Source organism: Cavia porcellus, unplaced genomic scaffold, assembly GCF_034190915.1.
Source record: "Cavia porcellus strain 051 isolate PalLab524CR breed Dunkin Hartley unplaced genomic scaffold, mCavPor4.1 scaffold_16, whole genome shotgun sequence".
NCBI lineage: Eukaryota > Metazoa > Chordata > Mammalia > Rodentia > Caviidae > Cavia > Cavia porcellus.
In genome coordinates, this window is record NW_026947499.1 from 50,035,937 (window position 1) to 50,157,508 (window position 121,572).

A 121,572-nucleotide genomic window follows, 5' to 3' on the forward strand; every position below is an offset into this window, starting at 1 on the left:
CCTTCCAGTTCCCTTTCTGCCCCACAGCCTCAGCACCTGAGGTCTGCGCACTTCATTGCTGCATCTGATTCTGAGATTTAACTTGTTCTGTTGGGTCAGCGGGTGGCAGGATGAGAGGAGCTGCTAACCTAACTCAGCAGTGACCTATTCCTGTGTGATTTGACTGTGAGAACTTGATTTCCTAGTCATTTCTTCCCTCATTATTGGGATAGCTGAGTTCTCCCTGAGAAGGTAAAGGTGAAAGCACTTGGCCCTTTACTGCTGTCCCCAGTCAGCTTCTGTCTTCAAGTCTTTGCCTGCCTGGGTTCCGTGCTTTCCTGTGTAATGCTGTCTCTCCCACAGGGCCTGCAGGGCTAGTATCAGGGGACCAGCGGATAGAAGCAGCCAAGACCAAGGCTCAGCAGAACCACACCTTCCTGGAGCGGGAGCTGCAGCGGCGGAAGGAACAGCTCCAGGCATCCACAGTCCTGCCCAGTGTGCACATCAAAGAGGAGCCCCTGAGTGAGGAGGGAGAGGAGGAGGATGAGCAGGAAGCAGAGGAGGAGGAGGAACCCATGGACACTGCACCCAGTGGTAGTCTCAACAGGCTGACCAATGGGCTGCCTGCCGGGCAGGCAGGAGGTGGGGACAGCTTCAATGGGCACCCACCCCCAGGGTGTGCCAGCACCCCTGTGGCTCGGGAACTGAGGGCCTTTGTGGAGGCCACCTTTCAGAGCCAGTTTGTGCTCACACTGAGTGAACTGAAGCGCCTCTTCAACCAACACGTGGCCAGCCTGCCCCGTGGCCACGTGCTCTTTAGTGGCATCTCGGACCACATGCTACAGGACACGGTGCTGGCCGCTGGCTGCAAGCAGATACTCGTGCCTGTAAGTACAGCCTGTGCCTGCGAGGACAGGCAGACAATACAGGGCCACCCAGAGCCCTTGGGGAGGGCAGCACCTTTTCTGGCTGCAAAGCACCATGGGGAGAAGTCTGCCCAAATTCTGTCTGCTCTGAGGAAATCACTTATTTAGAGGTTGCATGGGAATGTGGAAATCAGGGGACAACCTTGGTGTGATTGTTGCTTTCCTGTGGTGGCCATTTGTGACTGTGGGCAAGTCAGCCTCAGAAGGGCTGTGTGTCCTTTGGAGGCCCTGACCAGCTGCCTGCTCTGCAACAGGCCTCAGGTAACAGGTACTATCCTGCAGCCAACCACACAGGAAGTGGCAGAGATGGAATCTGTACCTCAGTAGAGTGGCTCCATTTTTTCCTTCAGCTGAGAAAAGGGAGCATCTCCCTCACACTGGCTCAGAAGCTAGCTGACCACATAGGCCATGTGGCCCCTCCACATTTCTGTCTCCAACCCCGAGGGTGACAGAGCACACCACTTCTACTCTAGCTTTTGTATCAGTGGGACAAATGGAGATTCAGTGTGTGTCAAGATTGGTGACAGAGGGCCAGGGATTTAGCTCAGTGTGTGAGCGCCTACCTGGCAAGTGAGAGGTAATGAGTTCAATCCCCAGTACCCCCCTCACCTCCCCACCCTACTCCACCCCTGGCAAAAAAGATTGGTGACATAGTGGAGGTTGAAGACACACTAGCTGCAGCCTAAGAGAGGCAGCGTGGTTGTTCTGCACTCCCAGTCCTAGCAGCAAGTGAGGCAGGGTGGGGTTGTGACTTTATTCTTAAAAAGGAGGCATGGGCTTGTCCATTACCAAGGGGGTAACCGCCCTACCCCAGGCCATGTTTGGAGGCTGAGGCCTGTATCTGTGTGCCTGAGGAACAGAAACTGGGACAGGAGGCCCTGTGGATCTCATGCTAGCTGGCTGCCTCAGGGGGTCTGGCCCTACTGGCAAAGAACCTTCTTAGTTCCATTTGATCATCTGATGATCAAAGAGATACCATATCAAGCTTTATACAGAGTGATAATTAGTGTTACTTGTGTAGTGAAACCAAGGGTCCCCTTTCTCTGTCCCTCTCTGCACATATTAGACCGATGCCACTCTTTTCATGGGCTCCCTGCCAACCCTGCTGTGCAAGTAGTGTGGATGTTCTGGGAGTTGGACAAGGCCCCTAAGCCACACTTAATGTGATCCTTCCGGGAACTAAATGAAAGGAAGCCCTGGGATATCCCTATAGAGTGATGGGGAATGGGACACCCCATGGGATGCATCTGAAGGTTAGCACCTTAGGGCAGGAAGACTCCAGATGCTAAAGCAGAGTTGAGCTAAGGCGACACTGATGTCAAAACTGGAAGAACCCAGTTTTCCTTATCCCAAGCACCTGCAGGCTTCCTGTGCATGTAACCACCTCTTGCAGAAGTCCCGTCAGGATCCCACAGCCAGAGAGTGGCAGGATCTGGGATTGGAACACAGTTTTCCAGAACTGTGCTGGTGCAGGCAGCAGGGGTGAGGTGGGTAGGGAACTGTGGCCGTGTGGCAGATGATCAACTCATACCTGCTTGTTGGTCAGTTTCCCCGACAGACTGCTGCTTCCCCTAATGAGCAGAAGGTATTTGCCCTCTGGGAGTCTGGAGACATGAGTGATCAGGTAAGGTGACCTTCGCTGCGGTCTGTGTTAAAGGGGTAGGGGATAGAGACTGGGGATTTAGCTCAGCAGCATAAGCGCCTGCCTTGCAAGCAGGCAGTCTCGAGTTGCATCCCTGGTACTAATAAAAAAAAAAAAGGGAGGGGGTAGAAGGAGTCCTTAAAAGTTAACACTTTTGAGAGCTGTGTACAGGAAAACAGTCATGCACTATTCAGGTTTTCCAGCCTCTCCCGCACTCCCCTTGACCACTCTCTGCTTGTCTGCATGCCATAAAGATCACCTGGGCAGGACAGTAGTTTGAGCCTGAACTTGTGGATCCCTCACCGTAGAGATTGGGAACTGACTGCGTCAGAATTACTTTTGAAAAAGCAGATTCCCTGCATGTACCTTGGATACTCAGTTCCTTTCAGTTATGGGGTAGAATTCTAGGTATTTGAAGTTTCTACACAGCTTCCTGGGGGACTGTGGCATCTAGATGAGCTTAGAAACCAGAGAGAGAGCACATTTTTCAGCAGCCTCTGGCAGCAGGAATTTTATCTGGTTTCTGGCCCTGAATTTTTAGGTTAGAGAAATTGGTCATTTTGTCTCTAGTCACACGTGGTAGAGAGGGTCCCAGATGTCCAGTGGACTGAAATGGGAATTACACCAGTGGTGCCCTCTGTATAGTGCAGAGCCAAGGGTTTGAGGTTCAAAGCTTTTAAGCCATGAACTGCCTGAACTATAAAGATTAAGGTTTGAGTGCTACTAAAGTACCAATCAACGTGAGAAAGGGAGAGTTCTCTCCCCCTTTTACTTACAGAGGGAGCTGATGGGCAAACTGGGAATAGGAGTGGGTAGCTGGGTGTCACCTGGCCTGTAAGGTGGGAATTATGCCGCTCAACTTCAAATGAGCCTTGCTTTTGGTCAGAACAAGTGGCCTTTGGCTTTTCTACCCCTGAAACACTGATAATTTAAAGAAACTAGTAGGTGCATTAAAAAAAAAAGCTAGCCATGGTAGCATATGCTAAGTGGTCAAAACTCAGGAGGATTGCAGGTTTGGGTTGTACTTGAGCAATTTTTAAGAGCTGGGATGTAGCTCAGTGTTAGTGTTCTTGAGTCTTCCCCTACCCCGTCATCAAATAAAACTAAATCTTTATCAGGATATGGATTCCAGCCCTACCCAGCCTCATTCCCCAGATGTGACCACTTAGCGCCATTCTAATGTACAGACATGTCTGTGCTGCTGTTGGAGGTACAGCTGGCAGCTGTTGATCGGCTTCCTGCGGTGGTGGTTAGTTCTCCACTGTGTTGGGAGAATGTATAAAGCTATAGAGTAGCTTAAGACTACTTTGAAGTTCAGTCGGTCATTATTGTCTATAGCATGATTGTTCATAATAGGACCAAAGGTCAGTAGTGTATTGTGTGACTGCATTTCTTTACCACTTCCTGTTTTCACTTGCATGATGCTCTGGACACATGCCAGCAGTGACACCTTTCTTGAGTGTGATACCCTAGAAGTTTCTGTCAATACCTCCTGCTTTTCCTTACCTTGGTTTCTAGAATCTTGGCTTCCTCCTTGCTTTATTTTAGCTTCTCAGGGGTCAGAGGAGTTGCCTGCATTCTTTCAAATTTTCAAATGTTTTTCGTTTGCCCTCAAATATTATCATTTGGGACTAGAATTTTAAAGGACAAGTCATTTTCTCTCTGAATAAAAGGTATCTTTCCCTTTTACAGTTGTCAAAATTCGGTGATGTTCTTTTTGGTCTTTTAAATTTGACCCTATCCTTTCCTTTATCAAAAGCTAAAGTGTTTTACATTATTCTGTATATTGGCAAATTCATGCCTACCCTGAGTTTACTATCTTAAACAGTTGGATTGTTCTTAGAAAATCCTATGAGTTGATACTTCCCTTATCTTTTTCTGCTTCTTTAGATTTATGTTGGATGCTGAACACACTAGTTTAGTCTTTTCTCATTTAACAGTTTTTATGTCTGTGATGATTTCAACACCTTTGTAATTATCTTGGGGCATAATGGATTTGCTGTCCTGTTTTATGGATGTGATACATTTGTTAAGACTTATAGTCAGTTTTGACACGTTCATTCTTATCCAAGTTTCCAGGCAGTTCAAACTGTGGCTTTTTCCCTGCTACATTAGTTAACACCCTTGTCAAGCAAAAGTATGTCTAAGTTCCTGATCCCAAGTCCCTTCACCAGCTCTTTTATGAACATATACCTTGGCTGGGATCTGGAGAGAAGATAAATTAACCAGATTTGCTTATCTTTAACAGAGGTACTAGGCAAGGATTTTAACAGAATGCAATGTGGGGTTAGGTGTCTCTTACTTGGGAGTGTTTCAATTTTGGGGTACTATTTCCCATAATAACATATTTTTACTACTAAAGCATCGACAGGTTTTGTTTGAAATTTTTTCCAAAAATTACCGAGTACGCCGTAACATGATCCAGTCCCGTTTGACTCAAGAGTGTGGAGAAGATCTAAGCAAACAGGAGGTGGATAAAGTGCTAAAGGTGTGTCCATTTTGTGCACAGCCATACTCAAAGGCTGTGTGGCTCAGTTCTGAGTGTTGGCATATATAAAAGAGGGTGAGAACAAAAGAGGATGCCCAATGGAAGGAAAGCTTCCAGTTTTTCTGCCCAATATGTACATGTTGAATAAAGCAAACCTCCTTAGGACCCTCCCCAGCCACTCTGACGGTCAACATCTAGCAGTGATTGGCATTGGTTGGGGGCCAGGATGTTTTGCTGGGTCACCTTCCTCATCCTCTAATCTTGAAGGCTGAGATTAGAACCCTGGCTACACTCATGTGAAAGTTCAGTATATTACCTGGATTACCTGGAATGCTTTTCTGAATTGTGGTACAAATATACTTGTAGGAACATTGTAATTCCCTATATTTGGGGCTACTTAAACCTTCAAGGTTGTGTGTACAAGTGATATGCATCTTTGTTTTGGCCAACTTAGTAGTTTTATGTTTTGTAAATATCCCCAAGGAAAGGGTGGCCAAAGGACCAAACCACTGGGGAAGAGAATAGGAACTTACACAGCTGTAATTAGGTAGTTCCTGATTATTTATATTCTATCCACTAATCATAGGTTCAGTTTTAAAATTCTGGACAGAAGGCAGTAGCTACCTTTCCTGCTGAAACCTGCCTGCAACAAGTTTTTCTCTGTTTCCAGGACTGCTGTGTAAGCTATGGTGGAATGTGGTACCTTAAAGGGACAGTACGGTCTTGACGACACTGGCAAACCACTAACAGTAAACCCAAAGCCAAGGCGAGGATGGCACAGCCAGAAGTCCGAGTCTTGACTTGCTTGAGAAGACACAGAGCAAGAGGAACTGCACAGCTCAGGGCCTGTGGCACTGCATGGTCCAGGAGACAGAGGGGATCCTACACAGCTGGTGGCACTGCCAGCTTATGTGAGATCTCTCCTAGAGAGACCGGCCGGACCTTCTTCGCAGTACAATTGGAAATTCCTGGTGTATTTTGCTTATTAATTGGTTTCATTCTCATAATAAAGAGTACACTGATGTGGGAAGGATGATGAAAATCATGGTTTAATATTTTCCTTTTTAAACAATGCCAACAAAGTCAAAGTTTATGTTTACAAGATGAAGAAAACCTCAAGGTTTTTAATATTTAAAATGCCTAAAAGCCAATATTTAGTCTTAGATCATCTGTTTGCTAAGACTTCTGCCAATTTCATTAAACCAAATTGAATTGTTTTACAGTCGGTCTCTGTGGCCACTTTACAACAACCTACTTTATGTAGCAGTCCCAACTGTTTACATGAACCGTGGCAAAAAAATTAGAATCAAATCCATCTGCTCTTGATTTGCATAAAGATGTAAGCAAAACCAGGTAAGTATAGAACAATGTATAAATGAGGTTATCAAACTTTGATGTACAAAATTTATATTTTGTGTATTTTTAAAATAAATGCTAACACTAACCTGGCAACATGGTGCTGTTATGTTCAAGTGGTCATAGGCAGGCAACATAGCACTGTCGGCATTACGTGTACTAAAGCATTAAAATATAATTTTTAAAAGTTTTACTTTTTTTTTTGTACTGAGTCTTCAAAATCTGGCATTAAGTTTGACTAACTATCCTTTATGTGCTCAGCTGGCCAAAGTGAGCATCCTGGATTGCACAGCCTTTGCCAGTGGTAGAAAAAATATGAGCCGAGTTGGGTGAGATGTGAATTTTGCTTCATAAATAAAGTCTTTGCTATAGTCCATGCAGTACAGCCATGACTATCCAACAATCTAAATGGTCTGTGCTGTCACCCCCCCCCATCAGAAATATATTTTTGCCATAAATCACTAAGCCATTGATTGGGATGTATTTACCAAATAAATATTTGGTAACATAGTTATATATTATGGTCTTGGTTCTAATTGTTAACATGCATGGGCCTGAAATGAGTAAACAAGGACCAAAATTGATTGGGAGTACATCTTGGCCATTACATATCAGTAACGTTCCTGTCTTTGAAAGGAGAAGCCCCTCAGCGGAATGGCACAGAAAATATATTTGTGCTACAATGTAGTAAACTTACTGGGCTTAGTGCTTGGCAAGGAAACCCCAGCCTTAAATACTTAAAATTGATGGAGAAAAAGAAATGAGTGGAAACATTGAATTCAGTTTGCTAAACAAACTTACTCTAGGAAAAAAGTGTTTTAAAAAAACAAAGGAATTTGAGCTCTCAAGATGACAAAACAGGATTTTTTAGCACTCAGCCTTTCCCTCCAACAGCAATTTGAACAAGTGTAGTAACTACACGTAAAAATAAGTTCACAAGAGCTAAGGAAACTACAGCACCTGGGTATAGATGGACTGAAGGGTAGTTAAGAGCAGTTTCACATTACCCATACCAACCCTCCCCAGTTCCAGGCAATGTAGCAAAGAAAGTAACAGCCTCATGGGGGACACAGCGAAATAAGCATGGAACTTAGCCTTGGACACCAAGACCAGACCCGCCCAGTGATTTGTATCCGCGCCACCCCAGCACTGGGCCAATCTCTAGGTTGACCCTCGCAGACTCAAGAGTTCAGGCCATCACAATGGACTGGACCATATGCAGCATTATCCAGGCCCCATATCTATCCCTGGGCTCCAGTGCCAGAATAGTACCTCAGGCACCAAGAAACATGTGTTTCAAGCATATCCGGAGTTAAGACTCCGTTCTGCAGGTCCATGCCTCACAGCCCAAGGCCTAGGCCTCTCCCAGTAAGTTTCAGCACTGAGCAGCCACCAAGGTTCCAAACCAAGGCTTCAAAACTGCCCCTAACACATACAACCAGTCTCTAGACAAGTTGATCCCTAAATTTGAAGCCTGCACCCCCAGCTCACCATTAGAATCCAATCCCATGCCCACAGATACAATCAACTAGTTCACCCCAATGGGTCGGTCCAGGGCCAACTCTGTATACCTCAGCACCAGGCCCATCTACCCACTGACCTGCCCCAGTAGTAGGCCAGCTGCCTGGCTCCAGCAAAGTGCCTGCTTACGAGCCAAACCAGATGTCTTGTCCAGAATTTCAAGTAAAGGGCCTTCTCGACAGTCTGAAAAACTGGAACAAGATCTTATTTCTTACCTGCGCAGCTAGCAGTGCACAGCCACGGGAAAGTGACACCACCAAAAGAATAAAGTTAAGCACCTAAACTTACTATAAAGAAGTTTATGAACTGTCAACTTCAAACTTGGCAAACTCCAGGAAAATTAAGGTAAACAAGATCAGAGAAACCTTAGGCAAAACAATTTTTTTCTGAAAAAAATTAAATGTTGAAGCTGAAAAGCATACCAATAAAACCAAAAAATGAAGTATGTATGTCAACAGCAAAAAGCAAGCAGAAAACCTGAATTCAAAGATTATTTAGAAACAGTCAAAGGAGGAAAATTGAAAGGCTTACAGAATTTATGAGACAGCATTATAGCAACTGGTCAAGTTACAGGGGTTAGGCATGGTGGTACATACCTGTTAATTCCAGCACGTGCAAGGCTAAGACAGTCTGGGGCCAGCCTGGTTGTACAGTAAGACTATCAAACAAGAAGTGAATGAATGTTATTCCAGCGTTTGGGAGGCCAACGGTGGAAGACTGCCTTGAGTTCAAGGCCACCCTGGGTTACATCAGCCAGTTGTTGCAAACAACCACCTACCCCCGCAGAAAGAAAAAAACAAGGAAGGAAGGGACTAGGGAGGGCAAGCAAGAGCTGGAGTCAGAAAGGATGGCTACTCTTAAGAGTAGAAAGCATATTTTAAAAAATAGCCGAGTCTAGACATGGTGGTTATCTGTAATGCTAGCTATTCAAGAGGCTGAAGCAGGAGGACTGTAAATTCAAGGCTGACTTGGATAAATTTAGAAGAACTTCAATCTCAAAATTAAAAAAAAAAAAGGAAGCCAAGAAGGTACTCCAGTGTCTAACATGCATTAAGGCCTTGGGTTCAAACCTCAGTTCAAAACAAAACAAACCTGTGAGTGGTGGTGCTTGTATTGTCAGCACTTGGGAGGCTGAGGCAAGAGAATCAGAAGTTCAAGGTCAGTCTGAGCTACACACATAGTTCAGGACAGTGTGGACTCAACAGCAAAACTGCCTCAAAAACAAAGACGAAAACTTTCTAAATTTGAGGAAAGATAAATCCAGATATAGGAAAGTCAAAGGTCTCCAATCAGAGTCTGTGTCTTACTCTTCTTGTTGCTGGGAAAAGTACCCAGCACTTATAAGTTAAAGGAGGAAAAGTTTATTTTAGCTCATAGTTTATACAGGTTTCAGTCAAGTGGGCCGGAAACAGCAAGCCTTCCTTCCCCTTTTTTCCATCCAGGCTAAAAGCTTATTGGTTGGTTCCACCCATATCTAGGGTGGGTCTTCCCATTACCCACACCCAGAACTATGCTAAACCAATCAGTAGACAAATTTATAGTTATCACATCCATAATCTACCTTTTGAGATCTGAATTCTGTTGTATAATAGTGATTATAGTCAGTGGATTATCTTGAAAATTGCTAAGTGAAATTTTAGTATTCTTACCACACATATGTATGATATAAAGCATGTTAATTAGCCATTCCACAATGTATGCATATTTCAAAACATTGTATACAACAATGAAGATAATTTGCCAATTAAAAGTATAAAACTAATGAGGTAAAAATGTAAAATGAAACTAAAGCATACTAATATTTAATCTGAAGGAAAATGTCACAGCATCTAAGCAGATACATTGAAAAAGGAAAAACTGCAGAGAAACTGGTTAAAATATGAATTAAAATTTACCAGAAACAAAATTGCAACAGGTCATTTATTAAAGAGTGAAAGGCCTAGATAATATGGTTCAGTTACACCAAGTCTTTTAATGCATACAAAAGTTTAAACTTCAGCCTGTAAAGAAAAGCCTCCTAATTCTTATGAAGCATTGGTTTAAAAACCTCACATAATAGCATATGAATTAAAAACCTTAATAGCAGAAGCATGTGAAATAACTTTACCATCACAGATATATGCAAGGGGAATGGTACTAGAAATAACTACCACACCAGAAATGCAAGGACACCCAGTTATACAGCTTATGCCATTAATAGGTCAAGTGAGAAAAAGCACCTACTGGCAGGGGGTTTCCGCCTGGCAAGTGTGAGATCCCGAGTTTGATTCCTATTTCCACACCCCAAAAGAAAAAGCACTTTCAGATAAAAAAGTGTAATTCAGTTCAACAGCATTTTAAGAGCAGTATCATCATGATCACATTATTTTTAGAATGCAAGAATGTTTCAACACACACAGATTGATAAGACAGACCAAAAAAATCATCTGAATAGATTCAGAAAAAGCTCTGGTCAAAATTCAACTCCTTCATATTAAAAAGCCTCAATAAAGTAGGACTTAGAAAGATGGTAGCTCGACATGAACAAGGCCTGTATGACAAGCCCACAGCAAACATCATACTCAATGGGGAAAAAGATGAAAGTTTTTCTTCTAAGACCAGGAAACAAGAATACAAACTCGTACCTCTGTTCAAGTACAGTGCTGGGGCACTCAAGGCAGAGCAATGCGGTAAGAAAAATAAAAGGCCTCCAATTGGAAACAAAAAGTCAAATTTGGCAGATAGCATGATTTTACATGTAGACAACCCAAAGAAATACACACAATGCAAAAATTCACAAATTATAAAAACATAAAAATCAGCATTTCCATGCATTTACACTAGTCAAGATATAATTCCACTTATCATAGCATTAAACACACAAAGGCAGGAGAAAGGAAAAGGCTGCAGAAAGAAATGAACCAGCCTGCTTTGGATCCCATTTTCTTGCCTAGATCTGTGGCAAAGGGTAAGGCAAGAAACAGTTGGGACAAAATCTGTCTGAGTTAAGCAATAGCCCAGGACCAAGATGCTCAACCCTAAATACAATGGGAAAGGTAATCAGGTAACTCAGCTGACACACAGTTCATCCCTGGCATGTGCCCATGGTCTTCTGCAACTCCTGGCAGACCCTAACTCCAGTTCCTGTTGCTGACTGCATATTTGACCCCCATGGGCTTTGGATCTCCCATCAGTTTCTCTAAGGGCCATAAGAGGTAGAAAGAAAAAATTCCACCACCAAATGGAAGGACTGTCAAGCTGCTCATGGGCAGGAGTCACACCTCAGACCAAAACTCTCAATCCCACCCCAAATTCTAAGGCTAAAAACCCTTACCAAGCACTTTCAGGGGTAAAGGCTCTTCTCACTGGTCTGCTCCCACTCTGTGGAGGTTGTTTTGAAATAGGGTCTCATTGCCTAGCTCAAGCTGGCCTTCTGCCTTGGCCTCAGACTACTGGGTCTACAGGCATGCACTGCTGCACTCAGATATCCTGTGGAGGTTTTGTCTTTTCTTTCAAGTAATTGCTTGGTGTGGTGGCTGTGGCAGGAGGATTGTTGCAAGTTCAGGGACAGCCTAGGCCACATAGTGAGTTTAACGCCATATATAGTTTGAAGCCCTGTCTCAAAAAAATCAAATTAAAAAATTGATCCTACTGCAGATATTGGGTGTCCTGCTTAATTGTTTAAAGACATCAAGAACCTGGACAAGACCCCCAACTCAGTAATTTTAAAAAGAACAATTTTAAAAAGAATAGACAAAACAGATTAGAGTAAAACAATGCAAATAACACAGGACTTCAAGATAGCAGGAAATCAACAGTGGCTATCATAGTATCTCTTGTTTCTTCAAAATAGTTGTCCATACCTTCACACACAATCAGTTAATTCAAAATAGTATGAAACAATCAAAACAAAAGAATGAAAGCCTTACGGCCGGGTCTTCAAAACTGAATTAAAAAATAATGGCTACCATATTCTCTTGTTTTTTTCAAAATAGCTGTCCATACCTTCACACATATTGAAATTAAATAATTGAAAAGACTAAAACCAATCAAAACCAAGAATAAAAGCATTATTATTAGACTTCAAAACAAAATGATAGGAAATCAGCAATGGCTACCACGATGTCTGGTTTTCTTTAATGTAGCTGTTCATACCATCACACATACTAAAATCAATTCTTTTAAACTCTTTAGGTGAAGTTCTAGGCATATGTAAGCCTATATATGTACATTTATCCTTTCTGCATTAGAGGGAAAAACAAAACAAAGTAGAAGAGAAATAAGAAGCAAGAGTCAAATAACTAACAAAAAGCTCAAATCAATAACAATGTAGGCTTTCAAAACAAGGTGGTAGGAACATAACTAATTTTGCTGTTTTGCATAGTTACCTTTGAAATTCTTACTCAAATTACCAGATGTAGTCATGCAATATTGATCTAATCCTAGGGTGTTAACTGTTTTGTTCCAAGAACAGAATTAGTAGAGCAATCATCTTAGTAATCTTAAGTGTATATATACGAATTTATATTTTTTTCTTCTCCCTTCCCTTTTCTCTTTTTCGCTTATTTTTTCCTCTTTGAGCAGTTTCTTATCCTTTCACAATATTTATTGAAGATTTTGTATCTTATTTACTCTTTCAAGAATGACTTGTACACTGACAACCATAAAAACACTGGTAAAAGAAATTGAAAGTGGCACAGATAAATGGGATGAAATCTCATGTTCATGAAGAATGTCATTAAAATATTCATACTACCCAAAATAATCTAGTTGAGGAAACCTTGTACACATTTCATGATGGCCAGGTGTGGCGGTGCATACCTAAAATCCCACACTGCAAGGCTGGGGCAAACAGATTGCAAATTTGAGTCCCACTGGGCAGATTAGCAAGATCCTGTCCCAAAAATAAAAATAAAATGGTCTGAGGGTGTAGCTCACTAAGGTGGCCTTGGTTTTAAGCCCCAGTATTTCTAAAAAATAAACAAAAACATAAACCCACTAGCATTTTTCACAGAAAGAAATAATAATTCTAAAATTCATATGGAACCATAGAAGATCTCCAAACATCAGCACTGATGAGCAAAATTTAATAAAGTTAGACACCTTATTCTATCTGACTTAAAAATCTATTATAAAGCAAAAACAAAATAGTATGGTACTGGCATAAAAAATAAACACACCGTGGAGAAAAGATAATCTCTTCAACAAATGACATCAGAGAAATGATACACGTTAGTTTTGTTACTGTAACAAATACCTCAGATAATCATTTTACAAAGAGAAAAGCTTTATTTTGACCTACATTTATTGTAGTTTTCAGTCCAGAATAGAGAGGTTCCATTGTTTGGGGCTTTTGTAAAGCATGTGTTGGAGCAAAACCACTTACCTCATGACTGAGAGCTAAAAAGAGAAGAGGAAAGAGCTGGGCGTGCTGATATATGTTGATAATCCCAGTACTCAGAAGGATGAGGCAGGAGGATGGCTGAGTTTGAGGCCATCCTGGGGTTACATGGTGAGACTGTGTCTCACACACACACATGGTGCCAAGAGGAAGGGACCAAGGCCTTTCACTCCCTCAGGGGCACGTATGCCTTCTGCGAGGCCCACCTTTATTAAAGTTTCCACTGTCCCAAGAACACTAAACTGGAGACCAGTTTAACACATGAGCCTTTGTGGGAGGGACATTCCAGATCCAAAAGGGAGCAATAGCTACTTGCAAAAAAATGAAATTGAATCCTTACCTTCTACACAAAAATCAAACTCAAAATGGATTACAAACCTAAACGTAACACTGAAATTAAAACTTCACAAGAGAACAGGAGAAAAACTGCCTAGCAGTCTTGGCAATATTGTGTCTAGGACACCAAAGCACACCAAAGAAAACAAAAGCAAATATAAGCAAGTGACTACATCTAACTGAAAAGCTCTACCCCGGCAAAGTAAACAGAACAAAAAGACAGCCTATGTACTGAAAAAAAAAATTGTAAATCACGTATCTGATAAGGGGTTAATATTCAAATGTAATTCAATTACAAAAAGAAAAAAAAAGAGCAAAGGACCTGAAGAGACATTTCTCTAAAAATATAAAATGGTCATCAGATATATAAAAAGATATTCAATATCACACTAATTACAGGGAAAGCAAACCAAATCATAGCACTCATCCCACCACCTGTTAGAATGTTCATTATCAAAAAGACAAGAAATAACAAACGTTGGCGAAGGTGTGGGGAAAGGGAACACTTGCTGAGCTGGTGGAAACAAACTGATGCTGCCACTATGGAAAACAGCATTGAATCTCCTAAAAAACAGGACCACTATAGGACCCAACGATTCCTCTCCTGGTCATATACCCAAAGGAGATAAATTTGACCTTGTAAAATATCGGTGTTACTATGTTCATTGCAGAATTATTCACAGTAACCAAGATATAGAATAACCAAAGTGTCCATCGACAGAAACTGTGCATACACATATATAAATCATTATCCAGCATGAGAAGAGGTCCTGCCATTTGTGATACCATGCATTAACAGAGGACATTATGTTAAAAAAACAAAGCAGAGATAGAAAAACACTATATAATCTCACTTATAAAAAATCAAACACAACAGTACAACAGTGGCTACTAAGGTTGAGAGGGAAATGGGAAGATGTAGGTCAAAGAATATAAAATTGCAGCTATGAAGGATGAATAAACCTCAAAAAATCTGTGCAACATGAGAATTATAGTTAGAACAACTGTAGTACACACTGATTCTGCTAAGAGCTTTACTTTAATCACGCATACATACAACCATATGATGTGCATGCTAATTTGCTTGACCACAGTCACCTCCCTATTTACATCAAGGTATCAAAATATTATGTGGTAGACATCAAAATACTATGTGAGTTTAAATATATATATATATATATAAGAACATAAGAGGAAATAGGCTAGAGATGTATGTAGCTCAATGCTAGTGCACTAGCTTAGCGTGTGTGAAGCTCTGGGTTCTATCTACTGCACAAAAAAGGGAAAAATCAGAAGAGGACATATGTGTATATGTATAAACTAAAGGGAAAAGTGAAAATAACTTTTGATATAAGAGAAATAGTAAAATTTATTATTGATATAAATTCTTAAAGTAGGGTTAGATTCATGAATTTTTTTTAAACCATCATGGTAAAACACCAGACACATTCCTTAGGACTGACTCATAAGCATGCTGTCAAGTTATTTAATATTCCACATATACCAGTTAGAAGTTATACAATTAGAAAGAGGATACAAAAATTCAAAGAGTCAAAATTAGTGTTTTTAGGTATACCAAGAGACTCGAGTAAAAGCTACTCTTGATGAGAATTCAACAAGATCGCTGAAATCAGTAACTTTCATGCAGGTGATGTGTTTAAAGGAAAATACTACTTCACTTATGACACAAACCTTTAAAAATGTGCAGAACCTAAGCGATAAAAATTTGAAAGCCTACCTGAGACCATCATTTGAACAAATGGAAAGACATACGCCCAAGATCTTGGAAAGAAATTTCTGTATTACTTAAGTTTCTCTCAATTTGATTTCAATAAAAAGTATCAGCTTCTGCCTAAAACCAAACTAATTTTAAGGTTTAGATTTAAAAAAATATAGTAAAACAATCTAGGAAAATTCTGAAAGTAATGAAACATTTCACTTCTACTTTACAGTTAGGAAAATATAAATGTCCAGGTACAGCTATTAAAAGTTGCACTACAGGGGCCTGGGGATTTAGCTCAGCAGCATAAGCACCTGCCTTGCAAGCAGGCGGAGGCAGTCATGAGTTCAATCCCCGGTACCGATAAAAAACAGCAACAACAAAACTTGCACTAGGAACATGAAAATCAAATCCTAGAACACAAAGAGATAAAAATTAGTTGAAATTTATTACTGATGCGGGTGGCATTTCAAGTGATAATAGATCAAATAAATGTCCAACACAAAAAGGTTTGAAGCCTTTTAACAAGGCAAAAACTAAGATAGTCTGGAGAAAAAAATGCAACCTCCATTTGCAAAAATGTATCTCCTAAGTACTAGTATTTTTAGAAAATAAGCAGAAAATACAAATGGCTACCATTAAAAATATTCACTGATAAAAGAAATGTCAATGTAAACTTCAGGGAAACCACTTTTAATTACTTTAGCAAGGTGGCAGGCTGAGGCAGAACTGCTTGAACCCAAGAGTACAAGGCCAGCCATAAGACACTGCAGTCAAAAAAACTTTAACTGGCACACATACGAGAAAACAGACATCTTCATGTGACAACAGTGGAAGTGTCAGTTAACTAGAGGATGGCAGGTAGCAAAATGCTCTTTTTGCCTTCACTTCTAATCATTTATTACAAACTTCATTATTAGAAGTAGAAGAAAACAAGAATTGTTACTCACTGGGGACTAAAGTGAAATACAGCAGCTAACTCTGGAATACTCTGTAACTATCATATAAAATATACAGCAGATACATCATCAGATAAAAACAAGATCAGGTATCTTTAGGATATATTCTTGTTTAAAAATGTACGGTGACATAAACATTCATGTGCTAGTGTATTTTGGAAAAATATACTAGAAAGTAGTTAATTCGAAGGAAGGAGACAGGTTGAGAAGGTAGGGAAGACAAGAAAACTTTTCAAATTGAAATTTTTTAAGTTAAAAAACAAACTAAAAAGTGTTTTTAAAAGTTTAATCCAAAAAAAATGGAGCTTATGCTTTCAATATTTATATATTATGAACTTTTCTCTTATGAGCACATGATCAAATATTTTGAGAATCAACTAATCAAATGTGATTAATTCAGCGCCAGGCCAGCCAGCCATTTCTGAAATAGTGAAAATCAAGTACATACACTTGAAAATGTTTTTTTCAATTCTGTATGGTTTTAATGAACATTTAGTGATATAGCAGAATTTGTACAATTAATTTTCAGAGTTCCAAGTTTTCTGTTTAAAAGATGGGAAAAAAATCACTATCAACTCTTCCTACAGATATGTTGGAAGGAAAAATTCATTTGATTGTAACAATAAAATAACACAAAGCTTTTTTAAAAAAGCAACAGGCCCATTTCTTTTCATAGGTAACTTTATTTGGCTTTTAGAAAAATATATACAACAATCAGAACTTCAGTTCTTTTAAATAGTTTTAAATTAAAAGTATGCAAGTGAAAAGACAAATATATTTCTACAGTCAGAAACATCAATACAGCTTAATAAAGTAAACAAGAATTTCTACAACAAGTCAAAATTACTTACGGGATGATAAAAATTGAACAGGAGCAGCTTCTGGCTGGCAGATCTACCAGCTCACAACACCTAAGAGAGGAAGGGGTTTTTTACCTTGTAGTCTAAATTTGAGAAAGGAACTTAAACATTTATATAATCACCTAATAACTATATCTTTGAGTAAAACATTTGAATGTGGGTGGTGGCGGCCCTTGAGGGCCATACCAACAAGTTTTCATCTAATTAGAGTTGCCATTTCAATTTGGGATTCAGTTAGATTGATATATATCAGGATTATCTGTCAGTCACAGTTCAACTGGTAGCACACATAACAAGACTCCAGTCTTAAGAGCATTATGCTTTCTCTTAAACATTCTTCCAAATGAGTTCACAGTCATCAGCAGTGTTTACAAGATCTCAGTGTAGCAGCCCTCCAGCTTCTAGTTTTGAGAAGTTGAGCAAGGAGGCAACAGGTATTGCCTTGGCTTGTTCTTTCTCACTCTGTGCCCCTCCTCCAGTACTACAGTAACTCGAGGCCTATTTGTCATGGATCGTGGACCTCCCTCCACTGGTTTCAGTGCTTTTCCAGCAACCGGCTTAATCTGCACCAGCCAGAGGTCAGTTTGTCATGGCATTTCTTAGGTAGCTTCAAATGAATTGTGGAAGGATAGCAGTAGCTATCTGCTTTCCTTGCTGTCTGCATTTGCTAAATAAGGACTTTCAAGTCCATAAACAGTCGTCAGAATGGGAGGCAGAGATGAAGGGAAATAGGCCAATTAGCAGTAGAGCAGCAGGTTAAGAATGAGGGGACAGAGATCGGTATTTCGTTCTCTGTTCATCTATTTCCTGTTTAGTTTTATTGATGTAACTAAAGATCTCCTTAAATAGTGCCTTGTATTCTGGAGGTGCTGTGGCAGTAGGAGAACCGACGCACTCCGGGGTGACAGGAGAAGGTTCCCAGCCATTGGTTTCAAGCTCGGGCAGGGCATCAGTGCCAGGCTCAGCCTGGGGATCAACTCTCATCAGGTCTCTAGCCGAAGCCCTGGTGGTCTGCACAGCTTTGTGTGATAGGGAATCCTGCTCCTGCTGGCACTTCTTCAGCAGCTCTTCATACTTCACCTTCAGGGCACTATACTGAGTATCTACTTCGTGCAGAAGGGAGATGCCTCTCTGCTTTACAGCCTTAGCCCTCCTGATGCAGGTCTCCTCGTGGCCCTTCACAATATCGCTCCCTGCCAGGCTGCTGAGGACTGTGTCACTACTGCTGCGTTTGAGAGGCTTTTTGTACACTTCTGAAACTGTGAGGAATATCTCCTCCAGCAGACTCTGGCTGGGCTCTTTGAAAGGAACCAACACAGAGTCTGGCATCAGCTTCTCAACTCCATTCATAAAAGGATGCTCTGCCTGCAGCATGCGGCGCATCTCCACCACCTCGGCCTCCAGCTCCAGAGCCCTTGCCTGGTAGGCATCTATGGCTCTCAGCTGCTGCTCCAACTCACTGTTCTCCTTCAGCACGAGCTCGTACTCCTCCACCATGGTCAGGCGCTTCTGACGCTCCAGGCTCAGCTGGGCCTGCAGCATTGTCACTGTCTTTTTCAAGTGCTCATTTTCTTCTTCTTCAGGGCTTTGCTGACTATGCAAGGAAGTGATCTTCTCGGCAAATACATGGTCATAAACGAAGTGTCTGGGGGAAAATAATGGAACAAATGCACAGGTCAGCGGAGAAGGTGAAGGAAAAATGTATGCACATGTCTGTGTGTGAGCACAAGTGCATGTAACTCAATCTTTCACAGGATCTGTGATAATGACTAAAATTTTTAGCTTATTCTGTATCAGTACTCAATCAGTGGCTAAAATGAAATTGTGTAAGACTGATAAACATATGAAAGAAAACAAAACAGTATTTGTAACTGATTTTTTTCTTAAAACATTAAAAGTATCATAGAAACATGCAATCCCAGTATGACATTTGCCTTACTGGGAAACACAATGGCTCAGGGTTCTTGGTCTTGGCTGAAGATCAGAATCAACAGTTAAAAACTATCTGACTGCTACTCCACTGAGTCTGACCTACTTGGTCTCCTAGGGAGTTTTAAAAGCTTTCCAAGTGGTCCAAGGTTGAGAACTTCTGCTCTTTTAATTTTTAACCAGAATGCTCATCAGACTCATCTGTGCACCTAGAAATCCTGACTCAAGACTGTGGGAATATGCTCATATTTGCACTCAAAACTTCACGGGTGATCTGATATACAGGCAAGGGTGAGAAGCATCACATGAACCAGCTGGTCTCCCTGTTCAGCCCTAGGAAACTTGTAACTAGATTATCTGCATGATTATTGCATATCCACCTCTCCATTAGATGAAAACTCATGAAGGCAGAAATTATGCCTACTTTGGTTACCTTTCATGATGGCACAGTACCTGCTATATAACAAGTGTTCAACTGTCAGAATTCAAATTCGTAACTCTTAAGGAATTTAGACAAAAAAAGTCTCTGTGCCTCAATTTCTGTTGTAGGAAAATTTCCATTTTTCCTTCACTCAGAAATGTATACTCTGAGCAAGGCATGATGGTGCACATCTAGAATCCTAGCACTGGAGAGGCTGACACAGGAGGGTCACTCTGAATTTGAGCCCAGCCTGGCCTATATGGTGAGTTCAAGACCAGCCTAAACTACAGAACAACACTCTGTTTCAAAAAACAAAACAAAACACCAAAAACCCCCAACTCTGTCAGAAGTATTTTTAAGTTAATATTTAATATGTTTAAAATAATGAAATAAATGCTCTCAAGTCTTTCCAAATGAGTTTACACAGAATTACTAACACCCAAAAATTTTATATGTATAAGTGGTTTTGTTCAAACTACTGGTGATTTAATAGCCAGGTGGCACTTCTTAAAATAACTCTTTTAATGAACTGGAATCCAGAATTTGTCAATGACATGGCATATTTCTAGCTTGTAAATCCATAGAAAGCAGGCTCTTACTGGCGGAGGTCATAGAGCTCTTTCAGACAGGAGAAGCTGGGTGTTGGTTTCTCCTGGTCACATCTCCTCTGTCTCCTCCTCCCTGGGCCAGATGATTTCAATTCCTCGACTTGGTTTTGGAGGTGATCAATATTGGTTTGCAGACACTCAATTGTTTCTGTCAGGCTGGGAGGAACAGAAAGAAGCCAATGGCTGCTTATCATATTAAATTCAGGACAAAAATAGCAAGAAAAGATTAGTCTCAAGTCACTTGAATGGAGCTTTCTTAATTGGAAAGGACTTACAGTTAATCTCTAGTCTTCAAGAAGAATTAAATTAAATCTTACTCCATGGTAACCCAAACATCTACAGTTATGCTTTATTCTAAATTATACTAAATAACTCTCCGCCTAGGGTTTCAACAGATTCTAGATCTTTTACCTCAGAATTTTTTGCTGTGAGGTCTTGCTGTCAGCAACTAGCTTTTGATTTGTTTCTTCCAGTTCCCTTGCCGTGACATCCAATTGCTCATAAACTTTTGCATGCTGTTCGTTCATTTGCCGTAGAAGTTCCACCTGCTTGGTCAGATACTGTAAGAGAAGACAGTTGTGACCAGGTGACAAAACCAGACAAGATCCTTATATTGTTTCAACTCCAATTCTCCACTTTCCCAATGTCTCAGTTACTTTTCTCATTGCTGAGACAAAACACCCAATGCCCAAAGTTAAAGGAGTAAATATTTATTGGGCTCATTGTTTGTAGAGGTTTCAGCCCATACTTGACTGGCTCTGAGGCAGGGTGGCATAGCAAAGGGACATCGCAGAGGAGAAATGGTTCCCAGTGGGTAGAAGGTAGCAAAGCAAGTGAGCAAGGACCTAGCAGCTGTTTTCTGCCCCTTTTATATTCTACCTAGACTACCAGGGTTAGGGCGGTGCCAAACCAATCAGTGGACTGCTTTAGTAATCACTCACAGTTAATCCTAGCACTGCATAAACCAGCCACACACTATAGATCCAGCCACCCCTGTAAAACCCTACCTATGACTGCATGAGGCTTTGGGGGGACATCTAGACACAAAGCATAACACCCAAAATCAACCAGTATGGGGGTGAAGGCTAGCATAGATTTTTCAGTGCAGAGCTCTACATATTTTCAGTGAATACACTGATGTGTTCACTGAGAAGTCAGGAGTCCTAGAGTTCTACCAAAAATCTTTTATTACAATGGCATAATCAATTCAATCATTGGCCACTGGTGGCTAAACTTAGTCTCCATGCCTCATCTCCCTCCTCTGTTCCATTCTGTCAAGAAATTCCAAAGGTTTTATGCCAGGAACCAGGGACAAGGGCCAAATGCATAATTTTTATTACAGGTTTTAAATGAAACTATTACATTTCAATACAACTACTTCCTTAGTAGGAAATGCACATAAGTCATCCTTTATATAATTTGCTCCCCTAATGTTTATCACTATTCTTGTGCATCATAAGGTAAGTCTAACTTTATAAAGCACATAATATACATAAAATTAATATTCAAGAGCAAAACTAAAGATAACATTAATCTCCCAGAAAGAAAAATCTTAACGTTTAAAATAAGAGCCGGACATAGTGGTACATACCTGGAATCTTAGCACTTTGGAAACTGAGGCAGAAGGAGCACTGCAAATTTGAGGCCAGCCTGGGCTACATAGTGAGTTCAAGTCCAGCCTGATCTGCATAGCCAGACTGTGTCTTAGACCAAAACAAACCAACCCTTCTATTAGAGATAGCGGGAGGCATTATGGTAACCATTGTTGATCACCTTGTATTATGTTTTTATATTATCTATTATGTCCACCCTTTTGACTTGACCGATTCTGTTCTGTTATGTCACATTTGGTTTTACTCTCTTCCAAAAAAGCAATAAGAACCGTGGGAGCAATGAAACCCAAAATGTGTAATAGTCATTGTACAAAAGAGAGGAAAAGAAAGTGCTCTAAACTATATAACTGCATGTATATTTAAGTGTATAAGATAGAAAATGATATCACAGAGTTTTATTGGATCATTGAACAGAACTGTTTGCAGTATCATTGTTGGAATGTCCACTCTACAAGCTTTAATCTTGTGACTTGAACAATTATTTCTAAGATGGCAATATGTAATCCATTAACTAGTGATTTCCTACTGTTTATTTTTGTCTTCTGTAAATCTGTATAACTTGTACCCTTTCACTGTTTTTTTTTTTCTCTTTTCTCCTTAAATAAAATTTAAAAAAAAAAGTAAAAAAAACCCAAACCAACCCAACCCAACCCAACTCAACTCAACCCAATCATAATAACAATAAGGTGAAAAAACTCGTGTTTAATAGCAAAAAGACAGCCTAAAGCATGAGATTTTTAAATTTTATTTATTTGGAGATGGGACCTCACTATGTAGCTAGGGTTGGCCCGGAACTCAATGCAATTTTTCTGCCTCAGGTTCCTAAGAGCTGGGATTACAGGCATGCACCACCATGCTTGGCTGATTTTTCACTTGGAAACGATCCTCTTTTTTCTCCTTCCTGAGTGAGGTATTCTGAACAAAAGCAGTAAAACAGTTACTATCAGATATTTTAGTTTAGTACACTACAAAGACTGCTGTTATTAAATTTACTGAATTATTTTGGTCTTGCAAAGTCTGCTTCCTTTTAAATGCCCAAGGATCAAGAATAATAATCCGCCTTAATGCCACAATGTTAGGTCACCTGGACTCTCTCCCATACTTTACTTGAAGAGACTAAAACACTTTATATATTCCAAATAAATTCATATTTCTCTGGACACATGTTAATCAGAAAGAGAAAGAAAGATCTGAAGCATTATTGATGATCCAAAGGTAACAGACTGAGAATTTGACTTTAAAAGCACTTTCCTTAAGGCATTTTATACAACTCTTCAAGTATTTGCAGGGCCAAGAGATTTCCTTCAAAGAACCAGGCTAAATGATATTCAATGGGCTCTTTATTAAGGTACTGAAAATTCATATTTATTTATTTACTTTTGGTCTTTTTCCTTTTTATTGGTACCAGGGATCGAACTCACGACTGCCTGCTTGTAAGGCAGGCGCTTATGCCGCTGAGCTAAATCCTCAGCCCCGAAAATTCATATTTATTAAGGTGCTGAAAATTCATATATGGCCTTCACATCTAGTTAAATAAATTGGTGGCAATGTGTTGCACAAATATTTAGCCTCTCTTTAATTTCAGTTTCCTCATCTGAAATTCTTGTTGTGACAAATGACTTAGAAAATTCTTTAAATTTTAGAAAAACAATATTTCAAATCTTATATAACATCCCCTATGAATTCTGGGCAGGACTCTGTAATCAGCTATTAATGTTTCTGCTTCAAAAAGTTTAAAGATTATAAACACCAGATCAGTTCAGGTCATGATCTGCTGCTAACTTAAGGAAAAAAATCCTTGGTTCAGCACTTTTGGGGTTCAGAACTGATAGTAAGCAATTGCAGATCTGACAGTACCTCCCACAGAGTTGCCAGGGTCATGCGAGGTGAGTGTACAAGCAGCACACTAGGAAAAACTGTTATTTTCACTGCCTCAAACCCCACCAGTTTCTCTCAGTCCCTTGGAAATCAATCACTAATTCTCCCACAAGGTATCTTTTCCAGAACTTGAAGGAGCTAGTCTCTGGCTAGCAATGCCACCGTAGGTTCCTGTGATTGACAGGAACACATTCAGTCTCTCAGGAGTACTTGAGTGGGGAAGAGCTTTAGAATCATAGGAATAAACATCAGATAAACAAAAAAGAAGAACGAGACAGAAAGAAAGAAAAGAAAAGAAAAACATACACTATTAGAATTTTGTAAGCTACATTTTAATGAGTACAAGGTCCTGATATTTTGGGGGTATTGATTCACAACCTTAAAAAAAATTTTTGGAGCTGGGGATTTAGCTTAGCAACATAAGCGCCTGCCTTGCAAGCGCATGGTCATGAGTTTGATTTCCAGTACCAGTTTAAAAAAAAACTCTAAAAAAATTTTCATCACAGACTAATTTATTAACTTACAACAGGAGCTGTTTCTATCCAGTGACTGAAATAGTCACATTCTCATATAGGTCAGCTCTGTCACATAAAAGCCACATGAAAGGCCAATTCATGAATGAATTGTTGGCATAGGATCAGTACATGATAGGAGGCGGTGGTATCCCAGCTAAGTGCACAGATTTTGGGGTCAGAACTTGACTTGAAGCGCTGCTTTGTCATTAACAACTGGGTTACTTGCAGCAAGTATCTGATTTCTCTGTGGTTTACTCATACACTACCTTGGAAGTCTGTAAAGATATACAAACACACATATACATATATGTGTATATACGCACACATATATATTTGCATATATGTGTATATATCACACACACAGAGATCACCAAAAAATGTATAAACACTTCAGGAAAAGAAAAATAGTATGATTTTTTTTTTCAATAGATGTTGCTATCCTCCTATGGGTGAGCCTAGAGGATGTCATACGTTACAGAAAACCCACTACATGGTGGGCCCTTAGAACAGAAACTGCAAATGTATGTGTAGCAATCTCAATGACCTAGGTTACCCAAGCAGTAGCTTGTTGTATTAATAAATGTCTGAAGCTAATGGTCACCATTTATAATTGTAGAATCCAAAGGTAACTTGTATTAAAATATTTATACATATTTTCTTTTCCTGAAGTGTGTATACATTTTTTTTTTGAAGATTCTCTCTATATATGGGAGACCAGAGTACGTGACCCCCAAATATGCCTTTTTGGTGTAAGCTAATGTAGAAAAACTGCCAACTCTGTGTTTGCCTAAAAGTAGGACACAGATTTACAAAGACAAAGGTTATCACCTCTCCTCTACCCTACCTCCTGAGAACAAAGGTTAGCCACCAAAGACAACTTTATACCCTTAGAAGCCAGGAGACAGTACCCCAGGAAATCTATATTAACAAGCTTAACTAGCCTTTATCTGCCATTTATCTGCTTCCTATAAGTTGCCAACCTTAGACTCAGTCCTTTTCTTCTTATTACTTAAAGCCATTTCTTACTCGTTTGGCTACCTCCCTTACATGCACATAAATGAAAAAATATATGCTAGGGGCTGGGGATTTAGCTCAGCGGCATAAGCGCCTGCCTTGCAAGCAGGCAGTTGTGAGTTCGATCCCTGGTACCGATAAAAACGAAAAAGTAAAAAAAAAAAAAAAAAAAAAATATATATATATATATATATATGTATATATATATGCTAATAAAGTATTAAAAATAAAGTATTAGTCACTTTCCTGTCACTGGGACAAAAACACGTGATACAATTTAAAAGAAAAAAGGTCTTATTTTGCTCATGGTTCTAGTGGGTTCAGTCCAAAATTGGCTGCTGTCAAGCACGGCGGCAAACGCTATATTCCTAGCACGGCGGCAAACGCTATATTCCTAGCACTCATGAGGCTAAAGCAGTGAGTTCAAGGCAAGCTTGGGCTACACAGAAAGTTGAAAGCGTGAACTACATGAGGCACTGTCTAACAAACAAACAGATAAAGGTGGCTGGCTCTAAGGCAGAAATGGGACAGCAGAAGGGTGTGGCAGGGGAAAGCTGCTCACATCACAGTGGTTAGGAAACTGAAAGGGATACGGATTCATTAAGCACTGGTGTAAATTCACATATTTTCACATACAGAAAAGAAAAGTTAGCTTTCCTCAGCCATCATGAATTCTTTGTCAGAATGGACCCCTATAATAAAAGACCATTTAACAAGAGGAAAACCAAGGACATTTATTATCACAGATCAGATCAGAAGTCTTCTGCATTCAGAGGTGGCGCTTTTAGGTGACTGGGTTAAGGGAGTGCTGTACTCATCAGCAGAGTAAGATTTTGCAATTGTATATAAAAAATCAGATGATACTAGTGTCAGCAGACACGGACTACGCTTAGGAGAGAAAGGCTGATCTTCGTCATGAAAATCCTGGTTGTTTTTTTCTCTGGGCTCCAATGTTCACTGGAATAACTTTGACTTTTTTTTTTTGCCTGCAGCTCTGGGGATAGAACCCAGGACTTCACACGTTAGGCAAGCACTCCTCCACTGAGCCACATTCTAGCCCCAAACTTCCTTATATTTAATACTTCAATGCTTACTATTTCCCTTCTTAGGTCTTTGTTTGGTTGCAGTTAATTACTAATACTAGGTCACATTTTAACTGTATAATAGCATTCTCCAATAACATATTTTATTATATTCTTAAATCATTAATTCCTTGAAATTACAGACCAGTTACCTTAATTTGACTGCTCTTCCTCAGTGCACCCAAACTTACTTTCTACAGATGGCTGTTGTTATACACTATGTATTTATACTTTCTGCTATGAATTATTTAATGCAAACCCAAGCCATCTTAATTCAAGTACACATCTCTTTCTCCTACTGCCCCCTTTTAGCAGTGAGGATTGAATCCCATTGCTTGTGCACTCTTCACTGTGCTATACTCCTAGCTCTTTTTAAATTTTATGTTGAGGCCATCTAAATTGTTTAGGCTGTGATCATCTTGTCTCAACCTCCCAAGTAGTTAGGATTACAGGGATGTAGTATACCATGTCCGGCTCATCTTTATGTATTTCTGAAATAAGATTTTTCATTTTAACATAACCATAATTCTTAAAGGGTAAAAACATTTCCTTTAATATTTATTATGTTTCAGCATTAATATTTTCCCAATTATCTTAAGTTGTTTTCCCAGCATTACTCATCAGCTGCTAACCCTTACACTCAGGAGTGTCTTTAAACTTTTGGAGTTGGCGCACTTTAGGCTAAACTCATTCTTCCTTTAGGGCTTTCAGCATGGCTCCACCTAATCCAGTAGTTCTTACCCTGAGGTCCAAGGACAGAATTCACTGGGTCTGTGAACTTGGATAGGGAGGATGTTACTTGGTTAATTCTAATTCTAATTTGCTATCTTCTTCAATTGCATATGAGGGTAGCAAACCACCAGCTGTATTGGAGGTATCTGTGATTTTGTCACCAATAGAAATCACAGGTATTTTCATATCACACATAAGTGGCTGCATAAATCTTGATTTAATGCTTATACTTATCACTATTTGAAAATAGGGTAGCTTTGTTTGGTTTGATCAGTCAGGGTCTTGTTATACAGTCTAGCCTGAGCATGAGCTCATGATTCTCCTGCCTCAGCTTTCTGACCGTTAGGATTACAGGCACACACCACCATCCCTGGCAAAATTATGCTAACTTTTAGACTGCCACTAGGTCTTGTTATTTAATGAGTTAATAAGTGCCTGTTAATATTGTAATCCAAATATCGCATATTATAATCCAAAGATTGTATCTTTTTTCCAGTTCACTTTGTAATCCGGAAAGTTATATTTGTAATCCCATGGAAATGTTACTGTGAGTTAATTCCAGGCTACCACCTTCACTATAACCCACAGCGAGAGTAAAGACACTAAGACATATTCACAGTTACGGGCAGCCAAGGCATCTTAAGTCCCATCCGCATGAGGATATATGGACAATGGCCCTGATCCAAGGCCTCTTCCAGACTTTATTATCTTGTATAGAAGGGAGTGGTTCAAGGATAGTGAGGATGGCAGGAACTACGTGAGTAACTTGAACTGGCTAGTCAGGTGAGAAGGAAAGCATCTGTCTCAGTTACTTTTCTCACACTGCTGGGACAAAACACCAGACACTCAAAATGAAGGAAAGAAAAGTTTATTTAGCTTACAGTTTTTGGAGGTTTCAGTCCATTATCAGTTGGATCCAAGGCAGGGTGGCATGGCACTGGGGCAACATGCCAAGGCAGCAGGCAGGGCATAAGGTGGGAACAAGCCTTTTCTCCCTTACACAGGCCACCCCACCCATCCACCCACCTACCCAGGGAGGTGTAGCACTCACAAAATCTCTGTGCCCTAGTCTTGTAAAGGATGAAGATGTTTACAAAGTAAGGCTCTCTGCTCCCTACTGAGCCTCTCGGTAAACTTCTAAACTTCTCAAGCTGACACAATGTATCAATCACAATAGCATCTTTGCAATAGCAGGGAGAATGATATGCAGAAGAATCAGTCCGCATAACTCCATTAGGGTTATTAGCATCTGAACAGTTTTAGGAGGCTGTTGCTTCAGTTTCTGATATGTGAACTTTTGTGCCCTGGGAAGTAAGAGCCTCTTACTTTGAGGCTGGTACACAACTGACATTCCTAGACATGAGTGGCTCTGCCATCCCACTGCCCTCGATCCTTAATAGAGAACACTACGGGAGTAAACAGGAAACTGTCAGGTGGGCCTCCAGGATTACAATCAGTACCTCAGCTAGCATTATTTGCACCATTTAGAATCAGTTGAAGGGAGAAGGAAATAGCATAGCCTGCTCTATACATATCAGCATGTGGAAAGAAGACTTGATTTAACTAGTGTTGCAGCAACTGTTCTGCATTCAAGGAGAAGTGCCCAGGGAGTCCTCTACATGTTAATATATGCATTTATTTTTTCCAGTATTTGGTAGCTATTTCAATGTAACAGATTTCCTTTGTGAAGCAGAATATTTTAAAGGAGATCATCAGAGACTTCACGAGATAGCCAACAAGACCCAGAGTACAAAAGGTTCAGAATTTCAATTACCTATTAAGTCTCATTTCAAACAAGTGCTTCAAAAACCTTTTCAGATTGCCAGGTCCAAAGTAGCACTCTTTCCCAAGTTCCCACATGATTTCTCTCTACACAAAATAAGCAGCTAAAATATTTAGTTGTTTTTCTCATCTCCCTAGCTTTTGCGACAGGGTCTTGCTAAATTGCCTAAAGTGCCCTTTTGATCTTTTCTCTACCCTTTCTCTCCCCAGAGTGCCGGGATTACACATGTGTGCCATCCACCTGTCTGTGTCATTTTCTTTTCAAAAAGCAAAGGTTTTTGTATCTAGTCCAGTCCTTACACACAGTAAGGACTAAAAAAATTTGGCAGGATGGCAATTTCTAGACTTTTATTCATAGTATCTTATTGAGCTAGACTCAACTCAAGGCTGAAATGTAAAGAGAGATGGAACTCTTTAAGATTTTGACATGGGCTTTGGTTACAGCCTTCTTGGGGAAACAAATCTACTAGCCACTAACTCTTGCCTCCTTTCCTCTCTTTCCCATTTATAGATCATTTCTCTGCTTCTTTCCATGACACCAACACTCCTCAGTAAGTGGGGGGCAGATTTACAATATTGCCACTTACTATATGGGTCACAAGCTATAGACTCTTTCAAAGATATAAAGTCAAATTAGGATGTGGCCAATAAACAGTGAATAAGTCAATATACCTAGTGTACAAAGAGGCCATTCACTTCAAGAACATATTTTGGTTTTAAGAAGACTTGGCCTTGAGGATAATCTAGAGAAGCAAGGAGTTTATTTTCACATGGCTGGAGTTTAATCTTATTAAATCAAAATTAATCAGAAAAGCCCTTCAACTCTCTAAATTCAGTTATAGATTACCTGTTCAGGAGCCTAAACTAATTTGATCAGCAACCTAAAAGAAATGTCAGCTCTCTAAGCAAGTATTGACATAAAGCAGACACCAAACTCATAGACAGATGCTATGCTTTCAGGCCTGGCCTCTAAACTAGTATTAATCTGCTTTCTGAATGTAGAAGGAAATGGGTTAGTACATTTCCTACCATTTACCTCACGGTATACAAGTTTCTCATGGTCTCATTTTCTCAATTAAGAATTTCTGATACACAGACACAAATGAATTTGATTGTCATGTTCAAAAGTGGGGGGAGTCTATTCATACAAAACAGTTGAGGGGAAGGTGACAAAGGATGGCAGAGATGTAGGAAAATGTCAATCACTGTGAGAATATCAGCTTAAGTGCCTTGGGTTATCTTTTTGTTTAGAACTTTGCACAGAATGTTATCTACCCGAGTACAAGACTCTGGCTATTTACAAAGGTTATAAACCAGGCCACCGATATGTCTGAGGAAAACCAATGGGAAAAAAAGGCCAGCAGGATTACTTAACACCTATTTGCAGTTGCAGAACTATAACCTGGTGTACAGAGACAGACACACACACAACCCAAACCAAAAACACGAGGAATAGAATGAAAATCTGGCTTTCCAGGAATGTTGTTATCCTTAGTTCAAGGAGTGTAGTATAAATCCTCTGAATTTAGAGTCAAATGGTCTCCTACAATTGTGAAGATATTTTACTATTACCTTTGAAAAACCTCTTTACTTTGACTATAGTAATATATTTCCTTCAATAGGAAATTTGAGGAGTTGAAAAGCATAACTGTAAAAAGAAAAACCTTCCATAACTCAACTATTGCTTATTTTTAAGACCTTTACAGTAATTCAAGAGGGTTTATTTTCTCAGAATTGAGTCTTTTATTATAACAATTTTGAGAACATGGGCAAATAAAATTCAATAATATACATTGTCCATAATATAGCACTTCCATAATTTCATTCCTTTGTCTCTGTAGTCCAAGCATTCTTTTTTTTTTTTTTTTGGCCTTTTTCATTTTTATCGGTACCAGGGATCGAACTCACGACCGCCTGCTTGCAAGGCAGGTGTTATGCTGCTGAGCTAAATCCCCAGCCCCAGTCCAAGCATTCTTACCACCATCCCTCAGCCTCTGAGAGGCAATTTACCTGCCTAAATTCTCAGTTGTTTGCAAATAAAATGTAAGGCGTACACTTGAATCTTTTAACACGTTAGCAGAGCTTCTTACTTCCTTTAAAATAACCATAGGTGGAAAATCACAGTTTAGGAATTATTGGGAGAGCTCTGTAAACTGTTTATTCTCTGTTAAGGTACTTATTTCAACAAGTATTTCCACTTATGGTGGTGGAAAACACCATAAGTACAGCAACAGGACATACACACACACAAACAAATATGGACAAAAGATTTGAACTGTGTACTTCATTTTTATTATAGTTTGCAACATCTTATAGATGACAAAGATGGTAGATTTAGAGAATCTTAAAGATTTTTTTCAATTCCTTCAAAATATAAACTACCTGATATAACTGTCAAATCCTTGATACCACAGAAAAGGTAGACACAACTTAAATCATAAAGCAATTATGTTTGTAAACTTCTAACCTAACCAACAGGCACAACTCGTCTAACTACATAAATATCTGGATTTCTTTCATGTATATGTGGAAGATTGTTTTAAGAATAGGAAAATTTATTGGAGAAAAGCATGGGGAATGGGGAATAGGAACAGATCCTGTGAGAGCAGACGGCTACCTAGTGGGTTGATCAAGATGTGCTAAAATAACTACAAGTTATAATATTTTATAGATGCTTTTAAGGAAACTTCAATACCATCTATTGAGACTATATTTCTAATCCACATACAAACAAATGGACACCAGAGTGTATGAAAACCATTCAATCAGTTGAGAAAGCAAAGGAAGGAAAGACGTAACATTTGGCTAGTTTAATAATTCCCAAAAAGTTCTACAAGTCATTAAATTTAATTTAGAAATTGCATGTCCTATAATTGTGTGTGTCTCACTAGGGAATGAACCCTAGGGATATCACTGAGCTACTTTCCAGTCTTTTTTAAATTTTTGAGACAGGATCTTGCTAAATCTCTACGCCGTCAGGCTGGGCTTGAACTTTCAATCTCTCAGCCTCAGTCTCCCAGAGTAATGGAATTATAGGTTTTATCCATAGTAGGCTTTTATGTTCTTTTAATGTAGAATATGCTAAAAATGATACCTGGAAATCTCAATATCTTTATAAGCTATGCCTTCCTAGAATTATAAAAATATATTTCAATCATGTCATTGGCTATAATAAGTCTTCATGAAGGGGAGGGTCAATGGTTATACAACTGAATTATGGCTATTGCATAAAATTAACATTTTGAGAGCTTGGATGATAAAAGTTTACTGGTTTTCAAAGGGTGAAAATATACAACATAATTGCTTTGAAGGCAATGACTATATAAGTAATTCTCCTTCTTTGAATTCCTAGCTCCTGGTTCAGTACACAATCAGAACTAGCAAATACTGAGCACAATAAATTACTTCACTATTTTAGCGTTTTTCACAGTTTTCTAAACCCAGACATAAGAGTACTGTGTATACTATACTAATTTGAAAGTGAGGAATTACAATTTAAGTATAAACCTTTTAAGGGACTGGGAGAAGTTTGGGGCATGGAGAAAGGTGATCCCAAGGGACACTGTCTGGGTAATAGCCATAATTATCTTCACAGTCAAGTGGCCAACATACACCGATACTTAGGCTACTTGAATTGGCATCTCCCATTTCATTTTAAATTTTTAAAGTAGAAATTTAATTTTAAAACATTCTATAAAATTAACACAGAAAATGTAAGTGTTTGGGTCATTTAACTCTCTTTTAAAAATAAACTGAATGATGAAGAACACTAAATACACTTCTAGGCATATTCCCAGAAGAACTGAAAACATCATGCCAGTGATATATGTGCACCCATGTTTATAGCAGCATAATTTGTAATAGCCAGATCTTGGAAACAACCTAAGTGTCCACCAACTGAGGAATTGATAAAAAAAGTTGTGGTATTTTTATACAATGGAGTACTACTCAGCTATAAAGAATGATCCCATTGAGATATTTATAAATCAATGAGCACAACTTGAGACCATATTCATAAGCGAAATAAATCAAACTCACATGTAAAAATACCATATAGTCTCCCTAGTATAAGAAATGATAAGAGTACATAAAGAGTTTATGGTAATCATGATTTCCCATTACGCTGTTTGAAGCCTTATAATATTTTAATTCATTAGTTGGAATGGTTTTAATCTGTTTTGTTTGATTTTATTATCTGTGATGGTATGAACAGCTATTTTGAAGAAAACAGGTCATTATAATAGCCAGGGCTGATTTAATATCATCTTACTCTGAAGTCCTACCATGCTTCTGCTCTTCTGTTTCCTCTAGTTCTATCACATTGTATCTTACTCAATTGTATTGTGTGTGATAGTATAAACAAATTTTCTATGGAAAATGAGCTAATATAGTAGCCATTGTTCATTTTCTGTTATTTGGTTCTGAATGCCCTGTAATACTTTCATTCTCTTTAATGGTTTTATACTATCTTGTTATGTTTGATACTATTATATATGAAGTTATGCTCAACTATTTCAAAGAAAGAGACATTATGGTAGTCACTGTTAATTATGGGCTGTCTTGTGGTGAAATACTATGTTGCTTCCATTGTTCTGTTCTGATCTGCTTTGTTATGTCCTGTTTCGTCTTAATCTCTTTAAAACAAAAAAAGAACACTACATAGTTTAACCTGGCATTGTACACAGTTTTCTTTTTAAAGACAATATGAAAGTCTTTAAAAGGTATTTAAGCACCTTCCATTTAAAGCCCTAGACTATCATCTTTCACTTCAGTTTTTCTTGTTTTTAGGAACAGGAAAATTTACTGGGGAAAAGGAACAGTAAATAGGAATGGTAAACAGGAATAACTCCTGAGACACCGGAGGAGTCCCGAATGAGTTGTCCTCATTTTAGTTTTCAAACTAGGCAAAAAAAGTAACATTTAAAGAAAAACATAAAAAATGCAAATAAATCAAGACCTCAGCAGGGAAAAAGGAACATGTATTTTATGATTAATCCCTTGACTGGCACAAGGAATTTGAACTCATGAAATAAGATTACTTTTTTACCTAAACCCAAATTTGGAACGGTGTTTGGTAGTGAGGGGCAGGGAGATGGCATCCAGAAGTGGGCAGACAGGGACTTTCAAAGTGTGGGTACTTTTCTGCTTCAGCTGGATGGTGGGTATATGACTCTTCATTATATTATTCTTTTAAGTTTCTTTATACCTTCAGTATGATTCATCTTTAAAAGCAAACACTGAAAAACAAAATATCCAGGCTCCTTTTGCTTGATACACTGGCAAACATCAGACCATTTACTTCAGGTACACTTCATAATGGTCCAGAGAGAAATCACTTCTAGTACAACACACGTGTTAGGAAAACTTGAAAAAAAGTTACCTCAATTTCCCGTAACTGCTCCTGGTTAGTTGTGTACATCTTCTGGAGAGAATCCTCCAATTCTGTGTTCCGATCCAATAATGTTTTCCCAAGCTCAGCAGCAAGTTGGAGATCTAGTGCAACAAATGAATCTTAGAATAATACAAATGAGTTCACTTCAGCATTTTATATAACCCAGTCCTTAAAATAAAAAGGAACTAAGTCCCATCATACTGTGTAAGTCAGACCCCAATGGAAAACAGAATGATCCAGAAAAAAATGTGAGTTCTACTTAAAATTTAGTTTAACTGGGGCCCTCTTGCAAGTAAAATTCATTCATATATACTTGTAAGAAGTAGAAAGATAGCAATCTATTTTTATGGAGATATAGTCACTAGTTCAGGAATGATCATTTAGTATTGTGACTTCTAAAATCTTAATTATTTGCTAACAGAATGGACTTATCAAATTCTGACAATCTACTTTTCTTTTTTTTTGTCTTTTTCCTTTTTATCGGTACTGGGGATCGAACTCACAACTGCCTGCTTGCAAGGCAGGTGCTTATGCCGCTCAGCTAAATCCCCAGCCCTGACAATCTACTTTTCTAGATGGACCCTTGAGTCAGGGTGAGGTAGATCTTTTAATAAATTCTAAAGTTCTTGTCAATCCAACGGTTGTGACTACACGCTCAAGGCAAAGTTTGTCGTCACATGTTTTAGACTCCCCTCTAAGTAGACTAAAATTAAGTCAAGAAAAAAGAAAATGCATCAGTAGTAAGAAAATTACTCCAGGTGTTTTTTTGTCTTTCATTATCCAAGATGAACAAAACCAACTAAGCACAGCAAGCAATGTTTTTTAATCACTTATATTTACTATAGAACTATATTTTATTTTAAATATTTCAACTTTTAAGTATATATGTATAGAAGACAGGATTTGATTATATATAATCAAAACTGAAATGAAAATTTAGTAAAACTACAAAAGGGACACTAGTTGTAACAGAGGTAAACTGACATACTTATCTGTATATAAAAATATTATGGACCTTTGATATCGTAGGAAATACACTGAACTCTGTGTAACACTGAACTCTCTGTAGAAAGGCCTCAGCTCCAGTTTTGACTACCACTTCAGTGTGGTGACTTTAAACGCTTTATACTTTTTTGTTTAGAGATGACAGCTTTGTCAATGTAAGATTGTAAAAAGCAGATGAAATAATATACAAGATGGCACTTTAACAAATAAGTTGCAATTTATAGGCAAAGTATTCAGGAATTCATTGACAAATTTAGGTACCATGCTAAGCTCTGGCTATAAAGTAATGCATAAAGTAGATGATGTTTCTGCTTTGCTGACATTCCCAGACCAATGGGGGAGGTCGGCCAGCAGACCTAACCTATGCTGAGGAGGTACTGAAGAAGTGCTGACACAGTAAGTGCACAGTAAGTGCAAGCATAGCTGTAGGAGACTGAAATTTAAAAACGTGACAATGGTGACATTACAATCAAGATGTAGGTAATGTACCGAGTAAGTGATCCCTGGCGGATCTATCTAGGGGAGCCACATTCCAGGCAGAGACAAAACAAATGCAAAGATCCTGGCAAGAAGCATGACAGGTGCTGCTAAGGAGTCTAAAGAGGCTAGTGCGGGAGGGGGATTATGGCCAGGCACCGTGGCGCATGCCTGTAACTCTAGCACTCTGGAGGCTGACATAGGAGGGTTTCCACGAGTTTGAGCCCAGCCTCTGCTGCATAGTGGTTCCAGGCCAGCCTGGACTACACAGTGAGACCTTGTTTTAAAAAAAGAAAAAACTAAGGGCAGTTATCAAATCAGAGGGACGCAAAGGCTACCCTATTGGATAAAGCCTAATCTACGGAGGTCAGGATTTTGGCTTTTACTTCAAATGAGATGGAACCCAGAGGAAGCTTGCCACAATAGTTGTGGCTGTCATTAATCCAAGTGAAAGGGGTAAAGGCAGAAGCAGCTCAGTGACAGAAGGATATATATGGCCATCATCTGGGTCAGAGAAGATGGTGGCCTAGACCACACAGCAGAGCTACAAATGAGAAGGGGTAAAATTCTGACATGTTTTAAAAGTAAAGCTGGGGGCTGGAGATTTAGCTCAGCAGCATAAGCGCCTGCCTTACAAGCAAGCAGTCATGGGTTTGATCCCCGGTACTGATAAAAAGGAAAAAGACAAAAAAAGAAAAAAAGAAAAAGAAGTGAAGCTGAAAGAGATCTACTGACCAGTATGATACAGAATATAAGACAGGGAAGGGGAGGGAGGGTATCTGCAGTTGGTGACAATAAACCGAGACCCATTTTAGAAAGGAAGGTCACACGAAGGGTCTCTGTGAAGATACATTTTAGCTCTAGTTTGAAGGATGAAAAAGTCATGAAGAAAGAGCCAGGCATAACCTATAATGATAAGTAGCCCAGTTTTTCAGACATGGCAACCTGAACCTGAAGCACAAAGCTATTAAGTGACCTGATTAAATCTATCTAGTGAGTCACAAGCAGGGCAGAAACTACTTAGTCAACAGGTTCTAACTCTCGCCCTCATCATGATTCTTTTATCATCCACATCTGCCTAGTTTTAAAGCTACTGAAAGGGATGTCCACAACTTCTTTTTTTTTTTTTTTTTTTTTTTTTTGTCTTTTTCCTTTTTATCGGTACCAGGGATCGAACTCACGACTGCCTGCTTTCAAGGCAGGCGCTTATGCCGCTGAGCTAAACCCCCAGCCCCTGTCCACAACTTCTTTGAGGTAGAGGCCACAAATTTTCCTAGTTGAGGTATGTAATCTTTTCTCACTGTTTTCATAGTCAGCAATGAAAAACTAGCGTTCAACTATCTGGGTATTTGTTGCCAGCTCTACCAATGAAAAGCGCAAACATCCCAAGCAAGATAATATTGTTTTTACCAAATGAAAAAGGAAGCATGTATGCCTAAGATAAAGTAATTATTTTGTACTAGTATGTAATGTGTATACATAGATCCACACAGAAATTGCCATACAGTATTAAAGACAAGCATAAAAGCACTATGTGGATATTGCTTAAGCCTTTCCTAGGGCCTGTTGTAAAGTGGTGATTCCTCACTGCAAAGGATTGTAGACTCAGCAGAGATGCTCCTATCTAGCAATCAACCCCCCCAGCAGGAGCCTCTTCCTGAGTCAAAATGACTTGAGATCACCATCAACCACTTCCATTCAGTTATAAAATTGCTTATGCTATTTCACAGCAGCCAGAACATCTTTCCTGCCCCTGCTACTACACAGAGAGGCCAAGTATAGCACTCTTTAGAAAACAGAAAGCAAAAAGAGAATTTGAGACTTGTCCTTATCTTAATCCGTATTTCCAGTTAAACAAAGTCCCCACCTGGCTCAGTAACATGAAGTCTCAATCTCTTAAATATTTCATTGGACATTTAGAATTCTAGCAAGTGAAGTCTCAACTACAGGAAAGCGCCTGTGAAGTCACACTACTTGTAATAATAGGACATTACTTCATCTGTTTAAAGACAACAAACTTTTTTTTTCTTAAAAAAAAGTTCACTTCCTGTAGCATCTGGCTTCTAGAACCAGACGCAAAAGCTGGCAATAAGCCCAAGAAGGCTTTTAATAATTAGTACAGGACTATTGAATGTCCTTTATTTGTATTTTTAAGGAACACACACAAAAGAAACAGTATAGTTTCAAAGTTTTGCACACCTGTTCATCTCTATTTTACTAAGGATTTTTATTAAGTCGTCTTTTCTAAATCCTATTGAACTGGCCTGGCTTAGGCAGACACTAAAAATATCATAGATTTATTGCAGGCCGGAGAACTGCAACATACTCGTACTCTCATATATTTCACATTCTTTTACTATGCAGTCTTTGCAGGTTGTATTCTATTTTAATTCTATTTTAATTAAATTGTTAAGCTTTAAACAGACATTCACCCAGCCCTATTTATGCCTTGGACAAAAAATTGGCACTACCAGTTGAAGGACTTTTAAAAGGAACTTTCTTCCAGAATTTTGAAATCTTTAAATTCCACTGCCATATTTTCCCCATTTTACTTCACTTTTGTTTTTTTGTTTTTTTTGAGACAGGGTCTTGCAATGTAGTTCAGGCTGGTCTTCAACTCACACCTATACTTCTGTGGGATTACTGGTGTGAACACCACACCCAGCTTACTTTAGCTTCTTTAAAAATGAGGACACCATATTCCTGCATTAGCTGTAGTTTGCAGCAGTAATTCAATAACACTTAAGGCCAAAAGTTTTTCTTATTACAAAGTCAAATGCGTCATTTGGTGACGCTTCTGTTTAACTCTTGTTGCCAACGTTACTCTATTTGGGAAAGCAAAAATCCTGACTATAAACAATAAGAAAAATGATGGGTGTTTCAAATGACCCTCTAAATAGTGATGTGGCAGATTAGGTATACATGAGAAAGATATACTTGTTTTGAAAAGAAGTTTTAGGATTCAACTAAAAGTTCATTTGCTGATCCATATACTCAAAACCTGAATACTTATTCTAAGTCTGCACACCTCACCAAATGACAATTATAGTAGCAGCCAGCCTAAAAGAAAAATCCAATCTCTGAAGTCATTCCACCTTGTTCTCAGGGGCACATTTCAAAGCAAACACCATCATTACCTGAACAGAAGGCTCCGGCTGTCCCAGAAAAGATCTTACCCAGAGAGATTATTGTCAGTATTCTTACCATGCCAGCTCAGCCCTCTGACAAAAGAGTTTCTTCATCAAAGTGTTTTGAAAGCAGAGGGCTTTGTCTTGGCTGGGCTCAGCTTTACGTGTTTCTAACAAGGTATGTACAGGACACCAGAGTCCAATTTTAATTTAAGTAAGAATGTTCTACACAGAAAGTTAAGTATCACATGGTTTCTCTTATATGAGAAACCCAAAACAGTAAAACACAGATAGACTTTTTGAAGCTAGGGAAAGGGGATTAGCGAGAAGAAAGGGTATGGAGAAAAAGGATTGGAAATGATTGAGATACGATATCCATGTATCAGTATCCCCCAAAGGAATATAAATATTATGTATATTATGTAATTCCAACACACACACACACACACACACACACACACACACACACACAAAGTCCTAGTAAAAAAGATTCCTGAATGCAATAAAATACTACCAGCCCTGCTTAATCAATCTGAATAACGGGACAGACCTGCTCCCTAACTTTACTCAGTAATAAATATCTACTGAAGGCCTGCAATGTGGCACTGAAGTGGTCACACATCAAGAGGCACCAGCTCCAGTTTTCCATAATGAACAGATTCTTGGAACATTCCTTGAGTAGGGATCCTATCTACCTATTATGTGGCTAGCTAGGCACCATGGCCTACACCTCGATGAATGTGTGAATACGTGGCATAGAGTAGAAAATATACTTCTGAGAAATGGGCAAGTTTTTTTTTTTTTTGGTACTGGGGATCAAACTCATCAAACCATGTGCTTGCAAGGCAGGCGCTTACACCACTGAGCTAAATCCCCAGCATAATGAGCAAGTTTTAAAATCTGTTACAAGTTTAGTTCTAGGTATAGTTCACAGGTAGAGTACTTACTCAGCATGTGACAGGGCCTGGGTTCTATCTACAGTCATCATTTAGCAAAATTGGGGAAAAGATGCCCTGTTATCCACACCCATGGCCTTTGTGCTTGCAGAGGTCACATTTATAAGTTTTGTTGTTGTTGTTTTTTTGGTACCAGGGATTGAACTCACGATCTCATGCTTGCCAGGCAGGTACTCATGCCACTGAGCTAAATCCCTGGCCCACAAATTTTGACTGTTGGAATTTCACATCTATTTTTACCCCACATAGTTGGTTATGTTACACAGTATGTCAAAGTCCATTGTGATAGTGCATCTAAGAGCCTTTTGAACAGTACAGAACAAATTCCAAATGCAAAGTGGCAATGAAGAGGTTCAGAGGTCCTTTAAAATTTGTTCAGCTCGAAGATCTGGAGACTTAATTTTGGTCAGAGAGGTTAAGGAGAATTACCCAAGTAACCCCAACATGTTGCATTTGCTTCTTAGTAGTCTGAAATATTACATCAGATTGTTCCTGGTAACTTCCCACAAGGGTAGAGCGCAGTGTGGATTAAAGCTACCTAATAATGGAAGAGAGCCATGAAACATAACCACGTGTTTCAGTTCAGTTAAAAAAATAACTGAAATGAGCTTGTACTATGCTAAGTATCGTGCTAGATATGGAAAATTTAAAAAATAGTCTTATTTTCTATGCCCTTAAAGGTTCTATATACTTCTAAAACAGATGAAAGAAAAATAGCTTTAGTTGTAGAAAATGTTTCATTTATTATAGGAAAATGTTGCAATTACACAATGATTGCCTCATTAATCCTGAATAAAGTTATCAAAATGAGCCATCAATCAGTATGGGGCAAATGAAAGAATATGATTGCAAATACTGTGCTGCCACCACCAAGTAGGTCCATAGTGAGCACTTTGGTTTAAGTCATTGTGTATACTTTAAGAAATCACCTTTGCCCAAAAGAGGTGCTTAGTTTTTGTGTTTTCTTCTTTAAGTGTAAGTCATTCAGCCAGGTGTGCTAGTTGAATTTCAGCACTGCAATTCCAGCACTGGGGAAACTGAGGCAGGAGACCTGCCACAAATTCAAGGCCAGCCAGGGCTACATGGTGAGTTCAAGGCCAGTTGAAACTACACAGAAAGACTCTTTCTCCAAGGAACAAACAAACAAAGTATGAGTCATTCAGGTCTACAATTTTTCTGCCAAGTCCAACAGTGGCACGAACAAGCACGACAATCATTTAATATTAAGCTAAATGAGGTGTTAATTTTCACTGCAAGTTAGGGCTGAAGTAACTGATTTATAGACTTGCAGAGACAGAAGATGCTTGAAATTTTTTGTGAGAATTGTTCAGTATATGCAGTGGTTAAGAATGTTTGTTCTGTAGTTTGAAAGTGGAATCCTAGCTCCCACGACAGTACATGATCTACCTCTACTAGTACTAGTGTTAAGAGTCCGTTAACAGCATCCAGCTTTGTTAGTAGGATTAAATGTGCACCGTGTTTAAGCGCCTATGAGTGTCTGACACATAAAAAGCATCCCCCAAATGCAAGTTTATGCTATTAATCTGCAAAGGGGAGGGAAGAATATACATTCCAAACTAAAGGCTGCCCTAAGATTGATCTTGACACCGTGAGAAAGCCAAGGCAAGGGCGATTTTTTAACTGAAAGCCTTGTGCAAATTAAAGTGGGAAAGGCAGAAATCATTCTACTTGCACCCAGTGAACAATATACATAAGCAATTAACCCCATGACCACAATTTAATACCCAACTGAAAAGCCGCATACTAGGATGGTATGGAAGAGACAGCAGTTGCCTCAGACTCATCATTCTGAGTGCGATTCAAAACACTCACACTTAGCTTTAAGCCTCTTAACAGCTTGCCTCACCTGGAAAATGGGATAAACTGCTCTCTCGGGGTGATGCTGTTAAACGAGGGCAGGCACGCAAAGAGCTTCAACACAGTTGCTGCCACGCAGCAATACCACCGCCACCTGCAGCAGCTCCCACTCCACGCTGGCCATGGAAGGCGCTGTTAAGGCTCTTGGAGTTAAAGAGGGTTAGGGGCGGTTTCCTTGGCTCTACCACCTAGACCGCACTCGTCGGTTCATCTTTCTCTGCCTCCGACGAATGCGCTAAGGACTAAGTTAGTGAACCCAAGCGAAGCACTTAAAGCAGCGCCAGGCGCGGGGTTCGCACCCCAGGTGCATTAAGGGACGACTTACCAGAGCTGCGCGTTAGCAGGCCCGCAGAGCATTCCCCGGGCGAGGAGGGCGGATCCTGCCGCCAGGTGAACACAAACCTGCCTGGCACTCGCGTCCCTGGCCCCAAGCAAAGCAACTTTCCCAGTTCCGCCCCGGCTGCTCCTCCACACCCTTTCCCGGTCGTCAGGCGACCTCGCCCTCACCTTGCTGGAGGTCCCGGTGGTCGTACCAGGGCTCGTCTTCCTTCATCTCAAACTCCTCCACCAGATTTTCCGCCAGCATCTCCGCCACGTCTCCTGTGGCGAGCGGCTCCCGCTGCCGCCGCCCCGCCTCGGTCGCTGCCCCGGGCTGCCCTCCCCGTCCGCCGCCCTCAGCCAGAGCCGCCTTCCTCGGGCGGGACGCGCCGCCGCCCCGAAGCTACCCGCCTGCCGCCGCGGGAGCCCGCAGCGCCCGCCGTCGACTGCCTCCTTTACTCGCCTCTTGCCACCCAATACCCCAAAACCGGATGCGAAAGCCCACGATAGTCCCCACGCCGGGTCCCGTCGCCACAGCTCGGCCCAACGTGGCACTTTGGCAAAACCCTCCCAGACCGAGGACGCGATTCAAACCCCGGGCGACGCCTTGACCAATCACAAACAATCCATTGGATGAGCGACAGGAACTTTACTCAATAGCTCCTCATCAAGGGCTCGGGGCTCGCCCGGTCCCGAGGCCGTCAGCCAATAAGGACTCCAGAACAAACAAAGGAGGCGGGGAAAAGGCGAAGGGGTGCGACGGACCCCACCCCCCACGCCTCCTGTGCTGTGTCTTTCTGTGAGCTTGTTCAGTGTTGTGGGATGTGGAGACACTGGCGCCTTCCGCTGTCCTTTTGGTGGGCGGAAGCCCACCAAAGACCCTGTCGTTACCAGCTGTGCGGTCCTGCGCGGCCGGGACTTGGGCCTCTGAGTAGCGGGCGGTGTTTGTAGGGCGTTCTTGGGGGTCTCAAAGTGTGCTGCCCTGCCGGCCCTTTCAGTATTTGACGCCCATTTTTGCTCTAGGTGATGCGCAGAGCCTCGGAGGCGAAGTTTAGGGCCAGAAAAAGCCACTGAGTGTGCGTGAGCTGTCAATCCCTGGACCTTGAAGCCCTCGCCCTCAAGCCACTGACAATTGTACTCTCCGAAACGGTGGGCACCAGCCCCACTGGCGAAATTGGGGGCCGAGAGAAGGGCGCCACCCCGCCCGGGAAAATGCAAGCAGTTTTGCGCAGGATTTTTAAAAGGTTCCTAAACTACTAGCTAAGCATTTGGGAGCAGGGGTTTGCACCCGGGGATGCGGGGCGCGCGCTTCTCCAGAGAACTAACACAGAAACTCTTAAAGAGGGGTCAGAAGGTCAGTAGCTTCCACCTGAATGTAGCTGATGGGAGACGTTTATGGACAAAACAAAAAGAGTTTGAAGTAGAAGTATTAAAAGATCTCAAGAACAAAACTTTACGATGTCAAATTTGGAGAAAAGGAAGAGTTGTAGTTAGTTAAATCATCATTTATGGCTGCAGTGTATCCATAGATAGTACCTCAAATTATAATTTAGTAACCCCTTCCCACGGATAAGAAGAGCTATGAGAACTAAAATGGGAAGCAAAAGTCTGCCTGAAGAGAAGAGTGAGAGTTTGAGTTTCATTATATATGCTTCTATGAGCTTATTTTTTATAGCCATGTGCAAACATACTCTGATTTAAAAATAAGAATTTATAAGGAGATTCTCAGACTGACTTTGAACTTTGAATATAAATGAATAAAATATGTAATTTGAGGAAGGGGGCAATGTGTCCTAAATATTAGAGTCCTCTCTATCATTGCTCCAGTCCTTGTAACCCCACACTGATGCTTGAATCCAGGGTCACCCGTGCATTATAGAATGCAGGCTCTTGCCCTTTGGAGAAATCTTGTAAAGGACAAGAAAAAAAAAAAAGGAAAAAGCTAGGCACCCTGTAAAGCCTTTATTGCCACATTGTCAATATTTAGGTAAAAGTGTTAGTCCAGAGGTAACAACAATAAGATAATTTAAAATTGTCTCTATAACTACAAATGAAACCAAAACCCCTTTGGAAAGAGAAAATTGTTTTTAGCATTTGCTAGTGGTGGATGTCGTAGGTTTCTAGAGTCATGCATCTGAGCTTAGGCTTTTCTCTGTGACAAACAAAGGCTCATTTTGATTCCAAATGAAGGGAAAAATATATTGGAATATTCTTTAAAATTCACTTTTAAAAAGAGAGAGGAAAGACCCAAGGTGTAGTGGTACAGGTCTATGATCCTAGAACTTGGGAAGCTATGGTAGGAAAATCTCTGACTTTAAGGACAGCCTCAACTATGGTGAGACCTTGGCTCAAAATGATACAAAAAAACCAAAAGAAAAATCTGGAAGATGTAAAGGTATTCAAAGTCTAAAACAGCAAAAACAAGAAACAAAACCCCACAGGCTTTTATGCCTGTAGGACTATGTTAATGGTTTCTTTTTAAGGATGCTATTTTCGGAAATGTTTCCCCTTGGAAAAATTTGAACAAAAAAAGTTGCACTGAAAAAGTGATTTTTAGCTTTGAGGGCTAAAAGTCCTGCTTTATTTAGAGAGATTTCTTTGAGTCTACTTAGTCAAAGCATAGAAGCAGTTGTAAGGAGCCTCTTCAGAGATGTTAATATCATTTGCTTTAATGGTAGCTTAATGAATAATTCCCCAAGTTGATTCTGAAAGAGATCTGGGTGTTCATATAATAATTTAACAGTATTTAGCTTGTTTGTGCAGCCTAATCATTATGTTGCTCTACTGCTTTTAAACCATTTCTGCAGAAAAATTTTGTGATAAAGGTCTAGCTTCAAAGATCCTTTGTCCTTGGTTGTAAAGACAAATGTGTGGGTTTTTTTTTTTTAACATTTTGTTATTAAAGTAAAACCATGTGAGGAGAGTTTTTAGATAGTAGTGGCTTTTAAAAGATTGTTAAGTGGCCGGGCGTGGTGACTCATGCCTATAATCCCAGCACTTGGGAGGCTGAGGCAGGAGGATCATTTGCAAATTCCAGACCAGCCTGGGCTACAAAGTGAGCTCAAGGCCTGCCTGAACTGCATAGAGAACCTATCTCAAAAAGACAAAAAACAAAAGATTGTTAATGCCAGGCATGGTAGCACTCACCTGTAACCCTGGAACTCAGGAGGCTGAGACAGGAGAATTGCCATGAGTTCAAGGCTAGCCTTGGCTAGGTAATGAGTTTGTTTTTTTTTTTTTTTTCGTCTTTTTCGGTACCCAGGATTGAACTCAGACTGCCTGCTTGCAAGGCAGGCACTTATGCCACTGAGCTAAACCTCCAGCCCCTACATAGTGAGTTTAAGACCAGCCTGAAATACAGAACAAAAAGAAAGAAAGAAATGATTTCCACTTTATACTGACTGAAGTAAATATTTACTATGATGAAAGTAATCTTAGAAAAATATTAAGATGAAAGGAAAATGTTGCTAACTTCTCAATATGTACAAAGAGGGTTTTTTCACTGTAGGGTTTTTTTTTCCATTATGTTATCAAAACCTTATATTGACAGATGAAGTGGTACATGCCTATAACCCTAGCTGCTTGGAAGGCTGAGATAAGAGGATGATAATTCAAGGCTAGCCTGGGCAATTCAGTGAGAGCTTGTCTCAAAATTAAAAAATTTTAAAGGACCGAAGATGTAGCTCAGTGTAAAGCACCCTGGATTTGATACTCAGTCTGAAAAATAAACACTTAAAAACTTTATATTCTTAATTTCAGACAAGATGCATACTTAAATTATTTGGGAAAAAACCTTGAAGTCAATTTGAGTTTATGACATTCTGTACAGTTTTGAATTTATAAATATCTGCTTTCTGACAATGATAGATCAGAAAAGTGTGGTGTGCTTTTTTTTAGGCATGCCTCAAATAAAATTAAGAAAAAGAAGGCCTACATGTTGGTGGGCTAAATTTATCTTGACTTTTGCTTCTAGTGGCTTCTTTGTTTTTGGCTTTCTGTGTAATAAAACAACCTCTAACGTCTGTCTTCATTCTCAATTTTTTTTTCATTCTCACTTATGCTCCCTAGAGTGACATCTTCACCAGTGGTTCCCATCTTTTTCAAATCGGAAAATTATCTTTCACAGCTAAAAGTATTGACAAGGCCACATGATACTGTAGTTCTTGTACTTTTCAAGTGTTTGTGAACTGCATAATAAAACATGAGATTTGTATTTTATCATTACATCAGAATCTATAAACATTTTTAAATACAAGTACACATCTGGACAGAATGCTGTTTCCTTTTCCCTTTGTAGTGCTGGGAAATAAATCCATAGCCTTCTACTACCACCAGCTAGCAGAGATTCTTAGCTGCATGTAAGGTGAAATCAGACATAGGCTTATTTTTGATCCTACTAGCAACCATCACTATTGTTTGCCCTCTTTTTTTTGTTGTTGTCTTTTTCATTTTTATCGGTACCGGGGATTGACCTCACGACCCCCTGCTTGCAAGGCAGGTGCTTATGCCGCTGAGCTAAACCCCCAGCCCCTTGTTTGCCCTCTTTTTTAGGGACCTTGGCAGGGAAGCTCATAGGTGCTTCCAAGATGCTATCCATTGGCTGAAAGTTCTTGTTCAATTCATCCAGAAATCACAAATTGACAAAGTGTAGCTGTTTTAGTGTTAACAGCCATGGGCTTTGAATACCAACAGATATTAACTCTTTTAAAAGCCTTTTTGCTGTTTGGAGCAAACAGTTATTAACAGACCTTTAATTCACTGGAGATGTTGGATCCCAGCTATTCTGTTGCATTGTGACTGCTGTCCTTGCTGTGATTGCCAGCCATCCTCAATGTTACCAGCTCCAGCTGCAGCCACTGTAGGCACCAGCAGCCGTTGGTGTTACCAGCCCAACACATGTCACCCCAGGCAAAAATTGCAAATAGGCAAGAATATGTGATCTAGTGGCATTAAATGTACGCTCACTGTCAAAAAAAAAAAAAAAAAGATGTGATCTAGAAAAGGCTTTATCAGAACTGTGTAATAATACAGCATAAGGGGGAACTGTGCAGGGGCTGACCCAAGCTCACCTGTTCCAGTTTGCATATATACTCTGTGATCACAGATGGGAAAGGGACTCCTCCGATCTGCTGGGCTGGAGTCATTTGTGGTAGAGTGTGACTAAAGCCTGCTTCAGCAGAAATAAATTTCTCCTGGAGAGGTTATGAGGGGCCCGATACAGCAGTCTCCTGGCCACAAGTCTTTTGGGGCAGCCACAAGATAAAAGCATCTTTTTGGAAGCATCAAGTCCCTCTCCCCTGTTATACCACTGTTAGGAGGCAGGTGCTGTATAACTGAGCTACATTCCCAGCCTGTGAAAAATAGTCTTCATTTAGTCTACATCCAATGCTTTCTATGGATATGGGGTTAACAACCCTTTATTAAAGAAGTTCTACAGACCTGCTATTCATAGAATAATTTTTAAATTATTTTTATTTATATTTTTTATTGGTACCAGGGATCGAACTCATGACCGTGCGCTTGCAAGGCAGGCGCTCATGCCACTGAGCTAAATCCCCAACCCCCTCATAGAATAATTTTTGAGTCAGGATAGAAGAAAGCTTTTGGGACTAATAATTTGATTATTTGAACAACATGCACAATTCTAATTTTCCTTCATTTTCTGAAGAAGTAGACAGTATAGACTGAACTGCCTGCTTAATTCTTCTCTTGAATCCCCAAAGTCAAAGTGGAGACCCAACGCTTACTCAGAGTAACATCCCCCAAGTTATGTGAATATTTTGTTTGTTTTTTTATTTAGTTGTGGAGATGTGCTGAAACATTCTAGTCAGGGATAAACTGGAATGATCAAAGTGTTCTCTCAAAGCTATAATCAAAAGAAAGATAAATTCAGGCCTACATCCTGTTGGTTAACCTTTTCTATTTCCTAGTTGAACAGATCAAAGGCTAAGATGATAGGCTGGATTTGAGAGGGACATGTACATCAGAGCAATCTCTAGATTGCTCTTAGATGTGTCCTATGGGTCAAAGTTACAGAGTTTATGCAAAGAGTAAGAATAAATCTTCAAATGCAAGTCTGTGCTTCCAAATGGACAACTTTCTCTTAAGGGGCTCGCATCTATTTTTCTCTGTGACTAGCAAAATGCTGCCACTGAATTGTTCTTTCTCTGTTGTACCTTCCCAAGTAGGGAGGATAATAAAACATAAACATATCTTCACCACCACTAGCTAAGCGTATCCAAACTCTCGATAAATTCTACTTTATAATTTAAAAAACATTAAAATATTAAAAGAATCACTGCCTATGCAAATTAGAATTCCTGACAACATCTCAAAAAGTGAGTATAGACAAGTATTAAATCTGGTGACATATTCACAGGTATTGGTTTTGTATTCTTATTTCCAGTGGATTTTAACTTTTTTTTTAAACATAGGGTAGAAAAGTTCCTCTGCATGGAAATGACATTTCTTCATATCAAGCCCATTGCTTGGGCATACTCTACAATATCATTAGGGACTGGAATGCTAAATTCTGTGTTCAGCTTCTACTATGTGAAACTGTTTTTACAAGTATACAAGATTCCAGAAGCGGCCTTCTGTCAAGCCCAGGTGAGACCGAATCTTTCACATAGTATAACTTCCTCTTCCTCATAGTTGTGTATTATTGCCTCTTACTAAATAGCTGATTCTTCACATACCTGAGTTATCAAGAAAAATTCTTGATAACTGGGAATGTAAATTAGTGGTAGAATACTTACTTAGCATGCAGTGGCCCTGGGTTTGACCCTCAGAAACAAACAAAACAATTCATAAACCCATGTCCAAGGGTCTCTGAAGGTAAAGATGTCTTAAGGATTAGCCACTTAAGTATGAGTGTTACACTTTAAAGGATAAGCCTTGATCATTTGGAAAATTAATATATGTAGAATAGTCATCATTATTACTATTAAGATATTTGTCTTAAAAAGACCCATGGCGTTGACAAATTGTACTGTAACTCATTGCTAAGTAGATGGTCAGGATGAATAAAGATCATGGGTTTAACACCCTGAAAAACCCTGTATTTTGTAATGTTACATCTTTATTACTGACAACAACATACAGCATACATTTTGAATTTGGCAAATATTGTTATTTTAACATTTCTTAATGAAATTATTTAAAACTGTGCTTGATGTAAACAAGCCATCACTCCACAGAAGCTTGGCCCTGTGTGCCATCTTGCGGGGAGAGCACAAACTCTGGGGTTTACTGACTCGGCTAAGACTCTAGCTGTTACTGATGAGGCAAGTTGCATAACTTCTTTGGCCCTCAGCTTCCTCATTTGTAATTTGATAGAAATAACAGTAACTGTTGCATAAGTTTTTTTTAAGGGTTTGATTAAATAATACACATACAGTAACTAGACCAAAATGATTGCACATTAGCTTTAGCTATAGTTATAATTCTTATTAATATTCAGCTGATTCTGAAAACAATGAGTTTTTTACTGAGCTTTAGATATTGCGTATAAGTAAAAACAATACAGAGGTCAACTTCATTTTATGAATGTAGTGGTTTTCATGACAACTATTAATTGAAATTCTGTGTTTCTTTTCCCTAGATAATTTTAATGGTTTGGAATGTCCTTAATAACCTGGTTGGGAATTTTTACTTCAACTTCAAGGCTGACTGCAGTTTAAGTGATCCTCTTTTCATCTTACTTGGAGCCTTTCTATATGTGGTAGCCTTCCTGCTCCCTTGGTTCCCTTGGAGACAGTATCGAGAAGATGACTGGCTTAGTGAACTTCACCTGGTGGCATCATTATGCACTTTTGAGAGCACGCTCATTTATGTGCAGCAAGCCCTCCGTAGTCTATTGGTAGAGATTTCCACTAGACGTGAGAGTAGGCTTCAAATGGTTAAAATTAACCAAGTGCCATTACTAGTAGGATCTACCAGTATCCTTTTCTGTGGCCTCATCTCGAATAATATGGAAAACCTGCCCAATTTTCAGGTTGCTGCTGTCTTTGTTGCCTTTCTTGCAGCTGCCAACCTTTGCATAGGCGTGTACCACATGAGACATTTGGAACCCAAAATAAGCCCCGAGGAAAACCTTTGCTTGGAAAGTGAACAGGATGCTGTCTGGACCTCTGTCATCTTACTAATGAGACGAATGTTATCCCAGAAAAAGTTTCACCTTTTTTTAATAGTGAATTTCTTCCAAGTTTTCCATTTAACCGTCTTCAACAACTTCATGATGATCTTTGCAGATACTCTCATTCCAGGGGATGTTTTTTCTTCTTCCATGAGAAGCATCATGTATGGGGCAGGCTTTATTTGCTCACAGGTAGGTGATAATTCTTCATGTATTATATAATACAGATTAAAGATTTAACTCTCAGATAACAAGATCAGAAACCTGATTATCTCAGTAGTTTGAATAAATAACATATACTTATTAAGAGACTCAAAGATTCACAGCCCCAGATATTAATATGATTTACTAGAAACATAATAGGAAAATAAGATGAAAGGAAGAAAGGGGCCAGCTATAGCTCAGTGGCACAGTGCCTGCCTGGTAAGGATAAGGTCTTGAATTCGATGCCTGGTACAAAAAGAAAAGAAAAAAATAAGCAGAAAGAAAGGAAAGAAAAGAGAGCCCAATGAAAGCCAAGCAATGCAATATTTAAAACATTTTAGCGTGTTAATTTAATACTCCAAATTTTCTCATTTAAACTTCAGCAGAATTATGAAGGAAAATAAATGACTTCTATCAGCAGGTAGTTTGTTTTATTCAGGTATTTAAGATTCTGCGATGGAAGAAGAGTCACTTAATCAAGAATTCATAGAGTAACATTTCAAAACACTTGGCTGAAAGCTTAAGTTTCAGAATTCCAGGCTGTTATTAAAATTCCATGGTCATGACTACAGACTGGTGTTATTGTAGAGGGCAAGTCCTCCTTGAAAAACATACTGCCATGCTGTTTACTCTACCATTCTACACTTTAACCTAAGTATACCCACTAATGATATGACTCAACCTAGCTTATAATATAGTTTCTCCTAGTTTTACAATTATATAATAAGTAAAATTACTTATACTCTTCAGGGAAAAAGTAATAAGTTATTCCAGATAGGAAGTTCTTACTGTTTGCCAAAATATTAAAGCCATTTGAGGTAGAAGTTGTTCTAAGATGTTTTATGTGTGAACATAACTTCCTTAGTAAAATGTATCAGAAAGATAATGCTATGCTTTGTGTCTAGATGTCCTCACCCGCCCCAGCCCCATGTACTCATAGATGATGCTTTTTTTTTTTGCCTTTTTCCTTTTTATCAGTACCGGGGATTGAACTCACGACTGCCTGCTTGCAAGGCAGGTGCCTATGCCGCTGAGCTAAATCCCCAGCCCCAGATGATGCTTTTTCACAGGTGGCTGGTTATAGAGTGTGTGACACTGGAATTGCCATGCTAGGATCAAGGACACTAGGATTAAGGTGTGAGTGCTACTCACCCTAAGTAGCCTGGGTAAGATATAAGGGATAGAAAGAGCTGTGGTCATCCTCTGGTTGCTTTGCTACCTTTTACCTGCCATGAACTATTTCTTCTTTGTGATGCCTATCTTCCATGCCATCCTGCCTTGGATCCAACTGATTATGGAATGAAACCTCTATAAACTGTGTAAATAAACCTTTTCTCCTTTAACTTTAGGCATTGGGTATTTTGTCTCTGCAATGAGTAAAGTAACTAACACAGAATTTGGTACCAGAGAAGTGGGGTCATTTGTGTGGCTATACTTGACCATGTGGTTTACAAGCCTTTGGAGCTGGCTTGTGGTAAGGGAAAGTTTGGAAAGATTTGAAGATGCTGGCTGAAAAAGTAGAGCTGGAATACCTGAGGCTATTCTTGATGGGAAATTCTTGTCAGAGCTCAGAAGACAGAATGCTGCTAGATATTCTGCTTGTAAAGACCAGGCTTAGGAGGTTTCTGCTGGAAAAAAAGACTACATTGGCTATTTAATTTCAGACAATGTGTATTAGCACTTGGTAGAAAGTTTGTCTGCTGCTTGCTAGTGTCCAGAGACTTTGTCTGAGATTAAGCGGACTAGGTGGACTAATTCATCTGGTAGAAGAAATTTCAAGGCAGTCTAATATTGAGGCAGTGGTATGCTACTACTGGGGGCTTTTAGCCAGATTTATGTTGAGAATCAAGAGCAAAGAGCCAAGAAGAATGATTTGAAATATTTAGATTGGCCAGAAAGGATGCTTCAGTAAAGCTGCAACCTGCAAAGATGGAACACAAGAGAAATTCATCTCCGAAAAGACTAGAAAGAAAAAGTCAATTATTTCAGAAGAAGACAACAGAAAAAATGTCCTGAAGACATCACAAGAACCAACAGGATTCCAACCTCTGCAGCCTCATTGTTGCAAAAGTGAAAGACTTTGCTTGAAAAAGAGAGCCCCAGAGCAGCATGCCTAGTAAATGATGGCAGCCTAGGGAAGTTATTCCTCAGGATTTGGTTCATAGGCACTTGACCTTACAGCCAAGAGACAGGGAAGCCTGGCTACTGCTTCAGTTGAAGGCAGATTTTGGCATCATTACATGGCGCTGGTTTTAGGTACATGCAGAATGAGAGAGTTGTAGGGTCAAGAAGGCTTCCACCCAGTTTTCAGAAGAAGGTCTGAGAGATCAGGCAGTGTGTCCCCAAGAGGGTAGTGTGTGAAACTTAATGTGAATGTGAGGGTGCAGTAGAAACCCTAGAAGTCTGGAGAAGTCAGGAATGGGATTGTCTAAAGAAAACTGCAGAGAGGAAGCACAGCCAGCCCCAGAGAGAAGCCATGGGAGCTACAACCAGCAGAAGTGCCATAGGGGTGGAATCACCCAAGCCCTTTGGAGTTCACAACTTGCCAATTTCTGGGGTTCTGGAAGTTGTGCTGTAGGACTTAATGTTTGCCCTGCTGGATTTTGGTCTTGCTTTGTTCCCATTCCTTACTATCCTCTTGTTTGTAACCTTTGGAAATATCTATCTTGTGCTATTGAATGTGAGAATTGTTTAACTTTCTTTTTTAAAGTGGGTGTGGTGGTGCACACCTATAATCCCAGCATTTGGGAGGCTGAGGCAGGAGGATTGTTGTGAGTTTAAAATCTGCCTGGACTACAAAATGAGCTCAAGGCCAGCTTGAACTGCATAGAGAAGACCCTTTTTCAAAAAAGACCAAACCATAATATTACTCAGTTATAAAAAAGGATAATCTTGAGATTTTTATAGGTAAATGGAAGCAATTCAAGACCATACTCATAAGTGAAATCAAACTCACATTTATAAATATCATGTTGTCTCAGTATAAAAAATAATAAAAATAAAAATCCAAAAGAGTAATAAGATTCTAAATATATAGCAGATGGTGTAATAATGAAAGGGAAAGAAAGTGCTTAGAAGGACAAAACAACTAATACAGGGGAAAGGAAAAGATATGTATGTTGGTAAACATACATAAATGTATGTATGAATATGTATGCTTAATAGATAGCTATATTACTAATCTGTTAGTTCATCAAAAAAAGTTAGTGCTGTCACTGTTTGACTGATCACTTTTGGGTCTAGATTTTGTAACCTGAACAACTTCTAAGGCAATATGCAAAATATTAACTAGTGTTAATTCCCTACTTTTAAAAAAAATTCTGTATCAGTTCTTTCCTTTTTTTTTTTTCCTGTTTTGCTTTAGAAAAAAAAAAAAAAAGACCAAACCAAACCAAACAAAACAAAAGACTTCTTTTCTTTTTTTGGTACTGAGGATCAAATCCAGAGCTTTAAGCATACAAGGCAAACCACTGAGCCATATCCCACCCCAAATTTTGTTTTCATTTGTACAGGGGCTCGAAACTGAGTTTGCCTTAAATCTCAGAGGAGACTTTGGATTTGGACTTTTCGGCAATGCTAAAACTGTTAGGACTTGGGCAACTTTTGGAAATGAACTAAATGTCTCTTTTCATAAAGGTATACACATGAGTCTTTGGGTATCCAAAAGCAGAGTGTTATGCTTGGGTCCAGATGTTCCCCCCTAGCCTCTTGCAAATCTTAGGTGGGACTTTTTCAGAGATGGCTGGATATAGAGTGTGTGATTCTGGAATGACTCATGGTGTAATGCTAGGATCAAGGGCATTAGGATTAAGGGTGTGAGTGCCACCTGTCCTAAATAGTCTGGGTAAAATATAAGGGATAGAAATGGCTGTGGTCACCCCTGGTTGCTTTGCTACCTTCTGCCTGCCACAAAAAGTTTCTCCTTTTTCATGCCTGTTTGTCATGCCATCCATGTTAAAGCACGAGTAAACACTTTATTCTGTACAGTAAAGTCTGTTTTGAATTTTTATTTATTTATTTATTTATTTAGTCTTTTTCCTTTTTATCAGTACCGGGGATTGAACTCACGATAGCCTGCTTGCAAGGCAGGCGCTTATGCCACTGAGCTAAACCTCCAGCCCCCTGTTTTGAATTTCTAATCACACAACACCAGAGACCCTTTAAGCTTTCAAGAAAAGAGGTTCATTTTGGCCCTTGGCTATGGAGGTCCAAGGTTGAGGGGTTGCAGGGCGTCCTCACATGGCAGGAGAAAGAAAGCCTGGGTGTGGTTCTGGCTTGGTTACTTTTTTCCTTGTTGCCTGGACAATATACCAGACACCCAAAATTAAAGAAGAAAGGTTTATTTAGCTCACAGTTTGTACAGGTTTCAGACCATTATCAGTTGGCTCCAAAGCAGGGTGGTATGGCGCAAGACAACACTTCAAGGTGGCAGAAGATAGCAAAGCAACAAGAGCAATAAGTAGGTAACAAGTTTCTCTTCCTCCCTTATATTATATGCAGGTTACCACCCATCAGGGGAGTGTAGCATTCACACATCTAGGAACCCTGTCATCTGGCACAGGATGAGGATGTTTACAAAGTGAGGACCCTGACCCTCTGCTGAGTTCCTTAAACTTCTAAACTTCTCAAGTTGATACAATGTATGAACCATTACTGGTTTACTCTCTGTCTCTCTCTCTGTATCTATATCTCTGTCTCTGCCTTTCTCTCTCCCTCTGTTTCTTATTCTCTCTCTGCATCTATATCTCTGCCTCTGCCTTTGTGTCTGCCTCTGCCTCTGCCTCTGCTGCTGTCTCTGTCTCTGTCTCTCTCTGGTACTAGGGATACACATAATACCCAGGTTATTCATGCTGAGCTACATCTCTGCAGTCTTTTTTAATTTTGGGAGATGGTCTTGTCACCAAATTGTCTGGGCTTCACTTTATCCTTAATTTCTAGAAAAGTAACACTTGCATGAACTTTTGTAGCAAAAAGCGGTTAATCTGTTAGAACCTGTTAATACTAGTTATTTGGCAAACTCGCTTTAACACTTTAACTATTGAGTGTAGTGATATGGGATAAGCAATGTATTCTCATTTTCTGAGTCTGACTTCTTAGTGGCCTTCGTTTTGAAGGGCTAGCTAAATGGAAGGAGAAAAAAATGAATTTTTTCTCTAATGACTGTTGCATTATGTCTGTCACTCTTCTGCATCTCACTGTCCTCAGAAACGCAGAATAATAACTGAGTTAAGAATATGGCTGTAGATGGGGTTGGGGATACAGCTGAGCGGCACAGTGCCTGCCTGGCAACTGATTCCTGGTACCAAAAAGAAAAAGAAAAAAAGAATATGGCTGTAGCATCTCCCCAGAGGGAATCCGGCCCCAGCATCTTAGCTGTGCAACCCTATTTCAGATAATCAATCTCTTTGCATCTCAGTTTCCTTATCTATACAATGAGAATAAACGTGGTCTGCCTAATGGAATTACTATGAGAATTAAATGAGTTAAAACTCACAGAATTCTTAAAGCGGCACAAAATAAACACTCTAGAAACATTAGCTCTAATTATATACAACAAATTCAAAGCTGCAGATATTTATCAGGCTTTTGCTCCAAGCAGAGTATTGCCTTTTCTCTTTGCTTTGATTGGAGCTTCTCTGGTGTGAGTTTGCTGACACTTATGTTGGTACATTCTGTTCACAGATTTCTCCTCAATCACATATGAGCAAGGAGCCAAAATCCTCAGTTTGTAGAGGATTTTGTTTTAGTAAAAATAGAGGCAGTCTTTTAATTTTCTTTCACGATTTTTGTAACAATACTCATTCTGGCTCATGTCTTCTTGTATACTGGATACAAGAAAAATATTTAACAACGGTTGAGTGCCCCATATGTTGATATGGAACTACATGAAGAAGAAGAGCTAGGGGTAACTCAGTGGGAGAGAATACAATAAAATAAAATATAAGAGGGGAGGCGCTGGTAGAGGAAATGCCTCTTGAGTGAAGTAACTTGCCTGTACCGTAGCTGGTTAAAAGTGACAAAGCTGGAATTCAATCCTAGAGCATCTGATTTTTAAAATCTTGTATTTTCCCACCCTGCCACATGCTTCTTGCACTATTTATTGGATTTTGTGTATTTCCATATTTGACATTGAAAAGAAGCAGCTTCATTTCAACATGGGGAAATGTGCTACTTTATAATGTTATAAGTATAGCAAGAACATAATTGGACTTGTTGGGGTGTTTTGCATACTTTCTATTACAAAACTCTTAAGAAATGCCTTGAATTACATCAATCACAGGGCCATTTTTTTTGGTATCCAGAAAATGAGCTCTCATTCCTTGAAAATAGAAAAGTAAGTAAAAAAAATGTCAAGGGTAAAGAAATACTTTATACTTCTTAAAGGACATTTGTATTGAACTTTTATTATTAAAATTCTAATTAATAATTGTAATATGCATGCATTTTGTTATAGAAGACTTTTCAGGCTAAACAATGTGTTTTTAAAAACTGAAAAGAAGAATCTGGGTGCAGTGTTGTATACCTCTATTGCCAGCACTTGGAAGGCTAAGGCAGGAGGATCACCGCAAGTTTGAGGCCAGCCTGGGCTACATTGTGAGACCTTGTCTCAAAACAAACAAACAAAAAATTGATAACAAGGAGTATTTTCTGACCTTTGTTAATGTACATATGTATATTTAGCACAAGCCTTTTAGTCTAGAATGATGAACTTTTTCACTGGTAGCAAAAAAATATAGGAAAAGCCCTAAATCTGAACTCTATTAGAATTATGAAAATATGTAAGGTTAGGCAGGATATACAAAAAGAAGAATCGTAGATAAAATAGTAAACTCTTTACTTCTGGTTTTGGGGGAAAGTACATTTCAGATTTATATCACAGAGAGAAGACCGAGATTTTTATTCATTCAATAAATACTTATTTCACTTACTGTGTGCTAGGTGAATTCTGGGATTTAACTTTAAAATTTGAATTTTTTTTTTTACTTGAAACTTTCACTTCACCATAAAGCAATGGTTATTTGCTTCTAAGTGACTGATTTTCTTCTTATGATCAGTTTTAGTAAAATTGCTGTATTGTGTGAAATAACATAAGGAAACCATTTCTTGGTTTATTTGTTTTATCGGAAAGAATAGCAGTTTTTTGTTACTTATAGAATATTAATATTCATAGTCAGTTTTTGGATATGTATTGATAATGGCATCATTAGTCAGGATAGTGATGGTTGTGTGTTTTGCTTGATACTATAGTTCAGGAGCAATTTTATTTTGTAATGAAAACATTTATTTTGTCATCCACAGGAAAAAGTAGCATAATCCGTGGGATCGTTTCTTAACAGAGTGTCAATCTGTTTTCATTTTAGTGCCTTGTGTTTATCATCTGGCCCTGGCTGAAGAAATATGGTTACTATAAGATTATCCTAATTTCTTTCTACCTAGAAGGAGCAGCTTCAATTGTCATGTTAATTCTGGGGCAGGAATACTATTACAGTTTGGCCCTTTATCTCATTATTATCGTGTAAGTAATCACAGTTCCCATCTCCGGATAAAATTGAGGCTGGCCTTTTCCCTTTCAGGTAGCGGAGCATCTTTGATACGAACTGAGTTTAATATTCATTTCTAGGCAGGGTCATTGCACCTTTCTGCCAAATTGTTTAAATGTCAACAACTTGCTTTTTGAAGGAATTTCATACACTTAATTTTGTAGTAAAGTCACATTCTTTTTTTTAACTTAAAAAAATTTTTAGAAGACACTGCTTTTATTTAGGAAATAAATCTTTCCTACTAGCTCTGCTTGTGACAGAGGTCAGGCGAGGAACAAGCAGAATCCTCGGTATTATTCTTCTGCACAAAGCTGAGGCTGGGACCAGTGTCTGGGCTTTTTTTCCCCTTAAATCTTTTAAAGTGCAACATTCAGTAAGTGTTGTGGTATAAAAAGAATCTGTGGGCTTTTATTCCTCTTCTAACTCCTCCTGTTTCTTCTGCTATATATATTAATATTGAGAACTGAATCCAGGGCCTTTGCACTGAGAAGCAGCCCATTTTATCTTTCTTTCTTTCTTTTTCTTTCTATCTTTCTCTTTCGTTCTTTCAACAGGGTCTTGCTGTGTAGTTCAGGCTGGCCTCAAATTCACAGTGATCCTCCTGAGTGCTGGGATTACAATAGGCATGTGCCACCATGTCTGACCCTTTTATATTGAGATGAGGTCTCACTTACTTGCCTCAAACTTGTGATTTTCCTGCCTCAGCCTCCCAGAGTGTGGGGATTGCAGGTTCTGCTACCATACCTGGCTTACATATTTTATTAACATGTATTAATTTACATACTAATGGGGTTCAGTATGATATTTTAATATATGCTTAGACTCTTCACAGATCAAATCCAGCCTTATTTTACTCACACCCTCTTGCCAACTTTTAGCAATTAATATCCTACATTCAGATGAGCATTTTTTTCCTTTAAGATGAGGTTTTACTATGTTTCTCAGGCTGGCATCAAACTCATAATCCCCCTGCGTCAGCTGCCCAAATAGCTGAGATTACAGAAATGTGCTTCTGTGCCTGGCTTTTCTATTAACTCCCACATGTGAGAGAACATGTGATACTTGTTCTTCTGAGTCTGATTTATTTCACTTAACATGGTGTCCTCCAGTTCTGTCCCTTCTGGTGCATAGGATAGGATTTCATTCTTCTTTATGGCCCAATAATATTTTGTTGTGTATAAGTATCACACTCCTTCCTTCCTTCCTTCCTTCCTCCCTTCCTCCCTTCCTTCTTTCTCCTTTGCTTTCTTCTTCTCCCTCTTCTTTCTATCTCTTTGTCTCTCTGCTTGTTTTTTTGTCTCTGTCTCTGTCTCATTTCTTTTTGTGGGACTCGAGATTGAACCCAGATCTTTGCACTAAGTTACATCCCCAGGCCCCCCCCCCCCGCCCTTTTTTTTGTCTTTTTGAGACAAGGTCTCTCTATGCAGTTCAGGCTGGCCTTGAGCTCATTTTGTAGCCCAGGCTGGTCTCGAACTCTCAACAATCCTCCTGCTTCAGCCTCCCAAGTGCTGGGATTACAGGCGTAAGCCACCATGCCCGGCTTCCTTTTTTAAACATTTGAGACAGGATTTTGCTAAGGTTCCCAGGCTGGTCTTGGACTGTCATTCTTCTGCCTCCGCCTCCTAAACCACTGTGCTTTGGTCATTTTTTAACGGGCACCTGGGTGGCCCTGTGTCTTAACTATGGTGAATAGTGCTTTGGTAAATCTGAGAAGTTCTATCTTCAGCAGGGTGATTTCATTCCTTTGGGTTTATACCAAGAAGCAGGATAGCTGGATCATGTGATAGACATATTTTTCATTTCTTGAGGATTTTCCATACTGTTCTCCATACTTTTGTTCTAATTTTCATTCCCATTAACTGTCTATGAAAGTTCTTTTTTCCCCACATCTTTACTACATCTGTTATTTATCAAAAATTTTAATAATCACTTTAACTGGGTTGAGATATGTCCTTGTAGTTTTAATTTGCATTTCCCTAAGAGCTAACAATATTGAGAATTTTTCATACATCATCTGTAGTTTTTTTGTCTTTTTGAGACAGAGTCTTACTATGCAGTTTAGGCTGGCCTTGAGCTCACTTTGTAACCCTAGACTGGTCTCAAACTTGCAAAAATCTGCCTGCCTCAGCCTCCTGAGTGCTGAGATTACAAGCATGCATCACCAAACCCAGCTGTATTTTTTCTTTTGAAAGTGTTTATTAAGATCATTTGCTCATGCACAGCAGAGGAAACTACCAACAGAGTGAATACACAAGCTACAGAATGGAAAAAATTTTTGCCAACTACTCCTCAGACAAAGGACTAATATCTAGTACATATATCTAAAACAACTAAAAAATATAGGCTCCCCAAATTTAAAGACCCATTTAAAAAATGGGCATCTGAAATGAATAGATACTTTGCAGATGAAGAAATATAAACAACCAATAAATACATGAAAAAATTTTCAGCACTGCTGGCCATTTGAGATACTGTTAAAACAACACTGAGATTCCATTTCACTCTAGAAAGAATGGATACCATTGGTGAGGCTGTGGGGAGAAAGGAATCAATCTTCCATTGTTGGTGGGACTGTAAATTGGACCAGTCACTATGGAAATCAGTATGGAGACGCCCCAAAAAACTAAAAGTAGAAATTCCATGTGATCCAACTATTCTCCTTCTAGTAGCTTCTCAAAAGAGTTAAAGATATCACATGACATATATGCATACTCATGTTTACAATAGGTAAATGGATAAAGAAAATGTGGTATTTACACACAGTGCGGTACTGCTCTGTCACAAAGAAGGATAAACTTGAGACATTAGTAGGAAAATAAATGTACTTTGAGATCATATGTTGTGTAAAGTAACTCAGACACAGAAGATTAAATATCATATGGTTTCTCTTATATGAAAACCTAAATATATATGTAAAACATAAAAATATTTCATATATAAAACATTAGAGGAAAAAAAAGAGAAAAAAGATACTGAAATCCAGCATGAACAATGTTTTTAAAAGTGTACCTTGACTTGTTACAGTTGCCTTTTACATGTTCTTTGTCCTATTAGTCTAGTTTTCAATCTGAACATATGATAATTAACTTTATAATGTCTTCTAAATAAATGAATATGATGCTGGGAAAATAAAAGGAGGTGGAAGAAAAGGGAAAAATAGAATTGAGATGTGTTGTGAACGTGTACCAATTCCCTACGATGAATATAATCATCACGTTCTGCAAACACATACTAATAAAAGTCAAGTTCCTTACATATTCTGGATATTAATCCTTTGTCAGGTATATAGTCAACAGATATCTTCTCCCTTAAGCCATCTGTCTCTTTAGTCCATTTTTCTTTCTTTCTTTCTTTTTTTTTCTTTCTTTCTTTCTTTCTTTCTTTCTTTCTTTCTTTCTTTCTTTCTTTCTTTCTTTCTTGTTCTTTGATTTATTTCAAGTTGATTTTTGTATAGTATAAGAAAGAGGGGCCAAGTTTTAATCTTTTGCAGATGGCTATCCAGTTTGTCCAGCACCATTTACTGAAGAGGCTATCTGTTGTCCAATGTATTTTTTTTGGTGTCTTTATGAAAAATTGGTTGGCTCTTCTTCCTTGTTTTCTCTTTCTTTCTTTCTTTCTTTCTTTCTTTCTTTCTTTCTTTCTTTCTTTCTTTCTTTCTTTCTTTCTTTCTTTCTTTCAGAAAGGTCTTGCTAGGTAGTCCAGACTGGCCTAGAACTCACAATGATCCTTTTGCTTCAGCCTCACAAGTGCTGGGATTATAGGCATGTGCCACCATGCCTGACTTCTTTCTCCTATTTCTGAAATCTCTACTCTTCCTGAAGCACCTATTCCTTCCCCACCACACACTTCTCAAGTTCCGTGGGCTCCCATCAGAGACATTACTCCCTGCCCATCTGCTCTTTTGCTTTTGTTCACTATCATGGAAATTGGCTCCTCTCTCTGCTTGCCCCAGTAATGGACTGAGAAGCTGTCTTTAACTTCTCTCTTGACATCTACACCCAACATGCTCCCCATTATTGTGAACTGCAACCTGTCCCAAATCCAATCTTTCCCTGGTCTCTGCTGTTCCTTAGTTTAGCTGTGCATCATCGCTTTACGGAGTGCTGTTCAGCCTTCTAGACAGGAGCTTTGCCTCATCTCCAGGTTGTCCAACCTCTTCTCCAATGTTGCTTCCACAAACACGTAACATGTCATCCCTTTGCCTCCCACCCTGAGTGGCTTCTCATTTCTTTGAGTATGTTTGAATGATGACTTATGAAGTCCTTTGCTATAATAGATCCCCTTTGCCTCTTCATCCTCACTTATTTTTATCTCTACTTACACTCTATTCTCTGCCATACAGAAATACTCTGTAGTTCCTGCTTAGACACTTGTGCCAGTCAAGCTCTCCCTTACGTCTTTCTTTCCCGGCTCTCTCCTGGTGTTTCCTTAGGCTGCAGTTCAGCTGTGCCCGTCTCTGGGAAGCCTACTGTGATTTCCTCATCTGGATCCGGTGTCCCCCCAGTGACCTTGCTTGCCTCTGCCGCAGTGTTTATCCCTTCAGCACTGCCTTTCAGTGGCCTCTGCTGGACTGAGTCTACATAAATAAGGCCTAGTATCTAATCACCATGGCCCATTAACCCACTGCGGTTCTGGCAAGGAGTTGGTCCGTAGAAAATGTGTTTGGAATGAATGAATTAATAAATTCTATCTCATATGTCTGCTGGAACAATTAGGAAAATTCTCATGAAGATTTATTTGCATTTTTAGCAATTTGGTAATGGAGAGTGTAGTAATTAACCCAAAGGTTTCATTAGAACCCCGTATGGACAACTATGCTATAAATTTGTAAGAGAGGGCCTGGAAATATTATATTTAAACTGATGTTGAAATAGTGATTTTTTTGAGTGAAAAATGTTTATTTGCTTTTTACATTTTTATTTATTTTTTAGGGAAAAGAACATTATATGTCTTAAGCACATGAGCCAACTCCTGTTTGCTTTTTTTTCCCCTTTGATACTGGAGATCAAACCAAGGGCACTCTAGTACTGAGCTGGATCCCCTTCCCTTTTTATATTTTATTTTGAGACAGGGTTTTGCTGTTTCTCAGGCAGGACTCCAACTTGTATTCCCCACCTCAGTCTCCTAAGTATTGGGTTAAAGGTGTATGACGTTGTACCTGGCTCCTGTTTCTTTTCTTTCTTTTTTTAATACTTACATCTTTCCCCCAGTTTTATTCTCATATCATAATTAAAATGTTACATGATTGGATTCATGCACCTGGGGCAAAAAAAAAAAAGAAAAAAAATGTTATATGATATGTTCATCTGGAGTTCTTATCCTATTGTTGATATCCAGAGAAAGATATCTGATGATCTTCCCTGGAAAGTTCTTTTTTTTTTTTGTCTTTTTTCATTTTTATCGGTACCAGGGATCGAACTCACGACTACCTGCTTGCAAGGTAGGCGCTTATGCCGCTGAGCTAAATCCCCAACCCCTGGAAAGTTCTGTTCTATGGATAATTTACACAAATTTAATGAACAGATAGTTATCAGGAAATAAGAAAAAAAAAGAGTCAGGGATAGTGGCTCACACCTGTAATCCCAGCACTCCAGAGGCTGAGGCAGAAGAATCACCATGAGTTTAATGCCAGCTTGGGATAGATAGTGAGGTCAAGCCCAGCTTAAACTATATAGCGAGACTCTGTCTGTAAAAGTGAGTGAGAGAGAGAGAGAGAGAGAGAGAGAGAGAGAGAGAGAGAGAGAGAGACAGAGAGACAGAGAGACAGAGACAGAGAGACAGAGACAGAGATAGAGAGAGACAGAGACAGACAGAATAAAAACCATTTAAAAAACCCCAATAGTAGGTACTATACTCTTCCTTTCTTCCTTCCTTCTTTCTTTCTTTTTCTTTTTCTTTTGGTGGTCAGAGATTGAACCTGGGATCTTAAATATCCTAAGCCAGTACACTATCACTGAGCCATGCCACTAGCCCACTTTGTTTTTAAAAGACTATATATATATCTATAGAAGTATGTACCTAATACATCTTTACTTTTATGGTATATTATTTACTTTTTCCTTTTTGAAAACCAAATGTCATTTTTGATTTGATATGTTTATTAAGAAACAAAATATTGTTTGTCTGTTTACAGTATTTTAACTCTTTTTTTAGGGCGACAGTGCAAGCTTCTTCTTGTCTATTAAATCTGCCACTGGCTGATATGGTCGATACAGATTTACTGAAGTTCAACAGACAGTAAGTGTATTTTATTCAGATATCAGCTACACAGTTGTCACACAGAGGCAGGACCTAATGGAGTCTCCCCATCCCAGCTATATTAACACTACAAATTACATATGAGAGAGGTAATCATTAAAAGCATCACTAGAAGTTAGAGAGCAGGATATTCATATGTGTTTGCCCTAGGCAACTTTTCTGTACTTTTGGAAGAACATTATAATTTTTATCCCTCAGGTTCACATAGCTGTTGCTATAAATGGGTAAAGTTAAGAAGTCAAAGTGAAATCCCAATTAGCATCATAGTATATTATAGTCCTTGTATTCCAGTATGCACAGGGCAATAAGGCAAAGTGACTCTGCTTCATGACACTGCAAGAGTTAACATGAAAAATGAAGGTCTATTACATTCTTTCTTACAAAAGTCTGAGCTAATAATGAAATGTTGTCATTTGATATGGCTATAAGTGTTTTAGAGCAGTTATAAAATTCTCTGGAATGACAAATATTGTCTGCTATATGTCTTATTTCATGGATTAGAGAAGAATATTGTTTTAAAACAGATGAACATTCTTTATTAACTTTTCATTTTATTTCCTGTGTTTTTTGATGTCTATCCAAAAAATTGTTTCCTATATAAATGTCTGGAAATGTTTTCCCTGTCCAGATACCCTCCTTTTTTAAAAAATGCAACTTAAATGGTGGAAAGCTGTGCCTGCTGCTTGATCTCTTCTTTCAGTAATTCCGTTCCTGTTTCAGAGTCTAGCTCCTATACATTTGCAGTGATGAGAAATCCTTCAATGAGCACTCTTACAATTCAGATCCTGTCTTCTTCCGTTTTGTGTCCTTTGTGCCTAGGAAAGTGGTTGGTTCAAAATGCATTTTGTCTTATAGATAAATCAGTTAAGAAGAAGTAACTTCAGTAAATCTCTGCCTGTCTGTGCCTGTGTCTGTGCCTGTGCCTGTGCCTGTGCCTGTGCCTGTGCCTGTGCCTGTGCCTGTGCCTGTGTCTGTGTCTGTGTCTGTGTCTGTGTCTGTGTCTGTGATGTGTCTCTGTCTCTGTCTCTGTCTCTGTCTCTTGGTTTCTGTCTGTCTTTTGGTGCTGAGGATCAAACCTAGGATCCAATGCACACTAAGCATTTGCACTCGATAAGTAAACTCCTCAAATTCTTTTTGAATAAAATAGATTACAAATAAACAAAATGTCCTAAAAAGTTGGAAAGGGAAGAATACCCATGTTTACCAAATGCCAATGTGCATCAGCACTATACACCTATTTGATCATTTATGTCTCACAGCAGCCTTATTAATTTCTGACTCATTAAATGTTTATTGATTATCTCCTGTGTGTCTGGCAATAAGGGAAATGCCAGGGATACAATATAGCAGGTCTTGTCATGGACGCTATAGGCTACCTACTGTTCTTTGTTTCCTCTAAATCACGCCTACTTATGTGTACAGCATGTGGTATGCTGGGGAATAGATGGCTACTTGAGGACACTTCTGCTTTCTGCTCTCACAGTGTAGCTGTGTCCTTAACAAGTTGTTTCAAATTTGTTAATGTCAGATGTATTCATTGTCATAATTACAAATATATGTTTACTTATTTGGTAACTGGGGGTTGAACCCAGGGTCTCATACATGCCAAGCAAGTGCCTTACCACTGAGCATATCATGAGCTCTTTTTTATTTTTATTTTGTCATAAATTTTGTGTCTAGGCTGGCCTTGAACTTGCAATCTTTCTGACTCAGCCTTCCAAGTAGTTGAGATTATAAGATTGTGCCACCATAGCCAGTTTATAATTATAAACTTTAATTATACTTAGATTGTATAAATTTAGGAAATGAAAGTTATTTCCATGAGCACTAAGATGAATGCTTTAAAAAGAATCAATAGGTTATACCCAAAAGAATTGATAAGTTGTATCCAAAATTACCATCAAATTTGAGTGGGAAACATAAATGTTTTAGGAAAGTCTTTAAAAGCTAAAGATATTTTGTACTCAGATTGCCTTGTGCTCTCTATAACAGGGATAGAAATTATATCTATCAGATAATACAGATGCTGCTTATGCAAGAAAGATGACATGGCACTTTCATCAGCATATCCTCCTCAAAGAAAGAACCAACAAGGATGATGAATGAGTTCGGTTGATATGGAATGACTGTTGTATCTTCTTTGTCTTTTAGATTTCTTTTGTTCTCTAGCCAAATGTACTGATCAAGTCAGAGGGGAAGGTTTTCTGTTAATGCAAGTTCTGTTCTTACGGCATTCATGGTCTTCTGGGGGAAGACAGACAGCAATTGTATTGCCATACAATAATCACTGCACCCATCTTCAGGAAACTAAGACACTTCTGTGATTAATTTTCCTAACAAAATATAACTAGTAGATTAAAAGCCTTTTAATTGAAGCTAAGCTCCTTCCTGTTAGCCAGCTGGAGCTCAGATCCAGGAGAACAAGGAAGGAAGCTAAGCCCCCACCTCTGAGCTGGCCAGCCCTGGCAGAGAATAACCCCTCCTGCAGCAACCAGCTGATTTGGAGGAACTGTATTGTTTGGTTGACTTTACAAGCTGAGCAACTATTTAGAGGATAACAATGTGAAATATAGTAACTATTATAGATTTCCTACTATCTTATCACTATTTCAATTCATTTTATTGCTGTTTTATTCCTTTGATAGTAAAAAAGACCTTTTGATTCAATCCAATTCATATCATCAAGTCAGACTTCCTTCAATTCTCTGATATTAATCAGTCTTTTCTTCTCATCCTTTTTTCTTCTTTCTCTCTCTCGCCTTTGTTACCTTTTTTCTTTTTTCTTGTTCTCTTCCTTATTTGCAAGGATTATATTTCTAGATGAAATATGACAAGATTTTATTTTATTCAGCCAATGTCTTTATCTTATATGATACCATCATTTAAAAATTCCATGGCAGGAGCAACTAGACTAGAGAGAGAAATATAAAAGGAATAAGGATAGGAAAGGAAGAAGTTAAATTATCATTATTTGTAGATGACATGATTCTCTACATAGAAGACCACAAAAACTCCACCAAAAGACTTCTAGAATTAATAACCAAATTCAGTAATGTAGCTGGATACACAGTCAACATTCAAAAATCAATAGCCTTCCTGTACACAAACAACAAGCTGACTGAGAGAGAAATTAGGGGGAAACCATACCCTTCACAATAGTATAAAAAAAAGAAAGAAAAACTTAGAAATCAATATAATAAAGGAAATAAACGATCCATATATTGAAAATTGCAGTACTTTATAAAAAGACATTGAAGAGGATATCAGAAAATGGAGAGACATCCCTTGTTCATGGATAGGAAGAACCAACATTGAGAAAATGGTCATACTCCCAAAACTGTTATACAGATGTAATGCAGTCCCAATCAAAATACCATCAGAATACCTCACAGATCTAGAGAAAACAGTCTTAAAACTCATTTGAAAACAGAAGAGACCTAGCATACCAAAGACAACCCTGAGAAACAGGCAAAGATGGAGGCATCACAATGCCTGATTTGAAATTATACTACAAACCCACTGTGATAAAATCAGCATGGAACTGGCAAACAAACAAACAGGCCTGAGAATCAATGGAACAGACACAACTACAAACCCATTTAGCCACCTTATTTTTGACAAAGGGGCTGAACATATTTACTGAAAGTAAAATAGCTTCCTTAATAAGTGGTGAGAAAACTGACTTTCCACATGTTGAGGATTAAAACTAGACCCATGTCTATCACCATGCACTAAATTAAAGTCAGAATGGATCAAAGATAGAAATATTAAAACAGAAACACTAAATCTAATAAAGAAAAGAATTCTTAAAGACATAAGGGAAGGCAGAGAGTTTATGAACAAAAAGCAACCTGCATGGGAAGTACTTCAAGAATCAACAATAGGGATCTCATCTTATTGAAAAGTTTTTGCACATCAAAAGAAACCACAGAGTGGGAAAAAATTTTAGCCAACTGTCCCTCAGACAAAGGACTTCTGTCTAGAATATATAAAGAATTGAAAAGAATTAGGCCCCTAAATTCAAAGACCCAATCCAAAAATGGACATCTGAGATGAATATACACTTCTTAGATGAAAAATATAAATTCCAATTAAATATATGAAAAAATGTTCAGTCTCATTGTTCATTTGAGAAATGCAAATTAAAATAACACTGAGATTCCATCTCATCCCAGAAAAAATGGCTTTCATCAAGAAATGAACCAATAACAAATGCTGGAGGGGCTGAGGGAAAAAGGAACCCTTCTTTGCTGTTGGTGGTAGTGTGGAGATTCCTCAAAAAACTAGGATTAGAGGTTCCATTTGACCTAGCTATTTACCTTTGGGTTATTTTCCCTGAAGAAATATATGTGCACTCGTGTTTATAGCATCACAATTTGTAATTGCCAAATCTTGGAACAACCCAAATTCCCATCGACTGAGGAATGGATTAACAAAGATGTGGTATTTTTATATAATGGAGTACTACTCTGCTATAAAGAAGGAAAATCAAAAGGCCTTTATAGGTAAATGGCTGCAACTAGAGGCCATACTCATAAGTGAAATAAATCAAAGTCATGTGCATAAAGATTGCATTGTCGGGCTTCCAGTAAAGATGGTGGATAGATAAGAGCAGAATAAAGAGGCTCCCTGAGACAGACAATTCAGATTCCGAAATAAAACATTGTGAGGAGTCCTGGGCAGAGAGGATCCTCTCAACCCAGGAGGGAACTAAAGCGAAAAGAACCAGTCAAACATGCAGTCCTGGGGCTACTATTGAGGCAGCTAAGATTCTGTGCTCTCATGTGCCCGAATTCCTGCTGCTTTGACTTGCTGGAACTGCAGTCACACTTAAGTCGGAGGTTGGTGAGCCTAACGGAGAACAGAGCAGGTAAGGGACCTGCATTGACTTGCGGTGAGTGCCAGGAATAAAACCCTTCTACAGGAAAGAGGCACCAAAAGGACGACATTTTGGAATTGGGCAGGACTGGCAAGAACAAGGAACAGCAGTGATTTCAGTCAGTTGTTCCCTTCCCAGATGAGATTGGTGGAGTATGCTTGGCCTGGGTCAGCCCCTGGCTGAGACCCAATAAGTTGTCCCAAACCAATTCACTACGTGTGGCGCACACTAACACAGTGAAGGCCTCAGTGGGTTGACTGACCCCAAGGGAAGGGGCCAGCATATTCCGCCCTTGTTTGCACCTCAATAGCACACTGGAGTGGGCAGGATCACCTAGCCAGCCCACTTCAGAAGAACCATAACCAACAAGGAAAGGGACTGGGACCTCCTGTATACACCTGTATGGAAGAAACCAACAACATGACAAAAGGAAGAAACAAGGAAATGTTCCCAGCCCCCAGCCCTGAGAACACTGATCCAGGAGAGGTAAATACAAAAGGGACTGAGGGCAGCAAACATGCAATACCAGACACAGCATCAGTGGACATAAAGAGATATCTTCAGGACCCCATAGATGAGCTCAAAAGTGGAATATTTAATCAAAGTAGGTTAATAAAAGAAATGCTAAGCACCTCACAAGAATGGAGGAGCACAAAAAAGGAGAGAAATGTTTGCTGAAGAATATAAAGAAAACATAGAATACATGAAGCAGGTTCAAAGAAATTATCAGAAATAAAAAACCCCATTGAAAGTTGGCAAAACTGCTTGAAAGAAACTAAGGATAGATTATCCAAACTGAAATACAAGTTTGCAATATGTGATCATGAAAGGAAAAATTTCTTAAAAATAACAAGGAAACAGGCAGTAACAATATAAAGGCTAGAAAATGACAAGAGGATATATAACTTAAGAATAAAGAACGTGAATAAAGAAGCAGGGGTAAAAACAAAGGAACTACAAAGGCTATGCATAGAAATTAAGGAAAACTTCCTAAGCATAGGAAAAAGAAATGGTATTCAGATGTATGAGGCATACAGAACTCCAGCCACCTACAACCAAAATAGAGCCACACCTAGGCATATAATAATCAATATCTCAGAAATACAATATAAGAACAGAATATTAAAGGCCATCAGATAAAAGAAAGATCACCTATAAAGGAAAACCCATCAAAATCATGGCAGACTTCTCGACACAGACTATCAAATCAAGAAGAGCTTGGAGCGAAGTATTCCAAGCCCTGAAAGAAAATAACCTCCAGCCCAGATTGATGTACCCTGAAAAACTGTCTCTAGAAATTAATGGAGAAACATGATCCTTCCAAGACAAAGAGGAACTGGGGGAATTCGCGACCACCAATCCAACCCTACAGAGAATACCAAAGGACGTTCTAGAGAGAGAGAAAGTTACCAGGATTCCAGAAACAGTGGCAGAGAGGCCTCAATGAGTGCAGCAGAAAGGAGAATGAAGAAGAAAGCAGACAACTAATGGCAGGAAAAGAGCACAACAGAAATGAGGCAAAGAAGGTTGGCTATAATCTCTAATATAGACGGCCTTGATATGCTAAAAAAATAGAAAGAAAATTTAAAAAAAGAGAGAAACAGGCAGAGTAGATCAGGAGGTAGGGTCCACTGAGATGCTCTATATAGGAAATATAATTAACCTGAAAAAGGGTTTATGGAACAAAAATCAAATATCAGAAAACAATGCTCTATGTGACAGGAACCAGAGAGTAATAGGAGCAACTTGACCAGCACCTGCAGATAGGTTGGAAAGACAGGCTTTAATAGGTAAAGGAATACAACTAGAGATCAAGTCTAGGAGGGGGAGAAGGTTTGGAACCAATTAGGTAAATAGCAGGTTGCCCGCCCAATCTATATCAATCTAAAAACTCAATCTCAATCTAAAAACTGAGGGTGTTAGTGAGACCCAAAAATGCACAGTGCACCCTGTGGGAGTGAAAGAGGAGGAATAGTCTTAAAAAGGATGGCAGAGGATATTGTTAATAGTGTATCAGGATTTAAAACCCACATTACTTGCACCACTCTGCTTCGATAGATTTTACTCTGTCCCAGTTTGTCTGCTTGCACTAGATCTGAGGACACAGACAGCTATCCCAAAAATAACAGGGTATAGTACAGTAATCATCTTTAATTTCCTATTAACTTAATCTTGAGCCCTGTATAACTTACACTGTTTTATCATGACTGATCTTAGTTAAATCTAGTTTGTTTGATTGCTGTTTGGTATTGACAGATTTTATTCAAAACCGTTATGATAGATAGCATCAAGTCTGAGAGTATAGGCAACTACACTAAAAATGACAAGATTCATTATGATACCCATTCTGGTTTGATTATTACCTGTTTTTGAAGTTTTACACTATCTACAAAGTTTTGTTTTTATTAATATTGTCATGTACTACTATATCCAATTATACTATGTTTGATGATATAGGCATTTCTATTGAAGTTAACAAGAGATAACACTGTAACCATTGTAGAACTCCTTGTACAGTGGTTTTATCTATCTTTTTTGTTTCATGTGTTTATAGGAATATGTTTTATTTTGTCTTGCTTTGTTTTGTTTCTCCTTCTAATATAGAAAGGATAGAAATACATGTTAAGACTTATGCATTTACGGGAACTGATCTTATAATGTATGATGAAATGAACAAATATTTTGAAGAAAAAGAGACACTATAGTACCCAGTGCTGATCCCATAGTGTCATGATGTGAAATCCAGCAACACTATTATTCTTTGTTCAGAGTGATTTTAGCCTACTTTGGTTTGTTTAATCTCAACATAAATGAAGATATGGATAATTGCATGTATGTTTAAATGTATAACATTGATAACCATATTATTAAGTTTTTGTTGGATAGTTAAACAGAACTGTTTGCAGTCCTGCTGTTTGAACCCCCACTTTGTATGTTTCACTTTTGTATCTTGAACAACTATTTGTAAGAGGACAATACGTAATCATCAACTAGTGATTTCTTACTGTTTATTTTTTTCTTTGAAAGTATGTATTATTTCTACCCATTTTCTGTTTTGATTAGTCTTTCTTTAAATAAATTTAAAAAAAGATTGCATTGTCTCTCTAGTGTAAGGAACTGAAAAAAGAAATAAGATCCAAAATGTACAACTGATATTGAGGAAGGGGAAGAAACTGCTTAAAATGAAAGAAGAACTAGGATGGGTGAAAGCAGAAAAGAAGGAAGGGAAAAGAAAAAATATATATATACAAAAGATACCTGAGACAGTTACACTGCTGATTTTTTTTATGTACTGGGGATTGAACTCTTGACTTTATGCTTGACAGGCAGGTGCTTATGCCACAGAGCTAAATCCCCAGCCCTTCTGATTTCTTTTAGTTCATTGAAAAAAATTGTTTGTTCACAAATTGTTTGATCAATTATGCATACTTATAGCTTCTAATCTGAGCAACTACTTTGAAGATAATAACACACGATATATTAACCATTGCTAATTTCTTATTATCTGGTTTTGAAATTCTGTATCATTGGTTTTTATTGTTTTCTTCTTTTTAAAATTAAAAAATAAAAATTATATGACAGAATTCTCAGTAGGAATACATTGAAATTATTTTTAAGGAGCTTGGGCAGAAAGACTTGGGTATGAATCCCAGTTTCACCATTTATTATTCTCATGACTGGTGGGTTCATCTGTTGTTTTGTTTCTAAAAGAATGGTGATAATATCTTCCCCACGGTGTTGCTGTGGAACTTAAATCAAATATACATGTAGCATACTTAATGTGGTAAGGACACATACAGCTCTTACTTGCTGAGCATTTAAGAGGGAAGCTAGGTCTTCTTTGGGATTAATATCTTCATTAAGGTGTAAATTTTTCTAGTGCTATAATCTCTTAAAACTAAGGGAACTCTTAAAATTAATATGTTATAATTACTATGTTATTTCTAGTATTACTTACTTAGTGCCCAGGAGGGCTTCACAGGTGAAGAGGTCCTTGATATACAGAAAAACATGCATGTACTTACACATATAAATGTATATGCATGTCATTTGTGTGTAATGAAGACCCCTGCTGTTTTTGTCTATTCCAGGTCACCCAGTTCTTCAGTGGTTTTTGGCTTCAATGCTTTGTTTACCAAACCTGCTCAATCTTTAGCTTCAGTGGTGATACTGTTATGCCTAGAACAATATGACTTTGGCAACCCAAACAGCAGGTAAAGTAACAAAACCTTTGAAATCGTGTGAATTCATGAGATGGGAAAACAAATTCAGCCTTTCACGTTAATTACTAACTATTGTCTTGGATTTGGGATATTGTTAGTCATTAATCATAGATCTCAAGCTATAATCATAGATCTCATAGATCTCAAGCTATAATACAAAGTACTAATGTTAAAGGGACTCTACTGGGAGAATCTTTAGTATTGTATATTGTATATTATTTAAATTAAATACACTACAGATGGCTATGTAACTGGCACTAAGCTACATACTGCTTTATCTAGGTCATTCTTTCATTATCATTTCATTTCACAAATGTTTTTGAGAACTTGGTATTAAATGTGAGGTACAAAGATACTGGGAATATAAGATGAGTAGGAGGCTTCTGAGAGGCTCTGCATGTTACAAAAGACCCCACGAGAGGTCAAATGGGCCATGTTGGTAATGCAAGGAAGAGATACCTGTCTCGATCTGCCTTTACTAAAGAGGGGGTTCTGGAGCTGAGTTTTGGTGCCAGAACAGGATTTTTTTTTTGCTGCACATGGGTGGTGTCAATCCAGGCAGAGGAGACAGTACGGCAAATACCAGGGACTATGAATGAGCTCTCAAGAAGCTTTTTGTTTATTCATCTCACAGACATTATTGAGACCTGCCAAAGCTTAGTGTCCGTGTTATGGCAGTGAGGTGCCACAGTCAACAAAGCAGCAGCCATCTCTGCTCTCCCCGAACTTACATTCCAGTGGGAGTGAGGCAGACAACGCGTTAAACAAAATACAGTACACAGTATATTTAAATTCTCCCATGAGAAATAAAGCAAGGATATTAGGAAGGGCTGGGGAAGTCTGCATTTTAAAGTAGGGTAATAGATAAGGCTTCACTGAAATGACATTTGAATAAAGACCTAAAAGCATATGGGAGGCTGGGTGTAGTGGTGCACACCTGTAATCTTAGCTGAGAGGCTAAGGCAGGAGGATTATAAATTAGAACCTAACCTGGGCAACTTAGCAATTTAGTGAGACTCTGTTCCACAAAAAACAACAACAACAACAACAACAAAAAAAAAAAACAAAAAAACAAAAAAAACCAACCAAAACCACAAAGGGACAGGTATGTAGCTAAATGCCTAAACCCTGGCTTCTCTCCCCAGTAGGGCATAAAGGCTCTTCGGGGGAAGAGTGCTCCTGGCCAAAGGTAGGGCACAAGCAAAGGGTTGATTCACCAGCACCACACTTCCCGATCACTGGAGCGTTATAGCAAATCTTCAAAGAGGGCACTGTAAGTCCTCCAACTTTGTTCTCCTTTAATATTGGCTTGGTTATTCTCGCTCCTTTTTCCTCTGTTTAAACTTTAGAATCGCTTGGTCAATATCTACAAAATAACTTGTCTGGATTTTAACTGAAATTACATGGAATCTGTAGGTCAAATTGAAAAGAATTGACATCTTAAAGAGTATTGAGTCTTCCAATTCCTGGACGTGAACTGTCTCCATTTTTGTTAGTCTTTCTTTGATTTTTTTCATCGAAGTTTTGCAGTTTTCCTCATATATATCTTGCACCTGTCTAACACTTACACCTAAATATTTCATATTTGGGAGCACTAACTTAAATGATATTATGTTTTTAATCTAAAAGTCCACTTGTTTATTGGTAGTAAATAGGTAAAAATTTGTGTTTATGTTAATCTTGTATTTTTCACATTTAGATTCAACTGGTTACATCTTATATTAGTTTTATTACATATTAGTCAACATATCAATATATTTTTTTTATACCAGGGATCGAATTTATGACCTTGTGCTTGCCAGGTAGGCACTTGTGCCACTGAGCTAAACCCCCAGCCATGTGTTTATCACTGTTTCCTATCTTGTTTTTCTCACAACTTTGTATTATGAAAAAATTTAAATACACAAAAAAGTTTAAAGAAGAGTGCAGAGAAAATCCCTATGGTCACTTCTTGAGTCCTTTGATTTGATTCAATAGTTCTTAATATTGTGCACATCATATGTATTTCTCTGACTAATTTTAAGGTAAATTACAGATATAACGGGACTCTATCCTTGATATTTTGGCATGCATGTCCTAGCAATACAAGCTCCCCAATGAGGAAGTTTCGAGCAGAGTGATGACCTGACTTGCCTTGCCCTTTTAACAGCATCCCTCTTGCCGATGTGTTCAGCACAGTCTCGGAGGAGTGGCGGGGACCATGGGAACCTGCAGTGTAGTGGCCCGTGGTTTATCATGTTTGATGGCAGCTAGAGGAAGGCAAGGTTGGAAGGGCAGTCAGGAGTTAATGTAAAAGACTGTATACTAGATTTAAAAGGCTTTTTAGAAAACCTGTACATCAAGGTTTCCCAAATATGATGACTTTTTGACTTTTGTTGTTTGAGTACTTTTACTCAAAAATAAAATAAAACTATTGTGTATTCGGCTGAAAATCATTGCATGTACTAGCACTGGCATGGGTGCTGCATTTTCAGAAAGATTACTCAAGGAAAAGGGAAGTCACTGAAGATTTTTAAGCAGGAGAGAGACAGGAACTAAGTTTATCTTACAATATTCTGACCATGGAATAAAAGACAGATTGGAGGGGGGTAAAAATAAAAGTATAGTTTTTTAATTTACTTTTTTTTTTGCCTTTTTCCTTTTTATCAGTACCAGGGATCGAACTCACAACTGCCTGCTTGCAAGGCAGGAGCTTATGCTGCTGAGCTAAATCCCCAACCCCTTTAATTTACTTTTTGTTTGTCTTTTGAGACAAGGTCTTGCTAAGAAGCCCAAATTGTCCTTGAACTTGCAATGATCCACCTGCCTCAGCCTCCCAAATGCTAGGATTATAGGTGTGTGCCACTATGCCTGGCTAAAGTTTAGTTACTAGCTATCTACCAAAGAATAAGCAGTGAAGATACAAAGGTAGATGTCTTAGTTACTTTTTTCTTGTTGCTGAGACAAAATGCCTGACACCCAAAGTTAAGGGAGAAAAGGTTTATTTGGCTCACAATTCTCAGAGGTTTCAGTCCATGGTCAGCTAGCTCCAAGACAAGGTGGTAAAGCTGATGGGCATCACAGAGAAGAAACAGTCCATGGCCAAGCAGGGCAAGAAGACAGCAAGTAGGGGCACTTTTATCCTACTCAGGACTACGCCAAACCACTCAGCAGACTAATTTAGTAATCATACACCCTTGATCCCAGCATCGCACACTCCAGATCTGGCTACCTCTGGAAAACCCACCTATGACCACAGGAGGCTTTGAGTAGATGTCTAGACACAAACCATAACAATAGATAAAATAGTTTGTTGTCACTAGGAGCTGACAAGCTAGCCAAGGAGACACAAATGAGGGAATTGTAGCTCAGACTGGTGTGTACTATGATTGAAATATAAAGGGTGGCTAAAAGGTGGTCTGATCACCATTACCTTAGGAACCAAGTCTAGAGAGCCTTTCAGAGGAAGAGCTATGCCAGGCAGATCTGAGCAGAAGCATGAATCTTGTATATGGAGGCTGGAGATAGGAGATGCTGAACCCATATGGGGAAGGCAGACACATGAGATGATGAGGCATTCATTCAACAGCTATTGACTGAACACTTACTACAGCCCTTACTGTGCTAAACCTAAAGGACAAAGACACAAAAGATGCAGTGCCTACTCTGAATAAGCTCATAGTCTCTTGTGGAGAAAATCATAATGTGGGTAGAGGGTCCTGAGGGATGATAAATCAACTCAGCTTATAATTCACACTAGGTAGCAAAGAAATGATCCTGAAGATGCATTCTGAAAATATTCTAGTAGTCTATGCCAGTAGAGACACATGAGGTCATACGATGTACTTGAATAAATGGCAAATGGTTTGGTAGTAGAGTTTGAGAAAGTGTAGATTTGATCCTAAAAAGAATGGAGTACTACTAATAATAAACTGATATTAAAATATTAATATCAGATTTATCTTTTTTTAGTTTTTTGAAACAGTCTCACCATGTAGTCCAGGCTAATATCGAACTCACTCTGTAATCCAGCCTGGTCTTGAATTTGCGGCAGTCCTCCTGCCTCAGCCTCCCGGATATTGGGATTACAAGTGTATGCCACCAAGCCTGGCTCAGATTTACCTTTCAGGAGATCACGCTGCACTGTAGACAATTGTTTGAAGGAACTTTAGCCAAATAGCAGGGAAAGAACAGTTTGAAGGTCAATAAAGTGATTTTAAGGATAGGCTGGTGTGGGCCCGAGCCAATATAGTATAACAGAGAAGGCATGAGAGTGAACAAGCAGTTACAATGAACTGAGCTACAGATATGAGCAATGTGTGTTAAGCAACGAGTGTCTGCAGGAAGTGCATGTGGGCTGCTCCAAACGACATTTCTTCTGTAGAATTTGAAGGAATGCTTTCTGAGTCTCAGCTTCTTCATGCCCTAGGTGACTATCTCCCACCTGTGCTGGGGAAGTTGCTCAAAGTCCAGGAAGCGTCAAGAGTTCCATGCAGTGCTATCGGAGAAAACCGTGGTGGCGAAAGGGGGAATAAACTCTGAGGTAGGAAAGACTCAGGTCTTTTCCCACCTGTCAGAGCTTATTCACTGAGCCAGGTGATGGCAGTGGGGGGGGGCAGGTGTGTCTTACTTGCCCTCTGAATTTTCTATATTTTTTTTAGGGATACAAAGACCCTAAAGTAATGGTACTTGGTCTTGTTGCACATTGGAATCACTCACAGCTTGAAAAAACTCTGATGTCCAGGTCATACCCCAGACTTATTAAATCATAGTCTCTGGAGTTACCAATATTTTTAAAAATTCCTTGCTTTTTTCCCTCATGTGGCAAATACGGGGAACCTAGAGGTTTGTTACCTTGTAAACAGAGGCTCAGGGGACTAAGTCTTGTTAGTTTGCAGATTGGCAAACTAGTTTCATGACGCTGTAAGCATTTTCAGAGGCATTTATTTAAATAGTGCTTTCAAAGGGGCTGGGGGTTTAGCTCAGCGGCATAAGCACCTGCCTTGCAAGCAGGCGGTCGTGAGTTCGATCCCCGGTACTGATAAAAATGAAAAAAGACAAAAAAAAAAAAAAAAAAAAAAAAACAATAAATAGTGCTTTCAAGTATCATTTACTTTTTGAGTGATAAGCAAACCTGGACATCCAGTGGCCTCATATGGCTACTGCTAATGAAAGTTTGTCTGATTGAAGTCCAGAAGCTAACTGTACACTTAGCAGAATACGGTTAGATGCGCGATTCACCAATATAAAGAAATTAGGAAATCCGTGCATGATGGCACATGCCTGTAATCCCAACACTCTGGAAAGCTGAAGCAGGAGGATCTCAAACTGGAGCATACAAACTTGGTGAGACATTGTCTTAAACAGAAAAAAGAAAATTAGCTGAAGATAAAGCAAAGGCCTTGCATTCAATCCCTAGTACTACCATAAAAAATTAGCAGAAATGTCTGTTTGAAATAAATTTCATGCTTGAGGGTGTGTTTTAAAATATCTGATCATAATTTCTCTCTTATAAATACACAGAACTGTATAGCCCAGGGCATTATTCTTTCCCTTGTCATTTTCAAAATCTGTTCTGAGTCCTTATATAAAGGAATGTTGATCCATAGGGCAGATTATTTTACTATGTTTAGTACATCTACTCCTTAGTGATTCAACGATAGCACTATCCAGTAGCTAGTAAATCTAATAGTTGTTTCTTGTTAATGGAAATCTATAACTGAGATATTTAGGCAAATCAATGTAATTTCTTAATTATTTGGTATAAGATACTTTGTGTGGTAACATTAAGAACTGGATCACTAGTTATGTGTGGAATTCCTACTAAAAAGTATAATGCAAGTCCACATTTTGTATAAAAACTAGACAGTGAGATTCTAGTATATTATAGAAAAAGGGCTTTTTCTTTTTGGCCAACTAAGTATGTTCATATTCTTTCTTCAGTGAACTTTTATGGAATTTTTATTAGGTGTTAACTTTGAGTAGGCAGCTAGAAAACAGAGAACTGTTAAAACTTGGTCCCTCTCTGCCCTTAAGATCTTACATAGCATTAGTGAGTTGGGGCAGAGAAGGCAAATCTAATAATAGTAACTTAAGTGCATGGCTGAGATGCAAAAGAACACAAGTTTGGTGCTGAACTGCCTGTATGTTACTAAACACAGTGCACATATTTGTTCCGTTTACTAGCAGTATCTTATAATCCTGGCTGAATTCCTGTTGCTTGATAGGAGATTCTAGGATAGGAAGACACACTTTCACCAGTGGTCACAGTCTGTCAATTTATTTACTGAGTTACATGTCATCTACTGATAAGTTGTAGATAGCCCAAATAAAATGCATTACTTAAGAAATAGCTTTGTAGCACTGGGGAGGCTGAGGCAGAAGAATTGCCACGAATTTGAGGCTAGCTTAGACTACATTGTGGGTTCAAGACCAGCCTGAAACTACATAGTGAGACCTTGTCTCAAAAAACCAAAAAGAAAGAAAGAAATAATTTTGTGTCTGGTGTGGTGGTACATACCTGACTAGGGGCTAGGGCATCCCAAGTTCAAGCCCAGCCTGGGCAATTTAGTAAATTACTGAGCCTTCACCTCAAAATAAAAATTAAGGACTGAGGATGTAGTTTAGTGTAAAGGCCCTTGGTGCAGACCCTAGTACTGAGATTGAGCTTTTATGCTCAATCTGCCATGCATACAAGCAAGTATTTTCCCCCTCTTTTTCTCTTGTAATTGAGGATGAAACCCAGGGCCTCATATATGATAGACAAGTTTACTGCTGAGATATACGCCCAGCCATTCCTTTTGCTTGTCTTTCATCTGAAAGACTCACAGTAAATATTTCCAAAATTTTATTCATGAATAAAGTTTAGAAAGTAACTTTTCTCTCAGTGAAATAATATGTTTTTTCTCCCTCTTTAAAATAGAATCTTGCTTTAGCATGCAGGCTGGCCTTGAACTCACTATATAGCTTAGGCTGGCCTTGAACTCACAGTAATCTTCCTGCCTCAACCTTCTGAGTATTTGGACAAAAGCACCTGGCCACATCAATATGGTCTAAAAATCTAGCAAAAAATGGATCCAAAATGAATTTTCTTGGGGTGAGTCATCTACAAATAAAAACATAACCTTAGGCCTTTGTGTTTTAAGAAATGAAAACAAGCTGGATATGTTAGCACACATTTTTAATCCTGACTCCTCAAGGATCCAGTTTGAGGACAACCTGGGCAACACAGAAAGTTCAAAGAAGGCCTAAACTACACAGCATGAACCTGTCTGCCTCCAAGAAACAAAAGCAAAACAAAACAAAACAACAACAACAATAGCAGCAAAAGTTATTCTCCATGTTTATTGTATCTGGCTAATCACAAAAAATAAAACAAATTCTAAAACTTTTCTTCCCATTGGAAACAAGACTTTTCCACAGAGATTGGCTATAGATTTAGCACTAGACTAAAATGTGGTTTTTTTTTTTTTTTTAGTGTTAAAAGATTAAGCTACCTGGGAAAAAAATGAATTAGTCCTATATATTATACTCAGTGCTAGAAGATTTTGTTCTTTCACAGTAGTAGCTCTGCATCAGGTTGTAGACTTTGCTGTGATTCTGAAGTACTTATATGCATTTCTTTATTGATGTTTTTATATGTTCTTAACCATTGAGTCCATTAAGAATGTAGCATTGCAAAGGAAAAAAAATACCCTCTTCTAAAAAGTGTAAAGGTTACTATAGAATCATTAAAAGAGGCTGAAATAGGCCTGCAGTTAGAACATTCCATGTATTCTATCTTAAAAAAATATACTTTGGTGAGATACAGATTCCCCCTACCTCAGCACTATGCATTTTGGAAGATAGCATTTAAAACGTGTGTGAATTATGATAGCCACAAAGAGCTGTACACAGAGAAGCTACAAATTTTTTGGTGTTGCTCAAATGCATATTGGGGTAATCATTTATGATGAGGTCCTTTGTAGTAAATTTAGTTGCTAACTCTAGTGAACACGTTCATTTGGCATAATCTAAATTATCAAGAAAATTTGGCTCAAAAGATTATAATTGAGCCTAAATCAGTTGGCTGATGTTACATCAGAAATACAGTTTTGATGTGAAATTTTTAATGGGAAATTCCATCCAAAAAGCCATAGGATAACAATAATAGGTATCTGAGTTTTACCACAGAATTATATCATTGATTTCTTCCTCTTAGCTCAGGTCTCTATGTTCTTCTGTAAGTAGGAGCCCAGTGTTTCATTACAAAGGGACAGCTGAGGACAATGTTACATCCAAAGCAGGAGATAATCAACTTTAGGGTGTTTATTTTTTAATAGAAAGATTACAGTGTTATTTTGTTCCACTTCATCTTTGTAGATGGAAACTTTAACAATATCTCCCAAACTCTGGCAATGAAAACTAGGTATATAGGGAACTTCAATCCTTACATTTTGCTGGGTATGGTGATACACACCTGTAGCCACAGCACACAGGATATGGGGCAGGATTGCTGTGAGCTGGAGGCCAGCCTGGGCTACACAGTGAGTTCAAGGCCAGACTGAATTATACAGTGAGACCCTGTCTCAAAAAACAAACAACAACTACAGCAACAATAACAACAAACCCCAAAACAAATCCTTACGACTTTAGGACCACAGCGCAATCACATCAAGCAATGAGTTTACTCATCTATACTCGTATCTGAGAGTATTTTATTTCTATGGAAGGTTTTTTATTTTTTGTTTTTAATTTTGAGTGCTAGGATTTCAGGCCCGCACCACCATCCCCAGCCTCCTTCTTAAAAAATTATTTTCTTCTGATAAATTTAGATTAGAGTTACCTTTTTTATTGGAGTTTTAGTTCTGATAAGATTTTTTAGGTAAATATCTCAGATCCAGCTCCAAATTCACTATGTAACTTTAGACAATTTCATTGGACCAAGCCTCAGTGTCTCCTTCAGAGTTGTAAAAATTACCAACAATGACAGAAAAATATCAAGCAGGATGTTATGCTCCAATTGTGTCCCCTCAAAATTTATATATTAATGCCCTAAATTGCAACATAATGGTATTTGGAGATGGGGCCTTTAAGAGGTAGTTGGTTTAACCAGGTCGTGAGGGTGGGGCCTGTTTGATAGGATAAATACACTGATCCAAAGAGGCAACAGAGGCTGGCAGTGTAGCTCACTCGGTAAAGTTAGCACGTGTGAAGCCCTGAGTTTGATCCCCAGCACCAAACAACTTTTCACTCAAAAAGCAAACAAACAAACAACTGAAAAAGAAAAGGAAGAGATACTGGAGAGCGAGTTCTTTCTGTCGTTCTCCATCCTGCAAGAATAAGATTTCCTTTCTGCAAGGCAGAGAAAGGGCCCTCACCAGAATCTGACCATGTTGGCACTATGAATCTCCAGTTCCACAACTCTGAAAAAATAAATGTCTGCTGATTCAACCACTTAGTCTCTGGTACTTAGCTAAGCCAACCAAGACACAGGCCAGACAGATAGTCATTTTACACCATTGTTCTTAAAAAGGGCTCATTAAGCCGACTTTATTATTATTTAAAATGTTTTTGGAGCCAGGAATCAAACTCTAGACCTTGTGCTTGCCAGGCAGGGGCCATGCCACTGAGCTATATTCCTAGCTAGGCTAACTTTAGAAAGAAGTTTCCTCTGTTCTTAAAGTAGCAACTGTACAAGTTTTACTGACCCATGCAAAAGAAACTAACAATCCTAGAGTTTGTCTGGCCTTTTCAATCTGGAGCACCTCTTCCCTCCCCAGGGTTTCTCAGTGATTGATATTGACTTTGGTTGCAACACCGTTGGTAGGATTGTCTGTAAAAGTATTAATGACAAATCTGTATCACTGGTGCTCTCAGAAAGCCATCTCATTAATTTATAGTTTTTGGGCAGCTACTCTACTGCCCAAAGAAAGAGAATGGAATGGAGATAGGCTTCATTTTAGTTTTGTGATGAGGGAGATCCTAAACATGACAGGATTTGAGGTGAGAGTATAATGATTTATTTTATGGCCCCCTTTATCTTGTGGAGATTTTACAAATGGTTTGACAAGTACGAGCTCAGAAAATGAGGTAAAGGGCACCATACAGTAACATTGTAGGGTATTATTATCCAGAAGTAGATATTTTTTTCTGTTAAAATTAGTCTGTGAAACAAAAGTGGGTACAAAAATGTTTCTATAAGCAGAGGTGCTAGGCTCTGTAATGTTATCATTACAAGATGATATTAATATATTTATTTATGGTAGTTTTGCTCCCACTGGGATGCAAGATTTGTTAAGGATAAGGATCATTGTTGATTTATTTACTCTATATCCCAAGCACCAGGTACTGTTAAATATGCAATAAATATTTGTGAATGGATAAAAACTTATGCAGGACTTAAGAATTATTTTTCTACTAGTGATTCATTTAAAAAATGTTGATAAGTTTAGAAAATACAAGTGAAAACAGTCTGAAAGCCAGGTAATTCAACTAATTAATCTGTTAATTTATATCACAGTGGAGTAAATGTGAATGTTATGTGAGAGAAAAACAAAAATTATTTAAAATCATGGGTATGTTTCCAGCTTAGAAAAGATTTCAAGCCAGACATGGTGGTGCACACCTGGAATCATGACATTTAGAAGACTGAGGCAGGAGGATCACTGTGAGTTTAGGACCAGCCTGGGGTATATAATGAGACCCTATTTCTAAATAGATAAATAAAAAATAAAAGAAAAAAAGCACTTCAAGAAAAAGAAAAAATCTTAAGAAAGGATCAGAAAAACCAAGAAATTCTTTAAAGAGCATAAAACTATTTAATGAGGTAGTGGGGAAATAGTAGGTACTTTGGAGAGTAGGCAGCCATTAAAATGGTTTAACATCAGTAATAGCCAGGAAGTGTATCTCACATCACAACATGATAGTGATCAAAACGCCATATTCCTGGAAATATTCTTTTTCTGGGTGTCCTTGAGGCTCAGCCTTGGGCTTTCTATGAGCATATTTTTTAGTGTGCTTAAAAGGACTTTGCTTCTATAGATTATCAAGGTGCTCCCCATGCCCTTCTCTCTGTGGAAGGAGGAGGAAAAAGATAGTTCCATCTCAGAGATGGAAAACCTCCCAGAGAGAACCCTTGGAAGCGGAAATCCAATTTCTTGGTATTTCTGAAACTAGGATCTGTTGCAATCATATCATGCTAAAAGATAATGGGCTCCTGCTGCTAAGCAGACACAGACTCAAAGCACAGAGGTGCCTCACCCAGCAGAAACCAACCTTTTCACAAAGCATGGGCTTTCAGACCACCTAGTGTAACAATTCTGTGACTGCCAGTTCATGGCCATGGACTGTATTTTTTCTCCCTCTAAAGGTCTCTTAGGCCACTTCCTTTCTTTATTGTATTCAAGATGTGCTTTATTGTACTTGAGATTTACAATAATGAGGATAAAAGTGCCTGCTGGAAAGGTGTGTTGTTCAGGCCACTTTTGCTACAAGTGACAGAAATCTAATGCAGCCTAGTCCAACAATAAAAGCTCACTAATTCCTGTATCCAAAATGTCAGGCAAAACTGAATGTCAAATGATGTCTGGAATCTGTTTGTCAAACTTCCCTTCTGAGTTTGGTTCAGTCTTCTACAGCCTGATGGCAACACTGCTACAGGTTTACAAGGGCCAGACAGCCCATGTGAGGAAACACACACTTTTGTCCAGCAGCACAGCAAAAGTGCCAGACGGACAGGCGTACCATGGGTCATGTGCCTATCACTAGGGCAACAGTTGTTCCTTGAGGTGTGGAATCCTCTGGCTAAATGGGGGCAGGTGTCTAATTTTGGGGGTGAAGGGCAGTAAAGCCCCACCAAGTCCTAAGGACTGAGGCAGGCTTACTACAGATAAAAGGAGGGGATTTTTCTTGAAGGAATGAAAGTATGATGAAACACTATATGTCCCTAAACATGAGTTTTCCATGGAGAATTGGGGCAGAGTTTCTAAAAGGTGGCCATATTCTGAGAGCACATCAGTGCCATGTGGCTTCCAGAGGCCACAGTCAGTTATATATTCCAGGGTCTGGCCCATGACCCCGGCCTCCGTGGTTGTCTCAGAGCCCAACTAGCAGCAACAGAAGAGTGGGGAGTGGGACAGTAATGAGCTCTTGAACCACATAGGACTAAGGTGAAGGCCAGGCTTGCTGAGTGGCAGTTGGGAGGGACGGTGATGCCTAACAAATGCAGCCCAGTCCTGAGTACCAGGGACATCTGTAACAATGGCTTTAAGAGGCAGAGGTAGTGATGGTTGGAGTTTTTTGCTCACAATTCTAGGCAGAAGCTTTCCAGTTAACATTTCTTACTCTTCAGAACTCAGCTCAAATGCCAATTCCTTTGGGAAGCCTTTTCTGGATTCTACTTGCCAAGAGTAGGTCTCACTCTCTGGTAATGAGTTCTTATTTGATATCTTGAGTACTTCCAACATAGCACACCTTTTATAATCATCTTACATAATCATATGCAAATCAAAATTATTTATAATTAAGTAAGATCTACCTCTTCTCGGTAAGATCTATTGCCTACATGAAGGTAAGCTCCATGATGGTAGGGACTCCATTAGTTTTGCCTATCATTGAATATCTACTCCTTAGGACATAGTACTTACATAATGTACACATAGTCCCTACATGATTTAGATGAGTGAATGATACATAGGTTCTGGTAATAGCAACTGGTTTTAATATGAAGTGGAAACTGCCTTTTCTCCTTGTATTACATAGTTTAATGTTTTCATTTCATTCTTCAATTGGCTGAGAGGCTATTTTAGATAGTACAGTTAGCCAAAAAGAAGCTTTGGACTTGACAGCAAGCCACTGAATTGTGGAAGTTCTTAGCAGGAAACCAGGATGTACTGCTTCTAAGTATTGTTGTTAATCCTGGATTCTTCTACTTGTATTGAATGGAAGTAAGTTTAGTGCTGGAAATAAATATGCAAACCCTCCCATCTTCTTTAAAACCTGCTGGCAAGTAATTTCAAGACTGAAGTAGCAAAAAGGTGCATGTGTATGAGCCTATGCTCTGTGCCCCCAGCTCTGTCTCTGTCCTCTGTCCTATGTGTCATCCAGGATAGCAGCCAGGCCACTTGTCCCCAGGCATTTTGGTCACAGGTTTACACATCAGCTTCCTCTTATATAAGTAACTAGAAGGAAGGAATTGTTTAATTATTTGAAGGAGTTAAAATTAATTGATAAAATATCTTTTACTTTTTATTTTGTTGGGACAAGGTCCTATGCAGTTCAGACTGACCTTGAAATCTCCATGTAGTGCAAGCGGGTCTTGAACTCATGGCAATCCTCCTGCCTCAGCTTCCTGAGTGCCGGAATTATAGGGATGCACCACCATGCCTAAAGACTTTATAAACGGGTTCATAGGTAACAAAATTTTGCTGAAGCCATTTGATAAATAGCTTTGAATCAATAAGAAGCCATGGGGGTAAAAAACCTAACCATGTTTTATATTTTTTTCTCCCTTAGTGTACTGTTAGAGCTTCAAGATTTTATGTTTTGTTTGATTTGCCTGGTTCCGCTGGGCATTGCAATAATTCAGATTCTGGTTTGGAATGAATTCTCAGTCAGAAACAAGAAATACCAGATGCAAAGTCTTTAAAGGAAGGACCAGGTGCTATGGGATTTAAACACAACTGCGGGCGTTTGTCAGTTCCTACACAGTTTACATTGTATCCAAAGCAAAACTGATCTTTGTAACTTCTAATTTATTTAGAAAGCAAAGCAAATAAAACAAAAAGTCCAACAAGTTTTAGGACTTAAAAAGTTTTTTTTTTAAATTCTCTATAAGTCAAGGTTTCTCTGTTGGCTGTTTCTAAGGGGTTGGGTAGCTTGGACATACCAGTAATTCTTCACTAGGAATTCCTGTCGGTTGCTTAGTGTTACCTGCAGCTTGCCTGCCTGTGCCTGCCACTTTGTTTTTAGAACTGCATATTGCTTGTTTGTCCATTTTATGAATAAGACAGCCATCCTTTTCTTGTTTTGTTATTAATGCTGTACCTCTGTCCTTTGTGGATTCCTCCGTAAAGAGTGGAGAAGTCACCACACTCCTGTCTCCTTCAGTTGGTTGGGCACTGGCTCCCTTCAATCAGATGCCTGCCTTCGTCTAACTCAGACTTTGTGCCTGTTCATTTGGTTTGAACATTTCATCAGAACAATAGTCAACTCAGCCTGAGACGTGTATACACCTGTATGCTGGAGATGCTTGACAACTGACTTTTAGAAAAAAAGTTTGTGTATTTATATGCATTATAAATTTTACTAATAATGTACAAAAGATGTATGAAGCATATTTACAAATAACAATAAAATCCATTGGGGCAGCATAGCTCAGTGGTAAAGTATAGGCTTAGGATGCACAAAGACCTAGGTTTAATCCCCAGGACCAAATAAATAAAATAATTCATTGGGGGGGCAGTACTTAAGATTGAACCCAGGGCCTCATGCTTGCAAGTACTCTGTATATTTTTGTCTTATTCTTGCTAAGTTGACCAGAATCCGCCTTGAATTCTAGATCTTCTTACCTCAGCCTCCTAGGTGCTGGGATTCCAGGTTTATGCTACTGTGCCTGGTAATACATCATATTGCACTTTATTATAAGTTCTGTATACCTATACTTTTACTATGATTTTCTCTTTACAAATTTTACTGTTTTCATAATTCAGAAGAGAGTCATGAAATCAAGACTATGAAAGCCAGATGTGGTGGTTCATGCCTGTAATCCTAGCACTCAGAAGACTGTAGCAAGAAGATCATTGTGAGTTCCCAAACTACAGCCAGCCTGGACTACATAGCTAGCCCCTGTCTCAAAAAAACCCAAATATCAAATAAATTAACTTTAAAAAAGACTATGAATAAACAGTTGGCTACTATTCATTTCAGCAAAAACGTCTTTTTTTTTTTTTTTTTTGAGACAGGGTTTAGTTATGTAATTCACCTTGAATTCACCATGTAGCCCAGGCTGGCCTTGAACTCCAGGTGCTCTTCCTGTCTCAGCCTTCTAAATACTGGGGATACAGGGATGCACCATCACACCTGGCCCATCAAAAATGTTTTTGATTGTGTAATTGACCAAAGCTTATAGTTCCAACCTGAATGCTGTTTTATATTTTTGTTTGTGTTAATGAGTGAAACAAAAGTGAGACAGTAAAGACCCCTTTCAGAACTTCACTTGATCACCAATGATGTGAACAATCTTGCTGCAATGAATGATACATTTTGAGTACTGTGAAGAATATTTCCTTAATTTTTTCACAATCTAATGGCTATAGACACAACAATTTAGCATTTTCTTTGTTACTACATCTTGTTTCATTTTGTTTTGTTTTGGTCCTGGGATCAAATCCAGGGCCTTGCACATGCTAGGCAAGTGCTCTATCACTGAACTATACTCCTAGTCCCTTCTTTACTACTTAAGTCTAGACCAAAGATTGGGAAACTGCAGCCCATGGGTCAAATCTAACTTGTGGCAGTTTTTGTACAGATTGAGAACCAGTAGCCAAAGATTATGTGAGAGATCACATGTGGCTCACAAAGCCTAAAATATTATCTGACTTTTTACAAAAATTTGCTAACTTTTAGTCTAGATAACCAGCAAAACAACAATAATTTATATGGATTTTCATGGTGTGAATACTTTTACCATGGCCAATATCAAGCTACCAATGCAATATTACTAAACAGAGATTTGGAAAGAAATGAGCAGCAGTAGATTATTACATTTCTGATAAATCAAACATTAGTAATTCCCATGAGCATGAATAATAGTAAAGCAATCAAAAAATAAGATTATGATAATCACTTTTGGTTTTACTATAATTTACTTTTTAAAAGTATGTATTTATTTTTCATAATGGCTGATTAAAAACTTGAGAAGTTCCTGGAAAGTTAACAGTTGGCTCTCACTGGCTGGTATAGCAGGCTCCGTAATATCACTGGGCATACAACACAGGTACTCACACTGGGTTGCTCTTCCCTAATCTGTGGGTGAGTATATTCAATAAGAAGGGAGTATAGAGGTGGAGTAGACTTGATTTGTATTCTGATTTCTCTGATTCATGGTAGGTATTATAGTACGAGATTTTAAAGAAATTTTTGTTTTAAAGATAGTAAAATCCAACAAAACAAAACAGAACAAAGCCAATCAAACACAAAGCAGCAAAATTGGTATAGAACTTCAAAGCAGGATACTAGGAAAACAATAGCTACCACAGTATATCTTGTTATCTTCACCATAGTTGTCTGTTCCGTCAGGTATAGCAAAATCAAACCAAAACCAAAGCAGAATAAAACCTATCAAAACAGAATATTGAATAAAGCAAAATAATCAGAACACAGCAAAACAGTGAGAACAATATTGGATTTCAAAGACAAGCTAGACAGAAATCCTCTATATTCGTTAAAAAATTATTGCATACTGTCATCCTCCCAAGAGATGCTCAGACTGCTGGCCCCAGGTGGGCAAAATCAACCAAACAATACAAGTATTCAGTTGCTTTATGTACCTTTACATACAATTTAGTTGCTATCAACTCAGCCTGCCCTTGAACCATGGGTTGCTTGTGAGATGAAGTTTGATTTTTAGCCCACGTGTGGGTAGGCTCACAGGAGGCGCTGACTTTTCTCTTCCTGGTTGCTGCACAGCTTACCAGAAAGGCTTCTTGCTGGATCCCCTCAGTCCCAGCATCAGTACGAGATTTTTTATAAAAAGATATATTTCCAAAATTTATTTTACTTTTGCTTTCCTTGAAATTGTAAAGTTCTCCTCTCACAGCCTGGAGTTGGGAAAAGATAAGGGTAGAGATAGTGACTATCTTATGTTCCAGAGTGGTCTACTAATCAAAAACTCACTCAACCCTAAAGGGGAAACTAAAGACTGAAGTCTACCTTCGTGTAAGACAGATGGTAGAGAGACCCAAGCCTCTTTCCAGAGTCAGCATCATTTCTGGACTTTGGTGGGAAAGAACCAGGCCTTACCAGGAGGTGATCCCCACCTGGAAACCAGCTCCATGCATGGGCTGCTGCGGAGTGGGGACAGCCACATCCAAGCCTCTCTGTAAGTCAGTGCCATTCGCGGACTGTGGAGGGAGAGAACAAGGCTGCAACAGGAAGTGATCCCTGCCTGGTAACCATATCATTTTCATTGTTTTCTTGAGTCGGGTTTTATTCTCTTTTGTTTTGTCAAATTATGTTAAGTCTGATGGCATGAGCAGCTATTTAAAAGATAGCAAGACAGATCATGGTAGCCATTTTAGATTTACTATTGGGTTGTTTTGAAGTTCTTAATTGCATTCATTGCTTTATTTTTATTGTTTCTAGTCTATTCTTTTTTATTTTTACTATGTCTGAAGGTATTTGCAGCTATTTTGAAGACAACAAAAGGCATTATGGTAACTATTGTTGATTTCATAAAGTTTTGAAGTCCTATATCACTTATACTAGTTTATTTTGATTGGTTTTATTCTGTTTTATTTCTTGGTTTTATCCTCTTTAAAATAATAAAAAATAAAAAATAAGACATGGCAAATTTATCCAGTCATATCAATATGATACTAAATACAAATGGTATAAACACTAAGTAAAAGAAGTTATATAATGGGTAAAAATGTGATCCAATTATATGCTGCATACAAAAAAGCACTTTATTTTTGTATTTTTTTGTCTTTTTGAGACAGGGTCTCACTGTGCAGTTCAGGCTGGGCTACTTTGTAGCCCAGGCTGGTCTTGAATTTACAATGATCCTCCTGCCTCAGCCTCTGAATGCTGAAATTATAGGTGTGAGCCACCACACTCAGTTTAGAAATGCACTTTAAAGATACAAACATGGTAAAAAATAAAGGAATCAAAGCAAGTTAACAATGAACACTAATCAGAGGAAAGTTTGAAGTGACTGTATTAGTATCATACAAAGCAGACTCAGAAGAAGAAATACTGCCAAGGATAATGAGGGAGACTGCATAATAATAGATGAGCTTATTAATCAAGAAGATAAAATAATCCCAAATATGTATGCACATCATGACAAAGCTCCAAAATGCATGAAGCAAACACTGATAGAAGAAAATGGGAATAAAAAGAAGGGAGGATAAAAGGGGAAAAAAAAGAAAATGGAAAAGCAGATCAATTCACAATTATAGGTGGAGACTTCAAAACTTTTCTCTTAATATTGTTATATCATCTACAACTTCACTGGTTTTCTGACTACTGTAGACTACTAAGAGATGATGTAACAATACTGTGAAGAAAGTTGGGGCCGGGGATTTAGCTCAGTGGCATAAGTGCTTGCCTGGCAAATATGAGGTCATAAGTTTGAGTCCTGGTCCAAAAAACTAAAAATAAAAAAGGTTGAGGAACTGTCAAGAAACTTGAACCCACTGATATTTATTTAACACTAACCAAAGTAGAATATATAATCTTCTTATGTACACAAGAAACATTAACCAAGACAGATGACTTTGTGGGCACTAAAACAATGGTAACAAGTGTAAAAGAACAGAAACCACAAAGTATGTCCCATAATGAAGATGGAATAAAGTTAGAAACTAATAACCTATAATACAATTTAGGAAATCCTCAAATATTTAGATGCTAAAAGCCACACTTTTAAATAACTTATAAGCTAAAGGATAAAAAAAAGGAAATTAGAAAATGCTTTGAACAAAAATGAAAACATTCAAATTTATAGGACATAGCAAAAATAAGGCCTAGAGTAACTGTATAACATTAAAAGCTCGTATCAGAAAAGAAGGATCTCAAACCAATGATCTATGATTCTATTAAGAAACTGGAAGCTGAGCAAAGTGGTGCATGTCTATGATCCCACCACTCAGGAGGCTGAGGCAGGGGGATTGTCATGAGTTATGACCAGCCTGAGCTACATAATGAGCTTAAAGCCAGCCTGAATTACAGAGCAAGACCCTGTCTTAAACCAATAAGCTGGAAAAAAGAGAAATTCAAGCCCAGATTAAGCAGTAGGAGAAAATAATAAAGATCACAACCAATAAAATTGAAAAAGAAAGTCAATTACAATAAAAGCCAGTTCTTTGAAAATACCATTAAAACTTCTTGCCAGACAGTAGTCTCTTTAGTAAAAGAAAAGGTACAAATTTCCACTACTGGGAATGAAGAAGGGGCATCTATGCAGAGTAGCAGACATACAAAGAATGAAAAGGAAATACTATTAACTCTTTATATCAATAAATCTGACAACTTGGATGATTTTCAACAAAGTAAACTCCAGATCCAAATGGTTTCCCTGGTAAATTCTTCTTCTTTTTTTTTTTTTTTTGTTTGTTTTGGTACCAGAAATTGAACTCATGACCTCACACTTGCCAAGCAGGTGCCATAATGTTGAGCTATATCTCCAGCCCATCACTGACAAATTTTACCAAAAATTTAAGAAAGAAGCAATTTTACACAAACTCAGAAATTAAAGGAAAGACTTTCCAATTCCTCTTATGAGACCAGTATCATTCTAACACTGTAGCCAAAAATATTATTAAAAATGAAACCTATAGACCTATACTCATGAACACAGATGGAAAAGTCTTCAACAAAGTATTAGCAATTCTAATGTAGCTAATACGAAAAAGATAAAGAATGAGACCAAATGGAACTAACTTTTGGAGTTTAGTGTTGAACATTCATAAATCAATCAGTGCAATCCATCCTCAACAGAAAAAAGAAAAGATTATATGCTAATCTTAATGGATGAATAAAAAGCATTTGATGAAATGTAATATCCACTTGTACTAAAAACACTCAGCAATCTAATAGTGCCATGACACTGGAAGAGCCCTTCTCCTTTGTCGCCAAAAACTGAGGATTCTTAAGACACTAGGAAAATTAAAATGTAAGCTAGAGATTAGAATGAAATATTTGCAAAATAATTATCTGATAATGTTCTTTACATGTAGAATATAAAAAGAATGCTTTCAACCTAATTATAAAATGAAAACAATAAAAATAAGCAAAGGTTCAAAGAGACATTTCATCAAGGACCATATGAAAAGGTGATTAACATTACTAGGAAATGCAATTTGAAATTATAATGAAATATCACTACCTAACAGAATAGCTAAAATAAAAACCGACAATACCAAATGCTGATGTGACTGTGGAGTACCAGAACTCTCATACATTTTTGTTAGGAATTAAAGTGTGTGAAGCCAGGTACAGTGGTGCACAGTTGTAATGCTAGCACTCAGGAGGCTGAGACAGGAACATATATTTGATGTATGATCTCTAAATCCCACTGTTGTTTTCTTTTTGCCCAATAGAAATAAAAACTTAAGTTCACATAAACATTGTACATAAGTGTTTATGGCAGCTTATAATCCAAAATGAAACTGGAAACGATCCAAATACATTTCAGTAGGTTAATGGGTAAGCAAAGTGCAATACATTTACAAAACACTGTTTACAACGATTTGCACAACACCACGGATGAATGTCAAATGCATTCGGCCAAATGCAAGAAGTCAGACTTGAAAGGCTTCTATTTAGGTGATGTTCTGGAAAAGACGCAACTATCAGTGCAGAAAACACAACAGTGACTATCAGAGCCTAAGTCAGAAGTGTTGATTATACGGGGCATGGAATTTTAAGGTTATGGGGACATTTTGTTTCTTAATTTTTTGTGACTTCACAGCCATGTGCATTTGTAGAAACTCATAAATTATACACCAAAAAGGATGAGTCATCTGGCTTTCAATATTTATAGATGAGAGAAATTGTTTTTATTTGAAATTTGGAAGATCGTCTTGAATACCACAAATGCCATTTGATTCACTGTTTGGAAACATCATTTTCTTCTTTTACACAATCTCAACAGACTGTTTAAAAATAATTCTATCACTTTTAAATATTTTTGTTAAGGTGCATGTTACTTTTGTTAAAGACCTCGTCTCTGTCTTCTTCGTGATCCATGTTGAAAACTTCCTATTTACTGATTCTGCATCAGTGTTGCTAGTGCGGTTGGGGAAACTGCATTTTAATCAGCAGCGCGGCGAAGTGGAATCCCGCGCCCCGAGGGGCTGGTAATGAACACCAGGAGGCAGCACAGCATCGCAGGGAAGAACGTGAGCTCTGTTCTCATCCTGTCCCGTTGAGAATTGTTTCTACCACTCACCTGCTGTGCTTGGAAACTTTCTGTTCCTTAGATGATTCTGATGTAAAAATGTGGTATCAGCCTCACTCGATCACCGTATCAAAAGAGGTGACGTGTATGAGGTGCTTAGCACGAGGCTTGGCATCTAGTACGTACATCACTGTTGTGACAAGTGGTACTTTTGTGGTGATACTGGAGGAGGCTCTCTTTCCTGACCAGCAAGCTGTGATCCAGATCTAAGATTCCATGCGGTAGAAAAATTCCTATTTCTAGGTTCATTTCTAGTTTTTTTCCTTCTCAGCTGCTGCCCATTAGACTGGGCAAGCTTCGTACTGTGATACAGCAGGTAGTCAAAGCGTTGTATGTGATGAACATGTATAAAAAGGCAAAAGTTTTTATTGCAGGTGATTCATGCTCAGACTCCAATTATCAAAAGATTGTCCTCTCCAAATGTTGTCACAGTTATGTGCTATTTGTAGTAAATTATTTTCTTTTTTAATAGCACATTTTGAGCTCTGAATCTGTGAAGTTTTGTGTCTGAAAACAAAAGTTTGGCACCTGTCTTGTGGACTATGTAAGTACAGATAGATTTATATTAGAAGCTGGGGAAAATCACAGAATTCATAATTCACTTAAGGAAATAAGCAGACAAATTCATGCCTTTATCTAGTAGTGGTTTTTAATTAAAGTGGTTTTTCCAGTTTTGCAGACAAGATAGGCTATGTGATTTTCCAAGGCCACATAGAAAGTGCAAGGCAAGTGACTAGAATTTGGCCTTCTTGACTCCTAGAACACATGTTCACCTGGATTTTATTTTATCAGCACACGTTTGTAGTACATAGTATTTATACTCCTTGTGTGGAGTTGGTGCATATGTATAACACATCTTAATTCCCTTTTTAGCCCCTTTGCCTCCCTCCATCTCTGAGAAAGTGCTGTCTCCCTATTTTCTATTATTCTTTTTTATTTTTTGGTACTGGGAATCAAACTCAGGATCTTGTGCTTACCAGGCAGACACTGCATCACTCAGGTAACTCCCTGGCCTTCCTATTATTATTTATTTATAATTCGGTTTTCTCACATAAAAGGAACCATATGATATTTAAGTGCGTGTGTTTGATTTATTTTACTTAACATCATGGTCTCAAGGGTATCCATTTTTTTTAACAAATGATTCATTTATCCTTCTTTATGGCAGAATGGTGCTCACTGTATGTATTATATTTTCTTTATCTGTTCATCTGTTGATGAACATATAGGCTGCTTCCAAGAATTAGCTATCATTTTTTTTTTTTTTTTTTTTTTGTCGGTACCGGGGATTGAACTCACAACTGCCTGCTTTCAAGGCAGGCGCTTATGCTGCTGAGCTAAATCCCCAGCCCCTAATTAGCTATCATTAATTGCTATAAATATAGTTATGCACATATCACTGTATTAGTCTTTGTCAAGGCTGGAGGCTTGGAGTGGTACTTTTGCAGATGAGATCTCGAGGGAAAAGAAGGCACGAGGTGGCAGACATCAGTTCAAAAGGCAGGCAGAAGCAAAAGAAGAGTAGCTGCATTTGTATTTATTTTTACAAATATGCTGTTATCACTTATTTACATTTTTCTATGCTTGCCTAACCAGCACATGGATGGTTGTCCAATTCTCAGTCATGGTTACATAAGGGCATCCCTCTCTGTGCCTGCACTAGACAGTGGGTTCATGTCCTTAACATGAACCTCAGGTGATCCAAGACCTGAGCTTTGAAGCCACAGTGTCCCGCACATCCCTCTCCCTGAAAGGTTGGGCAACTGTCACTCCTTTTGAGTAGCTCAGAGAGCTGACCGCTGTGCACAAAGACCACGACAACACTATAGGGAACGGCAGAACACTACCAATACCATTGCCACCACAGCATAGTTTATGGCTATCCAGTGCCAAGTGGACCCCGAGGATTCCCACCATTGGGTGAAGAAGTCTTTCTGCAAAGCGTGGATGACAGACACCTCTGCATCTAGTTCCTGTAGGGATTCTTGCATCTGCATCTCGTAGTCAGGGATGTAAATACAATGTTCTACATGCAAGAGCACACAAGTGCCTCTTTGTGATTCAGTTAGAAAATCAAGAGTCATACAGTTTTGCAAAACTACCTTTTTTATTTGAGATGTCTCATCTATGAGCAACATCATTGATAATGGCCTTTGGTCACATGGTTCCAATAAGGGGAGGACTAAGACCTCTCGTGTTACCTTAGGGCCTTGCTCTGTGGGGCAGATGTGCAAATGAACCAGTTGTGATTTCAGGAGGTGATCCAGTGGGCTTTCACTTAAATATGTTGGGGCTGGTCATTGAGCAATTGAACCACCAGAGACAAGACCCACACCCACCCCACAAACTTTGGTGCCAAGTAGGGCAGTTTGATTGTGAGGAAACTATTGTATTTCTCAATCATACCAGCAGCCTGTGGCTGGTAGAGTACATGGAAGTGCCATCTGACCTCATTGTTTCTGGTCCCTTGTTGTACCTAAGCTCCTGTGAAATGGGTTTCCTGGTCAAAGATATTGCCATAAGTTACCACCCTGTAAGGTGCCCTACCTGTCAGTCCTGGGCCATCCAAGCTGGTAATCAGAGTGTCAGCCCTCAAAATATGGGCCGACTGTCCATATGGACATGTAAGGGACCATCTTCATGTATTATAAATAGTCATTCTATCCACAACTCTGCCCATTGTATAATCTGCCTGTTCTGGTTTCAAACCAGAAGATTTCCATACTAGGCTGGAGAGTGACTGCTGTCCACTGTGGGGCTGTGCCTTGGCTAGACTTATTAGTATACCAGGTGTCAGCTAGAGGTTCCCTTTTTTCTTCTGGTTAGGGGCTAGGGTCATGTCCTGTAGGGCTAGGGTTATACTTGTGGTAACTGCCCTCTTTAAGTCTTGAAAAGCAGCTTCCACTATGCCTGTCAGTCTCATGTCACACCCTTCCTGGTCATCTGGTGTAAGGGATGCAGCAGGGTAGCCGGATGCAGCATAAATGTCAGTCAGTTAAACCTGGCAAGTTCACATACACTTGTAATTGGCATACTGTCACGGGCCTGGGGTATATCTGGATCTGATCAGTTATGGTATCAGGAGTTATTTTTGTCTTACCTGGCCAGCTAACACCCAAGAATTTGACAGACAAGCCAGATTTCTGTTCCTTGGACCTTGTCTTTGTTCATAGCCCATCCTCAGGACAGCAAAGCTTCCTTCAGATTGTGTGCAGAAGCTTCCAAATCCGTAAGGCAATCAGAGGTTAACATGATGTTACCAATATAATGAAGCAGTGATACAAAGTGTGGCTTGGTCCAGGTGTCCCAAATCCTGAGACACCAGGCCATGACATAAGTATTACCACAAGACATGCAAATAGCCTTGTGGTAATACTTGGAAGGTCCATTACCTGTCCTCCCAGGGGACTGTGTGGTGTGATAGCAATGGAGAAAAATGCACTGCCAAATCCACAACATAATGGTACTGACCTACTGTAAGGGTAAGATGATCCTGGCAGTTTCCTGATGCTGTTGGTTTCAAGCAGGAGCCTAAAGAGATGTCTTTCTATGGTCTATTGGCCATTTTAGAACTTGGGCAGTGAAACAGTCAATTCATTAGAAAGAAACAGCGTGAAGCAATCCTCCCCCTCCCTGGGAGTGGCTGTGAGCATGGCAAGCTCCAGCAGCCCAGGACAGGAGCCACCGGCGTTTACTGGGACCTGCGCCATGCTGGGACCTGGAGTACTGGAGTGCAGGGAAACCAAGCAACCCCTCTCCTCCACCTGTTTGGTTGAACTTCAATATACATGAGAGTATGAACAGCTATTTTGAAGAGAACAAGAGACTCTATGATAGCCATTGGTGACTTCCCTGTTTTCTAGTTTTGATGACCTAAAACGCCTTCCTCATTCTGTTCGGATCAGTTTTATATTGCATTGTTTTGTATAAAATCTCTATATGCGAAGACATGGACTATTTGGAAAAAAACAAGAGACTATGATAGATAGTGAAGATCTCAGGTCATCTAGCTTTGAAATTTATATCTCTTATATTGCTTTCTTATGTCCTATTTTGTTCTGTTTTGTTGTGTTTAATTTTACCCCCTTTAAAATAAAAAAATAGGATGAGATAGTCATCAAGTCAGCAATATTAGGCACTGCTTCCTGTTATGGAGGACTCACTTCCTTCAGTTCCCAGTAATCCACAGTCATTCACCATGTCCTGTTAGGCTTCCACCTGGGCCATATTGGGGAATTGAAAGGGCTATGTGCAGGATTGTGGTAAATAACTGGAGGTCAACTTGTGATACCAGCTGAGCTGAATCAGTGTGGTGCTGAGTGTGGATGGCCCACCTGAGAATTGTTGCTAGGGTAAAAAGGAGAACTGGATAGGAAGGGGTATTGTTGTTGGTTCTCCATGGTGCTGTTAGTTTTCCTGGTTGTTGTTGATTCTCTTGGAAGAGTTGTCAAGCTTCTTTCCTGATATGAACTTGGCTGTTCTCATCATCAGAGGAACTCGGGACCTGTTGTCACTAAGAATGGCTGAGGTTCACTTTGGGGGAGCTCTGGTCTTTACTGTTTTCTGACTCCAGAGGGGAAGATGGTGTGCTGTTTGTTCTCCTGGAGAAGCTTGTAATGCTGGCTTCCTGATAGGAACTTGGCTGTTCTCATCATTAGAGGAGCTCAGGACCACACTGTCGCTGAGGATGACTGTTATATTCTTCAGGGGAACCCTGGTTCAGTCTTTGAGCATTGCTTCCGGGCTCCAGTGCAGAACACTCAGCCTCGTGGCACAGATTCTTCATCCCGCTGGTATAGACTTTCTGGCTTCCACCAATGAACTTTGGGCCTTCCCAAACCAGGTAGCTGCTGTCATTAAGCAGGTTACCTGTCTGCAGGCCTGTTTTTGTATGTCTTGCAGAACCCAGTGCATGGAGGGGTAACTGGCTGTCCCCACTATTTGGGACATCTCCTGTGGGCTTAACCCCATGTTATCAGTCCCACTGTCTCGCAGCCACAGCAGTTATGCCGGCACTGTCTCACCCATTTATTTTTTAACTTTTGACTTTTTAAAAAATTTTGCAGAGTGAGGGGACAAAACACAGACAAGAAAAACAAAACGCATAAGAGATAAACAAGGGGAGTTGGTGCCATGTGTGGGCTGACTGGGAGAGGGCCAGATGCCAGCCCCTTCTGGTGCATGGGCAGGAAGACAAGAAGCGCCAACATTCCTACCTCCTGCCCTGGAGGCTGCCCTGGAGAAACACAGGCTGTGTGATAGCTAATGAGGTAAAATGCAATTTAATGCTTATAGTGTTTAGTGTTTCACTGACTGTGCAGGCCTAAAGCCAGCAGTCTGACCATCTATTTAGAGGGTAACAATATGTAATGTGGCATCTATGGGGGATCCCCTTCTGAAGGTGGTGGCCGTTGTTAATTCCCTATTACCTTGTTTTGAAATCCTGTATCATGTGGTTGTTATATTGTATGTAGTTATCTTCAAAAGAGTTGCTTAGATTATCAGATATAGACATGCAAAATTGACCTAATCATGTATTAACTGTTCCTTTCCAAGAATTAATAGAATTAGCAGTATAATCATCTTAGCTGTCTTATGTATATATACAAATTTGTATCTTTTTTCTTCCCCTTTCCTTTTTTTCTCCTTTTCCCTACCCCAGTTATTTTTCTCCTTTGAGCGGTTCCTTATCCTTTCACAATATTTATTATAGATTTTGGATCTTATTTACTCTTTCATTTTCTTACATTAGAAAATATGGTATTTATACATGTGAGTCTGATATTTCACTTATGAGTATGGTGACAGGTAGCATCCATTTACCTATAAAAGCCTCAATGGGATCCTTCTTTACAGTTGAGTAGTACTCTATTTTATAAAAATATCACATCTTTTTTATCCATTCTCAATTGATGGGCATTTGGGTTGTTTCCAAGATTTGGTTATTACAAATTGTGGTGCTATAAATATGGGTGCATATATATCACTGTGATATGATGTTTTCAAATTCTTCTGGGAAAATGCCCAGAAGCAGAATAGCTGGGTCAAATGGGACCTCTAATCTTAGCTTTTTGAGGAAACTCTACACTAATTTCCACAGTGGCTGTACCAGCCTACACACCCACCAACACTGGAGAAGAGTTCCTTTTGCCCTACAGTACCTCCAGCATATGTATTTGGTCATTGTTTCTGGAGTGAAATGGAATTTCAGCATTGTTTTAATTTGCATTTCTCTAGTGACCAATGATGCTGAACATTTTTTCATATATTTATTTGCCATTTGTATTTCTTCATCTGAGAAGTGTGTATTCATCTTAGAAATCCATTTTTGAATTGGGCCTTTGACTTTTTGGGGTCTGATTTTTAAAAATTCTTTATATGTTCTAGATAGAAGTCCTTTGCTAAAGGGGAAAGTTGGTTAGGACTTGTTTCCAGTTTGTGGGTTTTCATTTCATTCTTTTGGAGATTTCTTTTGACAAGCTAAAACTGTTTAAAGGATGAGATCCCAGTTGTTGATTCTGGGAAGTATTTCCTGTGCAATTTGGCTTTTGTTCGTGAACTGTTTGCCTAACCCTATGTCTTCAAGATTTCCACTTACTTTGTCTTCCAGCAGATTTAGTGTTTCTGATTTAATATTTAGATTTTGATCCATTTTGACTTTAGTTTAGTGCATAGTCATATACATGGGTCAAATTTTAGTCAACATGTGGAGAGCAGTTTTTCCAGCACCACATATTAAAGAAGCTGCCTTTTTTCCTGGGAACATGTTTGGCTCCTTTGTCAAAGATAGGGTGGCTGAGTGTGTGAAGTGTGGCTGTGTCTTCTAATCTATTCCATTGGTCTTCAGGCCTATTTTTATGCCAGTCCCATGTTGATTTTATCACAGTAGCTTTATAGTATAATTTCAAGTCAGGGATTGTGATGCCTCCTGCCTTGACTTTGTTGCTTAGAATTGCCTTTGCTATTCTAGGTCTCTTCTGATTGCAGATGAATTTTACGAACAATTTCTCTAGATCTGTGAAGTATGCGAATGGTATTTTGACTAGAATTGCATTAAATCTGTGTAACAATTTTGGGAGAATGACCATTTTCACAATGTTTTTTTCTTCCTATCCATGAACAAGGAATGTCTTTCCATTTTCTTATATTATTCATTCAAGGTTTCTATCATTTTTCAATGCTCCTCTATTTTTTTAACTATGTCTTCTTTAGATGTATTCCACATTTCTTTCATTATGTTTATCATTTCTTCTTTTACTTCAGAGATTATTTCTGACCTGATTTCCTTTAAAACTTCATGGAATTGTTTATTCCAGTTGCTATGATTTCAAAAATTTCAGGTGTGTGACTTACACTTTATTCTATGCCCATGTCTCCTGGACTTGTTTGGGATGGGCTGAAGGTTTGAGATTGCATTTTGCTCTTTTGTTTTGTCATTTTTTGTATTTCCCTGGGGCATCCAAATGCAACCGAGTTGGCAGTGTCTGTTCATACTGGAGGGAGTCTCCCAAGCTGAGTTGGGGTTGTTAGGGTAGGCCTTACCAGGACCCAAGAGGCACACCAAGGCTTCTTGGCTGGATACAGTATACTGGACAGACCTTCAGCAGGTCACATGAGGTGCACTGAGGCTTCCTGGCTGCTTGGGGTCACTGTGTGGGGCCTTACCAGGTCCCACGTGGTGTACCAACACTACCTAGCTGGGTGAAGTATGTTCTTTATTAATTTTATTTTATTTTAAAGAGGATAAAACAGAATAAAACCAATCAAAACAAACCAGTATAAGAGATAAAAACAGGCATTAAAACATTACAAAATCAACAATATTTACCATGCCTTTTGATGTTTTCAAAATATCTGCAGATAACTTCAGACATAGTAAAAATCAAGCAGAACAGAATACAATAGAAACAATAAAGACAAGACAATGAATGAAATAAAGGACTTCAAAACAAACCAACAGTAAATCCAAAATTGCTACCATAATATATCTTGCTATCTTTGAAACAGCTGCTCCTGCCATTGGATTTGACATAATCAAACAAAACGAAAAAGAATAAAACCCAACCCAACAAAACAATGGAAACAATATAGGACTTCCAAAACAAGATCATAGGGAATCAACAATGGCTGCAACCCTTAGAAGATCCCTCCTAGATGCCACACTGCATACCACTATCCTCTGAACCATGATTAGACTGCTGGCCCTAGATCTGTAATGTTAGTGAAACACCAAAGTACCACAGGCATCCAATTGCATTTCCTCCGTAGCTATCATTACAGCCTGTGTTTCTCCAGATAAGCAGGTCACTTACAGCAGGGGGTGGGGAGGCTACAGGATGTTATTTTTGTTGTTGTTGTTGGTACCAGGGATCAAACTAGTGACCTCACACTTGCAAGACAGGTGATTATGCCACTGAGCTAAATGCCCAGCCCTGGGATGGTACTTTTGTTTACCAGCCTGTGCTCTGGAAGGGGCTGGGGTCCAGCTGTTTCAGTATGGGAAAGGGGGGGGTGTCCGTGCATGGCACTGCTTCCCAGACTGGATTTGCTCGCTGATGTGTCCTTTGTTCTCTCTACCCCTGGTCCATGAATGGCACTGACTCATGGGGAGAGGCTAGGGTTGGGCTATTCCAGTCCAGTGGGCTCTGCTCATGGTACTGCTTCCCAAACTCTGTGTCCTTTTCTTTTATACTTCCTTTGTTTTAAATTTTAACGAGAAAAAACAATGATACAAAATTTCAAAACAAGGTAATAGGAGATTAACAATGGTTAGTATATTGTGGATTGTTATCTTCAAAGTAGTTGCTCAGATTACAAGATACTATGCATGAAAAATTGATTCAACAATATAAGTACAAACCTTTTCAATGAACTAATAGAAATTAGTAGTATAATTATCTTCACTTCATATTTGGGTTTTTTCTTTTCCCTTCATTTTTAAAAAATTTTATTTAAGGAGAAAAAAGAAAAAAGAAAAACAGAAAAAGGGTACAAGTTATACAGAATTTCAGAAAAATAAATAGTAGGAAATCACTAGTTAATTACATATTGTCATCTTAGAAATAGTTGTTGAAGTTATAAAATTATAGCATATAGAGGGGACTTTCAAACAGTGAGACTGCAAACAGTTTTGTTCAATGATCCAACAAAACTCAGTTATATGGTTATCTATCTTATACACTTAAATATATATGCAGTTATATCTTTTAGAGAACTTTCCTTTCCTTTCTTTTGTACAATGACAATTACACATTTTGGGTTTTATTGCTCCCACAGTTCTTATTACTTTTTTTTTTTTGAAGAAAGGAAAACCAAATGTGACATACCAGGACAGAGTCAGTCAAATCAAAAGGATGGACATAATACATAATGTAAAAACAAAATACAAGGTGATCAACAATGGTTACCATACTGCCTCTTGTTATCTTTTTTTTTTTTTTGTCTTTTTCCTTTTTATCGGTACCAGGGATCGAACTCACGACTGCCTGCTGCCTTATGCTACTGAGCTAAATCCCCAGCCCCACCCTCTTGTTATCTTAAAAAGAATTGCCTATATCATCAGTTATAATAAAATTGAAAAAACAGTAAAGAATAAGACCAATAAAACCAAAACATTGGAGACATTAGAGGACTTCAAAAAAAGATAATAGTCAACCAGAATGGGCGTCACAATGAATCTTACTGTCTTCATAGTTGTTGCCTATACTTTAAAACTTGGTACTATCAAGCATAACAGAATAGAGGAAAATCAGTCAAAACAAGATGGTGAGAGCAATACAGAGTTTCAAATCAAGTTAATAGGAAATCAAAGTGGGTTACTATAATATATCCTGCTATTTTAAATTTATTTTTCCCTTAATTAAAAGGATAAAAATGAAAAAGTAGATAATAAAAAGGAGATTGAGATAAAAAAGAGGGCTTAACAACAAAACAGTGCAGGTCAAAACATAGCCATTTAAGCAAAATAGTGTTTTACCACAAGATAATCTTGACATAATAGTAGTTACCATAGTGTCTCTTCCCTTAAAATCTTTGGGTATATGGGGCTGGGGATTTAGCTCAGCGGCATAAGTGCCTGCCTTGCAAGCAGGCAGTCATGAGTTCGATTCCTGGGACTGATAAAAACGAAAAGAAAAGATGAAATGAAAATCTTTGGGTATAACTTCGTATACTGTAGCATCAAACATATCAAGACAATGTAAAACCTTTCAAGAGAATGACAGTATTACAGGATATTTAGAATCAACTAACAGAAAATGAATAATGGTTTTTGTATAATCTCCTTGTCTATAAAAGTTTTTGTTTTATATTATCACATATAATAAAATCCAATAAGATACAACACGTTAAAACTGATGGAGACAGAAGAACAAAAGCTTGATGGGACTTCAAAACAAGAGGATATTAAATCAGCACTACCTATTATGATGTCTTGTTTTCTCCAAAATGGCTGTTCCTACCATCGAACCTTCTCTGCCTCATTTCTGTTGAGCTCTTTTTCTGTCATTAGTTGTCAGTTTGTCCTCTTCATTTCACTTTCTGCTCCATTCATTGTGGCCTCTCTGCCACTGTTTCTGGAATCTTGGTATTTTTCATTTTTAGAATATCCTGCAGTAATCTCTGTAGAGTTGAATTGGTGGTTGCAAATTCCCCTAGTTCCTCTTTATCATGGAAGCACCTTGTTTTTCCATCAATTTCTAGGGACAGTTGTGCAGGATATATCAATCTTGGCTGGAGGTTATTATCTTTCAAAGCTTGAATTATTTCCCCCCACTCTCTTTGTGATTTGATGGTTTGTGCTGAGAAGTCTGCTGTAATTCTGATGGGTGTTCCCTTGTAAGTGATCTGTTTCTTGTCTTTGACAGCTTTTAATATTCTGTTCTTATATTGGATTTCTGGAATTCTGATTATTATATGCCTGGGTGTAGCTCTGTTTGGGTTGTAGGTGGCTGGGGTCCTATATGCCTCATACATCTGAGTATCTTTACCTTTTGCTAAATTAGGAAAAGTCTCCTGGGTTATTTCTGTGGATAGCTTTTGTAATTCATTTGTTTGAGTCCCTACTTCTTCTTTTATGTTCTTAATTCTTAAGTTATAGCTCCTCTTATCATCTTCTAGTCTTTGTCTTATTGCTGTTTGTTTTCTTGTTATTTTTAAGAAGTTTTTCATTTTATGTTCCCACCTTACAAATCTGTCCTCCAGTTCTGATAATCTATCCTTAGTTTCTTTCAAGCTGTTATGCCAGCTTTCAATAGAGTTTTTAGTTTCCTGGTAATCTCTTTGAACCTGCTTCACGTATTCTATGTTTTCTCTATTTTCTCCATCAAACAATTCTCCCCTCTTTTTCTGTTCTTCCATTCCACCATCTGTTTTTTCTTGGGTGGTGCTTAGCATTTCTCTAACTATTCTACTTATTTCTTGCTTTATTTCATTAAATACTTCATTTTTGAACTCATCTATGAGGGTCTGGAGATACTGCTTTATGTCTATTGGTGCCATGTCTGATATTGCATGTTTTCTGTCTTCATTCTCTTTTGCATTTCCCTTTCCTAGATCAGTGTTCTCAGGATTGGGGACTGAGGACCCTTTCTTGTTGTTCCCTTTTCCCATACTTTTTGTTCCTTCCATACAAGCGTATGTAGGAGGCCCAGTTTTTTTTTTTTTTCCTCTTTGTCTGTTACAGTTTGTTTGAATCTGCCAGCTAGGTGTTCCCGCCCACTGCAGTGTACTAGGGAGACACAGACCTGGCATCCTCTGCTGGGCCCACCCCTCCAGGTCAGCCTACTGAATGCTTCACTGCTAGGGTGCACCGCTACATGCAGGGACCTGATATGGGCTAGCCTACTGGATCTTAGTCCACGGCATCACCAGGCCAAGTGCTCCCTACCAATTCCACTTGAGAGGGGAATATGCGACTAAAGTCACTGCAGGGCCCTTTTCCGGCTAGTCTGCCTGTTCCCAGAATGGGAATCTGTCCTCTGTTGGAGCCTCCTAGTCTATGAAAGGGTCCCCATTTCTCTCACTCACTGCAGGTCAATGCAGGGCTTGCTGCCAGTCCTACTCACAATGCCATTTGGTTCAGCGATTCCCGCTCTCAGAGCTTTGGTGCGTCTCTCTCCCTGCCGTGCTGACTGGGATGCAGCAGCAGCAGCAGGAAATTCAAATCGCGGCTTCCAATGGAGTGGGATCCAACTTCTGCACTGAGATTTTATCTGTTCCTGTTATAGCATCAGGATTGCATTTCCAGTTGGTTGCTCTCAGTTTTAGTTCATTCCTGGGTTGGCAGGGTACATCTCTCCTTGCTTAGGACTCCTTACACAGCACCACTCCTGGATTCTAAGCTGGTAATCTCAGAGAGCCTCTGTGGCTGCTGTTATTTGTCTGCCATGTTCTCCCGGAAGTCTCTTTTCCCTTCATTTTAATTGTTTTGCCTGCTCCTGCAACTCTATGGCTGTGTAGGTCAACTATGTTATGTGCCAAGTAGAGTGGGTGATCCTCCTGGTCCTCCTCCTTGCACTATGGGGTTCTGGTGAATAGCAGGCTTTGCACGCAAAACCAGGGGGCCCGCTCAGGAATCCTCCCAGAGGTGGGAAGTTACCCTTTGGGAGATAGTCTGTGAGGAGGCTGTACTGTCTGTGTCTCTTAACATGATGTGTATGGCAGCCAGCCATTGCTCCAGGTCCTTTTCAGTCCATAGTTGCTGAAGTACTTGCAGATGAGGGTTATACTTCTTGGCCCACATGGTTAATAAGGGTAAAGAAAAACCAAGCTACCTGCCCCACCGACTCATGGTGGGAAGGAGGGATGTATGTGTCTACCCCTTTTAAAATTTTAAAATTTCCATGGATTCCAGATGGATCACTTTCTAGTCCTCCAGAGCCTTCCAAGCTGCCAAAAATGTGGCTATAGATAACAAGGCAAGGCAGGGGCACATGTTGGCTCTCCCTTTCCATCTAGCTCTGTTTCCACAGCTATGGGGAAGGGGACACTCATCTCATCTTGCCAGTTATACCATTGTTGAGGTTGGGGGCTTGGAGTGGTACTTTTGCAGGTGAGATACCTAGGTAAAAGAAGACACACTGGGCAGATATCAGTTCAGAAGGCAGGCAGCAGTAAGAAAGAATACTTACATCTGTACTGTGTATTTCTTACTATGCTGATATCACCTATTTACACATTCTTCTATGTTGGTCTGACTAGTGCCTGTGTGATTGTCCAATGCTAAGTCAAGTTTACATAAACATATCCAGCTCTGTGCCTGTGCTAGTTAGCTGGTTCATGTCCTTAACATGCTGAGCTTAACATGTTGAAATCACAGCATCTCTCATAGTCTCTAACTCTTTTGAGAAGCTACCTAGAAGAGGAATAGCTGGGTCAAATGGAATTTCTAGTTTTAGTTTTTTGAAGAATCTCCATACTGATTTCCATAGTGGTTGTACTGGTTTACATTCCCAACAACAATGTAGAAAGGTTCCTTTCCCCCAGCTTTGCTAGCATTTACTTGGTTTCTTTTCTTTTCTTTTCTCTTGTTTTTTTCTTTTTGAGATAAGGTCTTGCTAGGTAGTTCAAGTAGACCTCAAACTCATGCCAGTCTTTGTGCCTCAGCCCCAGAGTGCTGGAATTACAGGCATGCACCACTATGCCTGGCTTATTGATTTCTTAATGATGGTCATTCTTTCTGGGAAAAGAATGAATTTCAATGCTGTTTTAAGTTGCATTTCTCTAATGGCCAGCAATGTTGATCATTTCATCATATATTTATTAGCCATTTGTACTTCTTCTGTAAAGTGTTCATTAATTTCACTTGCTCATCTTTTATTTTGGGAAATCTATTTTTTCCCCAGTTCTTTATATGGTATATCTAGATATTGGTCCTCTGAGGAAGAGCTTGCAAGTTTTTTCCAATTTTGTAGGCTGTCTTTTCACTACTTTTGCTGTTTCTTTTCTGTGCAGGTTTTTTCTTTTTAAATTTAATACGATCTCATTGGTTGGAAGTGGCAGCCCAGGGGCCACTGAGCCTTCTTGTGGCCACAGCTGCTGCAGCCCCAGCCTCTGCCACAGTCTGGCCACTGTCCCTGAAGAGAGGACAGTCAAGGAGCTGAATTGTGAGAAGTGTCACCCATCATGTCCTACAGTGCTAGTGTGACAGCAAGTTTGGACAAAGGAGCCACAGGCCACATTTCCATTTTGAGCGCTCTTTCACCTGTTAGCTAGAAGGAAGCTGCTGAACACAGTTCACCTGTACATCTTGTTTTCCTTAACATCGAGAATGTAAGAGATCTACCAATAATTTCCCTTGATGTTAGACAGAAACAGTGCATCTCTGTAGATACATTATCATCTTAAATGAAGGCACTGGTCTTTCCAGAACCTTTCCTTCCAATTCAATCCAAAACTATGAAAGATTTTCAAAAAGATGCCACTGTCTCATTTAATACCATTGGAGACTCTGGGATTAATGATAAATTTGTGAATGCTATATATGATGCCTCACTAAATACTGAAAACATTCACAAAACAGTATTAAAAGGAATCATTAACAATCTTTTATGAGAATGAAAAGGCCCATGAACAAAAGATGACCTTAGTGCATATTTTTTACTTTCACAGAGTCCTCAATTTAATAACACATTGACATATGTCATATATGCTTACTTGCTATGACAGACAGTTACCTTAGTGGATGCTGACCACCATTTTCTAGTTCATTGGTTGAAAAATGATCCCAGAAGAGGTTTAATCAATTGATAGACAGATTGCTGCAATTTATTTATTTGTGTCTGTTTTCTGAAAAGTCTGAGGAATTTCCACCTATAACAAAATTTTCATGGGGGATTCCATTAGCATCTAAAGATGGCTTTACTCAATACTGCAACAGGGGCTAGGGATGTAGCTCAGCAGCACAGCACCTGCCTGGCAAGTGCAAGGCCCTGAGCTTGATTCCCAGTACAAAAAACAAAAAACAAAAACAAAAACAAAAAACCCCACCAAAAACAACAAAACAAAACAAACCAACTAACCAACCAAACAAACAAAAATCCCTGAAAAACTGCAAACAATTTGGTTCACTCTACCCATAAGTCTTATATTGATTTCTGTTATTCTTCACTGGATCACATTGACATTGTGGAAGAATATCATAGATGGTAGAGCTTTGGAAACTCTCACAGGTTTTCCTTCTGTCAGTATCCATTCATTATTCCCATAGCAGCAAAAAAAGAAAAAGTATCATTGTTCAGAGAAGCTCAGAGCAAAACATCACAAGGCATAGTCTGGTGGATAAAGTACCTCAAAGACAGACTTGATATGAATATGTTATTTCTAAATATGAAAGTAAGGTGGATGTATCTGGTTAGTGACTCACTTGATGAGTTAACCTGGAAAAGAGCAGATTTGAAAAAGAAGTTGAAACTTCCATTTGTTGAGAAAGCTGTTTTGGGTGGCTTGACTAAAGAATGGTTTCTTGTAATTCACCAAATTTTTTATATATCATAAGTATTCACACTGCCATTGGTTTAGCAGCTTTAAATGTGATAATTGTTCTGAATTTTGATTGATTGGCATACTTACAGGACAAGTGGTTTATAACAGCATCACCTGGGTTATTTGTTTTCCTCCCTGCTGTTACAAGAAATTGTTGAGCCCTCCCATCGTTCCCAGTGATCAAAATACAACAGTAAGCATCTGCAGTGTTGCTATTGATGACTTACATTAAATTATGCCTGAATTGGCCTATGGATTAAATGAATTCTTATAATATGAAAGCAATGTTGAAAATTTCTTTTCAACTTTCCAGGTTTTTCAAGAAAAATTTGAAATAATTCAGTCTCATAATTTAAAACCAGGAAGTGATCAAATTTCAGTTACCAGTCAAAATAGGAAAGAATATGTACCGCTTTATACTGACTTTCTTCTCAACAAATCCATCTATAAGAAGTTTGTTGCATTTTATTATGGATTTCTTAGTGTGTGTGCTTCAAATGCCTGAGTGCTGCTTCATTGAGAAGAGGTTGAAATTCTGGTCTGTGGAAGTCCTGAACTAGATATGCATGTTGTGCAAAGGGCTAAGTACTCAGTATGCTGGTTATGTGAAAACAGACAACTATATCTTTGGGATGTTGTGTTTGGATTTCCTCTTGATCTTCAAAAGAAGTTGCTACATTTTACTGCAGGAAGTGACAGAGTACTGTCAGGGATGGCTGATTTGAACTTTAAAATCTCAAAGAATAAACTTTCACTAACTGGTTACGTGTGGCCTATACCTGCTTCAATCAACTTTCCCTTCCCTCCTACAAAAGCAAAAAGTATCTGAAACATAAATTGACAATTGGAATTTCAAATTCAGAAACTTTTGGACTTGTGTAATCTAGAAGACTTGAAATACAATATTTACATGTAGCATTCACTTTCCTCTGTGCCTTTAACCTTTTCATGTTTCTGTGTTTAGAGACAGAAAAAGCTCACCAACTTTAAAATACTGAGCTTTTGTAACTATGGCCATTCTGTTCTACGTAGAAGATCATTTGCAAACAATGATTATTTGACTTCTTTTCTTATTTATCAGGAGCTCATCAGATTCTTGATTTTACAGATGAGCTTATGGAAAGGGACTAAATAAAGACAAATGCAATTATGGTTTGTAGTTCCAGGAAGTTCAGAACACGCAAGGAGCTAAGACAAGGATTTCTCTGGATTGCCCATATTTATTGGCTCCTTCCCCTTTCAAGGAGGTGTAGGAAGTGGAGGGCATATCTGAAGCAAAAGCCCAAGAATATGAGAAGGGCCTTATGAAATTAGAACAAAGGCAATAAATTTAATCTATCAACTATTTGATCTGTAAGGTTGGCAGTTTGTTGCTCTGGAATAGGGAGTGAGAGCCTGTGTGTTCTCAGCTGCTTCAGCTAGGGTGTTATCTTGTCTTCAGATAAGACTGTGGTAAGCAATTTAACCCTTACACAGCCTGGTCCCCAATACGCATATGTATCCCCCTTTTTTTTTGTCTAATTGCTCTTGTTAATGTTTTGAGTATTATATTGAACACCAGTGGTGATAATATTCTTTTGTTCCTGACTTTATAGGAAAAGCTTTCAGTTTTTCCTTATTTAATGATGTTGGCAGTATGTTTGTCATAAATGACTTTTATCAGATTGAGATAAGGTCTTTCTATACCTCTTTTCTTCAGGGTTTTTATCGTGAAAGGATGTTGGATTTTGTCAAAGGGCTTTTCTGCATCTCTTGAGAGGACCAAGTGATTTTTGTCTGTTTCTGTGATGTATTACATTTATTGATTTGAAGATGTTGAACCACCCTTGCATTTCTAGATAAAGCCTACCTGGAATATATATATATATGTAAATAATTGGGGTTGATCAGATCAGTTCCCTGATCTGCCTAGTGAGGAGTAGAGGAAAGGGATGAAAGAAACTGAGACAAATTTAGTAGGGGCTAAGAGGTCAATGCCTTAGGATAGGCAAAGACCTGACACTCCAAAATAGCCACTATTTACCGGGTGTATACAATAATTGGAGGGATTATCTGATGACTCAGGGTGGCAGTGACCTTATGCTGAGAGAGTCTTATGATGACATAGACCATTTTGGATGATTTAAAGGGTGGCATGCTGATGAGGATCTTTATGTTGATGAGAATGATGGGGAGAAAAGGAGTTTGGCAAGTTTAGAAGGAGTTTGTCCTTTCCCCAAGGTAAAACTTTGTTATTATTTTTCTTTTTGAGACAGGGTTTCTCTATGAAGTTCAGGCTGGCCTGGAACTCACAGTGATCCTCCTGCCTAGGTGGCCCAAATGCTCGGATTATAGGGGTGCACCACCACACCTGGTTGAAACTCTATTTTTATTACTATTGGGTTCTCAAGGAACCAGGGTGTCTTCAGCTGATGCAATCTTGCCCTGGGGCATCACAGCCTCAGAGGACCATTGAGGCCTCAATTGTGGTCAGAGGTACACTGAGTTATGTTCCCACGTACCATAGCTGGCCTACTTGGCCAGGCAGTAGGCCTCAGACAGGCCCTAAACATAATTTAATTATGCAATGATTTCCTCCCCAAAATTATATAGACTGGCCCTCAACAATACATAGTCTTTTTGATTATTTGTTGTATGGTTTACCAATATCTTGTTGAGGTAACTTTCTTTTTAATGATAAAAACAAGACTGAACAAATTTGCATGGCATGGAGTATGTAACTGTCCATTAAAAAATGAATGGATAAACAAAATCTGGTATAAATGTACAATGGAATTTATTCAGCCTTTGAAAGGAAGAAAATTCTGACATATGTTACAACACAGATGAACCTTGACTACATTATTCTGAGTGAAATAACCCTGTCACAAAAGGACAGATACATGATTTCACTTATATGAAGTACACAATCAAATTCAGTTAATTCAAATTAGAAATTAGAACATCCGTTTCCAGGGGCTGAAGGAGAGGGAAAATATGTAGTGATAAGGGTTTAACAGTTTTAGACTTTTGGTTTGGGAAGATCAGAAGTTGTAGAGATGAATGGTTGTGAAGGTTACACATGTCAATGTTCTTAATGCCATCAACTATACATTTAAAAATGGTTAAAGCAGTAAATTTTGCTGGGTGTGGTGGCACATGTTTGTAATTGCAGCAATTGGAAGGCTGAGGCAGGAATATTGCAAGTTTGAAGTCTGGGCTATGTGGCAAGATCTTGTCTCAATAAAACAGTAAAACCAGAACAAAACAACAAATGTTAAATTTTATGTTTTTAAAATGTTACTTTAATAAAAAATATCACAACCAAAGTTGAAGAATCTGAGAAGCTCTCATCATTATCTATTGTCTTTTCAGGGAAGTGAAGTTTGATACTTCTTGCATGGAGGAAGGGTTAGTTATCTTCAATGTCTGTAAGGAATATGATATGGTTAAGTTCATCACTGAGGTTTTGCAGGTCTAGACACTTTACACGTTGAAAGTGAGTTCAACTTTCACTGATTATCATGGGCCAAACTGATAGACCAGTGCCAAAAAATTAAAATGAAAACCTATCCACTGTAGTTTGAACATCATTTGTCCCCTATGAAACCCACAATGGAGTTTAATCCACATTGTGAGGTATTAAGAGAGTAGAAATTTTAACTGTGGCATTTAGAGTTGGAGCCTTTGGAGTTAATAAGGATTAGAAAAGGCTACCAGGATGAGGCCTCCATGATTGAATCCTGGTGGCTTTATAAGAAGAGAGACAGAGACCAGAGGACTTGGTCTCTGTATAACTCTTGCCATGTGACATCTTGTACCTTGAGACTCTGCCAGCAAGAAGGCCATCACCAGGTGCACCCCCTCAGGCCTTGTATCTCTAGGCCTCCACAAACCAAAATAAACCTCCTTTCTTTAAAAGTCTGTGATATTATGTGACTATCAACAGAAAACAGACGAGTACACTATTTACTAATTTATACCGAGGAACCTCTTCCATCAGCACATTCTCACCCTATATAAAGCTTGTGGTGACCAAGGGATGAGAAACAGTGAGGTGGGATTATGTCCATTGGTGATATCATGAAGTCTTGACCTGAGGGATGCACCCACCTAAACATGAAGAGGCACCTGCTGCACTAAGCAAAATAGGCTCAGAGACTGGCTCCTGGGCTGATGAAGACTCACTGCCCACAGCAGCCTGCTCTTCTTATGTTTTTTGGCTGACATAGCTCCTTTCCATCCTTCATTTCATTAAGCTGTTATTTCTAGAAATACATTATTACCTTCCCTTGGTCAATTTTTAGTCATGTCATGGCTTGAGGCCTTATTTTTTAAAATAAGTGACACTTTGTATCACTTTGCTCTAAATCCATTTTATGTATGCTTTAAAAACTCTGATGTATGGTGTGTGAATTGAACCCAGGGCTTCATGTATTCTACCATTTTTATTTTTGGTACCAAAATCGAATTCAGGGCCTTGTGCTTGCCAGGCAGGTGCTGTGCAGCTGAGTTACATCCCCAGCCCACTTCATGCATTCTTGGCAAGCACTCTACCACTGAAATGTATCTAGGAAGTGTAATTCACAGATAGCAATTTTTTCTCTTTTTGCAGATATTTTTTTCAGAGCAATTTTATATTTGACTCCATGAACTATGTCAAAAAGGCCTATATTAAAACACTTTTTCTTGGAAGAGCACCAATATGTACAACAAAAATATAATGTATTTCTCATACTTGTACCTGACAAACAGAGATAGTGGTGCCTCGGTTAATAAACTTAAAAAATTCCATAATTCTGGTTGCAGAATTTGTTCCACAATTCTGGTTGTAACCAAACTGTAAGCATGTATGTATCAGAACAATGGAAGAAATTATGCAACCAGAATTGTGGAAAGCATTAAATTTATAAACACAGATACCACTGCATAAATTGTGAGTGGGGTGTCTCAGTTACTTTTTTGTTGCTGGAACAAAATTCCAGACACAAGTTAAAGGTGAAAGGGTCCATGTCAGTTTCACAGTAAGTAGATGTTTCAGTCCACAGTTGGCTAGCTCCAAGGCAGGGCCACATGGCAGAGGAGAAACAGTCCATGTAAGCGTAGGCAGAAAGAAACTAGTAGCTAGCCTTTCTTTCTCTTTTTGTTCCATATAGCTTTACAAATCTATTGAGTGATGTCGCCTATACTCAGGGTGGACTTTCCCATTATCCACACCCAGAAAGAACGATACCAAACCAATCAGTGGACCAATTTAGTTATCACACACCCTTGGTCCTTATTCACACACCCTAGATCCAGCCCTCTCTGAAAGACCCACCTATGTATATCTGCAGTTTTGGAGGAACATCTAGATATAACCCATTACATAGGATACAATTTAACAAGTTTTGGATACCTTCAAATAGGATATAATTTACCATCTACTGAGATGAAAGTTTACCCCTGCATATACTGCTGCTTAAAATGTAAAAACAAAGAAATTCCAATGCTGTTGCAGATTCTGAGCATACATATTATCAAACTATAAAAGGATAATTTAGTTTTGTTTTTTGGAGATTTATTTCAGTGAATAATCAAAATAAGCATTAGAGATGTTATGAAAATTATCTGTAAATGTCTTATAAAAGCAATATATGTATATATGTTCAAATAAGAAGATGTCCATTTGAAATGCAGAAAATTTGGCTCCAGTGATATTTATAGTATGGATTATTAAAACAGATCTTTCCTGTTAAAAGAATAGTCTGTTCTATAGTCACATAAACTCTTTGAGATTCCTGGGCAAAGCCAGCTTTTGCATGTCCTCAAAGAAGAAGAATCTAGAATTCTATTAGTGGGAGAAATTTTTCATGGTTGAGGAAAAGTACTAGACGGTAACATCTACATTTTATCATGTCTCAAACTTCTACTGAAGATTAGAACACTGGGCTGGGAGTTTGTATTGGTGAAAGAGCATTTGCCTAGTAATATTTAAGGCTCTGCATTTGAGCACTTGAACACAGCCAATGAGCTGAAAAATAAATTCCAATTGTGGAATAATTCAACAGTTGTGTGATTTTTGTCCGTGTTTTGTCCGTGACTGTGTCAGTTTTAGGAAACCACATGGATCAAAGAATATTGGTAAAGAGAAGCCATAACTGAAGATGAATATGGTAGAAGGCTCACAGTGCTCAACGTTTTCTTGAACTGCTTTTTAATGAGTTGTGCATACTGTCAGTTTGGAGAAGATCTTGGGCTACATTGTAAAACAAGCTCATATTATCTGGGGCTATTAAAAAATCAGTTTTTACCAGAGAAGCGAGATAATTCTGTTTGATTTTCAGGTTGACTGATTGCTTAAGTATCCTTTATCATAAAAGTGCTCTCTCTCTCTCTCTCTCTCTCTCTCTCTCTCTCTCTCTTAACCAGTTTGTGGTTGTACAAAAATAAAATAGTGGCCTTCCTTCATGCCAACAGAGATGTGGTTGTTCTGTGGTACATTATAAACTCTTTTTTTCTTTATTTTTTATTAGTACATGATTGTAGTACATAATGATTATACTCATTGTTGGAAGTTGGTATATGTAGGTAATACATTTTAATTCTTTTTAAAAAAATCCCCATCTTCTCATAAGCTCTTTAACAAGTTTATGTACATGCATTTTGTCTACTAGAAAATACTAAGATTTTAAGTTTTAAAAGCATTCTCACTGTGCAGTGAAAACACTTTTTCTCATTCATCTCATACAAAACATAACGGGCTGCTTTATAGTCACAAAATAAGGATTTATAGTTTCAAAATTAGTATGTCAAAATACAGTACCATAAAGTTATATGGTTATGTGAAAGAAGGAGGAGCCATTTGTAAGATCAAAACCAAATGCATGTAAGAGACAGTCATTGGGAGGTCAAGGATAGGAACTATTTTGAAAATGTATTTAAAACAAGATGAAAGGTCTTTGGAACTTGGAAAATGCCCCAGAAACTGAATGAAAACAGCAGCTTTCTCTCTCATCAGAACTCTAACTCACAGACCTGTTATCGTAATCTCCTTACTTGGTGGAAATTGTATTTTTTAAGAATACACATATTCTTTTAAGAAGCTTAAGCCATTTTATGTACAGATTTTTAAAAAGATCCTAAAATCAGTACATAAGTACAGAGGTTGCTGATTTTATAGGTAAAGAAACTGAGTCACAAGGGTTGTTACATTAAAATAACAAGTTTCCTAAGTTATTAGACCGGATTCTTGTTACACACCATCAGTTATAATGATGGTTGTAATTTACGATACATCAAGTTGAAGCCCTTGATATAATGAATTGTTCTTCAAAACGGACAATTTACGTGGTTATACATACAGATATGACATATATATCACATATGCCTTATTGAATACAATCCTAAGAAACTGGTTTGCTTGGTGGAGTCTGGGATTTAGTTAAGTATTAGGTTGAAGTACTGTCCTTAACGGAATTTGTCTTGTGTAAGTTTAAAGTAGATGGCTGCTCATCTCTGGGACAGCTTATGTTGCTTTTCCAAGGAGAACAAGGTTGACTTTGGTCAGTAATATCATCACTGCCATTTGAGAGCTGGCTGTGTGTTGGGCAATGTGCTGAAGACTCCATGAGTGTGTATGAAGGACACAGTGATTCATAGCATCCTACAAGGCTCTGAGAGGCACTACACTTTTGTTCTCACAACTAGTAGGAATGCTGCTAGTCCAGCAGGAATTTAGCCAATTTACTAGCTCTCAAACTTAGTAAGAGGATGTAAAAATGAAGGTCACAAAGCCACATCCCCTCAGGACACCTTTACTTGAGTAGTCTCCTTACCCCAATTAAGTCATGTTTCTCTGTTACAAGATTTCCTAGTAATGCATAATTCATTTCTAGCACTCCGTAGTTTGTAATTATCTATTTACTGCATGATTACTCGTTGGATATGCCTCCCGACTACACTGTAAGCTCCATGAAACTGAGAAATTATGTCTATTTTGCTTTCTATTCTATTACTTGCCAGTCCACTGCCTGGTGTATTAGATACATTCAGTAAATGTTATTGAATCTGTGAAAATAATACTTATCTTTCTGCTAATATTCCTGACATAAAGTGAGGCAGGTATAAGACTCCCTTGGGAGAGAAACTGTGCTAGTTCAGAAGGTCCTGAAAGCAGCTGAAATGTTGGAAATAGACGAGCCAGCTAGGAAGAATTTTCTATGTATATTAGAGAAGCAAAGAGTTTCTTAGTAGAGACAGACATCTGACAAGTAGATTAACCTTTCTGCCTGACTTTGTGATTTTATATTTGAATTTTTATTAGTGCATGTTTGTAGTGCGTTCACACTCTTTGTGGGGAACTGGAACAAGTACACAATACACTTTGATTCCTTTTTTCAACCTACCCCCTTTTCTCCCTCTCTGCTCCATCTCCTTTCCCTTTGAGAAAAATCTCCCTACTTCCTATTTCTTATATTTTGCTCTTTATTTATATTTTGGGTTTTTCATATATGAGAAATATAGTGATACTTAAGTTTGTGTTATTTATTTCACTTAACATTATGGTCTCAAGGTATATTGATTTTCTTACAAGAAAGTCAAGTTTATCTTTCTTTATGGTACAGTGTGTTCCTTGGGTGCAAATACATCTTCTTTATCCATTCATCTGTTGATGAATGAATATATAGGCTGCTTCCAAGACTGAGATTATTTGAATATTTTATAGTTTCTGTGTTTTATATCCCCATTGTCATTTAACATGAAATCTCATAAAGGGAGTCTCAAGAAAAACACCTTATTTAAGACAAGCTAGCATCCTAGGTTCTAAGAAAATGATTTATGAAGAAACTAAAGTCCTGTTAGGATTACCTTGGTCAGTATTTTACAGTTGATGAAGGCTTTAGATCATCTGATTCTTATGTATGTATTTCGAAGTAGGTAGCTGAGAATCATGGCCCTCAGTATATAGAAGAAAGGGATGCTTATAAGAGACTGATTTATCCCACGTAAGGTGAAAATAAGAGCAAATTAACATTTCTGAATGTTTACTATGTGTCTAGGCACTATGATAAACCCTTTATATTTGATGTATACAATATAATCCTCTACATATCTCCATGAGATAGGTACTGTTATCTCCACTTTACAGATAAGGAAACTAAGACTTAGAGACATTAAGTAATTTGGTCCAAATTACATAAACAAGAAGATGGAGCCAGGCTCAGAACTGTGGGTAGTAAACTTCCATGCTAAGAAGCTGCACTGGGAGATCTGCAGTGAACTACACTGTTATATGTTTTTTCTTTGGAGGTCTTCCAACTCCTGGTTCAGTTCTGTGTATCAAGCTGCTATTTTCTTTAAAATCTGTTTGCATTTTCTCCTTAAGATCTTATCAAATGGAAACATAGTGATGCTACTATAAATGCTACAGATAAAAACCCCTACAATTACTATTTTGAAAAAAATTTTTAGTTGAGCATGGTGGTGCACATCTATAATCCTAGCACTCAAAAGGCAGAGACAGGAGGATTGCCACAAATTTGAGGTCAACCTGGGCAACCTAGTAGGTTTGAGATCTTGTCTCAACCAAAACAAATCCACAAAAATATACTTAATAGAAGGAAAGGAATGTTTGGGCTTACAATTTCAATCCACAGTCACTTGATCCTGTTGCTTCTGGGCCTGTGGCAAGATAGGCATCATGGCAAAAGTACATAACTGAGGAAACTTGTTCACTTCATGGCCACCCAGAACAGAGTAACAGAAAGGGGCAGCGGACCTAATATCCCTTCAAGGGCATATCCCCCAAGCAGCTTTCTTCCAGGAGGCCCCAGCTCCTAGAGGTTCCACCACCTACCATTAGTGCCATAAGCTAATGACCAAGCCTTTAGCATATGAGCCTTGGGGGAACACTTGAAATCTAAACTGTATCAATATGGTTACTATCTTCTTTTCTAAGAAGGTGCTCATCCCTCAACTACTAGACACATTCTGTTGAATATACTCTAGGAAAAACTTGTATCTTTCTCTAAAGGCATACCAAATACTGTTAAGAATATAGTATCTGTCCATTAAAATGTTGAGTCTTGTTTTAATCATTAGCTCTTCTTTAAGGATATAATAATGACTAAGTGATATGTTTCATTCCTTTCCAAGAAACTTTCCCTACCAATTCTCTTCATGTTGTACTTTGTAATTGAAAAAAGAACATGAAAATGCCATATTTTTAAGAGATAAGGACCAAATGCTCTTGCTTAAGAGATCTAGACAGGAATAATCCTGCCAGGATTTTCAGGGGCACAGGAGTGTCATTTATAGGTCTTTTGACTATTACTGCCTGCATTTCAAAAAAAATTAGGATAAATATTGGCTCATATCTGGTTTTGTTATCTGTGCCTCTATCCTTCCCTTATGGACAACTGAGATTTTAGTATACTGTAGTGACAATTTGAATGGAGCAGTCCCAAAGGGCAATGTAGGCTTCTGCTTAGTGTATTTACTCTTGCCAGTTTCCTTCCTCCTCATTGTATATTTCAGCAGCTTTCTGAGAAAAGAAAGTCAGGCTTGTTAGATGGATCAAAGGATCATGAGCTGGGACACCAAGTTCTATGAAAAGGTCTGCTATTCAATTTGCTCTGCTACCTTTAGGCAAATCGTTTAGGCAAATCACTGTTCTTTGGTTTCGTCCTGTGCTTGTTAAATGTAAATAAGATGTATGTATTTTATGATTATTATGTGGAGATGATTTTATTTCTCTAGGTTTCGGGCTCAGGTATAAAGTGAAATCTGCTCCCTTGGGATGGTAGGTTTCATAGTAGCCAACTGACCTTACATCATTCACACCACAGCAGTCACCTGCTTGCTTCTTCATCGAACACATTTTGGAGTCTTGGAACTGCAGTTGGGTGGTTTACTCCACAGTTGGTACATACCTGTTTGCCTCCTTTGTCTTCAGAAGTGAAATATGCCATTTTATGTACTCTCTTTGCTTGTACCTCTCCTCCCCAACTTTCTTTTAGGACAGATTGACTTAATCTGTCCCACTGTTCTAAAGAGACAGGAGGGAGAGGTAATGCAGCAGACAAACTGAGTTTCTTGGAGATGTACCATAGTTCCTTTTAAATGTTTGGGTTAGGAATACCATAGTTTTAAACCTGATTTGGTAAGGCACAAGCTCTTACGGATTTTGATAGGAAGCAATCAGCGATACTCTCTCTTTTTTTTTTTTTTTTTACAGTGTATATCAAAATAGGCAACAAAATATCCCTGGTTAGCAGAAAAGTGCCAGGCAGAGATTCTTAGCAGTTAAAGTGTTTGTGGGTGAGGAATGATTTTGTTTCTCCTCTGTGGGTCACCTCATAAATGCAAATCCCTTAAGTGTAATATGAAATTACTCAAGATTAATTTGTTTTGAACTAAATGTATTTACATAATTTCTGCTGCGGTCAGATGAAAACCATTCTCCAAACAAACCTAGGAAGGTGTTATTAGAAATAATGTTTAGAAATAATGTTACCTCTTAGTTGCAGCTGGGGAGCAGCAGGGATTTTATAGACACAGGAACACAGTATAATCCTTCGGATTTCAAAGGCTACCAGGTCTCCTTGCGCTGTAAATAAACATCCGGGGGTAATTTCTACCACTGAGTTCACTTTAAGAGTAGTGAGTATTAATTACTTCAAGGAGACAAGGCAGCCAAGGATTCTAACTTGGGTGTCATTATTGAGCAAGGTCATCAATACATCACATTACCTACTTCTGGATTACCCAGCCACAGTAGTTTCCAGCAAAGGCAAAGCGTTCAGTCATGCCTCTGAGAATTGCGTAGCCAGGAACTTGGGGAGGGGAGC

The 121,572-nt window shown here is 38.7% G+C and overlaps 3 protein-coding genes and 2 pseudogenes across 10 annotated transcripts in view; 4 read left to right on the forward strand and 1 right to left on the reverse strand.

The window, feature by feature from the left end:
- The window catches only part of Polr3e (RNA polymerase III subunit E), a 40,342-nt gene extending 33,855 nt beyond the window's left edge, over positions 1-6,487 (forward strand). For all 5 annotated transcript variants that reach the window (XM_063226648.1, XM_063226649.1, XM_063226650.1 and 2 more), the window contains 4 exons: positions 343-866; positions 2,452-2,529; positions 4,910-5,035; positions 5,706-6,487. In XM_063226648.1, coding sequence (XP_063082718.1) covers positions 343-866; positions 2,452-2,529; positions 4,910-5,035; positions 5,706-5,762 — 785 coding nt within the window. In that variant the 3' untranslated portion in view covers positions 5,763-6,487. The remainder of the gene's footprint in view (positions 1-342; positions 867-2,451; positions 2,530-4,909; positions 5,036-5,705) is intronic.
- Positions 6,488-16,970: 10,483 nt separating this feature from the next.
- On the reverse strand, positions 16,971-42,477 carry Cdr2 (cerebellar degeneration related protein 2). Of its 4 annotated transcripts, none has more exons than XM_013142238.3 (5): positions 42,085-42,477; positions 34,122-34,252; positions 20,537-20,685; positions 20,117-20,281; positions 16,971-18,812 (listed from the first exon to the last, which is right to left on the reverse strand). In XM_013142238.3, exons 1-5 carry the CDS (start codon positions 42,161-42,163, stop codon positions 17,924-17,926), a joined length of 1,413 nt encoding a protein of 470 aa, XP_012997692.1. In that variant the 5' UTR covers positions 42,164-42,477; the 3' UTR covers positions 16,971-17,923. The 4 variants fall into 4 exon arrangements, with proteins under 4 accessions (XP_012997692.1, XP_003477858.1, XP_063082721.1 ...); XM_003477810.4 differs by having other exon boundaries at positions 34,122-34,234; positions 42,085-42,476; XM_063226651.1 differs by lacking the exon at positions 42,085-42,477 and adding an exon at positions 41,567-42,073 and having other exon boundaries at positions 34,122-34,234.
- A 5,877-nt stretch (positions 42,478-48,354) lies between these two features.
- LOC100714895 (transmembrane protein 180) lies at positions 48,355-86,743 on the forward strand. Its single transcript, XM_003478197.1, has 6 exons — positions 48,355-48,504; positions 49,499-50,224; positions 57,598-57,752; positions 63,931-64,014; positions 73,006-73,128; positions 86,611-86,743. The coding sequence occupies exons 1-6, from the start codon at positions 48,355-48,357 to the stop codon at positions 86,741-86,743; spliced, it is 1,371 nt and encodes a 456-aa protein (XP_003478245.1).
- Positions 86,744-97,766: 11,023 nt separating this feature from the next.
- On the forward strand, positions 97,767-97,892 carry LOC111754026 (small nucleolar RNA SNORA2/SNORA34 family; annotated as a pseudogene).
- A 9,127-nt stretch (positions 97,893-107,019) lies between these two features.
- On the forward strand, positions 107,020-110,644 carry LOC100715182 (probable E3 ubiquitin-protein ligase HECTD2; annotated as a pseudogene).
- Positions 110,645-121,572: the final 10,928 nt, after the last annotated feature.

Bases quoted from the DNA above. Each gene is read 5' to 3' on its own strand.
- LOC100714895 (XM_003478197.1), top strand. From the start codon at position 48,355: ATGACATTTCTTCATATCAAGCCCATTGCTTGGGCATACTCTACAATA. The intron at 48,505-49,498 runs GTGAGACCGAAT...TCTTTTCCCTAG, and splicing joins CGGCCTTCTGTCAAGCCCAG to ATAATTTTAATGGTTTGGAA. The intron at 57,753-63,930 runs GTAAGTAATCAC...CTCTTTTTTTAG, and splicing joins CTTTATCTCATTATTATCGT to GGCGACAGTGCAAGCTTCTT.
- Cdr2 (XM_013142238.3), bottom strand. From the start codon at position 42,163: ATGCTGGCGGAAAATCTGGTGGAGGAGTTTGAGATGAAGGAAGACGAG. The intron at 34,253-42,084 runs GTGAGGGCGAGG...TATTATTCTAAG, and splicing joins CCACCGGGACCTCCAGCAAG to ATTCATTTGTTGCACTAGAT. The intron at 20,686-34,121 runs GTAACTTTTTTT...CTTCTCTTACAG, and splicing joins AGCAGTTACGGGAAATTGAG to TATCTGACCAAGCAGGTGGA.